At 43.4% G+C, this 144179-nt stretch overlaps 2 protein-coding genes and 1 pseudogene across 3 annotated transcripts in view; 1 reads left to right on the top strand and 2 right to left on the bottom strand.

Annotated features, from left to right (window-relative positions):
* The first annotated feature begins 35654 nt into the window (after positions 1 to 35654).
* LOC110307375 (chromatin target of PRMT1 protein-like) lies at positions 35655 to 36372 on the top strand (annotated as a pseudogene).
* Positions 36373 to 41905: 5533 nt separating this feature from the next.
* Vipr2 (vasoactive intestinal peptide receptor 2) lies at positions 41906 to 118892 on the bottom strand. The gene is made up of 13 exons (XM_021179290.2): positions 118762 to 118892; positions 116513 to 116612; positions 99989 to 100096; positions 97357 to 97454; positions 64914 to 65011; positions 57686 to 57827; positions 51713 to 51863; positions 50611 to 50671; positions 49258 to 49327; positions 48761 to 48852; positions 45196 to 45325; positions 45088 to 45129; positions 41906 to 43943 (listed from the first exon to the last, which is right to left on the bottom strand). The coding sequence occupies exons 1-13, from the start codon at positions 118807 to 118809 to the stop codon at positions 43770 to 43772; spliced, it is 1314 nt and encodes a 437-aa protein (XP_021034949.1). The 5' UTR covers positions 118810 to 118892; the 3' UTR covers positions 41906 to 43769.
* A 17842-nt stretch (positions 118893 to 136734) lies between these two features.
* Positions 136735 to 144179, bottom strand: part of LOC110306777 (zinc finger protein 141-like) — a 13041-nt gene continuing 5596 nt past the window's right edge. Inside the window, exons 2-3 of one of the 2 annotated variants that reach the window (XM_021178874.3) lie at positions 142473 to 142599; positions 136735 to 138442 (exon numbers count right to left, since the gene is read on the bottom strand). In XM_021178874.3, the coding sequence (XP_021034533.1) occupies positions 136788 to 138442; positions 142473 to 142599 (1782 nt within the window). In that variant the 3' untranslated portion in view covers positions 136735 to 136787. The remainder of the gene's footprint in view (positions 138443 to 142472; positions 142600 to 144179) is intronic. The other variant, XM_021178875.3, reaches the window with a different exon arrangement.

Below are 144179 nucleotides of genomic sequence, written 5' to 3'. Positions count from 1 at the left end.
CCTGTGGTGCTCTCCTCCCTCTCCTCAGCTTCCTCAGGATACTCCTCTGCTTTGTAGGAGTGAGACAACTGGGAAGAGGAAGAGGAGAACCTAGAACACTCTTGCTCTGCAGTGCTTCTTCTGCTTCATTGATCCTTTGTGGGTTTTCTCTGTCTTTTCAGTTGATCTTTCTCTTGAGTGGCTCGAGTCTCTGGAATCTATCGACTCTCTTGATTTACCACGCTTAAGATCTCTCTCCTTATGTTTTTTACGACGTTCAATATCAAGGTGAAGATCAACAGGATCATCTTTGTGTTTTCCCTTAGTCTTGTAGCCAGGTTCCCATGGACTTTTCAATTCCTCATGAGTCAAGCCATGCTTTCTGAATGTACTGGGGGAAATGTCTATCGTCCTGTGTATCTCTGGGCTTTTCTTATTTTTAGCTGCTTCTTGTTCATTTCTGTGCCTTCCCCCAGCCTTGAGCAGGCTGAATCAGACCTTGTATAGCTGCAGTTGGCTAGCCCACTCAGGGTGGAGTCTTCTGACCTAGGTAAAGTCTATTTATTGTCCTGCCATATCTGCAGCTTCCTGCAAGAAGCCACTACCTGCTGAGCGGCTGAGCCTGTTTTCCTGACAAGATCCTGGCAAAGCCTTGATATCCTGGCATAGTGGGGGATGGGCTTCCTCCCTTTAAAAATTCAGACTCAAGGATTAAACATTGTGCCTTGATCAAAAACGTGTTCTTTGTCTCATTCTTCTCTCTCAGTCTATCCCATACAGCCCCAGCTTTCCTTTCAGGGACCTGATTCTCTGTGGCCACTGGTGGCTACACATTTCCTCTCTTTAGGTATTTAGTAAAGCTTTCATGCAATGTCATTCCAGAGGATCCAAAGTGATAATCTTTAACATGATGAACAATGGTCACTATGTGCTGGGCAAACAATTCTGAGGGGCTACGCTGAGACCGAGCTGACTGTATGTGCTGGATAATGGAACTTAATTTCTGCTCCTTTTTCTTGCTATGGACTAGATCCTGACAAAGCTTTCATTCCTGAGCCAATAAGCCACTGGGTCATGCAAGGTCCTCATCGAAGGAGTCCATCCGGACATTGACCTGGGCCTCCCGAGTAATGGAAAAGGAAGACTTCCCTGAGATCTTGATGCAGATCTTGAGCAAGAAGAGAGAGACCCAGACTTGGATTTGTTTGTTTTTGACATCTTGGAAGAGTTTATACCTTGACCAGCTGAAACCGATAGATATTTCTTAAATTTGTGTTTTTGTTTTTTTGTTTTTTGTTTTTTATCATGGAATGTCTTATTTTCTCCACTTATGGTGACTGAAAGTTTTACTGCTATAGTAGTGTGGGCTGGCATTTATGGTATCTTAGGTATAATTTATGTTATTATATGTTACTTGTTTTTTTTCCCTTGCAGCTTTCAATATTATTTCTTTGCTCTGTACATTTATTATTTTGAATATTATGTGCTGAGAGGACTTTCTTTTCTGGCCCAGTTTATTTGATGTATTCTTGTAGTCTACATTCTATATGCTTCTTGTATTTTGATAGTCATATTCTTCTTTAGGATTTTTAAAAAAATTTTGTTGAAAATATTTTCCTGTGCATTTGACCTATGTTTCTTCTTCTTCCTCTATTCCTGTTATTCTTAGGTTTGGTCTTTTCATAGTGTCCCAGATTTTCTGGATGTTTTGTGCTAGGAGTCTTTTAAATTTATTTTTCTTTGACTGATGTATTTATTTCTTCTATTGTGTCTTTAATGCCTGAGATTCTCTCTTCCATCTCTTATATTTTGTCGGTAAAGTTGTCTTTGTGGTTTCCCTTCAAGTTCCTAAATTTTTTATTTGCAGATTTCCCTTAGTTTGGGTTTCTTTATTGAGTCCATTTCCATGTTCAGGTCTTGAACTATTGTTAATTTCTTCCCCCTGCTTGTATTTCCATAGATTTCTTTTAAAGGATTTATTCATTTCTTCTTTAAGGATCTTCATGTCTCCCTCCATTCCTCCAAGTCTAACCCTCTCAGTGTCATCCTAGCTCTTTAGCAGTCCTTGGTTGTGGCCTCTCCTCACACTCTGAACCCATTCCCAGAAGCTAACTAAGCAGAACCTGATGGAACACCCTGTTTCCCTCCCTCAATACCCCATCATATTAATAAAGGCTGCTTGAAGGTCTTGTTCTTGTGCTTCAGCTATGTTTGAATATTTAGAGGCTGCTGTGTGGTAAGGTTGCTAGACTCTAATGAAGACATATTGTCCTGGCTATCAATTGTGTTTTTATACTGATTTCCAGACATCTGGGGTTGGGAAGATTGTACTTGGCATTTGGTCTTTGTTGGGTGAGTGTTTTGTTCCTTAGTTTCTGTTTCCTCTCTGGTTCTTAGGAGAGTGTGGTGGGTGTGTATTGCCTGGTAGGAAAATCTTCTGAGGTCCTGATAAGTGTGGGCATGAGGGGTTTTAGGTAAAATGTGTTTCTAGGTATTGAAACCTGATATTTTAAGGAATGGGAATGTGCTGAGTGTAGAAGAGCGACTTTGTAAGAGGGAGGAGAACAGGGTGTTCCACCAGGATCTGCTTAGTTGGATCCTGGGAATGGATTCAGAGAATGAGCAGAGGCCACAGTCAAGGTCTGCTAAAGAGCTAGGAATGAATGACAGTAGGGGGTTAGACTTGGAGGAACGGAGAGAGATGTGAAGATCTGCAGTTAGCCTACTTGCTTCCCTGGTCAGAGTGGCTTGTTGGTTCCCAGGGAGTGCCTGCTAGAGCTGGAGGCTGGGACAAATCAATGGGTAGGTGGTAGAAGGAAGTTTGGAGAAGATCGGTGTAGCCTACTTGAGATGGGTGTGGGAAAGGGAGGCTGCAGCAGGTGTTCTGTTGCAGGGCTGGGTGTGAGACTGGGGGATTTGGTTTGGAGGAGCAGAAGAAGAGGTGGTGCTCTACAGTTAGTCTTCCTGCCTCCCTACCAGGAATGGAGTGCTTTGGTCAGTAGGTTCTTTATAAACTGCTCTTCTACCATAATAGAAGACAAAATCCTTTGTATTTATTGTGCTTCTCATTTATACGTAAAGTAGCTACCACTGAATTATTGGAATTTTATTTCTTCACAGTCTCTGCCAGACTAATGGTGGTTGTTAAAACTTCACAGAGAAGGTAAGGAGAGGACTGAGGGGAGCCTTGTTCCCACCACTTGTAGAGCCACTGGTAACAGAATCTGATGATAGTTTCTATCTTGAGTTACTCTATCAGTTTTCCTCATAACCAGTGTCTCCCTTCAGCTATTTTGCAATGAGCTATGGGAAAGGGTATTCCCTGCATGGTTAATGGAGGCCCTAGACTCTCATATGAGGGCTTTGGAAGTCTGGATTGGAGTTCCCAAAGTCTTGTGAGTCTGTCGGTGCAGTTTGTTCTTAATCTTTGTCTGTGTTGTGGCTATCTTGTACCAACAATGTGGCAAATCTAAACAAGGAGACACACTAGCTTGTGTATGTGTGCCTTAAATTTTATTTTCATCAGCCTAGATCAAGTACCTGGATGACTTGTAATTGAACTTTGTAGGTTTTTTTTTTAAACTATTATGAAAAAGTCTCCTTTCTTCTGGGCGACTTGTGTACCTGGCTGTGTGAGAGGATATAATCCAGACTTCATTCAGCTAGGATTTCAGATCTACTTTTTTCAACATTAAAATTTGGTTCATCTCTGATGGCCCAGTTGCATCAAGCTGTGCAAGGAATGAAAAACTCACCAGCTCTCAGGAAAATTTCCAGTTGGAAGATGCGGATGGGAGGTGGAGAAGGGTCCATGTCTTAGTTAGGGTTTCCGCTGCTGTGAAGAGACACCATAACCAAGGCAACTTGTGTAAAGTTAAACATTTAATTGGGGCAGGCTTATACTTTCAGTGGTTCAGTCCATTATCATCATGGCAGGAAGCACGGCAGTGTGCAAGCAGACATGGTGCTACAGAAGGAACTGAGAGTTCTACATGATCAGAAGACCATCAGGAGAGATTGTCTTCTAAGCAGCTAGGAGGAGGATCTCAAAGCCCAGCCCCACAGTGCCTCTAACGAGGCTACACCTACTCCAACAAGGCCACACCTCCTAATATTGCCATTTATTCTCTGGGCCAAGCATAACCAAATCACCGCGGGTAGCAATGAAAGAAGAGGGAGTTTGGGTATAAGCTAAAGGTGGGTGATAGGCAGAGAACTGGTTCGCTACCTGCCCTACGACCTCTTCCCTTGGGGACACTGAATTTCTGTACCTTCCCTTGGCTGTCACTTTTCCAGGATGAGTTGCATGTCTGGTCACCATTGGTGGGCCCAGGCTCACGCATTTTCTCAGAGTCTGCTTATGGGCTCATGTACATAACAGCTCGAGACACTCACAGGATTGAAAAAGGACAAGGACTGGAAAGGGACAATGAGCAAAGGAGTAAGTTCCAAGAGATGCCCGCAGGACTGAGGAGCCTCTGATGACGATCTCTTAAGTTCCCAGGCCCTGCTACCTTTTGTCCTAAACAACTCTCTAATACTGTCCCCAGACTTCAGTGGACCTGGATAGCTGCTGTGGCACAGAGGGGTCAATTTGCTCATCGATTAGAATGTCAGCTCTTGCCAGTACTGACTGAGTCATTGGCCACACCCCTCAGAAGGACTAACTTTCCGACCTGGGTCTTCGTTCCCCTGTCGAGTGGCCTCTGGAAATCTGCCCTGTTATGCTGTGAATATGAAGCCAGTCTTGCTTTTGTTTCTCACTTTCCCCTGACTTATTGTGCTCACCTTTGATGTACAGCTACACATGACACCTGAGCCAATCAGCTGAGCCTCGGTAGCACAGTATTAAGCTCGCAGACAAACCCTGACTGATAGAGGGTGGCATAAAATAAACCAGAACCAGGAAACAAAAACCAGTAACTAGTGAGCTGCAATTCATAGAAAACCATAGAGCCCTGAAGGGGCAGAGGAACATAGGGAAAGAAATGACATGATCTATTCCCACCCTGCCCCCTCATGCTGGAGCTGGGCACTCTGCTCCCTCCCAGGAGAAAACTACCAAGAAAGAGCAGCCTTTTAAAGACATTGCCCTAATTCTGGGCTAATGTTTATTGTTTTCTCAGAAACAGCAAGCCTGGGTCCCTTTTTCACTAATATGTAGATTTCTTGTTCATGACCAGGGACAAATGTACTTGCGGATTTGTTTCCTTCCTTCCTTCCTTCCTTCCTTCCTTCCTTCCTTCCTTCCTTCCTTCCTTCCTTCCTTCCTTCCTCCCTCCCTCCCTCCCTCCCTCCCCCCCTCTCTTTTCTTTTCCTTCCTTTCTATCTCTCTCTCTCTCTATCTCCTCCTCCCCCTCCCTCTCCTCCTTCCTCCCCTCCCTTCCCCTCCCTTCCTCCCTCCCTCCCTTCCTCCCTTCCTCCCTCCCTCCCTTCCTCCCTCCCTCCCTCCCTTCCTTCCTTTCTTCCTTCCTTCCTTCCTTCCTTCCTTCCTTCCTTCCTTCCTTCTTCCTTCCTTTCTATCTCTCTCTCTAAGTTAAATACCATGTCTAACCACAGACTGAAAGTGTCCTTCAGAACACATAGAGTAAAGCTTACTATTATCTAGTTCTCAGCCATTCTGGGAACTGTGCCAATGTTTTATATGGGTAAACTGCATTTAAACTACCTGACAATTCTGAAGGATCTAGACCTAGAGGAAAACATCCCAAGGAGGTTAGAGACTCAGCTAGAGCTGCTAAGGGAGGCCAGGGCCGAGGTCAGACTTACAGTATGTCTTACTTATCCCTTAACCCTTCAATGCCCTTAAACCATCCTCTTTAGAACAATGGATTTAGAATAAGATGGGTAAAAAAGCCAGAATGGGTAATCTCACTTGTTCAGATTCCATTAGAAAGTGAGTTTTGTCTCTGAAGAAGGAAAATTAGACTGGCTGTTCACCTTCCATTGGACACTAGATAGAAAGAACCAAGAGACTAAAAATCAAAGTCCTGGGTTTAGGTACAAGTGAAAGAAAACTTGTCTATCAGGTGCCCATAAATGAAGCTCATAGATAAATTAAGATTCAGTCTTTTCTATACTTATACGCATCACATATGCATTTTCAACCACATATGTAAGTCTTTATAAGGGGAATAAGTGTAATTATCACTGAGCAGGGAGCAGGGAGCAAATATAAGAAAACAATTGTACTCTATCATGGGATTTATTTCCATCAGTGCAACCTTCACAGAGGATCACCTACAGGCTGGAATAGCTAAGGACACTCTCATTTGTAAGAACTAACATTGGGATGGATTGATGACTCAGTCGGGAAAACCCTTACCACTCAAGCACTCACATAACAAACTGGGCATAGAGGCAAGCAGTGCAAGTTGTGGTCAAACCTGGGCAGAATCCTGAGAGCCTGGTGGCAGGGACACAAGATTTCCAGTGTTCACAGAACATTTTCCTCAAGGCGCCAAGCATTTCTCAAGACAACCCTGGCGGTTTATTATTTGGGTACAGAATTATTGGCACCTTCTGAGAAGAAAATTGGAAATAGGGCTCTAGACAGCCAATGACCCTCAGGCCACTGCAACATGTTCAGTAGTGTGACTAAGCTGTTGCTTAGTGAGCAGCAGTGGAACTACAATTCCACACACCTCGTGGTAGCTGAGCTGATTCATGGCTGAGCTCTGTGACTTTGTATACACAGATGCCTTGTATATACATGATGACAAGCAAGTTATTCAGAGTCTCTGATATCCACTCCCTCAGACCCCAGTCCCCTGACATTAGTTTCAACTCCACATTTGATGTGGTTTGAGGGTTTTATTCTTTCCTGGTCTGCCTTGCTTCTTTAGTTGTAGTATTTTATTTCTTATAAGTAGGATGTAAGTAGGAACTCTTTCTATGAGCTAGCCATCTTTTATAAAGACATTTTCATGTTGAAGAACTAAAGAGTCCCTATTTCCAAGGCTTAGCCATAAGTTGAGCTAGCTCTACATTCTGACCCATGCTTTACCTCGCCCAGTGGTATATAGAGAGATATATGCTTACTTCCTTTTATCAAAGAAAATATGTTGGGCAGGGAAGACCTTCAGAGTGAATGTATATTATTGACATGTACACGGCCGTGTTAAGGACCCCAATGTCTCAGACCCATGGAGATGGTGACGCCTTCCATTCCAAGTATGAATTTTAGAAGTGATTGACTTTTGGCTAAAACTAGTGTAGGCAGAAATGAACAACCACAGCTTCTTCCTCCAGGATGACAGCAAGTTGAAACTGTTTTCCTACAGACGCCTCCTTCCAAGGTTAGCCAACTCATCTCCTCTTCCTTCAGCTGTGTACAATAAACCCATGTCCTCTTCAGCAGTATTAATAACTGTGCAGAATTTTTGGGCTAATGGTCATCAGAGCATACAGGGCACTGGAACCCAGCCTCTCTGTACATGTTGGTATTCAGTTACCTGGCAATAGCCAGGTGGACATGGCCCACTATAAAGGGGACTGCTTGCCCCTTCCTCTCTCTCTGTCTTACCCCTGCTTCTCTTCCTTGCCTCTTGCCCCCTTGCTGCCCTTCTCTCCCCGTTCCTTTACTCCCTCTCTCTACATGGTCATGGCCGGTCTCTACTTCTCTACTCTTTCCTTCTCTCTGCCTTTCTCTGCCTCTACTATTCTCTTAACTCCCTTCCCCATGCCCTAAATAAACTCTATTCTATACTATACGGTTGTGTGGCTAGTCTAGTTGTGTGGCTAGTCTCTCAGGGGGAAGGGATGCCTTGGCATGGGCCCACTGAGGCACTCCCTTCCCCCACCCCTCACCACATCCCCATAGAACATATCCCTATACCTCTTTATCTTTTTATAATCACAACAGAATCACAACAGTACATGTGCCTGTCTTTTCTTCATTACCTATGCTAGGCCAAGTCCAAAGCTGTGTAGGTCTTGAGCAAAACAATCCATAAGTTGCTTTTTAGGTTGGTTTGCTATGTTCTTGTCAATAATACTATTGCATAAAATGTCAAATATTCATGGAAAGAAACTTTTTCTTGATTTCAAATACCAACAGACCAAGTCAAGCAGAAATCAGATTCTTAATGAAGGATGGGCGATTTACTCAGTCACTGAAAGTACTACAGAGCAAATTGTGGGTAAATCTGGGCAGGAGCCTTGAGAGCCTGGTGGCAGAGACAATTTGATCAGCACACGGCAGCCAACAATGAATCTTAACACACCATTTCTACCTCTAGACACTGGTCACTGCCAGGCCATTGGACTCTGCAGCCCAGATGTGAACATGGAAACTTATCCCTCCTCCCCAGCCTGAGGAGTCATTCCCTGTTGTTCTTACAGAAGCTTTCAGCCAGCTGAACCAAGTCATAGGATGGTGCCCTAGCCCAAGAATGCATAAAGGATGGCCCAGCCTCCTCCTCACCCTAGTTCTTGGGTGAGACTACAAAGGGAGATCTCTGCACCCTGCACTCTGTGCAGCTGTGTTGGGTGTGTTAGGGACTCCTCTGGGGGGAAGGGGGTGTTTCCTTGACCATCTAGTGGGCTGTGTCTGTAGAGAAGGTGCATACATGTCCAGACATGACACCGTCTAGATGAAGATGAGGCCCATGTATGCTCACTGTGGAGCAGAAGGCTTCCCCAGCTCTTGCCTCTGCAGATGTGGTGTCCACTTAGTACTTCTGCTGCTTTGCTTTGCCAGATGTGACCCAGTCCTCCTCCCTTGACCCAGGACTCCGCAAAGAAAGTAAATGGCTGGTAGTTTGCAGGTAAGTGGGAGAAAGGGCCTGAGCATCCTCTCTGGTGGACTCTGACAACATCCGCAGAGCTCCAGACACCCATTGGTCTTCTCTGTCTATAAGACTGTGGGCTTATAGACATGATTTTCTTCCATGATTTTCTGAATTACAAGCATGAGGTTTTAAAAAGTGTTCATGAAAAGTAAAGTTGGAATCGGTCACACGTGGAGAGAGAACAGTGGTAACCTGCAAACCGTCCCCTCAGTAACTCTGCCACTCTTCAGGCAGGGGTTACCTTTCTTCTTCCAATCTGTTGTCAGTAGACATGATGGTAATAAAGCAGAGTCAGAAAATACTGACTGAGCCGTAGCTTTTTTTTTTCCGCTCTCTCTCTCTATTTGGACCTCTGAGAGCAAGGTCTGAACTGTTGTGAGCTTGCCCATGCCCTGGGGAAGTGATGTGGAATCTATGAGAGCCAGCCAGGGCTCACTCACCAGCACAAGAGAGACACCTTTGACCAGCTAACCCTTCAGTCTGAGTCTGAGTACAGCTGTAAGAATGGTCGGGCTGGAGATCACAGGAGCCACCAGCTGAGTCCAACCCAGATGAACCACAGGATTATGAGCAATAAAGCAATTGTTTTATTTGCTTGCTCTGCTGCGATGTGTTTTGCAGCAATGTGTAACTGATACACACTGGGCTTACACATTTCAATAGAGTAAGATGCACATTTGAGCATCTTTATTCTTCTCTGCTCATGACATGTCTGAGGATATCAAGGCTTATCTTAGTTTAGATAGCTATGATTTGTTCTCTTACGAGACACGCAGAGCAGACATTCTCTTCAAAAACTGGAGTCTTAGGTTGAGTAGATTTTTTCAGGAATCTCCAATGCATCTTTTCCAGCAAGATTCTACTTCATCTGTTACTATTTTTAAAGTTCTTTGATGGCTGATGAGATGGCTCAGAAGTTAAAAGGCACTTACCACAAGGCCTTATGCTCTGAGTTTGGTCCCCAGAGGTTGAAAGAAAGCCCCTGCTCTGTGTTGTCCTCTGATCTCCACACATGTCCTCTGGCATATAAACACCCCCACCCCAAGCACACACAATCCTGATACAAGTAAATAGATGTAAAAACAAAAATTTAAAAATCCTCATGGATGCTTTCCCTGGAAATTTGAATTGTAACAAAATTCTTGTTCTGTGAATGCCAAGGGCATTTACATTTAAAGTCTACTGTATAATACTATCTTTAGATGTTTGTTTTGCTAGAGTGAAGACACTATTCATGGTAGTTAACAGGAGGTAGTCAACTTGACAGGGTCTAGAATCATCAAAGAGGCCAGCCTCTGGATGTGTCTTTGAAGGATTATCCAGATTAGGTTAATTAGGTTAATTAGGTTAACAATAAAAAGAAACAGGAGCTGCTTCTTTACTGAGTACAATGTAGCTAGCTGTCTTTAGCTCCAGTTGCAGGACTTCTCCACCGAGAAACCTCAAACCATGAGCCAAAACATATCCTTCTTTAAGTTGCTTTACCGATTCTATAAGAGCACTAGGCAAAGTAACTAATAGACCATGTGTGGGCAGATGTTGCTCTTTGCAGGTAAAATGGCCCGGAGCCTTTCCAACTGTCTTTTCTAATGTATGTGAGAACACATTCTGCACTGACTGAGGCATCTTTCACGGCTTCCAACTCTTCCCAGGGAATAATAAAACAGGCTTGGAAGGCTGGGAAATGCCAGGGGAGGAGAACACACTGACTGGTTAGAAGAAAACAAAAATGTAGCTGCGTGGAGGTTCTGGTGCCATGAATGAAACTGATAAAGTGGGAGTCACTAGAAAAAATACAGTTTTTCAGGAACAACTTGAACAATAAACATATTTACCAGGACAGAGTGAATGATGTTAGTTAGCAACTGTTTAGTCAGAGCTGTTTGTTACAAAAGATAGCTAAACCTGTGGTCAGTGCCTTTGCTAGGCCTGGAAACCCAGGGAGCGTTTATATGTGGGCCTCAGCTGCACATAAAACACAGTGAAAATTTATTCCTCTTCTTGGGTTAACCAGATGAGATATCTGGGCCACCAGATAGGAGCTGGATTCTGCAGGTGATACAGATTGTCCATCACAGTTGACATATGGGTGGATACTACTTAGGGCTCCCCCTACTGGGCTGGGGCAGAATGGCACATACAGAGCCATAGGTGTGGTCCCATGAGTCTCTTGGCTGGCTCCAGGGAAGTTTCACTGTCTGTCTCTCTGTTCCTAACACCTGCTCATCCCTTTAGATATCACCACGCACCTATGAAGATGAGAACCACAGCCACAGTCTTTGAATGCATCTGGTTTGGGGTTCTATCACTTACCTTATAGATCTCTACCCCTACAACCAATGCTGGAAGTTTTTTTTCTCTCTTCTCCATGCTTCCTTTCTGATATTTTTCTCTCAGGTGCCAGACATGAGTTCTGAGGTTATAGAATAGTTGCCCTAGATATTCTGAAGACTTTCCTAACTCAGCATCCCCCAAAAGAACCTGTAGTCTTCTCCAGGACTGGGTTCTTGCACCAAGACATGTTAATTGAGCTGCTGTCTACTCATGAGGTTACTCTGAAGGAAGAGAGTCCCAGACTCTCACCTCGCCTCCAGTCCTGGTGAAGCCCTTTCCTCACACCCGTAGCTATGTCCACAGACATGTCTGAGTCTGCACTTCTCTGAGTAGAGAATTTATTATTACTCATTTTTTAAGAGCTCGTGAGAGTCAGGATTATTGCTCAGGCTACACGAGCTGATCCTGACATGTATTGTAGCTGTGGTTTCCGTCTTCACAGATGCCACGTATTTGTGATCCATTTACTCAACATTGAGTACTCTTTTGCCCTTCTTTGATGAGCTATTGGCTTTACAGGCCTACCTGATCCTCTGAAGGCCACAGTTCAGGTGGAACAACTTGAATGACCTGTCATTCTTGTGGGTGTGCTGTGTATGGCCAGCCTGGAATAGATTCCCACACAGGTTTCTCTGCAGCAGCTCAGAATATCCTTTCTCTGTCATGTCCCCTGCCTATGTATGGGACTGGCAATTCCTGTGAGCTCCTGTAGCTTCTACCAAAATTTCTACTTCTGAGTTTACATTTACGAAACTTCTCTTGGGAGGCTTGCTGGCCCCCGAGCTTTAACTGGAAACCCATCTGGATCGGAGCAAAGTGGCCTGAGAGACATAACTAGGTTAACCACATGAAACACCTGCCCCTGGGAGTAATGAAAATGCCAAGTCTCTAAGGCTTTTCACTGTCTCCGGGGAGTTTACCAACCTGGTACCTGGTGCTCAACCACAGGAGATGCTTTAAGAGAGTTTAGCAGGCCATGTTGTCAGTGTCTCCGCAGGTCAAGTGCTGGGCACTCCTTGGCTAGTGACTCCATCTGGGTTTTCAAGTTCTGTTAGCTGCTTTTCTCATTGCTGTGGCAAAATATCTAGGAAAACGACCTAGAGAGATGGTTTGTTTTGGCTCTCAGTTTGATGGTAATGCAAGGTGAATTGGGGGTAGGAAGGGTGAAGAGGTCGTGGCACCCTGTGTTCCCAGTCAGGAAGCAGAGATGAATGTTGTTCTTTTTATTTATTGTTTTATTCTGTTGGGAACTCCAACCCACAGACTGGTGTTACCCATATTAAAGGAGTGTTTCTCAGCTCAGTCAAGCCCTCCTGAAGCTCCCTCCTGGAGAGGGCCAGAGCTTTGTCTCCTAGCTGATTCTGGATGACTCCTTTTCATGACCTGCTTTCCATCAGAGGGCGAGCTGTGAGGGAGTGTGCTGCCTGCCATCGGTTAAAGAATCAATGTAGTGAGTGACCAGTCTCTTTGGTGTTTTGACTTCTCTCTGGGCAAGGCCAGCTGGCAGGTGCTTTGGTATGCAGCTTCCAGTTTGAAGCTCTTGGGTTGGAAGCTGTCTGAATGGTGTGCTTGCCATGTATTTTCTTTCTGCATTTCCTTCAGGGATGTGGTATGGGCTCAGGAGCGCATGCTTCAACAGGGAACTGCTCAGAGAATTGTGCCTTTTCTCGAGCTTTTGGTTCTCCTGGGGATCACATTAAAGTTTGCCATGTTTCCTCTGCTCCCATTCCTCCACCTCGTGGCTTCCAGGTCATCTCCAGTGCAGCAGATGTCTCTACCTCAGGGATGAATTACTATCCTTTCAACATCCTCTGCCGAGTCCCTCTTATGAAATACTTTCAAGACACGGGCAACATTCAGTGTTTCCGTGACTACCAGAAGATATTTATTACTCCACATATTTCTTAAATACTCATTAAAAATTTAAGTCTTAAAACTTTGCTTTCTGTTAATAGCTAAAAGAACAAATTCCCAAGATATCTTAAGACATAGACAAGATTGATTGCTTGCTAGCTTGAAATCTTTCAAAACAGACGCATGCACAGAAAAGTATTTGTTGACCTAGATTCTAGGTCCTAGAATCTCAGTGCAGTTAAGCTAGTTGGCATTTTGATGGTCAGTGGAGCATGAGATGTCTGCATCTGCCCCTTTCTATCTCATAATTTGCATTATTTATGAGTTCTTTTCTATGCCTTTCACTGTATTGTGTGCCTGGAAAGTCTGGAGGCCTTGGGCAGAGCAGTGTGTTTTGGAGGTGTTTATACACTGTTTCTCCTTATTATTGGGGAAAAGAAGGAGTTAAAGAGAATCCCAAGAGAAGTTTTTTTAGAACCACACCACATAGACATTTGACCCAATTAACCCTGGGAACTACATTAGCACCCATATCCTGCTGCCAGTGCCATCACTGTAGAGGGGATCTATAAGACCACTGTCAAATTTCTAACCAGCTCCGCAAACTGGCTTTCATTTTTAAAATTTTATATATGTTACCAGTGTCTTGTCAGCATATATGTATCTCTGCACATACCTGATGCCTGAGGAGTACAGAAGAGGCTGTCAGAGTCCCTGGAACTGGAATTATAAATGCTTGTGAGGCACCTGTTGGTGCTGGGAGTTGAACCCAGTTCTGCTGGGAGAGAAGCCAGTGCTGTTAATCGTCAAGTCATCTCTTTAGCTTCCAGAATTAGTTTTCTATTTTAATGTTCTCTTTTTCTTTAATTGTTATTGTTACATACAGATCCAGATGCACAAATATGTAAGTACAACCTACTAAGTCCATTTATTGTTGCTTAGATGCATATGGTTTCCCGACTGGCCATGTGGAGTTGGATAACCTTTTAGGGGTTCATACCTGGAGATGTCTATTTCCCCCTCTCTCTGAAGTCCTTAGTTTTCTGTAGTTCTTTATCTAAGGATGGAGCTCCATGAGATTTCTTCCTTTCATATACGCTTGTGTGGTGTTGTTCCAGTCTTGTTTAGGCAGCCATATTGCTGAGGTAGCATGGGTGTAGCTTCCCTGTCATCTATAGAAGACACAACTTCCTAGCAGACATTTTAGTCCTCTGGATCTTACAGCCCTCCCATCACTCCTTTCTGTGGCTTTCCCAGAGCTTTGTGTGTAGAAGTTGTGTTGTACATTCATCCACTGGGGCTGCCTGATCCACAATCCGTGGTTCTCTACACTTCGACCAGCTCTGTTTTCTGTATGATCTCTGACCAATGCCAAGAGAAGCTTCGTGGAAGAGTGAGAACTATATTTAACTGTAGAGGAATAAGTATGTAGAATACAGTTAGGAATTATGTTGGCTTGGCAAAGTGGTAGTAGTAGGTTCTCCTTTAAGACCCATGAACTCACTATCCCTGGATATTTAGGTAGGCTTCCGGTGGCAGGTATAGTTTCCCTCTTCTTAAGTGGTCCTTAAATCTAATTAGAGAGCTGTTGGTTACCAGCAGGACATGGGTGACAACATTATGGTCATCTTGCCATGCTATCATGACCTTGACTTTCTTAAATCATGCCAGAATCTCAATAGGTTTATATGCCTTCTGAATATCACTCCAGCAACATTTCTACTGTTCAGATTCAGACCCGAGGCTGGTTTGATGTTGCAGATTTCCTGTTACCTCAGGTGGTATTTTACAAACCTTCTTTCCCTGCTTGATAGCTTCAGAAATCACATTTTTAAGTGGACTGTTAGGGGAACCAAACTCCCAGGAATGTTTCGTGCTGGTCTCCGACGTCATATTTGAATTCTTGGTACTATAGGCAGTAGTAGCTTCTATATTTCCCCCTTTATATGATGCATCCCTTTATTTTCCAAATACATGTTGGGATGGTAGATTTGCTTCATCGTAGACACTGAGCTTAGAGGCAGGGAAGTGAGACTGCACTGTACGTTTCTACAGGGATGAAAGAACAGGACTCAGTTCTGATGGCTGTCACTCATCTAGGGTGGGCTTTTTTAAAAGGGTCCCAAGGCTGGTGAGAGGACTCCATGGATGAAAGAGCTTGTTATGCAAGCATGGTGACCTGGATTTGTTCCCTGGGGCCCATGTAAAGAGGGAGGGAGAGAACTGGCTCCACAAATTTGTCACATGGCCTCCACACAGTATGTGTGTGCAAACTTGCACTTATCAGACACACACACACACACACACACACACACACAGATTAAAAAACAACAAAGATTCAAAACTATTATGATGGCAAGGTGACTCACTGGGTAAGGACTCTTGCTGCATAAGCTTGGCAATATAAGTTCAATTCCTGGAATTCCCTAGTGGAGGGGGAAAGAACTGACTCCTGTGTGATATCCTCTAAACTAACACACACACACACACACACACACACACACACACACACTGTGGTAACTCTCACCCCTGTGCACCCCAGTATAAATAAGTACATCTAGAAAGAAAAAAAAGTATGGAAAATCTCACTTTTGAGCAACGTATCCTAAATGCCCAGCTGCTGGAGGAAGGTTCCCACTACCTTCCACTGAGACTGAGACAAAGGCATTGTAGATGTACTCCTGGCCCAGAAACTAGGCCTGTTTGGTACAGGTTTTCTCTATCTATCTATGCTTCTTCATCATAGGTAAAAGCCCAGTGATTTCAGACCTTTCATGGGCTTGTTTTGCAGATCAAGATCACTGCCTGGATAGATTTGTCACTGGGAAAGCTGCTTTCAGGCTTCTCATATTTTATCAGGACTGGATTCAGAATCAATTTAGCAGAAAGCCACTAAAATCTTTTTTATCTTTCCTTTGAAAAGTTCCAAATAAATTGATAGAAAGGATGGAACCATGGCAAGTTAATGACCTGATGTGTTCAGAGAACTAGAGGGGACCATCTTCTTACAAGTCATGACAGTAGAAACTCAACAAAGCATTTCAGTCTTCATTCTGCTATACCACAAAGCAAAGAGCGCTTTGGTACTCCTGTAGCACGGATTCTTTTCAGGTTGGCAGTAAGTCTGTGAAGCCCGGCTCTGCTGCCTGCTGCCAGTGGTTGTAAGAAAATCCCTGAAGCCCTCTGGTTACTCCTGGTCTGTGTAGTTCAATGTGTGTGCTGGGTTCTTTCCTGAGAGGTGAGGATGGCTGCTTTTGGGCACCTTGTCGGCTTCAGCACTCAATAAACACAGCTCCCTTTTTGGCACAGACTTTCTGGCATGGTCTTGATGAGACTGTGTATCTTATCATAGCCAAATAAGATATGTTTCCATTCTTTCCACACGACCTGCTTCATCTCTGAAAACATAGTGTTTCTGTTTTGGAACAGATATATTTTCAGTAGGGGGAAAAGGAGCATTTTTACGACGTGTTTTGGGAGTTGGCCTCCCCAGCCATGGTGAGAGATGCCCAGAGAGCTGCTACATTTACACAACTGTTTTCCCTAGAGGCCCCGCCAGTGCCTATCCCCTGTCACTCCACCGGTGTTTCCATGGTTACCCTCATCAAGCTTTCTGACTCTCTTGTGGATGCTGTCACAATGGGTTTATCCATGAAGTACCCTGATCTTAGCACTGGCTTGTGGATGGGACTGTCCAGTAGCAAATGGCTTTGTGGGCTTAGACTATTATATATGTAAGTCCCCAAGGCCCCTTATTCCTCTATGTATGTGTAGATGTATGATCTCATTTGGTAACCATGACTCAGAGCTTCTTTTCTCCTATGTAGGGCACGCTGGACTTTCAGAAAGACAGCAGCTCACTGCAGTTCAGATCCCTGAGGTATAGGAAAACCTACTGACATGAAGGCCTGCGTTCAGGAGTGTGTGGTTTCATTTACCCTATCACTCTGGGGGGAATAAACAAAGAATTGACAATTATGTTGTGCCTAACTGACATTTCCTAAGCTACAAGGCCCATGATAAAAGCAGGTTCCCCGAATCTCTATCTAAATACATATTACTGGATGGACAGCCACCAGTGGGTGACAGATAGGTTGGAAAGTGTCTTAGTTAGGGGTTCTATTGCTGTGAAGAGACACCATAACCATGGAAATTCACGTAATGGAAAATATTTAATTGGGGCTGGCTTACAGGTTCAGAGGTTTAGTCCATTATCATCATGACAGGGAGCATGGCAGTGTACAGGCAGAGATGGTGCTGAAGAAAGAGCCAAGTGTTCTATATCTTGGCCAGCAGGTGGAAGGAAGAGTAAAAGAGAGATATTGGGCCTAGTTTGAGCACTTTTAAATCTCAAAGTCCACATCTGGGAGGCAGAGGCACCTGGTCCTCTGTGAGTTCAAGGCCAGTTTGGTCTACAAAGCGAGTTCCAGGACAGTCAGGGTGGTTATACACAGAAATAATTTCTCGGAAAACTAAAAGTAAAACCAAAACCAAAACCAAAACCACCACCAAAAAAACAAGTCAAAACAAAAAAATAGAAAAACAAAAAACCCTCAAAATGATAGAACCTTGTGGGGAAACCCCCACTCAACTCCCGATTCGGCGTGCACCCAAGAATCACGAACAGACTACCATCTTGATGTAATTACATGAAGACGTTTAATTACGAAGCTCAGGACCGACATGTATCCCACACAGGAGATAACGGATGTCAGCCCCGAGGCTTGAAAGCTAGGGGTTTTTATGGGGTAAGGGGCTTAGGGGTGTGGAATTCAGCATAGTGACACACTATTGGCTTATTTAAACATTAACAGAAAGCAGGACTTTGTTCCTGTGGGCTGGGGGCTTATCTTTGTTCACATAGCAACCAGTTGATGTATGACTTTACTCGGCACCAAGGGGTAATAGACAGAGGGGAGGTTCTGGCCAGATGGTGTTGACTTAGATAATATAGCCCTGCTGGTCCTTGCATACCTTTTTATCTTTACAGTCAAGATGTTCTTAGGAATGCCTTAACAACAGCCTTTCCCTGGCATGCCTGGGGGTTGTTCTGCTTTGTTCTCAGTCCCAGGCCGGGGCAGTGGGCTCTTAAACAACTCACAAGTTATTGCCCGCCGCTTTTGTGTCCCCCTGGTAAGAACACGCTCAGGGCAACCGGAATCTTCTGCAGCACAAACTTTATTGCTTACCCCATCAGGAGCCAGTGGAGAAGGGAGCCAGAGAGAGAGCCAGAGAGAGAGAGAGAGATGGCGGAGCCCCCTCCCTTTTATGGAGGACTGTCCTCCGCCTCGGACGTGTCACTCCCTGATTGGCTGCAGCCCATCAGCCAGAGTTGTCGTCACGGGAAAGGCAGAGCACATGGTGTGGAAAGCTACCCCGGCACATGCGCAGCTTGCTTGTTTACTACTTAGAACACAGGTGCCAATGCCATCAGCGCCATCTTGTAATGGCGAATGTGAAGGCGGCTCCTTACAACAAGTTACAACATTTCATCTTTCTTCAAAAGCCACAGTTTCTAGTTTCAGTATAGGGCTATAGTACCACTCCCTAGTGACCAAGCATTTGAATATATGATACTGTGTGGGCCATCCTTATTCAAACCATCACAGAAAGCTGTTTCATAAACCACAAAGGGAAAAACTTCCTAGACATCTGCTTCTCTGGGCTAACCCTTCTCAGTTTCAGAGCCTATGCTGTCTGGCTTTGCTTGTCTCTTCCATGAGAGAGCCTTCCTTCATGAGGAGGCCCATAATGGAGCAAAGCACCCCATTTTCTCTGCTAGATTTGTTCTCTGCGGGTCCTGACTGACAACCTCTGCTTGGTAACTGTGTTGTGTTTTCTATTCATTTCTCTTCTTTCTAGAGAGGCTCTTAGTTTCCTCACCAAGCTTGCTGATTCTATCAGTGACTACAAATTTGGCTCCTGTCCCAATAATGTCTTGGCTGTTTCTGCATGCTCTGACCAGTGTAAACAGTGTCACCGCATCAAGTGACATACTCAGAAGATTGAGCAGACCGAACCTGGCTGGGACACTGTGGTTCCTTTTCACTCTTCCTCTTGAGTCCTGGCTTCTGTTTTACTTCTTACAGAAAATTTCCAACGTGCTGGCCTTGTTAAGTAACAAAGTTTCCTTTCAGGGTTAGCAAAAGAGAAGCACTGAGACAGATTGCAGGTGAAAGATTCTACTTACTGCACAGTTCTCGTGAGATTCCCCCCTTTCTTCTTTATCCAGGAAATACTGCTATATAACACCCTTTCCTCTGGCTCTTACATTCATCTTCTGTGCTGTGCCTTGAGCTCTGGGGGATAAGCAGGCATATATCTGATTCTTTTCTTCCATTTAGGGCTAAGCATTGGGCCATCATCTCATAGCACCAAGCAAGCATTTAGTCTTAGGAGCTTGATCTGTTATGATGCTGTGGTACAACTCCCATTGCAAAAAAAGAGTTTTCCTTCCATGGTCTAATAGAGGCTAACAACACCAACACAAACTAACCTGCGAGTGGAAGCACCTTTCAGGAGGCAATTTGACAAACACATCACATCTATCTAACAAAACAACAGTGTGGCCTCTGCACTGGATCCTACGACCTTACTAGCCATGGGCTTTTACCCAGCCTTATGATGTGAGTTCCCTCCTATTGATCCAGCCTTAAATCCGATTGGAAAGCAGTTGGTTGTACCCATAATACTCAAGCCACTATTCTAGTGGGCACATAGCACGTGGAATGATAGAACTGAAGCCTTTAGGGTTTATGTCTAGCAGAGCTGTTGGTGGCAATTTTCTTTCAACAGTCCACATGGCACCTTCCAGCACTGAAAGCTAGGATACCTGGGAAAGGTCTAACAGCTGTCAATTAGGAGTCAAGTTTCCCCCATCTTAAGCTGCTTCTTCTTCTTCTTCTTCTTCTTCTTCTTCTTCTTCTTCTTCTTCTTCTTCTTCTTCTTCTTTTTTAAAGAAAAATAAACATGAAAAAGGGTGTTTACAGTAAAGACATCCTTAACATTCAAGATGATTCAGCAGTGCTCTAGAATCCTTAACTTCTGCTGCAGTGCCTGAGGGAGAAGTGAGTCCTAAAATGTCTCTAACATCAGTGGAAGCTCCTGGGAGTGTTATTGAATTTGAGAAGTCACAGCCTGTGCCCCAAGCCAGGTTCAACCTCTGATCCTCAATAAGACAATTAAAAGAGTCAAGTTAATAGTGGGAAGTGGAAAAGATTTATACAACACGATCACATTGGGAAGAGGGACAAAGAGAACCATTGAGCCTCTCAAATCCATCTTCAGGATCTGAAATGAGATTAAAGCTTCAATAGAGGGCCTGGAGCTATGACTGTCTAAGTAGGCCCAGTCAAGATTTCCCCTCCCATCATTGACCCTTCATTGTCTGGGTTTCAGTCTCATCCTGTAAAGGTGCTCTGACAAGTTGTTAGAATTGTGTGAGGTCTCTTTCTGAGACACAAGTTCCTGAGGACTTTTCTTTTGTGTGAGTTGAAGGCATCTGTAGTGAGTCAATTCATTCCCATGGATGAGTGTCACCAGCGGGTGTCCCTGCTGCCGCCCACAGTGAGCTGTGCGTGGCAGTCTCTCTGATAGTTGGATCATGTTGAAATGAGCTCATTTTCTTTTTTGGACAGTGTGTGTGTGTGTGTGTTCATGTCTGTGTTCCTGTGTGTGTCTGTCTGTATGTTTGTGGTGTATGTGTGTGTGTTTGTATGTGTCTGTGGTATATCTGTGTGTATGTGTGTGTCTGTATTTTTTGTGTCTGGGTGATTGCACTGCATGTGTGTGTGTTCTCTGTGGGTTCATGTGTGTGTGTGTTTCTGTGGTGTATGTGTGTATCTGTGTCTGTGTTTTGTTTGTATAGGTTTGTGGTGTATGTGTGTCTTTTGTGTCTGTGTGTTGTGTGTAGATAGAGTCTTACTCTGAAGTCCAGGCAACTTGACCTCATTATAACTCTCCTGCCTCAACCTCCTGGGAGTATTCTTACAACATTATACATTTGTGTCACATATATAAAACACATACATACACCACACACATCAAAAGCCAATTAATCAATAAGAACAACCAAAAAACCAAGGCAGGAAGGGAGTTCGGCAAACTGAGCTTCCCAGAACCTTAACTAGCCAGTTCTCTGTGTAATCAGTATGAGCAGGAATTATGAGAAGCAGGGAAAGCCTTCTGCTGGGCTATTTCTTGTTGTTATGGCACTGGAGCATCTGGAAAGACCCACAGGATTCTGCAGTTTTCTTGGACTGCAGAAATTTGTGACTTCATTTTTATGACATTTATATATCTATCATTTCTTTTTGAAAGGTGGCATGAAGTTGGCAGAGGTCTGGCACATTGCCAACTCTCTGGCTGCTGGTGAGTCACATTAAGCAGCCTGTCTTAGACTTTCCTTGTCCTTTTCTGCCAGGCACACTAATTGTAGCCATCTTGTTTTCTATGAATAGCAAGTTGTTCTTCCCCTCTTTTCAGTTTGGTATCTTTCCTCCTTTCTGTTGGTCCCTGGTCAATGAAGACCTTATGGAGAGGAGACATGAATACCAGACTAGGGCCAGTGAAGTTGACTGGCTGAATTTGCTTTATGCTTGGTGGTGATGGTAGTGGTGATGGTGGTAGTGATGGTGTGTGTGTGTGTGTGTGCGCGCGCGCGTGCGCGTGAGCACTTCTTATCTCAAAAGGCTAAAATTTATATGGAGAGCCATAATATCTTGAAGACTAGCAAACATCACTGTGATGGTTTATATATGCTTGGCCCAGGGAGTGGTACTATTAGAAGGTTTGGCCCTGTTGGAGCAGGTGTGTCACTGTGTGTGTGGACTTTACGACTTCATCCTAGATGCCCAGAAGTCAGTCTTCTAGCAACCTTCAGGTGAAGATATAGAGTTCTCAGCTCCTCCTGCACCATGCTTGCCTGGATGCTGCCTTGTTCCTACCTTGATGATAATGGACTGAACCTCTGAATCTGTAAGCCAGCCCCAATTAAATGTTGTCCTTATAAGAGTTGCCTTGGTCATGGTGTCTGTTCACAGCAGTAAAACCCTAACTAAGATAATCATCCTAGGTGGTCAGGACTGGTACCCATATACTCTCCCATTTTTCTTGTTTGGCCCATGCATCAGCTAAAACATTATGAAGACATTTTAAATTTTTTATATGAAATTATTTTGCATTTTAAAAAAATTTGGCACAGAGTTTCCAGGAGTCACTCTGATGAGTGAAGAATTGCCTTTCTGATTTAATTATAGATGCCTTCCATCTTTGAAAATCAAGGGGACAATGCTGGCCCCATAGGGTATGAAACGGTGCCTTACTGCTGGCATCAAGAGAAGCAAGAGAAGCAAGAGGACTGCGAAGAGTTGCTGTGGTGCCACTCCAACAGGGAGTGGGGAGACACCCAGGCAGCTTACCGCCCTGGAGGAATAAAACGTGTATTTACATATTTCTTTTTTTTTCTTGAGTAGTTTCAGAGCATAACTACTGCCTGTTACTATCCTTCAGGTTTGGGTGTTTGTCTGCAGGCTGGATGATGGTGCTGGGGATCACAGCCCAGATTGAACAAGGCAGGGAAGCAGGTGTTGTGAAGAAACACAGGTGCCCTCCTGGAACACAGCAACGTAGGCACTGTTGCTTGTTGTGCTCTAGAACTGAAGCCTCTGGCTTCCAGAGCTGGGTTTTTATTACAGAGGGATTCCCGAGTCTGCTGTGGCTCAGGTGACTGTAGTCCCTTCCTAAGTACAGAATGTCTCCTTCCATTCCTCCTCTCTGAATTCCTGACAGTCTGTATTTTGTGAGTCTCACAGCTGCCCGATGATGAGAGTTTTATCAGCACCTTCTCTAAATTCAAACTCTTTGGGGGCAGAGACCAGATTCCCCTGGAGTGCTGTACAGTATTGGACAAGACACATGGCTTTCTAGGCGCATGTTGGTGATGAAAAGGTCACGGAAGATGTTTTCCTGGGTCCCAGAGTTTGGTAAGATACCTGCTTGGGAAGGGTTGTTGATCACAAATCTAGGGCCAGAGACCTATGTTTGTTTAGCTTACAGCTATCAAGGAGATCAGGTCAGCTTGGCAAACCACATACCACAAAACTTGTGAACTTACTGATTGTTCAATAAATTCTGACATTGTTAAAAGACACATAACATGTTCAGGACAGCAGGGTTCCATAGATCTTCTCTTCTTATAGTCAAACCCACCAGCTGGAGCAAGCACTGAGTCACTGTGGTCTGGGAGAAGTTGTAAGGTGTTGAAGACAAGAAGGGCTACTGCTTCAATAGAAAAAGCGGCAAATTCAAATTCCTTACAGATTGTGTGGTTGGATTTTTGTTACATACTCTTTCCTGATATTTCCTCATGATTTCCCAAGCCTTTACAAGTCTCTGTCACAGAGAAGAGTTCACACACACACAGAGAAACACAGATGCACAGACATACATGAGCACACACACACAGATGCACAGACACACAGACTTATACATGAGCACATATACATATGCACAGATACACAGATGGACACTTGAACACACACACACACACACACACACACACACACACATTGCTGCTGCCCACTGTTAATATTCTGTCTAAACTCCACCCCACAGTTACCTGGCAACAGCCAGGTAGGCCTGATCCACTATAAAAGGGGCTGTTTGCCCCCTCTTCCCTCTCTTGTTCTCTTGTTCTCCTGCTTCTCTTTTGCCCTCTTGGGCTCTTCCCTTCCTCCCTCCCTTCACTCTTCCCTTTCCCCTCTCTCCACAAGTTCATGGCTGGCCTTTACTATTTTACTCTCTCTCTCTTTCTGCCTTTCTCTGCCTCTACTACCCTCTTAACTCCCCTCCCCATGCCCTGAATAAACTCTATTCTATACTACACTGTCTTGTGACTAGTCCCTCATGGGGAAGGGATGCCTTGGCATGGGCCCACTGAGGCACCCCCTTCCACCACATGTCACCACCCCTCTATAGATATACCCATTTTTCTTTATCTTTTTATAAACAAATCGCCCACTTACTGAGAGTTTCTGTCCTCTGTGGCTGACCAAGTGCTCAAGTGTAAGAAAACAGTGCAAACAGCAGGTAGAGGGAAGGGTTTGGGTTAGAGTGCAATGAATGAGAGGGTCCTGTAAAAAACTAGGCTTATACCCAAGTATGAGGAGCTAGTATTTTGAAGAGGAGAAATCTAGACAGAGTCCACAGAGGTGCTCTCCTCTGAGCACAAATGTTCCCATACAGTATTAGAGGGGTGTTTCTATGGAGACTACCTTGGTCCTGCCCAGCTCTGTAAGGATACATTCTCCGACTTTGTGAAGAACTCAAGCTTCCTTCAGATAGAAACGCAAACTCCAAAGCATTGAAATTGCTCCACATCTTTTCTCTTTCTCATTCGAGAGGGCTGCTCTTTATATAGGGACCTCTTGCAATATTGTGTAATAAGACTTTGGTGTCTGTGCCTTCTGGCATGGGACACTCATTCTTAGGCATCTGGCTGCTGTTAGGGAAGTGAGAGACTCTTCCCATGGAAAGCAAAGTTTAGAGGGAGACCTCTGTGCTGGACATCAGTACCAAATTGTGTATGTTTTTGTTATTTCTGTTTTGTCTTGTTTTATTTTGTTGAGAAAAGGGTCTTATTATGAGCCCTGGAATTCAATCTGTAGACCACGATGGCCTTGAACTAGTTAGAGATCTGCCTGCCTCTGCCTCCAGAGTGCTGAGATCAAAGGTGTGCACCATTGTGCTCTGGTTTTGGTAGCAAACATGTAAAGAAGGCCCTAACACATGAGAGAGCCAGACATATCAGTGAAGATGTGATGCTGAGGGAGTAAATAAGCAGGTGGGGATGTTACAGGGAGAAAAGGTCCCACAGGAAACTAGTGGAGACTGGAAAGGGATCCAAGGGAAAAAGAACCCATAATCTACAAAGTGAAAAATTCAGGATTAAATTGGGAATAACACTAGGAAATACCTTGAAAAGCAGAACTAAATGACAAAGTGTTGTAAACAATTTGTCATTTCCAATCCTGACTTTTGGGAATGGGGGGGGAATGGGGGGAGAGAAAATGGTGGAAGTTACTGAAGACTTGTAAAAAGCAATCCCAGAATTAGAGGATGTTAAAGTCTCCAAGTCCATCATACTCACTAAATGCCCAGGATTATGAAAGAAAAGGTCCCAGGAAAAGGGCATAGAACACCAGGGTCAAAGAGACCATCTTTAAGATCCAGGGGAGGTATAGGGAAACAAGCCATATTATAGGTTATCAAGTGCAACTGTAGATTAAAGGTTTTTCAGGACTCAGGAAGATGGCTCAATTGGTAAAGTGTTTGCCATGCAGCTGTGAGAACCTGAGTCAGATTCCCAGAACCTGTGTATGAAAGCCAGGTGTGATGGTACAAGTTTATAATCCTGCTATTTCCTGGCCAGCCAGCTACCTTGCCTAGCTAAATTGGTGAGCTCCAGGTCAATTGACAGACTTGTCTCAGCAAAACAAAGAGGATAGTTCCTAAGGAACGATACACAAGAGAACAAGACTATAAATCAAAGAGAGAAAAGCATGGGGTTGTGGAATAATGGCACACATTATATTTCTGGACAAAGACAGGGTGGTGTTCTGAGTGAATGCCACAGCAAACTGGGGACACAGGTGCTCCTGGGAGAAAGACAAGGGCCCACAAGACATCTGAAGTGGTGCTCTGATAGGGTGGAATGGAAAGGTTAATGTCTCTACACAATGGTGCTTGAGGGTTATTGTAGGCAATGACAAAGGCCTGTTCTGTGGGGCTGGGTCACCCAAGAGAGTCTTTTCTGTGTGTGATCCTTCCCATTGGTAGGTGTTTTAACAAGGGACACATTTCATGTTCTGTATGAGCATGCTCCCTTCAAGAGCCATAGACCATTTAACAAAATCCCCAATACCAGGCGTAAGAATCCTTCTTTGGAGTTGTAGGTCAGGGCTGACCAAGAGACTCCCAAATGTTCTAGGGAACTGCTATTGCCCTAGGTTATCTTCCAGAGATGGAAGGTAAGTCTCTCTTGCAGAAGAACATCATGCACACTTCAGGTACATTGTTCACAGGCCCCTGAGCTAAAACTGACCTGAAAACTTCCTCCCTGAGGATTAGCCTTGATGGACTGGAAGAGGCTTGTTCCAAAGCAGGGAAGCAAGCAACACTTTGTTGAACCACAGCAATGACCAGCATGGCCTGGTAGCCCTAAGGGTAAAGCAATGGCACACATATTTTGTTGGTAACCAACACCTCTCTAATTAGGCTAAAGACTCACACAATAGGAGGGAAATCATGCTTGGGACAGGAAACCTGGCCAACTACCCAGGGCTAGTGAAGTTAGAGATCTTGAAGGAGAACCGACTGTGGACACTATTCAACTAGCATGATCCCTATTTACATCCTAAATACTTCTTATACTGATAGATAAGTGTAGTCTTTACCACTCAACAAGAAACTTCTCTTTGAAACAGATAGAGACATATACAAAGCCATAGCCAATCAAAATGAAGAATTGTGGAGCTTAGTCAAAAAAGATACATGCACAATACAACTCTTGAGCCAGAGAGCATTGTGGAAGAGCAAGAAGAAAGATTATAAGAATCAGAGAAACAGGAAGTTTGCTGTGAGATTGTGTTCTCTAGAAGTATCAGAGGCTCCATCCATTTATAGTCTTTCCAACATGATTGCCTTAACATGAGGTGAACAAGGTTGGTAATAAGAGGTTATGCTAAGGTGGATGGGGGAAATCTCCTAAGGCCTGAACCCTTACTCAAAGCATTGCAGGCAACTAGTGAATGCTGGAAGCAGGAGAAACAGTTTTCCTAGGGAAGAACACACTGTATGGTTATATATATATATATATATATATATATATATAACATATATGTGTATGTGTAACATTATACAGACTGAGCAGGTTATATTTAGATACTAGTATACATACTCATACATTTAACAACTATTAGTGAAAAAAATCCATGAATTTTAAAGGAAATGGGAGGGTAGAAAGGGAAGGAGAAATAATGTAATTATATTATAATCTCAAAAAATTAAAATAGAAAACTGTGCAGAAAAACCACAGGGAAGTGGTCACATTTAGCCAATAGACAGTCATGATTATAGGGCAGGACTGGGGTGCGTACCTTTCTACTATGTCCATTACATCTTGCTGCGACCTAAGTGGTCTTTTCATTAAAGAAGAAATTGGGTAGCAATGCCATGCTTGCCAGGTTTGATGGATTCCTCACGTTTTTCTCTTGGTCTTAGTCTTTTCAAGCTGCATTCTGATTTGTAGTGAGAAGCATAAACTAAGGAGATCGAAATGGGAGTGTCTGGATGATCAAGACTGAAGCTCATATGCTAAAGGCAAATAGCTCAGATCTTCACTGAGATTAAGGATGCCTTGCTGAGGGCTGGGCGGTGGTGTCACATGCCTTTAATCCCAGTACTCCGGAGGCAGAGGCAGGCAGATTTCTGAGTTCGAGGCCAGCCTGGTCTACAGAGTGAGTTCCAGGACAGCCAGGGCTACACAGAGAAACCCTGTCTCGAAAAACCAAAAAAAAAAAAAAAAAAAGAGGATGCCTTACTGAAGTCTGAACAGATTCATATTTTCCCACAGACTTTGCTCTTGTAGGAAATAGTAGTCAGAAACGGGCCCTTGAGCTCTTTTGGGCTCCAAACCATGACTTATGCAGAATGAAGTTAATTTTGGGTCTGCATGTGTCACAGTGAGTGTTGGTTTGCTCTGGAGTCACATGGCCAGTATATAGTTAGGCCTCTCAAAGCCCCATTCAGATGCTGCTATGAAGGCATTTGTGGATTTGATATGCTTTCCAACAGGCTAACTTTAGTAAACTTAGACAGTCTCAGCAAACAACCCATGCAGAGAGCCTAAAAGAACACACAGATTTCCATGAAGAAGAGATTGTTGCAGTCTGGAACATAAACACCATCTACTGGCCTGGCCTGCTGGACAGTCTAAGGATGGCAACTGCAGAAGCCAGTTAGCTAATCTGTGGTCAATCCTGAATCTATCTGTGTAGCTGACTGATCCACAGTGGATTATGAAAATCAATTAATATGAAATTATTTTGTACATGGCGGGTAAATAATTAGGAAGGGTCATGTATGTTTGGTGGCTTGAATTCTGTAGCTGATGCTGAAGGATTATACACATTGTGTTGCTTTGCCCTACTTTACACAGTCAAAATTCAGAGATCTCCATACATTTTTTGAGGCCCGTGGACATGGAGCAGCTGCTTTTGGGGGATCTGAAATCTGTGTTTGGGGCTAGGTTGCTTGCTGCTCAGCATTGTGCCAACCTTGTCAACTTCTGACATGGCCCCAGTCTGGAGGTCTTCTGAGATACATCTTAGATAACTTGGGCTATGGGAGTAAGCTGGCCTCGTTTTCTGAGATGTACCTTAGATAACTTGGGCTATGGGAGTAAGCCGGCCTCGTCGTCATCTTGGCATGCAAAAGCTGTACACTCCAGGGAGGCAGTTGTGGGAGGGGCCACACTTCTCATTAGCTCGTCCTCTGGCATCAGCTTCATGGAGCTGTCTCTGTGGAGTGATTTTTCAGCTGTTAATGCAGGCTGAGTCCCACTTTAGTAAATTATTTTATAAACAGCTTATGTGTGTTTAAAAGTGATTTACAGTCCTCAAAATAGGACACACTAATCCAAAAATCCACACACACCACAAAACTCTGGCAATGTACTGAAATAATATTTGAACAGAGTAGAAAACATGTGCTTCAAAGGCCAAGACAAAGGCCATGTGATGAAAAGAGTGGACTTTGCTAGGATAGATTGAGACCCCCCTTTCCCATGAGCTCCCATTACTCCTCTATTGCATGGTTTCCAAAACATTCACTCATAGTGATAGTGATGTCCCTGGGCAGTCTCTGTGTTCTAGGTGAACATTCATTCATTCATAGTGATAGTGTATGTCCCTGGGCAGTCTCTGTGTTCTAGGTGAACATTCATTCATTCATAGTGATAGTGTATGTCCCTGGGCAGTCTCTGTGTTCTAGGTGAACTTTCAAGACGCTAAACCTCAGCTATGGCTCATGTGTGGCAACTGAGCTTTTTGATGCTGATGACGCTGAGGGTTGAGTAGATGTGCCCCAGGAACTGTCTTTATAAGGTCAAGAGCCTTTTGAGAATCTAAAGGTCAAGGTCAAGAGGATACAATTCCTTTGTATTCTCAGCTCCTAGGATTTTGAGTTTCTCAGTATGGCTGCTGATCGATCAGAGTAAGCTGACAAACTGTACTGGGCTGTGAGCCTAGCGATTAAAAATGAAAAGCTAGGCTAGAGAAAAAGGTGGAGTTTAGATAATGAATTAGAAGGACATTCTCTACAGGTCCTGTGAAATATTACATTAACGTTCTGCTTAGTGAATGCGCAGTGTTCTATGTGAATGGTGAGTTTGGACCTGGTAGCTGATCCTGTTGGCTATAACACAGTGACCTGTGGTTCTGCAAGACTGCTAGCTAGAGCCAGATTAACCTTCCTATGCCTTTTTGACTTCTCTTTACCAGCCAGTCTCTTAGGAGACTGCAAGCTGAGCTAAATAAGATGCCTAGTGTAGTTTCTACAGGGCCAGAGGGAGAAGGCGTATCAAGGGTTTCTTGATTTCTACTTGTCTGCAGACCCAATGGGGCAAGGATCTTCTTGATCTAGTGGATTGGTTCTGGGAACCAGGGGTCTCCTTTAGGCCTAGTTTTCTGGATTGCACTTGTGGGTCTGTTCTGAAGACAGGGCACAGAAGACAAATCCAGTGGCTTACACTCCTTAGTGTTATAGAAAATGTCACCTGCAAGTACCGTCTTACCAGGGTAAAGAAGAATCTTTTTTGAGCTGGAGCCAGGGGAATTGAGTTGATGCCTAGCCCAACAGATGAATGGGGAGGCTCCCATTCTTTTCCTCCATACCTAACACTTTCTTTCAAAACAGGCCACAGCAGGTTGTTACTTTTACTCAAATATTCACATGCCTCTTTTCTCTTGTGCTTTAGATCCTTAAATAAATAGTCAAACAATTACCAGGATGGGTGGTGGTGGTGGTGGTGGTGCAGGGAGATGTTTACCATCTTCCAGGTACTCTTAAAACCAGGAGAACCATAGTCTGGTTCTCCCAGAACTCACACTATGGCAGACACAGGTAGCCCTCATAGTTTCCACCTTCATCGAGTGGTCTACTTAAACGAAATCTATGTTTGGAGAAAATGGGTGCACATTCAGTGGTGCCTGTTGCAAGTCACGACTGGGTGGGTGAGAGAGCCTTGCCTTACAAGTTCTGGGCAGGTCCTGCATGGCTTCACTCTTTTCTGGAGTATATCTCAGAATTTGCCTCTCCTCAGAATTATTCTTGGCTTCACCCAAACTCAACCTGTAAATAGATCAGGTCTGAGCCATGAGTTTCCCTTGGACAGGTCCTTTGTGTTGGGCTGTAACTGGTATTAGGGAAGTCACAAACAGCATATATTTGCTGGGCACCAAGCCCTAGAGAGACTTCTAAGACATGTATCCTCTGAGTCTCCCTCCTTAGAGTGCTAAGATCTGGTACCCTGAGGCTCTATGGGCAAAGAGACTGAGTCAGCCATATCCCCTGCCCTGCACCACATGACCTGGATCTTTCGAGGGTAACTCCTCCCATTCTTGGCTCTTTACTCCTGAGACATAAATCCCAGCTGGGATAACTAATAACAACTATAGTAAGACCCAAAGCTGTGTACAGTGATTAGCGCGAACAGATGCTAGTGCACGAGAGCTGTTTTTCTGTGGTCCTGACCTACTTCCAGTGCAAAAGCACTGCCAATCCCCACAGACTGGTGGCTGCAAAGCGGGCCTCAGCAGAGCCTTGATTAATCGGTACTTTGTTTTTCTACTTCAGCATCTAATGAATTATTAATCTTCACTGGAAATATATAAATTCCAACTTGTCTTACAGATGCAGGAGCTAGGACTTTGTGTCAAGGTGAGAGCAGTGAGCTGTTGGAGCCATCCATCCAGCATCGTTAGGGGGATGGGACAGTTCCAATTATCTCTGAGGAGGCACAGAGAAGCACAGCAAAGGCCAGTGGGATGAGCAGTGAGAGTTAAAGAAACGACATTCAGGTCTAACCCAAGTGTCACTGGGAGAATTATAATGAACATGTAACAGCATGTAACTACGCTGGCCAGGCGCACGGAGTCAAGGGCTTTGCAGTTCCCCCTCCTTGGAATGTTCCTTCTATGTGGCCCTTCCAACAACACATGCCTATTTTCAGAATGTGGCACCCTTCAGATTGTTCTAGAAAAGAGAATTGAAGTAAGACATCCTTTCAGGACTAAGACCCCATACATCAGAAATCCTGTGCCCACAAGAGGCTCTGAAAAATGTCCCACAGGGCACACATTCCACAGGTTGGTGGAGTATAAAGCTAGGTAATGTGTATGGATTCCTTTACATGACTGATTAATGGATGAGTTTCTCCCAAGTCTGAGTTGATAGAGTGTAAGCCAGGCAACAAATGAAGAAGAATGACAAGGGAGGAGAAAGGGGGATAGAAAGGGAGAGAAAGAAAAAGTTCAGTTACTTCAAAGCAACTCTGCTTATGATGAGGCTCATTCACAAAACATGATAACACCTCTGTCTTAGTCAGGGTTTCTATTCCTGCACAAACATCAGGACCAAGAAGCACGTTGGGGAGGAAAGGGTTTATTTAGCTTACACTTCTATACTGTTCATCACCAAAAGAAGTCAGGACTGGAACTCAAGCAGGTCAGGAAGCAGGAGCTAATGCAGAGGCCATGGAGGGATGTTACTTACTGGCTTGCTTCCTCTGGCTTGTTCAGCTTGCTTTCTTATAGAACCCAAGACTACCAGCCCAGGGATGGCACCACCCACAAGAGGCCCTCCCACCCTCCCACCCTTGATCATTAATTGAGAAAATGTCTTACAGCTGGATCTCATGGAGGCATTTCCTCAAGGGAGGCTCCTTCTATGTGATAACTCCAGCTTGTGTCAAGTTGACACACAAAACCAGCCAGTACACACCTCCTTTCAGACATCACTTTGTAATGAGGGGTTAGCAGACAGGACCAGCCCAGCCACACCATCCCAAGGCCTATGACTGTTATAAACCTAAAATAGTTAATATCTGCCTATTCACACAAGTCTGCTGACCCCTGGAGACATGGTTTGTTCTGCTATGTGCTGTGACATCTGAAGCATGTGTCTGGGAGCAAGTGTCCTGTCTCAGAGGTGCCATATTCCCCAGGCACAGTAGAACATAGGAATCTCTTGCTTTGTTTCTGTCTCTCACAGCATCTGCTGGTCGCAGTCCCAATACCTCCTGTGTATCTCTTATAGGTAGCATGGCTGGGTCAATCCCTTGCCTGCTTTCTTACCACGTCATCCTCTAAAACAGTCCTGGATGCTTCAGTCAAGGCCTTACTTGCCCAGGAGGACTCTGCACAGGGCAGGGACACCTGAGCACAGGATTCCCAATAGGCTAAAGCAAGAAGGTTGGAAAGCGCCAGTGCTTCTGTGGTTTCATATGATCACAGATTCTCCTTGAGGGTGCTGCTTATAGAAACAAATGACCCAAAGATGCCTGAAAAACAGTAAGGTGAGCCCTGAGGTTACCTCCCCAGATACTTGATCAGGATAGACAGCTTCTCCATGGGCTTTCTTGGTGCTGCACTTTTAATATGTCCCCCCAAAGTTCATGTTTTAGAAACGTATTCCGCAAAGTCATGATGAGGTTTGGAGGGAGGGCTTCTGGAAGGTGACTGAACTAGATAAAGTCCTAAGGGTGACATTACAGCTTTTTGAGAAGAGGAACAGAAGGTTGAGCTGGCACACTTGCTCTGTTTGGCTATGGGATTCCACAGAGCCCAAGGCCCTTGAAGAGAAGAGATGAGAGGATGCTCACACCATATTCTTGTCCCCAGTACCCCAGTGCCCCAGTACCATGTTCGAGAATGGTTGGTCAGGGTGGTCAGAGTGACTCCACAGACAATATAGACTATGGTCCTAGCCCTGGGTTGCCTTGCATAGGTAAACATCTAATGCTGAAGACACTGCATACTTTAGCATACAGGATTTCAATTATTCCAGCTGGACTTAGCCTGAAAGCTTTCCTTCTGTGGTCTAGCTTTCATGGTACCAGAAAATGCTATGAAATCTGTCAAGGGAGAGAAGCAATTAATAGTCCTGCCCAACTATGACATCTAAAATCCACAAAAATGACCAGCAGGTTGTTGGTGGATTTGAGGGCTACTCAAGAGGAAGCAGTCCCTGGTAACTACAGACCCAACTGACTTCCCAGGCCTAGTGAGGCCATGGATCTTAAAAAAGAATCTACTACTGCCATTCTTGTTTGATATTTTCTTTTTGCATTTACTAAGTATTTTATAAATATGACCTTTGTTAACAGACACAAAACCCCCTTCTTTGTCAGATGAAATGTTTTAAGATTTTAGTTTAATCTGTTACAATGATGAAATTCTTAAATTATGTGAATGTTCTAGTGTCATTCTTTTAGGTGTAATTTCTAAAAATTAGCATAGTTTCATATTAGATGCAATCTAAAAATGTGCCTATGAACAGAGAAACTAACCTACTGATTCGTTAAAAATTTTATCTGAAAAAGCAAATTATTTTTTAAACTAAGTAATTATTTTAAATACAAGGATTTTAATCTCTTCTCTGATCAAAGTTAGAGGTTTATATAATAGATTTTTTTTTTGAAAAGCCAATGCTCCAACTAAGGCCTATTTATAGGATACTTGCTTTAGGTATTAAGACACATATGGGACCAAGAGAAAAAGGATACAAAAGATGCAGTATACAAATAAGAAGCCTAGGACAATATGTGAATGAGACATGGTTGACTTTAATTCAGAAAAATATACAGAAACAAAATATCAATTCATTAAAGTCTCAGTATATAAAAGATAAAAATTTATGACACAGTAGGATACCATAAAGTAAGGAGAGAGGATCTTCACAGAATGGAAGACACAGGCAATACTGACTGAAGATCTTAATACCTGACTTTCAAATTCATTCTAAAAATTCCTGTGGAACACTAAGGGACCCTAATGAGGCAGAGCAACTGAGAAAGAAGGAAGCTGAACTTCAAACCTATCACAGGAATCAGTCATCAACAGTGAAATTCTGACATACGGATAGACACAAGGACCAGGGCCAGACCCACATACATGGTCAGTGTTCAGGTGCTCCTCAGACATCCAAGACCATCCAATGAGAAAGAATAGCCTCTTCAGCTTGGTGCAGGGAAAACCAGTGTCCATATGCAAAGCAATGATGCTGGACCCTAATGAGCTCATTGTGACTCAGTGACTTCTGTAAGATCTCTCTAAACACAGCCTCATTCTGAATCCGTTCTGAATCCAGGGGCAAGGACTCATTGCACAAGTTCTTGGTACACAAGATGGCCAAAGCAACTGTTGGGTCTTAGTTTAAATGCAGGTTTAGAAAGACCTAAAAAGTGTAGATATTTATTTTCAGAGGTAGATAAAGAGCACACCTCTTCCTAACCATTGTTCCCTGATTGTGTAGCGTCCTTGATGCTTATAGGAAGTCCATGTGTTACAATGAAGAAAGTGAGTGGTAAGACAGACCTTAATTCCAATCATGTGTACTGAAGTTCTGTGCACACACACTTAGCATTATGTTCCTTGGGGAACTGCCTCTTTATCTCTCTGAAAAGGGAAAGATGCCAATGGCAGGATGGTGTCTGTACTGCAAAGAGACACCATGCTGGTTAGCGGTATGGTCTACTTGTACAAAGATTACAATGCTGCGTGTGGAATAAGCCATGCTCTCCCCTTCTGCAGTTTATCTGATCCAAAGTGGCTGTCCTTCATTGTGTTACATAATATCATTGCTAGGTGAGTAACTAGATCATGTAATTTGTGCTGCATTACTCATGGTTTGCTTGACAGAGTTAATTACTATGAAGAATGCAGTGGTGGAAGTCTCAGGCTTCAGGCTGGGCAAGCAGTTTCCATGCTACTGGATGCTCGCAGGTGACACAGTATAGCAAGCGAGCAGGTGCTTTTGTGTATGGACGGTGCTTCCCATGGTACTGAGAACGTAGTCCTTGGAATCACCTTCTCCAAGTGGGCTGCAAAGCCAGAGTCTTTATTCAATATTAATAACTATTTATCCATTCTTTAATGATGGAACATTAGGTTGTTCTTAGTTTTTTAAAAAAAATATCATTGCTATGACTATGTTTAACTTGGAGTATTAAATTAGGAAAGAGTTCCAGAAATAAAATTACTGGGTTAAGTGCAATGTACACTTCAAAGTTTTATTTTTAGAAATTAGAGTAAATAGATTATTTATTTATTCATTTATTTTTATTTTATAACTATTTTTGTTGTTGTTTTGGTGGAGCCAGCTGAGGTGGCACAGGCAAAAGTCAGGAAGGGCAGGCCTGACAAGCGGTAGAATCACCAGCTAGGTACCCAATCCACAATGAGGAAACCTTTGCATCCAATCTTTAAGCATCAAACCCAACCACATAGCTAGTTAATCTGAGCAATAGTCTGTCAGCCTAGGTTTGGCTAGTGCTATCCTGATCACAGCTGAATTGGTAGGCGGAAGAAGCCCCAAGATTGCTGGAAGCTGCTTTGATCCCTGGATTTGAAAGTGGCTGCATAGACAGCGGTGAAAGTTGTGCTAAAAAGCACCACCAAAACGCCTCTAAATGAGTGCTTTACTGAAATGCTGAAGGACATACAGCCAATGCCAGTAATAAACAACGAGCTTTGATGTAGCAGCAACAGCCAATGCCAGTAATAAATGGGTTTTGACGCAGCAGCAGCAGCTAGCCAGTGCCAGAAACACAAGATTGGCCCAGAAGTTGGAGAATAGACCCTCTGTGCAGGCAGCATTAAAACTTAAGCAGAAAGAAGAGCTTAAATCCTGGGCAAGAGAAACATCCAGGCACATTTAGGTCAACCCATAGGTGCCCTGGCCAGGGGAGCAATTGGAGGCAGAGGCCTAAACACTCCTTAGAGCTGGCTGCCACTTCAAGAGTGGAGGAGCTGTAGCTCTCTGAATGGGCTTAAGACCAGGTTCAAGTTAAGACAGTGTTCAAGGTTGTGTAGGTCCTGGGAGAGGGAACCTAGGGCTTGGAGGTATGGGTCATATCAGAATTGGTGGAAGAGCTCTGGGTGTGATAGGTTAGAGAAGAGGGGGCTTTGGAGGTAGAGCCTGAGGTCATAGAGGAGGAGAGGAGCCCTTACTCGCCCTGTATGACAAGAAACAGCGGGACAACCAATTGGATGCATATATGTAGAAATCTGAAGCACACCTGGATGCTGAATCGGATGTCTACATGGCATAGACAGAGACTGAAACCAGTGACTGACGCCTGATCACCTGGCTGCCTGATAGACTCTAGTTAAAGTCACCACTTCTATAAAACAGCCTTGAGAAAACAAGAGAAGACACCGATTGACGCAGTAAGGACCTGTCACAGTAGGCTGTGGACTTACCTCCAACCAACTGGTGCATTTAGTCAGTTCCATCTACTTTTTGATAGTGTTATATGAAACCCCACTTTCTCCTGAATTGGGAGTTTGTTTTGTTGTTTACCCAGACTTCTGTTTGAATGGGAATGCATTGGCTTGTGAACAGAACAAGTTTCTATCCTCTGACATTATATACTGACGTTATATACTCTGACATTTTAAAAAATAATTCCTTTGTATAATTTTATGATCCCAGAAGGACCCAGTTTTCTCACTAGTGGGTGGTCTCTGGGATAGAGTTCTACATCTTTCTTAAAAGCTACTTGTTAATAATAGCTAGAGCCAGAGGTGTGTTTGCTATGTGGATGGTGAAGGTAGTAACCGTAAGTTCAAGCTATGCACAGCATGATGAAAAACATTTGGTGGTTTTAATATAGTGAATGGGCCATTGAATGGTTACACATGGTAGCAACTTTGATTTGCTCAAAGTTAGTGCTGCCTATGGACACCACATAAATGGTAGCTCACATACAGAATATGGTATGTACAAATTATACGTTAAAATAAGATTTTTCAGCTTTCCTCTTGGCTTTGTGTCATGTCCAAAGGCTTGTGCCCTCTAGAATAGAAGGAGCAGTCATTTGGTGTGGCAGACTGGCAGAAGAGACAGGATGGGAGACTGGTTACAAACTGCTGGGAAGAGGTCATGTGCTGTTAATGTGGAAATGCAGTTACCTATGTTTATCCAGAACCAATCTTGGTCTAATCCACTTAACTGGTTGTACTTGACCCTCTTGAGATTTAAGTCCAACCGTATTTTGTCAGTGGCTCAGTTTCAGTGGAATCTTGTATTTCTGGTTCATTATAACAAATTGTTCTCCCAATTAAAAGAAAAAAAAAAGAAACTAGAGTGAATAAACTTGGGAATTAATATGTTGCAGGGTACAGAGGATATTATACTATATTATGATAATTCGCTATATTAAAAAAACCACCAAATGTTTTTCATCATGTTGTGCATAGCTTGAACTTACGGTTACTGTCATTTTTATAGGCTACCAGAGCACCTAGCTTTAATTTACTTTTATTTTTTGGAGTTTACATTCTGCCCTTTCAAGGTTTTGGCAAAAAAGTTCTCAAGGAGTCTATTCTAGCACACACGGTGGCTCTGGAGCTACCAGGCAGGTCCTGGTGGTGACCGAGTGTAGGGTACATTTGCAGGATGCTGGGTGAAGGTCTCTCATCTGCTCTGGAACATAAGTCACGTTGGCCCCTGTACAGTGGTTATCGGAGTGAGACCCTGCAGGGAGGTCAGGGAACCTCCGTCACAGGAGCAGAGCTTGGTTCACTGGACCCAGAGTCTTGTGGAGTCTGTCATTCCTGATGAAGGTCATTGGCTCCAATGACCTGACCTAGCTGTGGTACTGTCCTATACATGCTGCTCTGACCGCTGTGGCTCCCAGCAATGGAGCTGCTTCCACATTCAGGTGTGACTGACCCCAGGGAGATTGGGGATTGCCAGCCACAAGGGTCTCATTCTGAACCTGGATGGGGCCTCTGAGAAGCCAGGGCTGGTTTGGGATTGAACTCTTGGCACCTGCCACCCCTCACTCTGTGCTTGGTGCTGCTCTGTAGCGGTCCTGCTTATGTTTTGGGACTGAGTTTGCCCCACTTTGCCCTGTCATGGTTTGAATATGCTTGGCAACCAGGGAGTGGCACTTTTAGAAGGTGTGGCCCTGTTGGAGTAGGTGTGACCTTGTTGGAGTAAGTGTGTCACTGTGGGCATGGGTTTTAAGACCCTCATTCTAGCTGCCTGGAAGTGAGTGTTCTTCTATCAGCCTTCAGATGAAGATGTAGAACTCTTAGCTCCTCCTGCAGCATGCCTACCTGAATGCTGCCATGTTCCCACTTTGATGATAATGGACTGAACTTCTGAACCTGTAAGCCAGCCCCAATTAAATGTTGTCCTTATAAGAGTTGCCTTGGTGTCTCTTCACAGCAGTAAAACCCTAACTAAGACAGATCCTTAATCCCATGACTGTTAGTACCAGGACACTCCAAGCCCCGGTTTAACTATGTGATCAGGCCAAGACCCTCAATCCCACAACCCACTTGGCTCAGTTCCCACCCTCACTGGTGTGACCTCATTTTCTGTATAAATTAGGAGATCACCCCCTCCTCTCTCTCTCTCTCTCTCTTCTCTTTCTTCTCTCCCCCCTCTTTCTCTCTTTTTCCTCTTCTCTGCCCTTCTACCCACTTCGCTGCCCCTCTACTGCACAATAAACCTCTCCCACGTGAAACCACCTTGGCCTGGTCTGCTGTTTGGTTTATCCGCTCAAAATATATATAGATTAATATTGTTTGATATTAATTAACACATCAATGACTACCTGGATTTTGGGTTCTGTGTTACTGGGCTCTGCTGGCAACCCCACTTAGCCCTCTGGGTCACTCACTATTGCATCTTTCGCATAACCCTACATGGTCCCTCACCTCTAACCACTCAGTCTCACCTGCTGCCCTCCAACCCTGCCCATTTCTGCTGCTTTCCCTCACTCCATGGAGGATTTTCTTTTTTTTCTTTTTTTTTTTTTTGGTTTTTTTCGAGACAGGGTTTCTCTTTAAAGCTCTGGCTGTCCTGGAGCTCACTTTGTAGACCAGGCTGGCCTCGAACTCAGAAATCCGCCTGCCTCTGCCTCCCGAGTGCTGGGATTAAAGGCATGCGCCACCACGCCCCGGCTCCATGGAGGATTTTCAATCTTCCAACTCATCTCCCTGACAAAGCAGAGCCCTGGAGAGAGGGAAGAGGCAGGTGCAGGAAGTGAGGGTCCAGAGATAATGAACTGGAGGTACTAGGTGAGCCGTCCTCACCAGGAGTCAGGTACTGGAGTTCAGAATCCACATCTCTCAACTCACATACACTGGACCTCAATGATCCTTCAGTGCTGGTAGATTCAAGAATACTTTCTCTGGTATCACCCAAGTGGAAGGAGTATCTGTATTGCAATGTAAAAGCCAGCGCATCAGCAGCAGGACGTGGGGGGAGCGAGGAGTTATAGTGCTGTGTCTTTAAATCTGAAAGGAGGGTAATCATTTATTTTATGATTAAAAAAAATTCAGTTTACATTTTGTGCTTGTAACTACATTATTTGAACCACAATAGCTAGGATTTTGAAAGGGCATTGAATTTCTGTGCCTTTTGGAGATTTTTACATAAAACTTCACACGTGAGGATATGAAAACCCTGACTTTTAAAAGGAGAGCAGTCTGTCTCTGCTTTGTAATTACCCTCCAGTGTTATCTCCAGCTGTTCAATAGAAGCAGCTTTTGAAAAAGGTCCTAAGCAGCCTTGGGGACCAAGTGTCCTTCCTGCAGGTCTAGAAGGGGCATTGTCTTCATCAGCCAGGTGGCCACCTGCTGACATGGCCACTGGCTCCACTTCCCTTGTTAATTCATCAGAGAACACAAAGGAAGGGAGGGTCCCTTTTCTTTCCATCTAAAAAGAACACTTTTCTATATAAAACATGTCCCAAATCCTTTGTAACGGCCAAGTCACTGTAGCCCACGCTGAGGCACCTGCTGGCAGTGATGTTGACAGCCTGAAGGAAGAGCTGTGACTTCCACTGGGTTCCCTCTCCTGCCCTTGTTACCATTTGCCAAGAATAAAGGAGTTCATTTGTAAATGGCAAGGGAGCAGAGGGAGGCTGCCCACTCATCCAGGCCCAGGTTCTGCTTTAAACTAGATTTAGAGGAAAGCTGTAGAGATGATTAGAGACATGAATGCCCTCGTGAACATTGTCCAAGCAGCCAGGGAAAGAAAAGAAAGAATCAACAGGACTGGGCTTACCAAGGGATTACACCTCTAAAGTGTGGCAAGGGGCAGCCTTCTGCCACCCCAGGCCTCCGTCCTCAGGCTAGCCCAGAGATGAGTGCCCTCTCAGTTCTACTTAAGGAACTGATCCACTATTGGGCAATTGCTGAAAATATAGCTCTGAGTTAGGCAGTGGAAGACACACCTCTGATCCCAGATACTCTGGAGGCTGAAGCGGGAGAATGGGGACTTGAAACAGAGCCTGGACCTTGTCCTGAAAAAGAAAAAAAAAAAAAAAAAAAAAAAAAGACCTTCCCTATGTTTATAAGGGGAAGACCTCCACTCTGGCTTACGTAAACAAAGCTGGCTAAAAACCTGTATGCAGCCTGACCTAATTTCCACGATTAAAAGAGAGGAGAAAGGGAAGGAATTGTCTGTGTGACAAAAAAGGCCTGGGACCCGCATCCAGTTCACAGTGACTATCTCTGGGGCAGGAGGCTGAGCTCAGAGCATTCCGCTTTCTGCATGACAATTAGCTGAAAGTCTGAGGTTTCCTATCTCCTAAAGTTCCCATAATCTGAAGCAGCCGATTTAAAATGTCTGGCATTTGATGAGAAAGAAAAGCAAGCATGTGTATTCATACTGATGGAGATGGGGCTGGTTCTCAGTGTAGTTCCCAGCTGTTCCAGCAGGCTGACTCCCTTGGGCCTATCTGCAGAGCTGTCCTGTTTCAAGCACCTCATTCCAAGCGTCCCTAATCAGATAGGACAACTGTGATCCTAGAGGGCCCGGCAGAGCCCTCCTCTTCCATCCTGCTGCTTTCTCTGAGGAAATTCCCCAGAAGCTGTCTGGATGACTTCTATGTTCATGCTCTTGAGAATTTTATACCAGGGTCCAGTGTTCCTGATTACCCAGCAGCAGTGTGGTGTGTGGAGCAGAAACAGATTTTTATCTGTCTAGTTGCTAAGGGTCAGTATCAACAAGCACACACAAATAAGCACACACACACACACCAGATTTATATCTGAGCACCTCCACATGCACACAAATGTGAACTCCACATAAAATCCACGAACAACCATATACAAATGAGCACATGCACTTACATGTACAACATGTTGTTTCTTAAGCACACATACGTGCACAGGCATGTGCACATCTACACACACACACATTTTAGCTTGCTCATGAACAACCATTTACAAATGAGCACATACACATGAGTACAACATGTACTTAAGCACACTAAGCACACATATGCACACAGATATGTGCACATCACACACACACACACACACACACACACACACACACACACACATATCTGCTCGCTCTGATGACAAGGCTCAGGTTCTGTAGAGCTAAGAGAACAGATTATGGCTGCAGGGTAGGAATAGCCAGGTATGCTGGACACATCCTCAGGCTGCCACTTATATATCTTGGGTACCTCAGACACAACTTCTTCTATGAGTAATTGTAGGCAGCATGGTCTAGAGTCAGGGCACTCAAGAGTATAGCAGCAGGCAGCTGTGTTCTAGGGCCCCAGCATCATTCATAACAGACTGTCACACAGAATGAAATCAGGTTTATTGCAGTATATACACAGCTCAGTTCCACTCTGTGTTTGTAGATATTCCACATATAACATGTAAGGTCACATGCTGGCCATATGGTTACTACACCTCTGCTATTGGTGAGTTCCAGCAGTGGCCGCTTTATGATCAGCCCATCTCTTTACCAGGGAAAGGACCCAGCTCTGTTTAGCATTAGCACATGCTGAGCTGAGGGAATGGTGTCCCTGTACATCTGAATATTCCCTGTGCACTCAGTGACTGCCTGTGTTCACATGTTCTATATGTCTCTTCAGGGTCATGGCAGAGTCATACCCAGTTGTTGATAGGACTCTTTCAGATATGGGAGAACTGTGTGTCCTCAGAACTGCTGACTAAGCAGTGAGCTCTGTATGAAGAGAGCCATGGCTGACACCAGGGCTTGTAGCATCCACCTATCGCCACTGCCAACAGCTCTTTTCAGTTTTCCTGACCTAAGCCATTTACTCCTCATGACTTGTTCTCTAGCCTTGTAGCCCTGGAAGGCAGAAGGGTAGTGTGTTTTCTAAATCATCTGAGGTGTCTGCCCCATGCAGTTGCAGACAAACTGGAGGCGTTTTAAGCGTTGATGGAGGCAAAAGTCCAGGGGCAGTTCCGTGGGACAGACATTCAGGCCACATGTCAGGCCACAGGGCCTTAGCTAGTCTCTAGATACTTCTTTTCTGTACTAAAGCCCCCACGTACTGGGAGTGGGGCCCCTACTTTTGTGATTTCCTGACCCTGCCAAGACCTCTGGCTCTGGCACAATGGTTGAGATCATTTGTATTCATACTAGCCGGGGCCTACATGCCACAGAAACCACAGGAAACACATTTTGCAGTTCTTTTCCTTGGTGTGTGTGTGTGTGTGTGTGTGTGTGTGTGTGTTGGGGGGAAGTTACATAGGCTGTGCCAGAACACTAGGTACAGAACCTACAGTCCTTGCACTGGACCATGACATAGTCTTCCAGGGTCTCTGAGCACTGCAGGGAAAGGCACTCTCTGTCTTCAGCTGCTTTTTCAATCCCGACAAGCATTTCCTCAGGTCTGCTTGCCCACAGTTGCAAAAACATCGGAAAAATATGGATTGTTATTGGCAAATATCGGGTAGGAATACTTGATGCTGTTTTATACTTTGATAAAATTATTCTCTTTTTAAACAATTTTTAAGATGGTGATTTTCTTTAACAATGCAACAGTTTTCTATTGGCTGAATGGACAAGTCACAAGGGCCTTCATGACAACATGGGATCCAGAGCTGCTCAACACTTGTAGAAGGCAGCAGATGCTAAGTGCCTCAGGAGGATATGAGTTCCTGGTTTGGCCAATGAAACATGAATATCCTCCTTGACTTATCTTTGGTCCAGGGAATGGCAAGGGTGTGGCTGTCCAGATGTAGTTCCACAGGACACAACTCAAGGCTAGGAGGACCAGGAAGCTTCTAGGATGAGAAGGTTGCTCTCAATTGCTTTCTATGGTATGCCATAGACTGAGGAGGAATTTCAGAGACATCCATAGGCATGCGTTGGGTGTCACAGGGTGGTGATGCTCAGCTGTTTCTGGACCTGGATCCCCCTGACAGGAGGCAGTAGGGGAATTGGAATCTTCCTCCTTGTTCTCTTCATAGGTGCTAGAATCCAGTTTTGATGTTCACGGCCACCTGGCTTCCTTGCTCTCTTTGAAAGTAGAATATGGCTGAGCCATATTATGAAGAAGATGGCTTAAAGGCTAGAGTTTGACAATAATAATTGGTGTTTCAATCAAGTTACACATGAGGATCAGAGTTAAGGACCAGGGCTGAACCAATAAGGCACCAGACACTGGGGCAGCAGAGGAATCCGGCAAACACATATGTCAAACCCAGCAGCACTGTCAGCTCTGTATAAGGGACACAGCTAAATGACTGAAGTCTCTGACTGCAGGAAGGACTGGGTGCGGGAGCCACGGTGTATCTGTAGGGCACTTTCTGAGCCATTCCGGGACATGGACCAGCTGTGCAGCCGGTAGTCCCGGCTCCCAGGTTGGGTCAGGCACAGGCCTCGCCATCTTCTTTTCAGTTCACACTGTACCTGGGGATGAGCGTGTTAGTGAAGAGTCAGCTTGAAATGCAGGAACTCATGAATCCTCCAAAGCAGCATGTAGCGTGTATTCAACCACTAGATAGCTAACAGCTGGTGTGGTTTTTAGAGCTTTTCTCTAGTAGCCACAGGATGAGCCGTCTGGCCCATGCCCATTCCTGGCTCCAGGAGAGAAGTAATCCTCAGGCCTCAGGAAGGTGTTGGATGAATGTGCAGGGCGGGGGTGGGGGGTGCAGAACAGAGAGTTGGAGGAGATAGGTCCGGCTTTGATGCATATGAATGCCAGGCACCAGGAGGCTACACTGATGTAGCATGGGGCTGGACATAGGGGTGGTACACAGAAAAGATATGTCCTTATGGATATTGGTGAGTGATTTAGTATGGAATATGTCTTGCCTTGGCACAGCCCCATGGGTCCTTTAGGATTTTCACCAATGCCTTCCCCATTTAAAGACTCTGAGTGAAAAAAGTGTTGGCGGGGGTAGGGGGGGCAGGGATGTTGATTCTGTAAAAGCCTTCCTTAGTGACTAGAAAAGGGGCTGGCTATCAGGTGAAGGTCATACAGAGAGAGCCAGCAACACATAGGGCGGGTAGATTCTAAGGATTGGAGTTTATGGCAGGAGTATTTACATAAAGTGAACTAGGCTCCCGTGTGTCTTGGGACAGTGATGTATCTCTCAACGAGGCCTAGCCTCTCCCACCAGCACCACACCTTCTTGGACTCAGTTCTGGGTTGAAGAGTAATATGCTGACAATAGGGATTGGAGAGATGGCTCAGAGGTTAAGAGCACTGTTTGCTCTTCCAGATGTCCTGAGTTCAATTCCCATCAACCACATGGTGGCTCACAACCATCTATACTGAGATCTGATGACCTCTTCTGACATGCACGTGTACATGCAGATAGAGCACTCATATACAGTAACTAACTAAATAACTAAATAAATACCTGATCATGAAGGGGCAGTTGGGTGGAGGACAGAGGCTCAATTTTGCTGGAAGGACTGGAAGTATTGCTAAGAGGGGCTTTGGGAAACCAAGTTTGGTCTTGGTTGCATGGGGGTTGGGCAGAGGTTGATGATGGGGCCAATTCCTGACCCAACGTCAGTGCCAAATTCCAGCTGACAAAGGACTTACCTCACTGTTCAGGAAGCAGTATAGAACTGCTACCACCAGGCCCTGCAAAGAGACAGAGTGTCAGAGCTGCCCACAGTTTGCGGCACCCACAGCCCCTCCCATACTTACCTGGAAGGAACCAACACATAATTCAAACAGGATCTGGTACGTGGATGAGATGCCAATAGGGAAGGCAGCAAACACCATGTAGTGAACGCCAAACAGGGGGATTAGCAGCAGTGTGGACTTGGCAAGCCTCCTAGTAGAAGGAGAAGGACATGATGCCTTGTGCTTCTCACTTCTCCCACCCAAGATCATGAGAGATTTGAGAGGCTGAATCAGTCAGGGAATATAGAAATGCTTACTCTTTTTTTGTGCCAGTGAACCCTCTTCTTTGCACGCTTGGGCAGAATTTTCTCATGTGGACATGCAAGTTTACTCGTGAAGATGAGATTCCTACAGGGCATATTGTATGGCTCACCAGCTTACAGGGAGTTTACTGTTCTTTGTCACAAGTGCCAACTGCTGGGCCACACTACTCTTGGACAGATAGTTCTGGTGGGACTGGAAAGAAGCAGGACCCTGGATTCCATTCTCAGAACTGGGGGGGGGGGTTGCATTCAGTATCCCCAAAACATATAGGGGGTTCTTCCATTACGGATATAGGCACCAGTCATTATGGATCAGTTTTTCCTGGAATCTGAGTTATCTCAGCCAAAGCTTCCTAGACTTCTACTGAGTTGAAACCGTGTGGAGGCCTTGTGGCAGCTCAGATTCCAGGCCTCATCAGAATTATGGAACAGGAAGAGTTGGGCAACAGTCTAAGAATCTGAATTTCTGTCCAGTTGCTAGTGATGTCTGCTGTCCTTATCCTGTCCTATTAGCCCCACACTAGGGACCAGGTATCTAGTTTACCATCCCCAGGTGCCTCCAACTGCTAAGGAGTGAGTGCTCATCTTAGCGGCCAGCTGGAGGGTACACAGGCATGTGGAAGCCCTCTCTTGGCTTCTTACTATCACTAAGCACACAGCCTATCTCCTCTAGATTCACCTAGGGGAGGCATGAGGCTCCTCCTGGTTCCTGTTCCTCTTTTTCCTTTCATTACCTTCTGTGATGGTTTGTATATGCTCAGCCCAGGGAGTGGCAGGATAAGAAGGTGTGGTCCCCTTAGAGTAGGTGTGTCACTGTGAATTTGGGCTTTAAGACCCTCATCCTAGCTGTCTGGAAGCCAGTATTTTGCTGGCACTCTCCAGATGAAGTTGTAGACCTCTCAGTTCCTCCAGTATCATGCTTGCCTGGATGCTGCCATGTTCCCGCCTTGATGATAATTGACTGAACCTCTGAACCTGTAAGCCAGCAGGGATTAAATGCTCTTTTTAAGAGTTGCTTTGGTCATGGGGTCTGTTCACAGCAATAAAACCCTAACTAAGATACCTTCTAACACAGGAGAAAACTTTCTCTCACTTATTTCAAAGGTTTCCTTTCCAAGTCCACACAAGCTAGAGTTATCTGAAAGGAGGGACCCTCAATTGAGGAACTGCCTCCAAAAGATCAAGCTGTAAGGCATTTTCTTAATTAGTGATCAATGAGGAAGTACCCAGCCCAGTGAGTGAGGCAACCCCTGGGCTGATGGTCTTGGGTTCTATAAGAAAGCAGGCTGAGGGCTGGGCATGGTGGCACTCGCCTTTAATCCCAGCACTTGGGAGGCAGAGGCAGGCAAATTTCTGAGTTCGAGGTCAGCCTGGTCTACAGAGTGAGTTCCAGGAGAGCCAGGACTACACTACACAGAGAAACCCTGTCTCGAAAAACTAAAAAAAAAAAGAAAAGAAAAGCAAGCAAGCAAGCAAGCAGGCTGAGCAAGCCAGTAAGCAGTACCCTCCAAGGCTTCTGCATCAGCTCCTGCCTCCAGGATCCTGCCCTGTTTGAGCTCCTGTCCTGAGTTCTTGCCGTAAGGAATAGTGCTGTGGAAATGTAAGTCACATAAACATAAACTCTTTCCTACCTAACTTGCTTTTTGGTCGTGAAGTTTCATCACAGTCTTAACCCTAAGACACAGAGTATGCAAATTCTAGAGATGTGTGCCTTCCTCCACATGTTGGGTCCTATCGGGTTGGGGATTAAGGGCAGGGTTTTTCCCATTTGATAACCTGCACAGAAGCCTGGTACTTTCTGTCATGGTGCAAGTGGTAGGTATCTCTACCAACCAGATGTCACTGCAGCTGCTTCCTTGCAAATGCACACACTCAAGGCTCTGTGCCCAGCAGGGTGGGTCAGCAGGCTCTTGAGCACAATTCCTTTAGCTAAGGTTATATGGAAGCTGCCAGGTCATTTACATGACCTATCTACACATCTGTCCTAGGAAAGCCTGTAGGAGAGGAAGGACTTTAGTGTTTCTTTGCTACAACCCAAGGGGTGAAACATAGCCCTCTGCTCTTCTCATCACCCTGGAAGAGCACAGACTTCATTACCCTATATAATTGTTTCCAAAATAAAAGTATCCATCCAAAGACCTTCTTAACTAACACTCCCCAGGAGCCCAGAGAAAAGGTCAGCACAGACACTAAACAGGATTTGCCGAAAATCCAAATTCAATTGAAAGGCGACTAAGAATGCCCGCCCTGCTTTCCAGGGCTGCAGAGGGGATGCATGAGAACCATTATGTCTGATCAGGCACCATGTGGCAGCTTATACCTTGTTATGTGTAGCCTGGCAGGTTTCTTCCACAAAGAGAAACTTATTTCTTGTATTTTGTGCACAGCATGACACAACTAAGACTTAAATGCCCACCAAGTCCTTTCTCTATTCTTCTGTGCCAGGCATTGAGTGTCTTTCAGTTGTTTCTCAAACCCAACAGGCAAATATCCATTCCATTCTATAGGAGAGGAGACAGCATACAGGGAAGACCCCTCTCTGCTCAGCCATACTGCTGGCTCAGCACCCACATCACGCTGCATATTTTTTTTTTTCCATGAAAAGCAGCCTGGGTGCAGGTGTTAACTTCCAACTGGCTGGGAGCTGATCACTTCCCAGGGTGATGCAGATCTTAGCCAGCACAGCATCATCTGAACCCAGGCTCCTGACCTGTACCAAATACAGCATCACCAAACTGAGCCCAGGCTCTGAGCTGTACCAAATACAACATCGCTGAAATCATGTTCCCATCCCACCTGAGCTGGGATATATTTTTCCTTTGTGAATTATGGGTAACCTACTGATTCCTTGGATTATCACAAATTAGCTGGTGACATTCATGACCCTGTGCCAGTCAAAGTGACACCACTTGTCAGATTACTGCTAAAAGCAGGTCTAGGCACAAAGGGCCAGCTGTGCTTGTGTGGACTAGCCCCAAGGTCTGGTTGGGCGGACAGACATACGAAGAGCAATGTGTGGTTAAAGGGAGATAGGTGTCAAGCTGTGATATCACAAAAAGGACACACATTCAAGGAATACTCTCACTTGAAGGCTCTATGCATGATGGCAAACATGAGAGAATGTTCTTATTTTTAGCACCATCATCCTATCAGTGTGATTTCTTGGCCCCTGTGAGTGCTGGGCTGGCAGACTCCAGTGTCAGTGCACATTGAGCCTTAGAGGGCCACCTAGGTTCCTTGAGGACCTTCTGTATACTGGCATTAGGCTCTACTCTCCATGAACTTTGCTGCACATTTCTCATGCTGGACAAGCAGATACTCACTTGTACTGTGACTGGTCATTGCCACCAACATCTGGAGAAGTTAGCTTCTGAAGTAAGATCCTTACAATGCTGATGAAGAGGGCAAAGTTGACCTGCACAGAGAGACAAGAAAGGACTGTGTGATCTGTGAGCACCTTTACATCTTATCCCTGATCACCCATCTATAGGATTTTGCCACCATCTACCCCAGGCACTAGGTCTACCCACTGCACCAAAGAGGACCTCATGTGGGCATTAAGGGTACTACTGCATAAAGTTGTGGTTAACTGAGCAGTTGGAAATGGGCAGCGGACTATTTTAATCTCCTCCAAGTCTAGAATCCTTCTGGTCTTATTGCCTTGGAGTCCACTCTTCCCTGGGTGTTTCTCTGGAGGTGATGAGGCCCTGTAGGAAGTTGGTAGCCACTTGCACACAGTGAAGCAGGGTGGCTATACTCTGTATGGTACAGGTACACAAAAGAAAAGCAGAGCATAGCCTCTCCAAAGGCAGCTACTTACTACAATAGAAATTAGAATGGGCATCCGAATGACCCACCAGGGGATGCTGTGGTCGTTTGTGTCCCAGCAACTGTTAGAGAGAAAGAAACTGGCGTCACTCTGACTCAACATATAAACTAGGCTCTGGGCAGAACTGTTTGGGTGAGGGTTGATTCTCAGATGAAGCTTGCAGAACCAACCTTCCCCTTTCTAGGTCTCAATGTGCCAATCAGACTCTGATTGCACAGTCACCTCCAACTAGATCTAACTGCCCTGCATGTAGAGTGAAGCGGCTCTCCTGGGTGAGTCAACCTGACAGTTTGCTAATGGTGAGGTAGCACGGAGTGCAGCTCCTGGGCTGGTAAGTCTCACAACTGTGATGCTAGTTAATTTAAGGCATGTGTTCTCACTTGCTCTGGATGCCATGAAGGCTCTTTTCTTCCTTCTGAAAACATATTCCTCCAAATTGTTTATATCTCTGTCTCAAAGAATTAAAAATGTGCCTTGAGAGTGATTGAAGTGGTCTTGACTTTCAGTAGGGTTTATCTCCAGAAAAAGTGTGATTTTGCAAGGCTACAGCTCACAGTAGGTGCTGACTGTTCCAGCAAGGGCAGAGTTCCATGGCCTAGGGCCCCAGCCTGTTTGGCAATGTGACATGGGTAGTTGAGTTGCTCTGAGACCTCCAAACCACAGAGCAAAGTGTGCCTTCCAGCTGATACTACCTCAGTTGTCAGTCCTGCTTACCAAAGGGTGACTGGGCCAGTGAATCCAGCTGAGGAACAACTGCTGGGTGGGTGGATGGAGTTTTACTTTTGTTGTCAGTGTAAAGTCAGAGACTAAAGAGAAGGATTGGCTTAGACCAACCACTCAGAGTGATATACTCTCCAGTGGACAGTTGTTACCCTGGGGTCTTTTGTGAGATACATCTAGGCTAGGGATGCCTGTTACTACCTCTGGGCTCAGAAGTTCTCAGAGGAGGAGCTCACAGAGGCTATCCAGGCAGCCACATACCCTGATCTCAATGCATCCCCCCCTCCAAACTTGCTTGTTTCTGCTTGGCTCTCTTGGGGACACCAAAGGGTCATTGAAAGTATCACTCATTCTGCCTGGCTTGTCCCGATTTTAGCTAAACTTAGACATGGCTTAACTTTCACCTCTCATTTGGGCCATCTTCCAAATACTGAGACTTGTAGTGAGTCTTGCCCATGACCATCTACATGTTTTTTAATCATGGGGTGCTAAATGTTGCCTAGAAATCTCTTGACTGGCTGGAAGTCTTTTGTCTCTAATGGTACAAGTTTCTTTAGCTCTCAGATATTCTACCAGTACCAGCAGGCCTTGTTTTACAGGCATGGATCCACAGTTAGCACTTACCCTGTGTCTTCTAAAGAGAGGCGAGTTGCTGTCCATGCACCTATACACACACTGGGGATGCCTGTGGAGAGACCCCCATCAGATTTGCTCCTGTTCACCAATGAGAAGCACCACCCCTGGTACTCATGAACCAGAACATGTAAAGAGGAATTTTCAATCAAAGGACCATATGGAAGTTCTCACTTAATGTCTTCATCAATATGTGAAGGTTTGCACTTATACCTTACTAAGCAGCTAGGACAAATATGTCTGAAAGCTGAGAATCTGAAACCTATCTGTTGAAGACAGAGAGGCCAAATAAGAGGGAGACTCGCTCACTGGCTCTATTGTTGTCTGAGGGGCTGTGTGTTTTACTCCCTAAGCCATGCAAGCTTTCATCCCTTCCTGCTCTGGAAGGGGCTGGGCTCCCAGCAGGAGGTAGGTATGCCTGTCAGCCTACTTCTCTGATTTTTTCATTGCTGATATGAGCTGATTGGGAAAAGGGAGAGGAACAATTATTTTGCTACTTATTAGCAGCCATTTCGTTTAAGGTAAGGGGGATGCAAATGGAAGTTGAATTCTAAAGGACTTAAAATCAGCTCCTTGCTGAAGGGGTTTGCAGCCCCATAGGAAGAACAACAATATTAACCAACCAGACCCCCCAGAACTCCCAGGGACTAAACCACCAACCAGAGTGCACATGGAGGGACCCATGGCTCTAGCCACATATATAGCAGAGAATGGCCTTGTTGACACCAATGGGAGGAGAGGCCCTTGGTCCTGTGAAGGCTCAATGCCCCAGTGTAGGGGAATGCCAAGGTTGGGAGGTAGGAGTGGGTGGGTGGGTGGAGGAGCACCCTCATAGAAGCAGGGGGAGGGAGGATGGGATAAGGAGGTTCCGGAGGGGAAACCGGAAGGTGGATAACATTTGAAATGTAAATAACTAAAATATCCAATAAAAACAATAATAAAAAAATAAAACCAGCTCCTTGTTGACATCAATGGAACCCTCAGTGCACCCAAGGAGACCATGGAGTATGCCCTGGAGTAGGGTTTTGCACAGAAACCTACATACTTTGGCCAAATGAGATAGGAATCATGATGGAGAATATGAAGCCCTTACCCCATCCGATCAGAAGGTAGGCCAGGAAGCACCTGCTGGGAGGAAGGATGGCTACCAGGAGGGTGTGCAGGTAGAGACCCTCCACCAGAAGCCAGTAGAAGTTTGCCATGATACAGTACTGGAAGAATACCAGGCTGAGCTTGCAGCCAACCTGGAACCAGAGACAGTGAGAGAATATGCCAGTTGGTAAAAATAGTTATGGTAGGCGGGGCAGCGATCTGTTTGGATAAGTTGTAAAGCAAAGCCAGCGTGCTGACTTGGACAGACATTGTTAATATCTTGGCCTGGCAGAGGCCAAAAATGTGTTATACTGAGGCATAGCCCTTTGTATACACAATGCCAGGGACCATCTGCAGGGAGCCTCTGATTCTCTGATGCAAGTATAGGCAGGGAGTTTCTGGCAGCCAGTTGTTGGCCACCTTCCTGGATATCAGGCTCAGACATTCCTCCTCCTCTTCCTCCTCCTCTTCCTCTCCTTCCTCTCCTTCCTCCTCCTCCCCCCTCCTCTTCCGCCTTAGTCCTCCTTCCTGTTGTGTTATTCCTGGCCCCTCTGACATGTCCTTACCTCAGTATTTCCCCCACTGCCCACCTAGGAGGTTCACTCTCTCCGGGGCATGCAGTGGAGAGCATGTGCTGGCTAAAGTGGCAGTGGGACACTTGTTTTAGGGCTTCTATTGCTGTCATAAAACACCAAAGGCAGTTTAGGGAGGGAAGGGTTTATTTTATCTTACAACTCTCAAGTCACACTTCCTCGCTGAGGGAAGTCAGGGCAGGAATCTGGAAGCAGGAACCGAAGCAGAGGCCATGAGGAGTGCTGCTTAATGGCTTGCTCCTCATGGTTTGCTTGGCCAGGGAGCAGAGCACTTTTACATCAGACATGGATCAAGAAAATGCCCACAGGCCGTTCTGGTGGAGGTGTTTCCTCAACAGGCCAATATGGGGGAGGTATTTTCTCAACTGAGATTTTCACTTGTCCAATGACTCTAGCTTGTGTTGAGTTGACATAAAACTAGCCAGGATGATGATGATATGGACACTTGAGGTACTTGCAGGGGCATTTCCTAGGATATCTGGGAGGCTGTCAGTGTTTGGATGCTGGGGGAAGGGTAGGCTCACCCAGTGAACCTGCAGCTACCTCACCTCCTGCATCTGAACAAATGATTAACACTGGAGAAGGTTGGCAGACTGTGATCATTTCCTTAAGAGAAGATAGAGATTCGGGGAGAAAAAACAATGGGCCAAAGTTAGGTTCCTAGGCTTTAAAAAATTTGACAACCTTTAATTTCATATGTCATTTTCCCTCCATTGATGATCATTTTAAACCTCCTAGGAAAAATAGTTCATTTGCTATATTACTCGTGTTTTACACTTTATTTGCAACTCTAATTGATTATTCAAAATTTACATACTACTTTAATAATCTTTTTCATGTATGTCCATGCATTGTAACTATACCCACCCCACATACAGATGTATGTATTCACCCATATCACATGTATAAACATATAACACACATGTATGAATGTGTATATTATATATTTATATTCACATATATGAATATATATCATATGTATATATTGAATATATACACATCTTATACATAAAACATATCCATTCCACATGTGTATTCCATCTTGTATCCACAATACAAGGATCACCACACATGTATGTTTATTTTATGTATCTGTAGATGCACATATTTACAAACAGGTAAATGATAATGGAGTTGAAAGTGATATTCTTTTTCCTTTAAAAGCATTGATTTCCTAATTATGCACAAAGTTGAAATCCTGATTTCTTAAATACCTGGCTATATGAAATGAGACCAAAGATTTAAATTTTAAACCTTTAATTTTAAAGGATTATGTATTTTACATCACAAGAAACACAGAAGCCTCTACAGAGGGCCTCCATGACTCTGAGGGGCTGCCCTCAACATGCTGCACTTCACCCATGCCCCAGCCTCTTCCTCATAGCTATAGTCTTAAGCTTTGCCACCTCCTTTTTCTCAAATTAAAGTAAGGTACAGGACGATTCCTGTTTCTAGGAACAGTCAGACCCAGAGACTTCCTACTACTGTCCATCTTCTCCATCAGTGAGGATTCTCACAGCTTCTGATCTTAGCACTGAATCCTGCACATAAACACCCCAACAACCCAGCCCTGAAAATGAGAAAACAAAGATGCAAAATTTTGTAACTTGTTATCACTCGTTGGGATAGTGAGTGAAACAAAGTACAAAATCTCTGAGAGACAATCTGGTAGGCGATAACCTGTTTAAATATATCTTGCTTTTTCAACACTTGATAAAGACTATCCTATTTTAGAACACAAAATGAGTAAATTACAAATGCATTAAAGACATAAATTAAAACTGAGAACAAATATCCCTTAATAAAGATAGGAAACCTGAAACCCAAACAAATGTAATGCTAAAAGGCTAGGAGACAACTCTGAGTATACAAATACACTGAAAACTTCTACCAAGTCGAAGACCGCCAAAATGCAACTGACAAGTGGTGAATCTGAAAACACATTTGCAACAGAAATATAAAAGGCTCCTTTCAGCAGACAACAATCTAGACAAACTTGTCAAGGAAAGATAAGACCATGTTTTGGGAGGTGGAGAGAATCCCAGAAGGATGACACAGGCTACCAAGGAGAGAGCTTCACATGATAGTCCTCCCGGTGCCTCTCAAAAAGCAATCAGTTAATTTGCTTACGGTTTAAAATACACCCGCTCTTTGCATGGCACTATCCCCAGGCGATGGCACTATCCCCACGTGATGGCATGAGGAGGTGTTTTGGTAGGTAACAAGGTCATGAGAGTGGAGCTAGGAGATGAGGAGGTGGTTGAGAAGTAGGTCCTTTCTCTATGACCCTTAAGAGATACCACATTGTCAGTGCTTTGGTCCTGGACCTTGGCTTCCAGAACAATAAGAAGTGGTGTCTGTGCTGCTGTGTCTGCTTAGGTTGCTGAGATGCTTTGAGCTGAGTGCTCTGTCTGTGAGTTCCACCTCACAGGAACAGGAACACATCAGTGTGTGGAAGAGAACACCTAGAGATATGACAGCAATGGGTAAAACCAGGATGGTACCCATGCTGGGGAAACTAGTCAGATGAATCATGCTGCACCATGTGGTAGCCATGACATGACATGTGGTGGCTATGACAGACAACAGGGCACAGTGAACTTGGGGGCATCTATATAGGAGAAGGTGCAGAGGGATGCTTATGAGGATTCCATGTTCTTGCTAAATGGCACCAGAAATGCTGCTTCTCATGTCTGTCCCTTAGCTCATTGGTAACAAGTGTGACCTGTGAGGAGGACCAGAGGCCTGTGCAACATGGAATCCTCTCTGACCTCACCTTCCACAGCATTGCTCACAGAATCACGTAACACTGGAGTCCAGTGTGTGTGTGTGTGTGTGTGTGTATGTTTGTGCGTGTAGGGAGTGGGGGGGGGTCTGCTGCTCCCCTGCTAGGTCAGTACAAGGATTAACAAGGCCAAGCAGATCATTAGCAGGATCCTGAGAGACCAAAGCTCTGTCTGGGTGTCTCTGTTTGAGTATATACACATGTGAATTCTCATGTGTCTGAGGTTCATATATGCACACAGGCATACCTGGTATGCATGTACACATGTCTGAACAATGTCTAGCATATGAGCATTTTGAAAATGAGTGAAAAATTGTTCATGTACAGGGTTTTGTATATGCTCTGCATATGTATGTGGGCAAACCCATTCACTGTTTCTGCTTTTTTCCCCTCTTCCATTCTGACATTAGCTGTGTGTGATGATGACCCCTAGCTGAACTTCCAGCCTGGACTTTTGGTCTGCTATCCCCTCATTCCCTTAGACACTCAGTAGTCAAACAGAGCCTGTTTCTGTCTAGGTGACTGTCTGGGACTTGATGTAATGTTTGGGACTGCGGCTTATCCACTTCCCTCATCCAGACAGGCAGCACTCAGGATTCTTAGAATCTGCAGACCTCTAGAGAAATCTGTTCAGATCTCTAGTGATAAACTGCTCTGCCGAATGCAAGCTGCCCAGAAGTTGAGGAACCTACGTGGCCTCTGGCCACATGGAAGAGTTGTTCTGCCAGCCTTCCCCGGCCAGGAAGAGGCCTCTTCATGTGTGGAATCGTTCTGCTGCCTGGAAAAAGCAATTTGTCACATCGTGGGGAGCATTTCTGGTGGGCTGCTTGGGAGAGTAATGTTGGTTTAGTGAAATACATCCAGGAATAAAATGGAAAAAATGGAGTTGGAGGGAGAAAAGTTTCCTGTGGCTCATTCTGCAGTCTGACTCTATTTTGCTAATGTGTTCATAACTTTATCATTCTTCAGACAGCACCGTCCTTTTCTTCCTCTCTCCCCTCCAGGCTGGGTTCTGGCTTTCTTCTTTGGTTCCCTCTTTGCACCTTTTCCCCTCCTGACTGCCTCCTCTGTGTTTGAACCTCAGGGCCTTTAGGTACTGGATCCTCTATTCCCCAAAGAATAGCTTGGGAAACAGGCTCAGGTACCTGTCTCTATTTTCAGCTCTCACGCCCAGCCTTTGGCACTAGCCTGGGTATGCTGTGGCTGGTGTCTGACCTCCGGAGAGAAGCGCATACTCAGGGTGGATCTTCAGCACCTTGGGAAAACTGCGGGATTTCCTCAGCCCAGTCTCATCATTTGTGATGCAGGCTAAGTCCTGGTTCAGCAAGTACTCACAGTGGTGTAGGGAAAGAGACTGTTGTCAGAAGGAACTCAACACTGTAGTGTGAGGTGGAGATTCCCCTGTAGGTTCTGGCAACATGGAGAAGAGGGTGGGTTGGGTGGTACTGCTGCTCCACCCTCTTCTCCTTCAGGGGTGCCTGCTGCCTTCTCTCTGCCTCTCCACATGAAGAGTTCAGGTGTTTGGAGTCTCATCAAGGTAGAGTTAAGCAGGGATGCTTCAGATAGAGGTGGGTCCTGGGTGTCTCTGAGGATCAGTTTCTTTCAGAAAGAGCTAAGGAGTCAAAGGGAGCTCTGGGCACTGACCTGCGACACTTCAGTGTTCACCTCTGGCAAGCACATGCTAACACCCTCAGCTCAGGACAGAAGAGGCTGATTCGTTTCTGCAGCGCAGCATGGGTTCTCTCACATGCCTGGCCGTTCGGCCTTGGCTATGCTTGTGGGGATAATGGTGACAATTTACTACCTACTCAAGTCAATTGGACAGAGACAGCAAGGTATGCCCAGGGGCAGACTTTTCCAGGTGCTGGATCCTGATTTTGACTTTTCTATTATAACAGATCTCTTTTAAAGCCCACTTCTATATCATGAGCCTGGAGGATGCACGTTTGTGTAGGTAGATGGTGAGGGCTTGCCCTAGCTGACATGCTATACAGCTACAAGGCACTATGCAGTGTCAAAACTAAACTAATTAAACTTTCTTCAGGCCAAACGATGTTAGCAGATGAATCTACTCACATGCAGTGGGGGTGGGAAAGGTGGGGCAGTTCAGTGTCCTGTCTCTTTAAGTTACTGAGACCCCTGATCAGGAAGCACACCAAATTCCCGAATGTGGAGCATTATACGCTAGTGGAGAAAACCCTGGGAAGACTTGCATACAGAAGGCTCTTAAATACCTGTCCCATCTGAGTTGATTTTCTGTAGGAAAGGGATAGAAGGATTCCCTGGAATCTGGAAGATTTAGACTAAAGTGTATGCTCATCTACAAAAGGATTTTTTCACGTGCTCCTGCTGTGAGCATTGGTCACCAGGGCCTAGAGTCTTTTAATTTCCCAGCCCCACACAGTGGCTAGACACCAGTCAGCCTTCTGGTGGACACCTGGTCTTGCGAGCTGACACAGGCCTGAACCCATCCAGCTTCTTTCCATTGCTCAGGCATGAGAAGGACTATGCTCCTGCTGCCCCTTTGAGAGCAAAGAGGTTGGTAGATACTAGGGTCTCCCCATACCCAGAGATCTTGCCCTCAGGATAGTCTTACCCAGGAGGCTGGCTGGTCGTGGCAGCGCAGTAGACCTGAGCTGGAGTAGAGCACGCTGTCCTTGACCAGCACAGAGATGGCTCTCAGCATGAAGGAGAGGAACAGGTTCAGGTGGATGTAGTTCCTTGTGCAGTGCAGCTTCCTGAAGTGGGAGAGTCAGAAGCTGATGTTTAATTATCATCTATGGTCTTTCTTCTCGTGAAGTTTACCATTTATTTAACTTCAATTATCACAGTTTTTTGTTCGTTTTCAGTTTGCATCATGATGCACATGAGCTCTCCTTTCTTTTCAGGTTGTTCCCTTAGGTTGGAACTCAGTATGAATAAATAATGCAAAAGCCACCCAGAAGCTGCCTTGAGCCTGCAGTCAACTGTGTCTGTTTCCCCCATGAATGTGGGTGTCCCATTACCCTCATCTTCTGCTGTAGCTTGTGGTCTTGCTTCTTCTCTGAGACAGAGCCACAGCTGTGACCTCACCCATTTCTCAGGTGAAACTTGGTCTCAAAGACTTCAACTCTAATGTATAATTTTCTGAATTAGGTGGGAAACTGCCTTCTTGTACAAGTTAACTTTCTCCTTTCTATATCCACAGTAAGGGTAGTTTGATGTCTTCCATTGACCCCCTTTCTTGGCCACACAAGCTTTGATTTGCCCTCTGACTCTCTCATGGTCCTGGACCTGGGCAGACCAGTCATTAGCTGTGAGCCACATGAAGAAATGAGACTGAAATATGGCCAAATGTGGTCTGATTTAAAAGTTTATGTATTTTAATTAATCTAAAGTAAAAAGCAAGAGCAGCATGGACCAATATTCTTTTGTACACTGTATTCGTGTCTTGGTAGAGCTGTATTTCATTTTCACATATTCACCATATATGTATTGTGTGTGTGTATGTGTGTGTGTGTGTGTGTGTGTTATACACTATGGCAGTGTCAGGCATATGTGCCCTCTAGTATTATACACAAATGTGACACTGAGGTAGGTTAATAGATTAATTCAGTTACAGTTATTTTCTTTTCTGTACACAAATGGAACATATGTTAATATTTTTAGAGACTGAATTCTAGTAATAATTTCAAAAAATCATATTCAATTATTTGTGGAAATGTCATTTTAGTTGTAAGTATTTCTTACTATATAAAATAAGTGTAGGTGAACCTTAGAATGTAAAGTGAGGCATACTACTGACATAGCAGCATATGAAAAGGAGAACGATTAGATGAGGCTATGTCATGAACAGCAGATGCCGTTTTTCTGTGGTGGAGAGATTTTGTTGAGTTTAACAAGAACGTTCCAAAAGTTAGTCACCTGAAATTAGAATTAAAATTCCAACAAGGAACCAGTGGAAACAGTGGGATGGGGCCCTTGTCCAGCACTTCCAAGAAACCCTGAAACCTGGCAAAACTACTCAAACCCTGTTGGAGCTCTGGAAAATAGTCGAGTTGATAGCTATGTGATCTCCGATCCCAGATGAGCGCACTGTAGGTCAGCCTTGCCTTGTTCTATGGTACATGCCCAGCTTAGCATTATCCTGAAGACTATAGCTTATGTTTTTCATGGTTTCAGGAATTACCTACAAACACAAGATAATTTTTTCTTAAATTTTTAAGTTCATTGAATGGGTGCGACCTTCCAGAACCCACTCGGATTGAGGAGCAGCTGTGAAGAAAGCCACAGTTTCTGGATGCTGCCTAAGGCCAACATTAACAGTTGAGGCAAATGACAGGCAATCTGGAGCCTGAGAAGAAAGACTGAGGAGAGAGGCTCTCTGGGGAAGCAGGATTTTGAAAACCTCTCATATATGCAGAGGAACTTAGAAACCTGCATACATGCCCTGGGCAGGTCATATGCTTGCAAAGAGCTTTTACTGCTCTTTGGCATGAGCAAAATGAAGTTAAGGCAGAGTGGTGAACAGCCTGTCCAAGCATTAGAGGAGTGCTTCTAACACAGCCAGACTCCCCATCTGGGGAATGTATGTTTTCATTTCTTCCTTTGTTTCTCCTCTGACTGAGGGTGTCTAAGGAAATTTCCATCAGTAAGTAATTGACTGCTAGCTAACAATATATAGGCTTCAGAGACTAACAGGGGCAATACAATCTCTACAAAATAGAAAAGCTTAGAAAAGTTACTAAATAAATGATTACAAGTTGGGCCTTTGTAACACAGAGCTGTCATATCAGCTACTCAGAGGCACGAAACATGAAGGTTGTAAATTCAGGATTTGCCTGGGACCAAGAGGGATTTCAGGGTCAATCTGAGTATTTCAGAGAGACCCTGTCTCACAATGAAAGTGAAGGAAAGGGTTGGGTTACCCTTCAGTGGTAGACTGCTTGTATAGCACTGAGTTCAACAATCTCAAAAATAACAAATAGAATAAATAATACAGAAACAGCTACAACTCATAACAAATGACAACAAAACTGAGAGACAAAATTTGATTGCCAGAGTTATCACCTCATATTATTAAAAATGTCCAATTTCAACAAAAAGATAATGATGCATTAAAAGATGCAAGAAAGCTGGATTACTAATAGGAAAAAGAAAGAAATAAAACATTCTCTTTAAAAAATCATACAAAGCTAAACAAACAAACAAACAAACAAACAAAAAAAACCCAACCCACGTGAAGCAGCTTTAGTAGACAGAGGCTTAAGGCCAAATGCTTTGAATGTATTCAAAAACAGAATGAAATAGAGAAATCCTTTGACAAACATAGAATTTCAATGAATAAATGAAATTTGAAGAAGTAACTAAAAAAATATTGGATTTAAAATGTGCAACTGGCTTTAGAAATTCCCTAGAAATGGCCAAGGAAAATCTAGGCAAGCAAAAGAGAGAATCAGTAAATATAAAGATCAAAGAAAATTACCCAGTGTTAGAAGCTGTAATGTAGTAATTTAGAAATGGAAACATTTCATCTTGGAGTGAAGTCATTAAGGCCATGCAAGTAAACAAAACTTACCAGGCTCAGGAAATAAACACCTCTCAAGTCTTAAGAAGTTCCTGAAATTTATGATATTGACAAAGAAACTTCTCAAACAATAACAACTTCTGAGTAGAGGAGACTCACCAACCTGTTTAGCATCCTGAAAGTTGAGAAAGGGAACTCAGGAGATTCAGCTTTTGTGAATTATCATTTATGCTTGAGTGGGTTTTCCAGTGATGCAATTGCTTTTGAGTCATCCATGTCTCTGTAAATATCCTGTTGTACTTAGCCCTAGTAAACTCACTGGTTCACTAATTTAGACTTAAGGGGACTTTGGTCAGATGTAGGTTCCTAATTATTTATTTACATCTATTTATGTGTTAAATACATGTTTGTTCATGTCTCTACAGAAAAAGTCAGATGTCAGAAGCAGAAAAATAAATAGATGAAAAAAAACCCAAAAGATATGGGATAGTACCTATCGATTGCATAACAGGGCCCTAGATGCTCATGGAAAAGTACCGTGGGATTGCAAAGGATCTCAAATGGCCAGAACAATTTTTAAAAGAACAAAAGTGGAACGACTCTCTCTGGATTCCAAATTTTCTGGAGACTTTGGTGATCCAGTTGTATGGCTCTGCAAATGGCCCAGTACATCGACTGAGAATCTTAAAACATTCACATTTATGGCCAGTTGCCTTCTGATGAAGCCAAGGACATTTAATAGTCTTTTAAACTGTTGGTGTTGAACCACGGGGTAGGAATTGTGAGAGAAAAAAGCTAGACTCTTCCATTTCATAGCATATGAAAAACTAACTGAAAATGAATCAGTGACCAAAACACAAGAGCTAGAAGGATAAAACTATTTTGGGTTGGAAAAACATGACCTTGGATATGACAAATTTAAATGTTATACCAAAACCACAAGCAACATAATGAAAAAATCAGCAATGTGGACTCCATCAAAATTTAAAACTTTAACATATTAAGTACATATCACAAAGCTTAAGAGAAACCTAACTAATGGCTGAAAACATTTGTAAGCTAGACTTATGATAAAAGGTAGTGTCTATAAGGTATAAAACATTTTAAAAATGTCATAAGAAGCCAAACAATTGAAACTGCACAAACATGGGACTAGAGAAGATATAAAGATGGTCAAAAAGCACAGGAGGAGGCAGGAACGATGGGTTAGTTGGTGAAGTGTTTGCTGCACTAGTGTTAGAACCCAAGTTGGATTCTTTTGTGAAGAAGTCAGGTGCAACCCCAGGGAGGATGAGACTGGAGGATCCTTGGGGCTTGGGGCTTACTGACTCGCCAGTGTAGCTAGATCAGTAAGCTCAATGTTCTGTAAGAAACCATCTCAAAATACAGTGACGAATGACTGAGAGAAACACTAGACATTGACCTCTGTCCTCCACATGCACACACATGCATGAGCTCTTACACACTTGTGCACACGTACAAATAGGTGCACATACCATGCACACAAAGCACATGAGACTATCAGATACTATCTCACTCTACAGTCACTTACTGCCTGCATTCTGAATATTTGCAATTCTCTGTATTAACCAATACTCACTGCAGAAAGAAACCTCTGTGGTTAGGGCTAATAATTGTACTAATCTATGTGTATTAAGATAGGTATTCAGAACAGATTTCTGTAAATGTCCATTTTGCAAAATAATAGTAAAGTAGGTTTACCCCTAAGGCTTGTAAACTCTGCAACCGTAAGATCTTGGCCAGGTTTAAAATACCAGGCATGAGTTCCATCCTGTGTAATGGATCTTAAATCCAATCAGAAAGCAATTGGCTAACTCCCCTTGTATAGTTTAAATTATATTGTTATGATAAAATACCATGACCATAAGCAACATGGGACTTATTAAATCTTATGCTTCCAGGTAATAATCTATCACTGAAGGAATTCAGGGCAGGAACTCAAGGCAGGAATTTGGAGCAGAAACTATAGAGGAGGGTTGGTTATAGACTCACTTTTTCTAGCTTTCTCACCTAGCTTTCTTGTATAGCCCAGGCTCACCTGCCTAGGGATGGTGCCACTCACAGTGGGCTAGGACATCCCACATCAAACAACAATTAGGACAATTCCCCACAGATAGGACAATTGACCAATTTGATCCAAACAATCTAATTGAGCCTTCCTCTTTACAAGTGACTCTTTATTGTGTCAAATTAACAATAAAAAACTAGCTAGCATACCCTTGTTAAAAAAAAACCAAAGGGCATGAATTTAAGTGGTGTGTGGTAGTGAATCAGAGGTGGGGAGGGTATTGAATGTAATCAAAATGCACTTTATACACAAAGTTTCAAAGAATACATTAAAATCATCTTCAAAAAGAAAACAATCAGAAATCTCTGCTCCTACAAATCTCTCTGATCTTAAGAATGAAAGAGATGTCCAACAGTAGATCAAACTCTGTAAATGACAGTGCCATGAACTGGACTTGTAGAATGTACTGGCTGGTTTTGTGTGTCAACTTGACACAAGCTGGAGTTATCACAGAGAAACGAGCCTCCCGAGGAAATGCCTCCATGAGATCCAGCTGTGGGACATTTTCTCAATTAGAGATCAAGGGTGGAAGGGCCCATTGTGGGTGGTGCTATCCCTGGGCAGGTAGTCCTGGGTTCTATAAGAAAGCAAGCTGAGCAAGCCAGGGGAAACAAGCTAGTAAATAACATCCCTCCATGGCCTCTGCATGAGCTCCTGCTTCCAAGTTCCTACCCTGTGTGAGCTCCTGTCTTGACTTCCTTTGGTGAGGAACAACAATGTGGAAGTGTAAGTTGAATAAACCCTTTCCTTCTCAACTTGCTTCTTTGTCATGATGTTTGTACAGGAATAGAAACCCTGACTAAGACATAGAGCATACCTAGATGGTAAAGTGGAGAGACATGGAAAAGATAGAAAAGATGGAAGAATGGTAAGAAAATATATGAGAACAGCCAAAACACAGAACACATGGAGGATGCTGATCCAGGAGAAGAGAATAATGGGAAGCAATATTTCAGGAGGCACCAGCCAAGGACTTCTGAAAGTGATCAAAGAGAGTAAGAGGTCAGACATTTCCCAACCATAAGAAAGATACAAAAGTAATGACACTAAGCCCATGAACGTCAGCTTCAGAAAGTTAATAAAAACTAGCTTATTGCAACACAGGGAGAGACAGTTGAAAGTGGAAAAGACTATACTTTTAGGAACAGAGTCGAGCCACAAGCAACTCCTCAGGAGCCACAACCTTATCCTCAGTACTCAGAAATAGTCTTTTAAAAAGCAAGTCAAAAGTATCTGTTTTATGCAAGCAAAGAGTCTGAGAATTCAGTGCCATTACAATATGATCAGAGGTGCCTAGGCAGGCTCATGAGAAGCAGAGCAATGGCCCCAGCAGGGAGGAAAGTGTCAGAAAAATGAAGGGCAATATGTAGGCATGCTAAACCTTAGACAGCAATGTCTGTGGGATCTCATTATAGAATTAAAACATACAAAACAAACAAACAAACAAAAAACAAACAAGCATGAACAGCACATGGAGTTAAGATAAGATGCTCTTGAATTGACTGGGCAAGTCGTAAAGAGCAGGTTAGAGGTTGTGAATAAGGGGATGTGTCTGTGGCAGTGGTTGCGCATGCTTTAATTCCAGCACTTGGGAGGCAGAGGCAGGAGCATCTCTAAATTTGAGGCCAGCCTGATCTACAAAGCAGATTCCAGCTCAGCCAGTGCTACACAGAGAAACCCTATCTAGAGAGAGGGAGGAAGAGGGAGGAAGAGGGAGGAAGAGAGAGGAAGAGAGAGAGAGAGAGAGAGCGTGCATTGAGCTGAAAAGCAGGGTTACCTGTTTACATAAGAAATGCAAAATGTTTAGAGTCAACATGCTACCTTTCTTCAAGAGTGCTTTATTCAAGTGTAAATAAATATTTATTTATTTACTCATCTATCTATCTATCTATCTATCTATCTATCTATCGTGTATATGTGTAACTGAGTGAGTTTATATGTACCATGTGTGCATGGGAGCCCAAAGAGCCCAGAAGAAAGCAAGAGATTCCTTGTAACTGGAGTTACAGATGACCATGTGACACAAGATAGGTGTTGGGAACTGAATCCTAGCATTGTCCAACAGCAAGTACTTTTAAATGCTGATCTATCTCTCTAGCCCCAAGGATTCTCTATAGCTTGGTACACAGAGGGTCAAGAGTCTAAACCTCTGAGTTACCAAATAACCTATAGTGAAGTTTGCTCTTCTCATAATCTTTGCACAATTGCTCATTTTTTTTTGTTCCTTACCTGAAGAGGCAGATAATTATGCTTCCTGTTGTAAGAGACATCAGAGAAACACTGTAGCCCAAGGTATAAATGGCCTTCACCAAAATATAAAACGAGATCTACAAAGAAATGAAAAAAAAAACACATGTGTAAGCTGCTAGCCAAATGCATGGGGCACAGGACATTTGAGATTTCAGTCACAAAGGACTCTCTCTCTCTCTCTTGCATGCCAAGTGCTAGAAGACAGGAGACAGGGTCATTTTATAATTCTACCTCCATCTTGAGCCCAGAAGGACCTTCAATATTTGAACACCTATCTTCTCTTGCAAGCCACTATAAGTGAGTGGAAGACTTCTGTTAAAAAGTTTTTATCCAAAGGAACTGTATTGGCTACCTTTAGGGCCAAGACAAAGGAAGGCTGAGATGAATGGAACTGATGGAGTCCCTGATAGAATAGGAATAAAACAGTTTTCTGGAAATGCGTTTCCAAATAAGATCAGGTGATACACACATTTGAACTCATGGGAAAGAACATGGCATCAAAGGTACACGGCCAGTTACTCAGAAGTCTCTCCTCATAGAGTGGCTACATCTTGAAATTTTTGTTTCTCATACTTCTTAGGTTATTCAGCCTCGTGGCTGAAATCTAACATCCATGCAATCATTGGATATGGGATAGAAAGCCAGTAGTTACTTCTATAGGACACTACAAATACAAGGACTATGTGTGTGTGTGTGTGTGTATCAAACCAGGAAATTATAATAAGTGTGGGTGTTTAGCTGTAGACAGGTCATCTATACATCTTTCTATCCATCTAAGGCTCAGGGAACATTAGGGAAGAGAGGAAGGAAAGAATGTAATAGCCAGAGGATGAGTAGGAAAGTTGTGAAATACCGACTTCTGGATATTACAATAGCTGTTGAACATATCAACTCGTAGCAGCTGTGGTTGCTTGTACATGCCTTGCCAAAAAAAAAAAAAAATCAAGCTGGCCAAAATTTCATCATGGACTGGGGCATGTTCCCAAGGCCCCTCCCTAGCCTATTGGTAGCTGATGGCTGCTGACAGAGGGGGAGTCACTTTTCTTTGGGCATGTGGATCCTGGTAAGCTAGTTGCTTATGCTCCAGTGCATGGCAACACACTCATGAGCATGTGGTGTGCATTAGTTTGACTCAGGGTCTAAGAACAACAATAATATTAGATAATGAAAAAAAAAAAAAAGAAAACATGAAATTGTCAGGGAGATCGGGCAGGGTGTCTGGAAAAAGTCAAGGAGAGGTTAGTAGGAATGGACATAATCAAAATAAATTTTCTAATGTATGAGATTCTTAAATAAATAAAAACAGTATAAAAAGCTATGCAGGGACCTGTTTGCTTATAATATATCACAGTCTAGTCATGTTTGAAAGCATCACCCTATTCACTTTAAAATTCAGGAATTCTCCTTGTTGGTACTGGAGCTGTACCATGAAGGGCAGGCCTCAGAAGAGCAGAGAATACAGGGGTCCATCCAATCTTCCTCCATCTTCGGGGTGGTCATCCTTGCCTCATCTCTTTTTTCCTTCTGCCCTCATGCTTTCTTTCCATTTCCAGACCTCATCCTCACCCTTCCCTCCTCTCCCCTTCTATGGAATCCACAGAGGTCTTGTCACTTTATGTTCCTCTTCTCTCCCCACCCCCATCTTATCTCCACCCTCATCCCCATGATCTTCATGTCATCCCCTTTAGCTTACATCCTCATTACTTTACTGCCCTCATCCCGCCTATGTCCACTTATCCCCGACCTCTCGTTCTCATCTCCCATTATCTTATGTCTTAGTTTCTTTTCTATTGCTATGAAGAGACACCATAACTAAAGCATTTTATAAAATGAAGCATTTAATTGGGGGCTTGCTTACAGTTTCAGAGGGTGACTCATGACTACTGTGGTAGGGAGCAGGCAGGCAGGCAGGCAGGCAGGAAGGCATAGTGTTGGAACAGTAGATGAGAGCTTATATCTTTTCCACAAACAGTAGGCAGAGAGATAAAGGATAAGTCTGGGCCTGGCATGGGCTTTTGGAACCTCAGGATCTACCTCCCAGTGACACATCCCCTACTCCCTCCTAAATATGTGATCAAATATATGAGCCTCTGGCAGCCATTCTCACTCAAACCATCACACCTACCTTTTCACTTCATGATCATTTCCCTGTGGCACCCTCTTTGGTCACTGTCATAGCTACTTTTCTATTGCTGTGATCAAACATCATGACCAAGGCAACTTCTAGAAGGAAGAATTTATTTGGGCTTATATCTTCAGAGGGATAAGAGTCCATCCATGAAGGAGGACTCTAGAAACAAGCAGCAGACATGAGGCTGGAGCAGAAGCTGAGGGCTAGCATGAGGCAGAGAGAGCAAACTGGGAATGGTACATGGCTTTTGAAATCTCAAAGCTTTCCCTCGGTGACATACTTCTTCCAGTAAGTTCACACCTACTCAGCCTACCCGAATAGGGCCATAAACTGGGCACAATGGGGTTGTCTCATTCGAATCACCACAGTCAGCTTTCTTTCCATGAATTCTGGTGCTAATGTACTTAATAAGTTTACCCATGATTGTATTTGGCCTATGTATTTTTCTAAGTTCGTATGCTTCTTCTTGAGTTTTTAGTGATTCTAGAAAAACTCTGTTATGATTAAACATCCCTTACCTCACCCTTACCTCCTTACCCTCTTCTGGCCTTTGGAAATTGGCAAATCAGAACTCTGGAGTGCTGTTGTTATTGTGGCCTCTTGGCTCATCATGGTGTCCAGTCTGGGAGGTCTGGAGTGGCCATCTGATTAGCTAAGTCTGGGCTTGGGAAAGTTGAGCTTGGAGCCCTGTCAGCAAACACACTGACATTGTTGCTGGACAACCTCACACAGCAGTTACCTGGGAACACATCAGTCTTCCCTGTGGGGATGTGGGAATGCATGCATGACTTACTGATGGAAGGGACTCATGCAGTAGGAAAGTCTTCAACTAGAGCAGGGGATAATGACAAGGAAAACCAATGTGCAAGTTTTTCTAACGAGCCAATGAAAACATAACATAGTTTGGTGAGGAGGGGATTTCAGCATAGCTGCATGCAGTACAAGTATCGCACACATTATAATAGGATTGCCAGAAATCTGTGAATGTCATCACTTCTGTAGCTGAGCTTCCATGACTCCCGTCCAAGGTAACAGATGTACTAAAATCATGCCATTAATTATGTGAAAGTGGAGTAACACACACACTTGGCTAATCAACTATGGTTTCAAAGCAAAGACATCCATTACTTTCATTCACCGAACACATATCATCAAGTGACCACTGGAGCCAGAGATGTCAGTAATGAAAAGAGACAGGAATCACAGAGACCCAAACCAATATCCAGACTGGCTAGAAGAACCACATGGTATGTTACAGCCTATTACAGAAAGTAAGAATGTAGACCAGGGTTCACACCAGCTGCACTGACTGAGGCCAGTTGCAATCAAGACACTGTGATTAGAGCTGGCCTTGGGAAAGAGGAGAGCAATCTGGTAAAAGGAATGGGCAGTACAAAGGCACTGTGGCTGAAAGGGATGGGAGGGAGGTGTAGGAGAAGTGTGCTCTCGTAGCATTTCAGTTACTGAAATAAGCCCCCGTGTTCCATATTCAGCACCACCAACATTATACATGTGAGTATGGACTTACTCAATGCATGCACGCACACACACACACATGCACAGCACACATGTGTCAATGCACACATGCATCAATGGATGAAAGCACACACATAAGTAAGCCCAAACAAAACGAAGCAAACAAACAAAATAGCCCAACCTCAACACTAATTAGAAGACATAGACAGTAGAGAAAGACTCCCTGATTATCTCTAGCCACCCTGTGGCCCCTGCATCTAGAAGCTATCTCGTCTGCCAAGTCCACAAGGCCCTCTGATGAAGTCCCAGTTTCTCTGTTGGTCTGCTTGGAACTCTTGGCTCTGGAGTTTCTCTGGCATCTCAGCCCACCTGTCATCCTCATCACAGCATACAGTGCCTACAGAGTTCATAAGGTCCTGGGAACCCAGTAGGCACCAGTACATTGTGTTTAACCAGTGAATGAAAGATGACCCACAGATCTGGGAGCTGTGAGGTTTGGACAATTAGTGCATCAATCATTTGGCCCAAGGAGCTGAGACAACAGCTGCTGAGAGCAGGCTCTCTTTCAATGTCCTGGCTCTTGGCTGGACTCAGGGGCTCCAGAGGCCATAGGATTAGGCAGCCTTACCTGGTGGTGCCACACACCAGGCTTATTTGCTTGTGTTTTGTCTGTCTCACATCTTTATCTTAAGCTCGACCAAGAACTTGCCTTCCAAAGGAAGTTCCTCTATCTTATATTTGGAAGGACAGAGGTCAGCACTGGGAAGATCATTGTGGTTAATACTTTGTAAGAAAAGCAAGCAGCTTGCATCACTTGGCTCATGTGATCAAGGTGATTGTACACTTTGGTGTGTCAAATTAAGGCATTAGGTGAGATGTTAAAAGAATCTTTATGTCTCCTTGTTATCTTAACAGTAAACCATGGTTCCTGTGGTAAGGAATATGCAGGTGCTTTCTGCCTACCTCTTGCTGGGTGAGGCCTTTAAATTAACCTATTTGAAGTTAAATAAGGTTTAAATCAGTTACTTGGTTACCCTGGCTGCATCTCAGGACTCTGAGCACCAGTTGTCAGTGGTAGAGACCCTGGACCAACAGAGGAAGAGTTGTTCCATTCTGGTAGGAAGGCCTGACAGTGAATGCTAGCTACCATTCTAAGTTGTTATCTGGTTCTCACGAACACCTCCACCCAACTGCCATCAGACTAGGCAGACATTTGCTCCCACCTGAGCTTGCTTCCTTGTTTGTTTTCAAGTTCCTTCCTGACCTGGAGCCTCTGAGAAGTTACACAGGTTGCAGAGCTCTCCCTGGTGAGATATAGTCCCAAGGCAATGGGGTGCTGGTCTCATTACCTCAACCACAGCCTTTCAACAAGGGCACATCGGCAGAGAGGACAGGAACTGTGAAGGGCTTTTTGTAGCAAGTATGGGAAAGGGCCACACAAGTTGCTCACACACGCACAAGTGAGAGTCGTGGTGGAAACTAAAAAGGTTAACGGTTAACACATCAAGGCCTGGACACTGAGAAAAGTAAATAGGAGAACTTGTACTTAGGTGTAAGATAACCAAACTAGACAGATATGAGAAGTGACAGGGCTCTGGGCCAGTCCAAGCAGGCTAACTGCCCTCCTGCCCCAGCTCTTGAGGAGCACATGAAAGACCATTATTCCCTCTTACATCCTGGTTTCTGATGCAGGTAATTGTAACAGACTAAATCGAAAGCAAAGTTGGCTTCTAACAAGAGGCCTCTGCCTAGTTTAGGAAAGATGACCCAGACCATCCCATAGACAAGGAATTAACTAAGATCAAAGGCAGCTACTTCTTGGTGCCTGTGAGAACATAGAGGGTCTGGTACAACTGAGGAGATTTTAGATAGCTGCCAGGTCGGAGGGAGCAACATCAGCCAGTGACTAACAGCTAGAAACATTAAAATCAACAGCTAATGAAGTGCAAAGGAGAGATGGACAACGGGGTCATCCCTAACAGGGGTACACCAACTGAGCATGATCATCTCCTGGTTAGGCCAAAGGGACATGCATAGAGGGTGTGGGTCCCAGATAACTAATTAATAGAGATCACCTTGGTCTTTGTCCCATAAGACTCCATACAAAAAAAGGTTTGATACCTTTTCCTGTCTTGGAAACCCCTGGAAGTCTTGGGAGTTTCTCTCAGTTTTTCTTAATTTATCACCTTTCTTTCATTTTCTGTTGATAAAGTTTGCTTCAGCTTTATATACTCCCAGCAGTGTCCACATTTTAAATTTTCATTGATGTGAGACCATACACTCAGAGCTATTGTATCAGGTTGCCCTTTGATGACTGTTGACTGTCTGGCACCTTAAAGCCCTGGATCAGGCACAGGAAATGGGGCTAGGAAAGGTTCCATCATCCTAAAAAACCCTTGCATCATGGTCATTGCCCACTAGAACCTTTCAGGAATGGCGCAACTGGCAAGAAAAGGCTGAGGAAGTTCATAAGCAGCAGCTAAGTCTCTGCAGCAAATACTGGCCTAGACTTTGCAAGGAAACATTTTCAAAGCTTTGGAGTCTGGTCTTTTTGTAGAGCTGGGGTCCTGACACAGCAAACAGCAACAAAAGACAACTCCAAGAGTTTAATGTTATATTTGTCCTTTCTAAGAAAAGGCAAATGTTCTGATGGTGTCACGAAGCAGCAGCTCTTGGATAAGTAGAGTGTTACCAAAAACAGGGTAAGGAAGTGGGTTCCTCTTTCAGAAGCTTGACCCAGAAGACCCAGGGTGAAGCTTTTCACAGAAGTGATCTCACATGGGCTCTCAAGCAAGGATGTCTGGGATAGACCAAGTTTCTACAAAGTATAAGTATGTTTGCTTCTGACTCAAGGATGTATCACAATCCACGCATGGTTGCAGTTAGTGGTCACTATGTCAGCTACCATGGCTGAAGTGAGGGGATGAATCCTGGCTCTGTAAAAAAAAAAAAAAAAAAAACAGCCACTGTCTTTTCATATGACTTGTTTATCCTCTAGGAAACTAGATCTGGTTAAAAACATTCAGGTATGGGTTGACAGAGCCATCAGTCTGAGCCCAAAGTTCTTTCTTCGAGATCTCCAGCCATCTCAAATGGTGGATTTCTGATCAGTGTAAACCATGATCTTTGGGAAGAGAGACTCTCTGTGGCTTCTATGCCTGAATGTGTGGCTAGTAGCTAGTGTTGGCCTCATGACTACCCTTCTAGTAATAACAAGACATTGACTGACAGCCAGAAGAAGGAAGCAATGATAAAATCACAGCAATGGGAGGACCAGAAAGGTGGCTTTTTTTTTTGTTCTGGAAGCTACACTCATCAGGCTTTTGTTTTCATTTATTAATAAGTGGAAATACGTAGAGTAGAGCATGTACTGATCAATAATCAACAGATGTTCCTAAAGATGCAAAGGCCAGAAAGCAGTTGTACTTGTAAGAAGTGTACAGGGCATAGGTTTGGGAATAGGGCAACACAGTACTTATGAAGCACTAAGTCAGTGAAAAATGAGAAATCAATACCCAATGTAGCTTGCACATAATCACACATTTTAATTAAAGAACATGTAATATATACCTCTGTGATAACAATACCAAGTCTTCAAAGAACTGAGCAACATTCTGTGCTGTAGACGTCACCAGGTTAGATTTGAATTAAGATTCAAAAACCAAGAATTGCAGTTTATATAAAAGTTGGTGCTTGTAAGAAACTGTTTTTCTTTAGTTTTTACTCATGAAATAAGACACGAAGAAGAAAAACACTTTACACGTTGGAAAAGGAGACACACAACTGCAGCTTGGGATGGGCCAATATACAAATACAACCATGAAGCAACAGCAGAAAGAATAAAACCATCATCCACACATGTGGCAAAATGTCTATAAGTAAACTTAAAAAAAATAATCCCCATCGTAAGGACCTAAACACAAGATAGATACCATACAGTGTGAGGACTCCACTGTAGGACAATGGTTACTACCCTTCATCCCAGGTAAGACTCCAATTACATCAAACAAATCCCGCTTTGAGTCAGGAAATCTGGGTTTTCTAGGGAATGGACACTAAGACAGTTGAAGGTGGGACTCAGCTGTGATTGCCTAGAGTGAGGATGAGCTGCCAGACTCCATGGTTGGCTTCCACAGGATGGAGAGAGCAGGAAAATTGATATGATTCTGGGAGAATGATGAACTTCTTGGTGAGAAATTATATCTGATTTATCAGAGTTCCTGCAAATGCACTTCACGTATACTAGCTAGCTGGCGTGAAAAGTCGTTAAGAGGAGAGACAAGATAGCTGGGTCTAAGCTTGGGAATGGCCAAAGGGTAAAGGGAAGGAGAACCCATCAACTAAAAGGCAAGTAGATTGTGATTTGTACTGCTAAACTACATAATACAGACTATGGTGACCAGTGTGGGGAAATACATTGGGGAAAAATAAGTCAAGGTTCTTAGTGGATGAAGTGCTGAGTCAGGAGGAAAGTGCTGAGTAAGGACGAAAGCCATGTCCTCAGGAAAACTGGAAAGGGGAAGAAGAAAATAAGAAAGCAACATAAAAATCAACCAGGGACATCTTTGAGCCACATCAGTGATCAGCAAAATGTAATCACACTTGGTATATATTTTTTTTAACTTACCAATTGGCTACAATTGGAAAATAAATAAAATTCTGTGTTCATGGGTACTGTGGCCTCAGTCTGTATCTGTGTCCCCACCTCAAATTCATGTATTGAATCTTTAACAATAAGGAGACAGAGCCTTGCTAGGTCCTGAGGGATGAGGTTATGAGTGGGGGATGGGTCCTTCCTCAGAGCAACTCCAAAGGGATCCACCAGTTTATCCACACCTGATACTTGTCTGAGGCGGGGAGGGGGCGGGGTCATCACACTCAGAATCTTCCAGTGCCCTGACCTTGGACTTTAGCTTTTATACCAGGGGGAAATGAATTTCTGCTGTTGGTATATACAGAAACTGATCATACAGAATATGTTGATCATACAGAAATTGGCTTATTAGAACCAACAAAAAGATAAAGGGAAACCTGCTGCTCCAAATTCCACCTGTTTTTAAAGCCTTTATAGTGACTATTGTTGCTGAGGTACTGGGAGGCAGGTAAAGGACACAGCGCAAAGCTAGCTCCAGGGATGCATTAATCAGCCAATTTCCAGTAGCTTGGACTTTGGAGCAAGAGGGGGCTACGATCCAACCCAGGCTACACTAACAAATTGCTTATCTCATGTTAGCCTGATCTATGATTTCCACACATGGCCGTTGCAGGTGCTTATGAGAGTTTAGGAACTACTGTTTTCCAGTTAACTCCCAGTAAAACTGGGGTCAAGTTGACATGGTCCCTGAACCAACATCCCAATAGAAGTGGATGAAGTATCTAATTCTTTGTGCTTTGGGTTAACTGCTGAGCTAGGGTCTATTAGGCAATGATGGGGCCCCTTGTCCCAGAGCCTACAACACAACAGAGTCTTGCGCCTTCTTGGAAAAATGGATAAATTCTGAAGGGATAACCTGGACCTGTCAAGGCACGGAGGAACTGTCAGCTTAGTCAAGACTACTACTGGGGAGGCTTGAGAGCGTGTCTAAGTGTCCTGGGGATAGAGCTCCTACAGATAAAGTCACTCTGAAGGGATCAATAGGATGCAGAAATGAAAAAATCCACGGTTCAGAGTGCTGGGCATCGGAATGGTTAGTACATTTCAGCTTCCAGAAGCACAGCCTTGACCCAGCTACTCAGGGCAAATCACCAAATTCTTTATTATACTACCGACGCATGCCTGATGCTTCAAATGGAAAGTTATGAGAACTCTATTTCTGTCTATATGTCTGTATGCAAGGTATGTTTTAACCCCCGGATGAAAATTCACCCAGGGTAAAAGTAATCTTCAAAACATTCTGTTTAATTAGCTTAAAGAAAAATAAGCACTTAATTATGTGAATATTCCCCAAGGTGGAAATCAGAAGTGAAAAATCAAATTAGCTCAGAAATGTACAAGTTTCCATGATTTGGATAATCCCAGTAAATAAGAATACTGGTTTTTAGTTTTAAAAAGATTTACATTTACAGAAGGCAGTGTCACATGTTGCACATATATAACTTTTTTATTTCTAACCAGTCAAACTGTCTTTGTGTTACAAAATTTCTCAACAAGAAAAATTAACCCAAATGGATTAAATCAGCATCATTTCCAATAAAAAGAATTAGCTGTCCAGCTTACGTTTATCTTGCTTTTTGACAGATAACTGAAGAGAATTGGTTTGATAGTCAATGGTCCTATGCCACACCAAAAGCAGAAGACAAAACAAACAAAGAAAAAAGAATTGCTTACAGGCCAGCCAATCTACAGAGGGCTGTCTGACAATTAGGACACATGAAAAGCTAGAGGAAGAGACAGAGGAGAGTAGACAGAGAAGGGGACAGAGGACCTTCTGTGGTAAGGCTATATATGAAACTATTAACATTTTTAAATTAGCATTATTATAAAACAATGCACAATAAGGCTGTAGTATATATATAAGAATGTGAATGTAGAACAAGAATGTGCTTTTTTACCTTTTAAAAAATATATATGTGAGGGCCACAGGCCTCATCCGGCCGGATCAGCACCAGGGTAGCTAGAGCGCAGGGTCGGCTGACACCCGCCAGCTACCCACGACCCCCGCCACAGGATTTTGAGACTGCTGGTGAGTGGAACACAGCTTCTGCTCCAGTCCAATCACGCGGGACCTGAGACTGCTTTGGTTGGGGAGGGAGAAATCCTGCCTACATAGGGCCACAAGCCTCTTCCGGTCAGAAAAGCACCAGGGTAGCTAGGGCGCAGGGTCGGCTGACACTCGCCAGCTACCCACAACACCTGCCACAGGATCTTAAGACTTCTGGTGAGTGGAACACAGCTTCTGCTCCAATCCAATTGCGCGCGGGACCTGAGACTGCATTAGTTAGGGAAGCAGAAAACCGGCCTGAGTAGGACCACAGGCCTCTTCCGGCTGGACCAGCACCAGGGTACTGCCAGCTACCCACGACCCCCGCCACAGGATTTTGAGACTGCTGGTGAGTGGAACACAGCTTCTGCTCCAATCTTTAAACAGTGACAACGACAACAACTAACCCCAGAGATTATCAGATGGCGAAAGGTAAACGTAATAATCTTACTAACAGAAACCAAGACCACTCACCATCATCAGAACCCAGCACTCCCACTTCGCCCAGTCCAGGGCACCCCAACACACCGAAAAAGCTAGACACGGATCTAAAAGCATATCTCCTGATGATGGTAGAGGACTTCAAGAAGGACTTTAATAACACACTTAAAGAAATACAAAGGAACACTGGTAAACAGGTAGAAGACAGTAAAGAGGAAGCACAAAAATCCCTTAAAGAATTGCAGGAGAACACTGCTAAAGAGTTACAAATCCTTAAAGAAAAACAGGATAACCTAATCAAACAGGTAGAAGTCCTTAATGAAAAACAGGAAAACACATCCAAACAGATGATGGAAATGAACAAAACCATACTAGACCTAAAAAGGGAAGTAGACACAATAAAGAAAACCCAAAATGAGGCAACACTGGAGATAGAAACCCTAGGAAAGAAATCTGGAACCATAGATACCAGCATCAGCAACAGAATACAAGAGATGGAAGAGAGAATCTCAGGTGCAGAAGATTCCATACAGAACATCGGCACAACAATCAAGGAAAATGTAAAATGCAAAAAGATCCTAACTCAAAACATCCAAGAAATACAGGACACAATGAGAAGACCAAACCTACGGATAATAGGAGTGGATGAGAATGAAGATTTTCAACTCAAAGGACCAGCAAACATCTTCAACAAAATTATAGAAGAAAACTTCCTAAATCTAAAGAAAGAGATGCCCATGAACATACAAGAAGCCTACAGAACTCCAAGTAGACTGGACCAGAAAAGAAATACCTCCCGACACATAATAATCAGAACAACAAATGCTCTAAATAAAGATAGAATACTAAAAGCAGTAAGAGAAAAAGGCCAAGTAACATATAAAGGCAAGCCTATCAGAATTACACCAGATTTTTCACCAGAGACTATGAAAGCCAGAAGATCCTGGACAGATGTTATACAGACACTAAAAGAACACAAATTCCAGCCCAGGCTACTATACCCAGCCAAACTCTCAATTAACATAGATGGAGAAACCAAAGTATTCCACGACAAAACCAAATTCACACATTATCTCTCCACAAATCCAGCCCTTCAAAGGATAATAACAGGAAAAAACCAATACAAGGACAGGAACCATGCCCTAGAAACAACAAGAAGGTAATCCCTCAACAAACCTAAAAGAAGACAGCCACAAGAACAGAATGCCAACTTTAACAACAAAAATAACAGGAAACAACAATTACTTTTCCTTAATATTTCTTAATATCAATGGACTCAACTCCCCGATAAAAAGACATAGACTAACAAACTGGCTACACAAACAAGACCCAACATTTTGCTGCTTACAGGAAACTCATCTCAGAGAAAAAGATAGACACTACCTCAGAATGAAAGGCTGGAAAACAATTTTCCAAGCAAATGGTATGAAGAAACAAGCTGGAGTAGCCATTCTAATATCTGATAAGATTGACTTCCAACCCAAAGTCATTAAAAAAGACAGGGAGAGACACTTCATACTCATCAAAGGTAAAATCCTCCAAGAGGAACTATCAATCCTGAATATCTATGCTCCAAATACAAAGGCAGCCACATTCATTAAAGAAACTGTAGTAAATCTCAAAGCACACATTGCACCTCATACAATAATAGTGGGAGACTTCAACACACCACTTTCACCAATGGACAGATCATGGAAACAGAAACTAAACAGGGACACAGAAAACTAAGAGAAATTATGAATCAAATGGATCTGGCAGATATCTACAGAACATTCTATCCTAAAACAAAAGGATATACCTTCTTCTCAGCACCTCATGGTACCTTCTCCAAAATTGACCACTTAATTGGTCACAAAGCAGGCCTCAACAGATACAAAAATATTGAAATTGTCCCATGCATCCTATCAGATCACCATGGCCTAAGGCTGATCTTCAATAACAAAATAAATAATAGAAAGCCAACCTTCACGTGGAAACTGAACAACACTCTTCTCAATGATACCTTGGTCAAGGAAGGAATAAAGAAAGAAATTAAGGACTTTTTAGAGTTCAATGAAAATGAAGCCACAACATACCCAAACTTATGGGACGCAATGAAAGCATTTCTAAGAGGAAAACTCATAGCTCTGAGTGCCTCCAAAAGGAAACTAGAGAGAGCACACATTAGCAGCTTGACAACATACCTAAAAGCACCAGAACAAAAGGAAGCAAATTCACCCAAGAGGAGTAGACGGCAGGAAATAATCAAACTCAGGGGCGAAATCAACCAAGTGGAAACAAGAAAAACTATTCAAAGAATCAACCAATCAAGGAGCTGGTTCTTTGAGAAAAATCAACAAGATAGATAAACCCTTAGCCAGACTCACTAGAGGGCACAGGGAAAGCATCCTAATTAACAAAATCAGAAATGAAAAAGGAGACATAACAACAGATCCTGAAGACATCCAAAACACCATCAGATCCTTCTACCAAAGGCTATACTCAACAAAACTGGAGAACCTGGATGAAATGGAGAAGTTCCTAGACAGATACCAGGTACCAAAGTTGAATCAAGATCAGGTTAATGATCTAAACAGCCCTATATCCCCCAAAGAAATAGAAGCAGTCATTAATAGTCTCCCAACTAAAAAAAGCCCAGGACCAGATGGGTTTAGTGCAGAGTTCTATCAGACCTTCAAAGAAGATCTAATCCCAGTTCTTCACAAACTATTCCACAAAATAGAAACAGAAGGTACTCTACCCAACTCATTCTATGAAGCCACAATTACTCTGATACCTAAACCACAAAAAGACCCAACAAAGATAGAAAACTTCAGACCAATATCCCTTATGAATATTGATGCAAAAATCCTCAATAAAGTTCTTGCTAACCGAATCCAAGAACACATCAAAACAATCATCCATCCTGACCAAGTAGGTTTCATCCCAGGGATGCAGGGATGGTTCAATATATGGAAATCCATCAACATAATCCAGTATATAAACAAACTCAAAGACAAAAACCACATGGTCATCTTGTTAGATGCGGAAAAAGCATTTGACAAGATCCAACACCCATTCATGATAAAAGTCTTGGAAAGATCAGGAATTCAAGGCCCATACCTAAACATGATAAAAGCAATCTACAGCAAACCAGTAGCCAACATCAAAGTAAATGGTGAGAAGCTTGAAGCAATCCCTCTAAAATCAGGGACTAGACAAGGCTGTCCACTCTCTCCATACCTATTCAACATTGTACTTGAAGTCCTAGCTAGAGCAATTCGACAACAAAAGGAGATCAAAGGGATACAAATTGGAAAAGATGAAGTCAAAATATCACTCTTTGCAGATGATATGATAGTATATATAAGTGACCCTAAAAATTCCACCAGAGAACTCCTAAGCCTGATAAACAGCTTCGGTGAAGTAGCTGGATATAAAATTAACTCAAACAAATCAATGGCCTTTCTCTACACAGAGAATAAACAGGCTGAGAAAGAAATTAGGGAAACAACACCCTTCTCAATAGTCACAAATAATATAAAATATCTTGGCGTGACTCTAACGAAGGAAGTGAAAGATCTGTATAATAAAAACTTCAAGTCTCTGAAGAAAGAAATTATAGAAGATCTCAGAAGATGGAAAGATCTCCCATGCTCATGGATTGGCAGGATCAACATTGTAAAAATGGCTATCTTGCCAAAAGCAATCTACAGATTCAATGCAATCCCCATCAAAATTCCAAATCAATTCTTCAACGAATTAGAAAGTGCAATCTGCAAATTCATCTGGAATAACAAAAAACCTAGGATAGCAAAAACTCTTCTCAAGGATAAAAGAACCTCTGGTGGAATCACCATGCCAGACCTAAAGCTCTACTACAGAGCAATTGTGATAAAAACTGCATGGTACTGGTATAGTGACAGACAAATAGACCAATGGAATAGAATTGAAGACCCAGAAATGAACCCACACACCTACGGTCACTTGATCTTCGACAAGGGAGCTAAGAACATCCAGTGGAAGAAAGACAGCATTTTCAACAAATGGTGCTGGCACAACTGGTTTTTAACATGTAGAAGAATGCGAATCGATCCATTCCTATCTCCTTGTACTAAGGTCAAGTCTAAGTGGATCAAGGAACTTCACATAAAACCAGAGACACTGAAACTTATAGAGAAAGTGGGGAAAAGCCTTGAAGATATGGGCACAGGGGAAAAATTCCTGAATAGAACAGTAATGGCTTGTGCTGTAAGATCGAGAATTGACAAGTGGGACCTCATGAAACTACAAAGCTTCTGCAAGGCTAAAGACACCATCAATAAGACAAAAAAACCACCAACAGATTGGGAAAGGATCTTCACCTATCCTAAATCAGATAGGGGACTAATATCCAATATATATAAAGAACTCAAGAAGGTGGACTCCAGAAAGTCAAATAATCCCATTAAAAAATGGGGCTCAGAACTGAACAAAGAATTCTCACCTGAGGAATACCGAATGGCAGAGAAGCACCTGAAAAAATGTTCAACATCCTTAATCATCAGGGAAATGCAAATCAAAACAACCCTGAGATTCCACCTCACACCAGTCAGAATGGCTAAGATTAAAAATTCAGGTGACAGCAGATGCTGGCGAGGATGTGGAGAAAGAGGAACACTCCTCCATTGTTGGTGGGATTGCAAGCTTGTACAACCACTCTGGAAATCAGTCTGGCGGTTCCTCAGAAAATTGGACATAGTACTACCGGAGGATCCTGCAATACCTCTCCTGGGCATATATCCAGAAGAGGTCCCAACCGGTAAAAAGGACACATGCTCCACTATGTTCATAGCAGCCGTATTTATAATAGCCAGAAGCTGGAAAGAACCCAGATGTCCCTCAACAGAGGAATGGATACAGAAATTATGGTACATTTACACAATGGAGTACTACTCAGCTATTAAAAAGAATGAATTTATGAAATTCCTAGCCAAATGGATGGACCTGGAGGGCATCATCTTGAGTGAGGTAACACAATCACAAAAGAACTCACACAATATGTATTCACTGATAAGTGGATATTAGCCCAAAACTTAGGATACCCAAGATATAAGATACAATTTGATAAACGCATGAAACTCAAGAAGAATGAAGACCAAAGTGTGGACACTGTGCCCCTTCTTAGAATTGGGAACAAAACACCCATGGAAGGAGTTACAGAGACAAAGTTCGTAGCTGTGATGAAAGGATGGACCATTTAGAGACTGCCGTATCCAGGGATCCATCCCATAATCAGCTTCTAAACGCTGACACCATTGCATACACTAGCAAGATTTTGCTGAAAGGACCCAAATATAGCTGTCTCTTGTGAGACGATGCCGGGGCCTAGCAAACACAGGAGTGGATGTTCACAGTCAGCTATTGGATGTATCACAGGGCTCCCAATGGAGAAGCTATAGAAAGTACCCAAGGAGCTAAAGGGATCTGCAACCCTATTGTTGGAACAACATGATGTACTAACCAGAACCCCGGAGCTCTTGTCTCTAGCTGCATATGTATCGAAAGATGACCTAGTCGGCCATCAATGGAAAGAGAGGCCCATTGGACTTGCAAACTTTATATGCCCCAATATAGGGGAATGCCAGGGCCAAAAGAATGGGAATGGGTGGGTAGGGAAGTGGTGGGCGCTATGGGGGACTTTTAGGATAGCATTGGAAATGTAATTGAGGAAAATATGTAATAAAAATATTAAAAATTAAAAAAAAAAGAGATGGGGCCAAGCTCAGAGATGTAGATCATTATAGGCAGGCCTTTTATGGTTATTTTACCTGGAAAAAAATATATATGTATATATATATATATTTCTGTATTTTCTTTAAATGTGGGAGTGCTCTGTCTACATGTACACTTGCATGCCAGAAGAGGGCATCACACCCCTTTGCAGATAGTCCTGAACCACTGTGTGGGTTGCTGGGAATTGAACTCTGGACCTCTGGAGATCAGCTAGTGTTCTTAACTGCTGAGACATCTCACCAGCCCAAGAAAGTGTTTGTTTTTTGTTTTTGTTTTTTTAAGTATAATGCTGATTAAATTTTCACTCTTTTCCTATCTTTCTCCCTGTTCTTTGAGTTTGTTGAGATGGTATCTACCTGCATAGCCAAGGTGGCCTTGAATTCAGGACCCTCCTGCTGGTCCCATCCTGGCTTTACTAGCATGCTCCACCATTTCTTGACCTTGCTCATTTTTGTGTCCATTGTTGATGGACTCCATGGTCTTGAGTTTGTAAGCATGTAGGTAGCATTCTATCAGTGACATGCAAGCCCAGGGAAAATGCTCAACTCTTGAGGGAAGATTCTAAACGATTTTCTTTGCTTTTTGAATAATCTGACTAGAAAAGATTCTTGTTCATTAAAATAATTTCCTATGGCTCACTATTAAAAAGTTATATTTTCTGTCTTTTAAATAACTGTGTAACTTCCTGTATTTAGCTTTGAAATCTGTCAACTGCTTTTGATCCTATTTAAACAATGCTTTCACATTTTTGATGTTTTTGACAAACTTCTGTAAATTGAATCTTAAATGAAGCTTTTTGATTTCAAACTAATTGAGTTTTTCCAGAGGCCTCCTAGCAAGCTCAAAAGAATTTGTTCTTTCTGTTTATAAACACAGAGAGATTGAATTAATTAGGCTTTTCACAGTACATGATGGTTTACTTCCCTTACCTTATAACTATGTGGAGAGATGCCATTAGCTTAGGCCTGCCAGAAAGTGTATGAGACTCTTGTAAACCCAGTGTATCCTGAGACCATGCTGTCAGGCCAGTTCTAGCAACACGTTGTTTAGTGAGTCCTCCTCAGTCTATACGACAGCCCTTTGACAGCTGTTCTCTTCATCTGATGCTTTCCCAAAAGGTTCTGCAAGGAGTTATCATACTGACTGCAAGAGGATCCATGGGAGCTGGGCAAGCACAGCATTTGGACAGCTTCAATGCTGTGAGTTCAGTTGGATGGGAATATTCAGAATAACCAAACTGACAGATCCAGGAAATAACTTTTTGGTCTTTCTAATGTTCTGTTTCCTAGATTCAAAGAACCCATGTTCTCTTTACCCTGGAGCTTTCTGAAACTTTGGCAAAGTATGCTTTTGTAAACAAAATGAGCTGAGAAGCTCTTATTGCATAGCCTAACGTTTGTGGAATGTTGTGATTTGTGTAAATTCATGGCAGCTCTGTTCTCACTAACAGGACACAGTGGTGGGTCCTCGGCCCAGAGGAACTTTTAAAAGCCTGATTGGAGACTCCTTGTTTCCAGAAAGTTCTAATGGGCTATGGTTGACCTTATAGAGCCAGTGAGCCTCCTTGGACATCACTGGTGCTGACTTGAAGTTCTTTTGCGAGACTGGGCAAATACTTTGGTTTAATGAAACTAGATTTACCCGGCTTAGTCATCTGTGTCTGCCTTTGGCAGGAGTAGGTGATCTCAGGAAGAAACCTGTTTAGTAGAGAACACCGATGCCCCCGACAATGACTCTAGCCCTATTTAGTATCTTCAACTTTCATTTTATTTCTAAACCATTTTCTTCCAACATCTTCCATTTTTATACCATTAGAATTTTCAATCACTGGAAAATGGGGCTGCCCCTTTCTTCTAAGCCTGAAAATTGGATCTAGAAAAGCTACTTCAAGCTTTAAAGAAATCACCACTCCCACATTGGCTGGCAATTGTCAGGCTGTGCTGCATAGCCACTCTTCTAGGACACATGATGCCGCCACCAAGGATATTCTAGGTGGAACTACAACAACTATCAGCTGATACTGCCCCTCCACCCCATGCAACTTAGAGGTTCTGGAAGCAGGGAGCTGGGAGCTGGAAGCCTTTTCCAGGGATTTTCCCAGTATGCCATTTTCACTGACTATTGACCTTTGTTTGTCTTTTGTTTCCATAGAAACATTTGTTAAGTCTCTAAGTGCACCACACAGACAGTTAACTTGGGAGGAAGCCCTATAGTGCTGTCTTCTGAATCGACACCTGTATCAAGTGAATACGGATTCGTCAACTAAAGCAATTGTTCACAGACTGTTTCTAACTGGTGTCAATATTTTCTGGAGGTAAGCAATGTTCTCCACATCTCAGAATTTACTGGAGAAGATGTCAACGAGAATATGCACTTCTGCATTGTTGGAAGAGGCCTTATCTGCAGCAGCACAGCTGTGGCTTCTTTAGCTAGATTTGTATGACACAATCATTGGGCCACAGGCTGCTCACTGGATAAATGAGAGGTGGTGTTTTCGACACAGTCTGGAAAAATCTGAAACCCAACTTAACTTTATCTAAGAAAATGAAGACTGGCTGAGAAGCATATGCTGGCTCATTGGTCTTTCTTTTTATTAAGTTTAGGTACCAAGACCTGAGCTGCAGTCCTATGATGATTCCTTCTTAATTCCCAGAACCTCTGCTGTCACTGATCTCCATGAAAACCAGGCAGCCAAAACCACATGACCACAGCCACTCTGAGAATCTACAGGGATTCTGGTTTCTGATGTCCGTGTACATAGGAAAGGAATGTGATGTGAACATCAGTAATACCTAACAGCTGGGGATGTTCTCAATCAACAGAGAGAATGTCCAAAGGAGAGTGATGATTATTAAATGAAAATAAAATTAACCATGGAGGTCAGGACTGACCTTTGACTGAGTTGGCAGCTGCATCAGCAGAGAAACTCACAGAGCTATCTTCCCAGCAGCTGTGGTAGCTCTAGCTTCAAGTCATGGATGACAGCATGGTATGTCTTAGCACCACTAGGTAGCTAGCTATCCACCCTAACCAGTGAGAAAAGCATCTCCATTGCCAGCACACCTCAGAAGCCTGCTGGCCACTCCTGTGAGGCTGTGTTTGGTCTTGTTTCCTCGTTCAGCAACAGATGGTTTCCCACTCAACAAAATTTTCATGTCAAGAATATCTCTCTGGATTTCTTTTGACACTGCTGGCCTATTTTCTGCATGTGCTGTTGCTACTTACTGTTGTGGACTAGTTCTATTTTCTCCTGAAGACCGTGTAGCTTTTCTACTGTTCCTGACAGAAAGCTGATATTTACAACTCTATAACTACCATACTCTCAGCAGGCTGGTTAGTTTTGTTGATTTGACTCAAACTTGAGTTATCTAGAAATAGAGAACCTCACCTGAGGAATTACCCCTATCAGATACCTTCGGGCATACTGATTCTTGATTGATGTAGGAAGGCCTAGCCTCCTGTGTGCAGTACCATCTCTGGGCAGGTGAGCAAGCTGCATTCTTCAATGGTCTTTGGTGCAGTTCCTGCCTCCAAGCCTCTGTCTTGAGCTCCTGCCCTGGCTTTCCTTGGTTATTGACTAAGACATATAAGATGTAATAGCTCCTTTCCTCCTTAAGTTGATGTTGCATATATTTTTTCCCAGTAAAGAAAAACAAAGTAGAACAAAAACTGGTATCAGAGAGTAGAATACTGCTGTAGTAGAGCTGCCCTTTTGGGGGAAAGATTGTAGCAGTATTTGGAAACTTGGGTTGGAAAAGTCATTGAGGTTTTGGAGCTTAATGGGCTACTGAGGAAACTTGGAAGATAATGCTAAGAGAAATGAGTATGGTAGAGGTTTGACTTGTGAAGTTTCAGAGGATCACAAAGACTCTGTGAGGCTCCTTCAAGTGGTAATTTGGATTAACAATCATTTAAAAGAGTGTTTTATTTATTCCTCTCTCATACAATATATCCGTACCACAGATTTCACTCTCTCCGCACCTCCCAGTCCCCTCCCCTGTATCTCAGATACAGTCTACACTTGTCTCCCCCACCAGAAAAGAGCAGGCCTCCCATCAACAGCAAGATGCAATAAGGTCAAGCACAAACCCTCACATCAAGACTGGAGATTAAACCAGTCAGAGGAAAAGGGTCCCAAGAGCAGGCGAAAGAGTCAGAGACAACTCCACTCCCACTTTTAGGATTCTCCCCGAAAGAAACCAAATCTTTGCTTCAATGGTAGCAATCAATGTGGCTTAGCTAGAGGTGAAGAATCAGCTATGATTAACAAAAGACCAGCTTCATTTGGGTGAAATACCCTGGGAAGTATTTCCTCAGGGTTAGCACAATGAAACTGTGGTCCAAAGGGAGCCACAGTTGCATCTCAAGCTGGCAGCTGACGTTGGCAATATGTGCCTTCCATGTGGTATGTGGTTGGCAATATGTGCTTCAGTAGTATGAAAGCTACAGGACTGAAAGAGTCATTGAAAGGAGCTTGAGGATTTGCACTGTGAGAGGTCAGGAGAGGTCAGTGATGTAGTGGAAACACCAGCATTGAATGGGTTCTGGGGAGAAGCCAAGGCAACACACTATGTGGCAGGATAGATATCCCTGAAGAGGCTAAGAAAAGACACAGTTGAAGATGTAGGATCAGCTGAAGTCAAGACCTCAGCATATTTGAGATGCCAGGGTTATGGGTTGACCATCCAGGTGTAGAGTGGAGCTGGCCTGAGTCTACTAAACAAGTTGTATGTGCTGTGGATGGCAGAGCTGGAATAAAGGTTCTGCTCACAAACTCTTTGGAACCCAGAAGATTGTGTGTTCTAGATTGTGGACTGAACTATTTATATTGACGGACTTTTAGTTTGCTTGTTCTTATTTCTACTTCGTGGGTACTTTCTTTTGGAGTAAGAAATTATTTAGCTTGGTTTTGATTTTATAAGAACCCACAGTTAAGAAACTTTGGGTATTTTAAAGAGACTTTAAACTTTTAAAGTGTTTGAGATTTTAAAAGACTTTAAAAGTAATATTATATTTTATATTGTGGCAGTAACATTAAATATTAGGGGATAAATAAAAAGGGAAGATTATGGTTTAATAGTGATGTGTTTGTATGTTATGTTGATAATGGGACAATTATGCTGGTTAAAGTTATATTGACACAAACTAGAATTACCTAGAAAATGGAAATTGAAGAATTGGCTCCATTAGATTGGCTTTTGGCATATCTGTGGGTTATTTTCTTGAATAGTTATTGATGTGGGAGGGACATCCCTGGGCTGGTTGTATGCAACTCGGTTGTATAAGAAAGGAAGCTGATGACCTACTTTATCTCACTCAATATAATCCTTCTAGTTCCATCTATTTACCTGAAATTTTCATTTTTATTTACAGCTGAATAGTATTCTATAGTGTATATATACCACATTTTCATTATCTAGTCATGGGACAGCTAGGTTGTTTGTTTCGTGGCTATTGTGAGTACAGTAGCCACGAACATGGCTGAGTAACTATTGCTTAGTACGATGTTGAGTCCTTTGAGCATACACCAAGGAATGACATAGCTGGGCCATATAAAAATTTTGAGAATTCTCCATACTGATTTCAGAGTTGCTATACCAATTTGCCACCAATAGGGAATGAGTGTCCACCTTTCTCCACAGCCTCACCAGCATTTGTTGTCAGTTATTTTGTTGATTTTAGTAATTTTTACTGGGGGCAAGATGAACTCTCAATGTTCTTTTATTTTGCATTTTCCTAGTTGCTAAGAATAATGAATAATTTTGCAGTACTTATTAGCCATTTTATTTCTTTTGTTAAGAACTCTCTGGATCCTCAGTCCATTTTAAAATTGGTTGTGTGTTTTTCTGACTCTGCTGGTTTTTTGCTTGTTTGTTTGTATATTCTGGATTATTAAATCTCTGTTAGATGTATATCTGGCAAAGATTCTCTTCCATTCTGTGTGTTTCTTCTTTATTCAATTGATTATTTCCTTAGCAGTATGGACGTTTTTTAGTTTTATGAGGCCCTAGGTGTCAATTGTTTGCCTTAGCTCCTTGGCAAATGGAGTCCTGTTCAGAAAGTCCTTTCCTACACCCATATCTTATAGGATGCTGCCTATATGTTCTAGCAGATTCAATTCTTCAGGTTTCAAAGTGAGGTCTTTGATTCGCTTGGATCTAATTTTTGTGCAGGGTAATAGATATGGGTCTAATTTATTTTTTTCTGCATATGGAAATGCAGTTTTCCTGGCACCATTTGTTGAAGATGCCATCTTTTCTCCAGTTTATACATTTTTACCTCTTTGTCATGTATCAGGTAGCTATAGTTATAAATACCCATGTTTATGTCTTCTATTTTATTACATTGACTTACATATCTATCTTGTGCCAATACCATATTATCTTTATTACAATAACTGTACAATATATCTTGAAGTCTAAAATAGCAATTCCTCCAGTATTCTTCTTTTTCTTTTTCTGAGATTGATTTGGCCATCAAAGTCTTTACTGGTTCCATATGAATTTTAGATTCTTTTCTGGTTTTGTGAAGAACATTTTTGGTATTTTTATTGGGTTGATATTGCATCTGTAAATTGCTTTTGGTAGGGTAGTCATGTAGCCCTTGTGTCTCTCTCAAGGATTGAGGCTTGGCCCTTATTACCAAAAATTCCAACCACAAGGACAGATATAAGACTTGTATGACTCAAGCTGGATCTGACTGAAAGCCTCTTTCCTATGGTCCTGCCTCCACAGTTTCAGAAAATAATATCCAAGAAAACTTCCAAGGGTGGGAAGCAATTAAACTGTCCTTCTCAGCTGTAAAACCTATGAACCACAGAAATGACCAGCATGGCAAGATATGCATAAATGTGCAAAAAGTAGCACTCTTATAATGTTGCCAACCAACAGCTGTCTAATTGGACTTACAGCCCAGTTGTCAGGAGGGAAATCATGCCTGGTATTGGAATCCTAGCCAGGTTCCCAGGGTTAGTAAAGTCATGGTACCCACTTCTGCAAGCATGGTGCTTGGGTGGTGGGTTTTCAGAGACAGTGCCAAGGAGGCATGAAATTTTCCATGAGTTAAGTGTATCTTGTGTTTGTGTTACAGGTTGTTACTCTTTTGTTCTGGACTGTGTCTATATCCAAACAAGCTATAGAAGAGAGCTGAACAGCCATAGCAACACCCATGGTCCCAGTCCCTTTTTATGCCCCTCCCTAGGTAATCCCTTGCTCCCAACAAGGCTCCCTATCAGTCACATCATCTACCTGTGGACCACGCTGTACTCTCAAGAACACAGTTTCAGTCAGATGTGGCACAGAAAGCAGCCTGCCAACAGTGCATCGGAAGTGAGGTCTAGGATCCCAATTATACTTTGAAGAAGTGAACAGTTTATTTGCTGACTTCATTTTATAGATGGAGAAACAGAGAGTTGCCTACTTATCTCAGATTTCTGCAGTGATAAACATGTATCTACATTTAGATACATGTTTATCACTAGCCATCAGTCAGTGTAATGACCCTTCTTAGAGCTTATTCTGCCGCTTAATGCCTTACACTGGTGGTCCAAATCCACAGGTACTGAGGAGTATGTGGCTTACAAAACTATTTTCAACTGTTTCCCACACAATAAAATGGAAGAGAGAACATTTTTAGCTCCGCTGAGGCTTGGTGGAGATAGTCTACAGGCAGAACTGGCCATGGTGCTGATGATTGGAGCCAAGAGGATGAGGTCTACCACTGTTCATAGCCACTGTTTCAAATTTGATGAAGCCTGTAGGCATAATGCTTTTGTGCACTGGGTAAAGGTTGTCCTTGCATTATTCAAATGCTTATTTCTCTGCCCTCATTTCTTGTTTCAATCTGGATGTGGCATTGTAATGCTTAGGTCAATAAACTACTCCCAGCCCTTCTTGTTTGTGCAAACAATTCTTACCATTTATTCTGTGTTTTGTCAATAAATGCTGATCATGGAATGACTTGAAAGAAGAGAGAATAGGGCAGAACTTCCATCATCCAGGGAAAGGATAAAGAGGGAGGGAAGGAGGTTTGCATTGGCCATGCAGAGGACAGGGTCCAAGAAGACACCATGTGAAGAAACCATGTGAAGCAGAGATAGCTAGAACAATTTTAAACTTCAAGTATTGTGGGGATTGGGATGGGGATGGGAGGTAGCTAGATTAGTGTAGGAAGTTAAGGTAAATCATATCACTGCCCAAGTACTGAGGTGCAGCTTGAAGTAAATCTTGGTTTCTCTGTGTGATTATTGGGGACCAACTAAGGTAAAGAAATCCAGTCACCAGATTAATAAACTGTTTACACTTACATTAAAATAATTCATTTTACAGATGCTTCTGAGATTCTGGTGGTCAGGAAGAAGATTTTCTTCTCAGAGTCTCTTGGACTATAGGAAGGGGTGATTAGCCAGGCAGGCACAAGCACTGATCTGGAGAAACAGGCTCTGTATCACTCCTTAGTACACAGGGAGACAACTTCCAGGAACTCAAGATGTAAAAAGTTACAGATCTCAAGTCCTTTGTATTGTCTTTGTGTTGGAGTATTTGCTTCTTATAACCTGTACAATCCTTTCACATGCTTACATCATCCACATGGCTGTGCCAACTAGTACAATGTAAGCTCTCTGTAATAGCTGTTACGAGGCACTGTTTGGGGGAAAATGACTAAAAACATCTGTCCATGTTCAGTATAGGCATCATAGTTGTGTGGCACAACAGCCATGGGACACTGCTTTGCATCCGAGTCTAGCTGAATGCAAGGGCAAAGAACCTGTGGATACTAGGACAGAATATATACCCAGGATGATTAAATCATCCACAAGTCAAGGATACCTTTTACCTTACTCAGGAAAAATTTATTTTCCACAACAATGACCCCTTCTCTCAGTTGAAGGTTCAGACAACAGATTTTCTAGTGCTGAGTGGCTCCAGACATAGAATCCTGAGTCTGAAATGAAGTTTTACTCCTCCCACAGATTGCAGGAGACCTCAAGCCTAGAAGGGTGGAGTGTCACATCTGTATATTCACTGGCTTCTTGCAATGGAGTCCTGATACCACTCTGTAACTTCTCTTTCCGAGGTCTTGATTAAATCTGGTTGGGTGTTTTAGGGTATGGGGAGGGGTCTTGAGATTGGACTCCTACCTGTCAATGGAAGATAATTCCAAAATCTTGGGAGATTTCTCTGTCATTTAAGAGGCAATGAGAGGTAAGATGCAAACCATGTTTCCTAGTCTTTCTTGAAGGAAGCTGTTCCCTGAATAGTATCTTCTAATCAGGACTGAATTCACCTTCCTTGCTCTCAGAGTAGCAGTGGCTTCTCCTTTAGCCTCAGCCCAAGAATGTTCATAATGTGTTTACCCTCAAATCTTTTACCTCTTCATCAGAGGAAGTGGGGCTGCTGGACCCATTTGGGACAGGCTCCAAGCTACATTGGGGTGATGAAGGTCAATGGTCACTTAGATATTCAGGGGCAGACATGAATGTTGGCTGCTGATGGTCAGAGGTTACTAGGTTACCAGCTCAGCTGCTGCAGGAACCAAGCCTCTCAAGAAGAGTCTAACTTCTCATGGAGATATGGTGTCTTCTCATTGGGTCATCGTCTTTCCTAAAGACTAAGCTTTTCTTGAAGACAAGGCCTCTCCTTGAGGACACAGACACTCCTGGGGATACACATCCTCCTGAGGATATAATTTTTCTTGAGGATGGCAAAGATATCCCAGGAAAGGAAAAATCCATGTAGCCAGCTTAGGGGAATGCTGGTTTCTAGTGATGAGGTCTTCTGTGTGGTCACAGTTCCCATGGAGATTATGAGCCCAATTCAAGGGTGGAAGCAGCATGAACTTGAGCCTGTGTGTATCTCTAGGGTGATTTTGGGCATGCTCAGGAGCTATTGGGAAGGCAGCCCACAATCAGTGTGACATCCTTTCTCCTAACTTGTACATCTTTTAAATAGAACTGAGTGTTTCTTTCTAGTGCTAAGATGAACAAGGAGAGAAATTTATTTTAAAACCCCAATGTAGAATTTCTGAGGTAAGAAGATAGTCAGAGATATTTGGTAGCTTATCCCACTGAGCATTTTATACATATGCAGAGTTTATGATTTTAAAACAAGAAGGCAGCTGACCTAGAGCTGGCAGTCTTTGCTTTATTATCAAAGATTCTGACATTTGATTTTAAACTTGTGCCTTGAAGACCACCAAATGTAATTGCTATGTGACACTACCAAGACCAACACAAGCAGGGGGTATCTGGTATCTCCAGACACTGGTGTCCTGATAGGAAAACAAATGGTTTTCTAGGATTTGAACCTAGGGCTGCTTGGCCTGGCATGAACTAGGCTCTCCTCAGTAGATGTGTTCTCCACTCTAGGGAGGTGAAGAAGAGCTTGGAATTAATTAGCACACTGGAAGTGTGGGACTTTCTATCTGTCCTCCTGAAACTTCAGGCTTTATAGCCTTTCTTTGAAAGATCTGCGCCCACCACAGAGAGATGCCACAGGTAGGAGAGGGCCAAGAAACTCTTTGAATGCTATCATCTAGAAAATTGTGTCTAATCTGTGTGGGACACATTCTATCTCAGCAATAATTCTTGGTAATTTATCTCAAGACAGGCTTTTATTTTTATTAAAGAAAAAATTATTTTGACTGAAGATCTCAGAGGGATCAAGATAGGCTCTTAAAAAGGAAAGAGGGGACTCTGAAGACTGAGGCATAGAGATGACTATAGCTTGTACTTCCTGGGTGGCCATCTTCATAGACGGCTTCTCAACCCTTTCATTTTCTGGTTTGCATCAATTTCCAGCTCTAAGGTAGTATTTCTCAATGGAGGGGCTTTAAGAATTTAGAGAGCCATTGCATGTTCCCGGGCAGCCTTTCTGTGTCTTATTTCTCCTTTGGCCTTAATGGTTTATTGCAAAGCATCAAAGCCCATGTGTGAAGCTTCTGTTAAAACAGGAGTAAGCACGTCTGATAACTCAGTCTGTCTTCACAAGGCATCTTCTTGATCACCCTTGTGTGAGTCCAAGGTCAGCCACAGGCCCCTGTGGGTAACTGTAAGTCCAGTTCTCTGCCGCATCATCTGTGGGGTAGCTCCTTGCCTAGCCTTTTCAAGTTGCCAAGCCTATCTTGTCCACAGCTCGTCTCACTCTGCCTTCTCTAAACCTTTTTCTTCTCACTACTATCTGGCATTAAGCTTGGCCCACAATATGCCTTAAACACTATGAAACGCAAGCCCTTTGATGCATGGTAAAATAGAGATACCACAACATGGAGTGAGTATAACCTATACTGAAATGAGCAAATGCCTATGTCCCTGTGAGCTCCTGCTGGAATCTGTCACCTGGAGAGCACTGGAACTCACATCCTGATATACCCCTGTAGGTGGCAATTCTGGATTGTCACAGAGGCTCCCTGTCAGTTCCTCCTTCCACTCCTAGGACTCCCTGCCTATTATTAGGCTGTTAGGGGTCCAGTGCCTTCATGGAGCCAGAGCGTTGATGGTGTGGTCTGTGCCGTCGGCATGATAAGTATGAGGAGCCCTATTAGGGAGAGTGGCCTAGTGTGGAGGATGGTGGGAGGAGAGGGTATAAATATTTTTAGGAATATCAAATAATATGGAAGAAATATGTTTACTTGACACCAGTGCCAAACGCTCTCTTCTAAATTTGGCCAAAGTGATTCTTTATTTGAGATCCAGGTGGGAAGGCATAATAGAGGTGGCTCCTTGTTCCCAAGTGAGTTATGGCCATATAGGCAGTTTGGGTAGTATGCTGAAGCCGCAAGGACCTCAATATCTCTCCTTGAAGAGATTCCTTGAACTGTAATTTGATCCAATTATTCTTCCATAGGTAGCCAACCCTATGGGTATAGTGATGTGTATTTATTTCTCTTAATGTATTCTGAAACAATGTTGGCCATCCACATAATCCTCATTGGAGAATATGACTACATGTGAGTGGGACACCCCACCACACAGATCTGAGAAGAAAGTGCAGTGCTGAGGCAAAGCTCAAGCTGTTTCAGGTAAGAAGACCTGGGTTTTCCCCAGGGCTACAGCTAGTCTAGACTCAGGCTCTCGGTTACCTGAGCAGTATTAGGCATGGGCTCCATCTTGTGTGGTATTTCCTAAATCCAATTAGAGAGTGATGAACTTAGGGGTGGCTTTGTAGTGTTTTTGCTTCATAGCGCTTTGTTTGGGGAATTTTCTATTTTACTGATCTTTTACATGTATATTGTGGTTTCTAATTTTGTGCTTTTGTGGATTCTCTGTCTGTCTGTCTGTCTGTCTGTCTGTCTCTGTGTGTTTCCTGTACCTTTTCACTGCTTTTTTTTTTTTTTAAATCTGGTTTCTTTGGCTTTTGAATTTGCCTGTTTGTTTGTTTTTTTAATAGAAAGAAACCATGGAGTTGTATCTGGGAAAAGATGGGAGAGGGAAAACACCATCAGAATATATTGTCTGACTTTTCAATTTAAGAAAGACACACAAAGAAGATCTGGTCTTCTACACATAGTCATCTCTCAGAAGCCTCTGCAATCCTTGACAAGGGGCTTCAGCTTTGGCCATGTGTGTGTGTGTGTGTGCATGCCCAGAGCCTGCATGTAGTCTGCCCCATGCTCAGCACATCTATGATGGCACTGTGTTTGCCATAGTTTTATATTTCAAGGAGTCTGTGAAGAAACCTAGTATCTAAAGTATTTAAAGTGTGCAAACTGCAATTTGGAAGCATTACTCATTTTGACTTTGGTCCATCATTTCTATTGCCTTCTGCATTAAAATATTTTGACTTTTTTAATCCATTATTATAAATTTATGCTATTTGAAGAATTTCTGAAATGTTTAATTAAGAACAAAAATAGTTCTTCAAAACAGACAGAATGCATGAGGGATCAGAAGCCATGCCTCACACAGGCAGGGTTTAATTATAGTCTCCTCAGAAGCACCGAATGGGCCTCAGGAGTTCTCCAGTGTCTGGAAATGCTCCCTGAGTGTGGCCTAGGGGAAATCAAGGAAAAGAGAGGTTTTGTTCTGCAAGGACACACCAGAGTTTCTTACGTACATGTCACTCTTCATAACTGGGAAGAGCTCAGAATGCAGGCTCCCAAAGATCTTTGAACACACGAGAGGTGAAGGTGTGTGTGTGTGTCCCAGGCCTCCCTAAGGAACCTGAACATAGGGCTAGGAAGAGAGTGTTGACGCAATCTCAAGACACTGCTCAACACCAGTTATGTTCAGATACAAAGCAAACAGGGCAGACAATCCCACCAAGAAGTGGGAATCCTCCCAACTATACTCCCTCACAGAAGCCCTGAGACTCATCGCTGCTTGATCTGCCTCTACGGCCTCTAACCAGGTGACCTTGTTCCATCTGACCAGCTTCCAAGGGATGGGGTTGAAGCCATGGCCATCATCCCTGCTCTGGACCAGAACTCAGAAGGGGACTTAAGAACCATCTCTGCAGACTCAGAGCCTGAGCTCAGGGGATGCTCACTCCCAGAAGGCCAGTGGGCAGCTTCCTAGAGACAACTCATCAAAATGCTTTAGGGCAGTTTAATATGCACTCGTGTCTTCTGTAAAAACATGTTTCAGATCTTATTCCACATGGATAGAGCCCTGAGCTTTCAAATGGGTGTTTTGCCTATTTCTGTGTGCAGACAAGGGGCTACTAAGAATGCATCCCTCAGAGCTACAGGCCAGAATGCCCAGAGTTTTGCTTTTTGTGATCCTACCAAAGGCCCTTCTGGGATTTGGGTCCATATTTGTGGGGATCCAGTATTATAAAAGGGTAAAAAGCATCATTTGGCATCAAGGTGACCCTGAGGATGGTACCATTAACTGAGGGGACAGAAACAGCCATTTCAGGGATTTGGTAAATGAGGAGGAAACAGGGAAGACTGAGATTTTGGGCACCTAGTCACACATGCAGGTGACCTAGGGTGGGGACATTTTTGCTTCAATAGTCTCTCTGCACCTTGACTTCAGCTGCATCCTAAGTAGCTGCCTTTTGTTTGCATTCTCCAGGCTTGTGAGCCTGACTCAGCTTAGTGAACCTCTTGAAGTTGGTCTCCAGGATATGTGGGTGGGGTTCAGCAACACGAAATTCAGTACATTTTGTAATCACCAAGTCCAGATCACACAGTTGTCCTGTGTGCTCAGCAGCCATTCTAGGGGGATGGGCACCACCCACAGCTTCACCAATAATCATAGCCCCAGAGAACACGGGATACACTTGTCACAGAGAAACTAAAGGCAGTGATTACACACAACGGAACAGGCAGGCAGCACCATAGTGTCACCGGCCAGAAAAGAAACCTGTTTTCTTTGGGAGGTCATCAAGTGAGTCCAAACAACAGAATCAGGTCATCACAGTGTGCAATGCAGCACAGGGGACAGAGAGGACACAGGTACCCAGTTCCTACATCTGACCAGGGGTTTGTGTATGGGCTCCTGAGTGGGGTAGTGGGTCAGAAGTGAGCTGGCATCTATCCAAAAGCAAGGAGCTGTGATCTTCAATACTGGTTCACCTCTCAGCTTTTATTTGCTGCGCAGGACGCAGTGTAGAACCCTCTCCATGGTATTCTGAGTGTGCTAGAGGGCTGGAACCCCAGCCAACATCCCAGTCCAGAGCTGAGACTTCTAACAATGCAGCTGAAGAGGGTAGGAGTCCAGTGAGTTCCCTGTCTTGTGGAAATGTCAAAGTGTGTGTGGGAGGAAATGGAAGTTTGCAATGTCAGAAAGATGAAGGCCAACACATCACAGCGTCTTTTCAAGCTTGAGTACCTGGTCTGTGGAATTGGTGCCATCAAGCCTGAGTGTGTCTGGTTCTTAGGACACAGGCAACTGTGAAGCTGCTACACTGCTATTGTCCAGGGATGCTGCCCTCAACTAGTGGAGCATTCACAACAACGTGGCATTTTCTTTCCTTGAGTTTCATAATCTTTTGGCTTTGAATTATAAACCTTAATGAAGAAAGGAAAGCAATTAGTCTGGGGCAAGGGGCAAGTGGGTCAACTCCCAGAAGCAGAACTGCTGCCACGGACGGTGAGAAGGCACCGTGATGGACAGGAGGTGACATGAGGCACGAAGTGACTGTGCTCTGTGGCTGTGTGGAAGAATCTGTGCTTGGCTGTTTACTGGGTCTCTGTAGAGTCTCCCCTACACTCAGTACCTTACTGAGCAGTCAGCATGTCTGTATGTAACAGAATGTGGGTTTGTAAGGAGCTCAAGTCCTCCTTACAGTGCAAAGGCGCCCAGGCTGAGGGGGAGGAGGAGGAGGAGACAATGGTCAAGCACAAAGGAAGGTGATGCTGGGATACACTAGGCTGCCAGGGTGGAGCTGGAGCCCAGCAGAGGTACAGGGCTGAGTCAGGAATATCCAGATTTCCAACAATTACATCCTTACAGAAAGATCTACTCATGGGTGTGCTAATCTACTTTAGAAACGGATGAAGAGTGCTGTAGCCATGGCTGGAGAGACTCTTGACAGTTGACCTGAGTGGCCTGAGATAAGACACCAGCATCTACGAACAGCTTCAGAACTTACAAAGACATTTGACATTGGACTTGTGTGCTGAGGGATCAAATCTGCTTCCCAGGGATCCAGATAATGGCAACTCTAAATGGGATGAAGAGATCCAGATGGTGCAAAGGATGTGGTGTTCAGGGGGTCCCAGAAGACCTAGTCTGTGGCAGGAATAACCCACTCATAGGAGTCTCTCCCATCCAGACATGCTGACAGGTAAGAAAATCTTTTCTTCCTGGGCCTCCCAAATTATGCAGAGTCAGCAAATCCCAAATGCCACAACATATCAGAGACCAAGTGTGGATCAAGAAGCTGCGCTGCTACAGAGGTAAGGAGACCCATAGAGAATGTTGTCTGTTTGCAGTGTCCATGAGTGGAGCTTGTGTGGCGGGTTGGGTACCTACCTTACTCTCATCCTCGGGGTCGTTGTAGCCACATGCATCTATGAAATCTGGAAATGTCTCTGACCATCCATCGCTGGTGCAGTTTTTGCTTATGTTTCCTGGAAAGTAAATTTCACATGTTTGGTCCTTAGAAGCTAGCCTCATGACCAAGGTTGATATGACAAGCTGAAGCCCTAATCAACAAGTGACTAAGGCTGCCCAGAAGTCCTTCCTTAGTTGCCCTGCACAGCTTCCTTCCTGAGACCTCCCTGCCAGGGTCCAGTGAACACACTGTATCACAGAATGGTAAAAAGCAGAACTGGAACTGATCACAAAAGCCTCAGAGCTGGTATTTGGAAGCTGAATGACAACCCTTAGCATATTCTGATATCTGCTTCTACTAGAGTGCTGGTGGCCAGGCCCAGCGCTCTCTCTCTCTCTCTCTCTCTCTCTCTCTCTCTCTCTCTCTCTCTCTCTCTCTCTAAATTGGGTATTTATTTCATTTACATTTCCAATGATATCCCAAAAGTCCACTACACGCTCCCCCACCCCATCCCCCACCCACCCACTCCCACTTCTTGGCCCTGTCGTTCCCCTGTACTGAGGCGTATAAAGTTTGCACGACCAATGGACCTCTCTTTCCACTGATGGCTGACTAGGCCATCTTCTGATTCATATGCAGCTAGAGACACGAGCTCCGGTGGGGGTGGAGGGTATTGGTTAGTTCATATTGTTGTTCCACCTATAGGATTGCAGATCCCTTCAGCTCTTGGGTACTTTCTCTAGCTCCTCCATTGGGGGCCCTGTGATCCATCCAGTAGCTGACTGTGAGCATCCACTTCTGTGTTTGCTAGGCCCCAGCATAGTCTCACAAGAGACAGCTATATCTGGATACTTTCAGCAAAATCTTGCTAGTGTATGCAATGGTGTCAGCGTTTGGAAGCTGATTATGGGATGGATCCCTGGATATGGTAGTCTCTAGATGGTCCATCCTTTTGTCTCAGTGGAGCGACCTCTCTTGTTCTTCTTTAGTTTTTAATCCTGGTCCCTCTCCATTTGGCCTGTCCCTCACCCTTCGATGCTTAAGAAGCAGTGTAGGGCGGTTTCTACTTGGTTATCAGTTGGAGGAAAACACAGGATTGAGATTTGAATAGTAAGAAATATAGCAGTTTTGTGATTTTAAAATCCCATTGTTTATTCCTAAATAATCTCAAATTTATCCAGCAATGAGGCATTCACTCTATTTACAAAGAATGTGGCAGGTGACCACACAAAGCAGAAAGAGTATGAAGCTCTGGACAGACCTGGTGGGAAAGGGAAAGACAAGGGCATTAGTCATTCCAACTGACCAGGCCCGATTCTTATTCAAGGTGCCCAGGGTACGACACATGTCCTCATCCTCTGTGGCACTTCTGTCCCTTGCCCAGGCTACTCGTGGGACCCACAGGGTATTGGACGTTTCAGTTTACAAAGGTCTTTCTTTATATACACCTTTACGTTCAGAGTGGACTTGTGAGGTGGGCGTGGTTTATATTGCTGTTCTCTTTCTACAGGTGGGGCACTAAGGTCCTGCAGACTGGGTAATTTTTGGGCTTGAGCAGGAGATAGGCTTTCTGACCCAAAGGCCCTGCAATTTTTTCTATATGGTGATGGTCACCTGTTCACTGGTAGCGAGCAGTCACCAGGCATTGAGAGCTCATCTCCTCTGGCAATGTACATTAGCCGTTCCTGACAGGCTGGTGATCCTGAAACCAGCACTATTGGGTAGATGCAACTCCATAGTCCTTAAAGGACTTGAGCTCCCAGTCTCTTGTCACCTTCCCTGGGGACTTTCTGGTATCCTCCCTGAGGCCTGGACTCAGGCCACCCCTGACCCATTGACATCTGCGGTGGACTGCCTCTTTACACTCATGGCCAAGCCCCTGAGGGAGATAGTGGTGACTGGATGAGAGCTTTTAGAGGTCAGAATATTAAGAATGGTTGAGATTTTCTAACATGGCCATGAATGACCAAAGAGGTAGGTTAGGGGCCCAGGTTCCAGTCAGAGACCAAGTCCCTGATACCATTATCATTCCTTACAGCCCCCCCCTCTCAGTATCTGACCAGATAAAACTATTTTCCAGTTCTCCAAAGCACTGCACTTTCCTCATCCTTGTTGTGTCTTCTAATATCTATTTTTCTACACAGATGCCTCTGTGTTATGAAAACCTGGATCATGAGACATGCATAAAGAACTATGTAGGACAGAGGCGCTGATGGCACCAGATTCTCTAAACTCTAGGCAACAGCAAACTAGTCAGCAGGAACATATTTTGTGCAGTGGCCCAAATTCTCTCCCTAATCCTTACAACCTTGTGCTAATCTCTCTTGGGTTTACAGTCACCTTCTTTCTCCCCGCTCCCCCCATCTCCACTATCACTCGTGAACACTTTTCCTGCTTTGTCCCCTGAGAGTTTATCCCGTCTTTCCCTCTGTATCTGCCCTGCATGCCTACATAGGCTCCAGAGGCTGAAGTATTCCTGCTTCCTTTAAAGAAGAACTCACCCAACATGGGCCAGATATTCTCCAAGAAGCAAGGACCAGCTTGCTTCTTTTGGGAAAAACTGACGCCTGAGAGGAAAACCCCTGTGAGCCCAGGAATCAATGCAAATACCTGGTCTGCTGTAGAAATTGCTGAACACTTTGGGGCAGGGCACTGTGACAGTTTCCCCAACGTCTGCCGGGCGCCAGCATGTGATGTTGTCCCAGACACCGCTGCAGGCTAGAAGGAGAGGCAAAGAATTAGGTGCAAATCATGGGCCATGAGAACTCACTGCTTAGAAGGGTGGCAGGAGAATAAGCAAGTCTGAACAGTCCACAGGAAGCACACTGCTGTTAGACAGCCTCCTGCCCAAGCCTTTTCCCTGAGATACTCACACAGCGCTGTTGAGGTAAAAGCAGCTTGTGTGTTCACTTTTTGCTTTTGAAGAAGGCCTGTGGTTGAAAACTTGTGAATAATTCAATGTACACTATGTCATTTTTAAAAAGGTCTATTTATTTTTAAACTGATGACTAATAATTATATATACTTTATGGGGTAGATGAGATGTTTGATACAATGTATACATTGAAGGATGAATGAATTAGTGTATCTATCACTTCAAATGTAATTTCTTTGTGATAAGAGCGTTTAAACGGAATTATTTTAGCATTCTAGTTGACATTAACTATAGTCAACTCTCTATGCAACAGGTCATTAGAACATGTTTTTATTGCCTGGCTGAAACTTCATGCCATTTAAACAGCATCCAAAATTGGCCTTTGGTGACACCATTCTACCTTCTGTTGTATGAAACAGACTTAGATTCCACATAAGTGAGTTCTGTGGTGTTTGCCTTTCTGCACCTGGATTATTCTACTATGTGTTAAGTCCTCTGGACCCATCATGTTACGGCAAAGGACATACGTTTCCTCTTTTATAAAGTTGAACAAGATTTCCATTGTGTTTCCAAACCATATTTTTAAAATATAAGAAAGTCCTTGTATTTTTCTTGCTGATTTGCACCTGGCTCCTCACAGCATTAAGTCTGAGGAGACCTAAGTCTGGGAATACACAGGCAAGAATTGGTAGTCTGGAGAGCTGAGCCTTGTTAAGACAGGGGTTATTATTTGTATACCTTAAACATTTCCAGACATTTAGGATATTGAATGACACTGTCTTGGTTAGGGTTTCTTTTTTTTTTTAATATTTTTTTATTACGTATTTTCCTCAATTACATTTCCAATGCTATCCCAAAAGTCCCCCATACCCTCCCCCCAACTTCCCTACCCACCCATTCCGATTTTTTGGCCCTGGCATTCCCAGGTACTGGGGCATATAAAGTTTGCATGTCCAATGGGCCTCTCTTTCTAGTGATGGCCAACTAGGCCATCTTTTGATACATATGCAGCTAGAGTCAAGAGCTCTGAGGTACTGGTTAGTTCATAATGTTGTTGCACCTACAGGGTTGCTGATCTCTTTAGCTCCTTGGATACTTTCTCTAGCTCCTCCATTGGGGGCCCTGTGATCCATCCAATAGCTGATTGTGAGCACCCACTTCTGTGTTTGCTAGGCCCTGGCCTATTCTCACAAGTGACAGCTATATCAGGGTCCTTTCAGCAAAATCTTGCTAGTGTATGCAATGGTGTCATCGTTTGTAGGCTAATTATGGGATGGATCCCTGGATATGGCAGTCTCTAGATGGTCCATCCTTTCGTCTCAGCTCCAAACTTTGTCTCTGTAACTCCTTCCCATGGGTGATTGTTTCCAATTCTAAGAAGGGGCAAAGTGTCCACACTTTGGTCTTCGTTCTTCTTCAGTTTCATGTGTTTTACAAATTGTCTCTTATATCTCGGGTATACTAAGTTTCTGGGCTAATATCCACTTATTAGTGAGTACATATCATTTGAGTTCTTTTGTGATTGTGTTACCTCACTCAGGGCGATGCCCTCCAGGTCCATCCATTTGACTAGGAATTTCATAAATTCATTCTTTTTAATAGCTGAGTAGTACTCCATTGTGTAAATGTACCACATTTTTTGTATCCATTCCTCTGTTTAGGGGCATCTGGGTTCTTTCCATCTTCTGGCTATTATAAATAAGGCTGCTATGAACATAGTGGAGCATGTGTCCTTCTTACCGGTTGGGACATCTTCTGGATATATGCCCAGGAGAGGTATTGCGGGATCCTCCGGTAGTACTATGTCCAATTTTCTGAGGAACTGCCAGACTGATTTCCAGAGTGGTTGTACAAGCTTCTAATCCCACCAACAATGGAGGAGTGTTCCTCTTTCTCCATATCCTCGCCAGCATCTGCTGTCACCTGAATTTTTGATCTTAGCCATTCTGACTGGTGTGAGATAAAATCTCAGTGTTGTTTTGATTTGCATTTCTCTGATGATTAAGGATGTTGAACATTTTTTTCAGGTGTTTCTCAGCCATTCGGTATTCCTCAGGTGAGAATTCTTTGTTTAGCTCTGAGCCCCATTTTTTAATGGGGTTATTTGATTTTCTGAAGTCCACCCTCTTGAGTTTTTTATATATATTGGATATTAGTCCCCTATCTGATTTACGATAGGTAAAGATCCTTTCCCAATCTGTTGGTGGCCTTTTTGTCTTATTGATGGTGTCTTTTGCCTTGCAGAAGCTTTGCAGTTTTATCAGGTCCCATTTGTCAATCCTTGATCTTACAGCACAAGCCATTGCTGTTCTATTCAGGAAATTTTCCCTTGTGCCCATATCTTCGAGGCTTTTCCCCACTTTCTCCTCTATAAGTTTCAGTGTCTCTGGTTTTATGTGAAGTTCCTTGATCCACTTAGATTTGACCTTAGTACAAGGAGATAGGAATGGATCAATTTGCATTCTTCTACATGATAACAACCAGTTATGCCAGCACCATTTGTTGAAAATGCTGTCTTTCTTCCACTGGATGGTTTTAGCTCCCTTGTCGAAGATCAAGTGACCATAGGTGTGTGGGTTCATTTCTGGGTCTTCAATTCTATTCCATTGGTCTACTTGTCTGTCACTATACCAGTATCATGCAGTTTTTATCACAATTGCTCTGTAGTAGAGCTTTAGGTCAGGCATGGTGATTCCACCAGAGGTACTTTTATCCTTGAGAAGAGTTTTTGCTATCCTAGGTTTTTTGTTATTCCAGATGAATTTGGAGATTGCTCTTTCTAATTCGTTGAAGAATTGAGTTGGAATTTTGATGGGGATTGCATTGAACCTGTAGATTGCTTTTGGCAAGATAGCCATTTTTACAATGTTGATCCTGCCAATCCATGAGCATGGGAGATCTTTCCATCTTCTGAGATCTTCTTTAATTTCTTTCTTCAGAGACTTGAAGTTTTTATCATACAGATCTTTCACTTCCTTAGAGTCACGCCAAGATATTTTATATTATTTGTGGCTATTGAGAAGGGTGTTGTTTCCCTAATTTCTTTCTCAGCCTGTTTATTATTTGTGTAGAGAAAGGCCATTGACTTGTTTGAGTTAATTTTATATCCAGCTATTTCACTGAAGCTGTTTATCAGGTTTAGGAGTTCTCTGGTGGAATTCTTAGGGTCACTTATATATACTATCATATCATCTGCAAAAAGTGATATTTTGACTTCATCTTTTCCAATTTGTATCCCCTTGATCTCCTTTTGTTGTCGAATTGCTCTGGCTAGGACTTCAAGTACTATGTTGAATAGGTAGGGAGAAAGTGGGCAGCCTTATCTAGTCCCTGGTTTTAGTGGGATTGCTTCAAGCTTCTCTCCATTTGGTTAGGGTTTCTTTTTTTTTTTTTTTTTTTTTTTTTGGTTTTTCGAGACAGGGTTTCTCTGTGTAGCCCTGGCTGTCCTGGCACTCACTTTGTAGACCAGGCTGGCCTCGAACTCAGAAATCCGCCTGCCTCTGCCTCCCGAGTGCTGGGATTAAAGGCGTGCGCCACCACGCCCGGCTGGTTAGGGTTTCTATTGTTGCAACAAAACACTATGACCAAAAGAGCAAACTGAAGAGAAAAGGATTTACTTGGCTTATACTTCCATATTGCTGCTCATTATTGAAGGAAGTCAGGACAGAAACTCAAACAGGACAGGATCCTAGAGGCAGGAGCTGATGCAGAGGCCATGGCCAGGTGCTGCTTACTGGCTTCTTCCTCTTAGCTTGCTCAGCCTGCTTTCATATAGAACTCAGGACCACCAGGGATGGAACCACCTACAGTGGGCTGCCTCCTTCACTGATCACTAATTGATAAGATGCCTGGATCTCATGGAGACATTTCCTCAACGAGACTCCTTCTTCCCTGATGTCTCTAGCTTGTGTCAAGTTGATGCAAAACCAGCCAGTACAGATACTTTCCTTTGGGTTTGAGCTGAGTGCTAGATTTAGTGATTTGGTTCTTCCTGTGTGATATTTCTAGATATCTAGGTATTCTGCTATTCATGCATTTGAAATACTGAAGGTAGCACATCACTAGGTCCTTTGCAGTTTTTTTCTTTTTAGCTTCATTCACTTCCTCCCAAAGTCCTCTCACATGACTTCCTTGGCTCGAGAGCGGATTGTTCTGGAAGGGCTGAGCTCACTAGTATGAAGCAACCCAAGGAAGTCATGTGAGAGCTGTATGGAGGCTTCTTGGCCCTTTCCTCCTTGGTTGTATGCAGTATGTACAGCCAAGGAAGACACGAGTCAGTGTGAGCAGTGCCATTGACAGAACAGCAGCCTTGAAGAACAGCTCCCATTCCACATTCAAAAGGCTTAAGTTTAAAATCACAGAGGCAAAAGTTCTCAAAGGAGTGAGGCAAGGAAGGTTGGTCCAGACAGTGCTCATAGCAAGCTTAAGTTGTGTGGCCTTATCAGTCCTTATGAGTTCTTGAAATCTCACAACAGATTTGGGGATAAGAAGTGAGTGCTCTTCTTCTGAGCAGCCACTGGGATGGGGTACTATTTAAATGCCATCCACCCATGTGCCACTTAGTCTCCAGAGAGTCCCCTTAGCTGTCCAAGCAAGCATCCAGAAGTCCTTCTGAGGATACTATCCAAAAAATTCTTTACTGCCCAGTGGTAATAGAAACACCCCCTGGATATTGTTTTCCTGCTTTAAGAGGCTGATGTGAAGCCTGACAGCTGGCCACAAATATCTTGGAAATCAGGTTGGGAAACATGCTCTGATGTAGCAGACAGAGGGGATCCTATACACCTTATCTCAATTCCCCTTTGGGCATCGGGTCCCATCTGAGCAGTGGTGTGAGTGCAGGGGTGTTCTAATGTGAGGAGATGGGAAGGATACAGAAGAGAGAAAGAAAAAAAAATCCCTGCAACTTAATAATAGGAATTAAAGGGGCTAGGGCCTTAGATGTGACAGCTCAGCTCAACTGGCTCGTGATGGAGACACAAGATAAGGTCAAGTGTTTATTATAGAAAATATTTTTTTTTTCTTACCTCAGGAGGAACCAGACAAAGTACTTCTTGTACCCTGGCCATTCCCTGCATAGAATTTGCTGTGGCCAGAAATGCCATCTGGCAGGACACAGAATTAGAGTTCCTCTTGGATCCTATAGATGTGCCAAGCTTCCTAGGTTATGATCCAAAGAGGTAAGCCAGGAGCAGAGCAGATCCTCTTGAGAGAATCAAATACATCCTTCAGGCCCATACCTCCAAGTGAACTATCAAAGGAACTCCCACTTTATACATGACGTGGCTGTGGTCCAGCATTATCTGCTCAGAAGTTCTCTCCCTGAAACTGCCTCAGTGCTACCCTTGGTATCACCAAATACCATGGGAATTCAGCAGTGCCCTGCAGGCCATCTTGCTGAGCCATCTTAATCTTCACATATCACATGACAAAGCTCCCACTTAGCCTTCTCTACTCAACAAGCACCAAGATTCAGCTGTCATCTCTAACTCTCCCTTTCTCCCAGGGCAGTTTCCCTACACCATATTAACCAGCTGAAGAAGAAGGACATGAAATTTCATGGGTACTAACTAGTCACAAGCCACTGAGGCAGGTGCAGAGAGAAATCTCAGCCCAACCTCTAAGTCCTACTCAGGGATATGTCCTAAATGGGTCCTCCCAACACCTGCTTCCACAGTCTCAGACTCACTACGTGGAGAGGTGTCACAGGACTTCTTTTTATAAGGAAGAATTATTATTTATTGTCTTCCCATATAGCTGGGCTCTCACATTTTTCACATGATGTGTATATAATATGGTTATTTTCACTGGCAGTATGATATTCCAAAGTCTGAATTTAACAGTTAAATATCCATTTCGAAACCTTAGCATCCACTATGTTTATGAAATAATTGATAGGGAATACAATAATTAAGTGCTGAACAGGGATAAAAAGAATGCTTGCCTCTTTAAAAAGGAGTTGGCATTCTTTCCCAGCTGAATATTTGCCTAAGAGCACTGGTTGATGACTATATAAAGAATGGTCAGAGCTAGAGAATCAACATATTTTTCCTACAAACAGTAAATCCAGGTACGAATCATTAATAGATACTGAAACAGATGGTGCTAAGTGCTTCTGAGGCCCTGCTGTTAAGACAACCCAGTAGCAGCGCCTACACTAACACACCTAGTAATCTTTAGGTGTGCTGACCTGTGCAGGGTATATCTTCTTAGGCCTCACATGTGCAGGGTATACCTTTTCTAGCATTCACCTTCTGGGGGCTCAACTGTGTGTAGTATACTGATTTAGGGCTCCTCTGTGCAGGGCACAAGTATCCAGAGCTATCCTGTGGGAGGTACACCTGCCCAGGACACACCTACCCAGGAGCTCACCTTCTTGGGTGCCCAGTTGTGCATGGTATTTATTGTGAGTGTCTTTCAGGCACACCTGGTCAGAGTTCAATTGTGTTAGGCACACTTGTGTTAGGACCACCTTCCTGGTGCTCACACATGCAGGGTGTAGTTGTGCAGCCTTTTGTCTTTTCTCTGCTCAGGTGACTGTTGAGCAAGAGGACTTTTGTGATTTCGCTAAGTGCTACAGTTTTAAAGCAACAGTTTTTAAAAAACCTAATCATCATTGTGCCATCAAATCCACCGATTCTCTCTGCCTGTCATCAGCCTCGGAGACAGAGCTGGATGGAGTTGGAAATTGAATTGGGAAAGGTAATTTTTACAAGTGGCTTGTCCTCCTCTGAACTATGCTCATCAATTTTGACCTGAATTGTCTCAGCTTCTGCTTGCTGTCCCCACAGAGATGCTACATTGTCTTGGTAAAGGAGGATGCTGGCTTCTCTGCATTGTGACTACACAGAAAGTAAATCCTCAGTGGTCTTTTGAAGAGGATGTAATGCAGTTTCCGTTTGGCTGCCTCCTCACTTGCTGCATACACCCAAAGACCATAGGGTTGGCCTAGGCTAGCCTGGCCCTCAGGCTGCTCACAGTCTAGAGGTCAAATCAGATCTGTGTGGAATTGTTACCCTCAGCCTAGTTGTGAGTCCTGGAGCCTTGCAGGGATAACTGAGGCCCACAGAAATTTAGCATGCTTTCATTATCACTTTACTTGGCTGGCAGCTCAGAAATCTCAACTACTGCCACTTTTGGACACCTAGTATTAGGTGGGGCACTCATGCCCTCCACCTGAGTTGACCATGCAGAGAAAATGCTTTTACTCCTGAACAAGGAGGCATAGTACAGATATGGATGTTCTCTGAACAGCTGCTCTACAAGCTGCCAAACTGTTGTGTAGTTATTTTCTCCAAATCTGAACACTTTTTCTCGTGTAAAGGAGAGAGGCCACAGATGGGAAACTCGTTAAAAGACTTATGAGGGCTCTCCCCCAAATGATACAAACAGTAAATAATTTCTGGGGGCAGGAGGAGAGAAGATTTTTCATTGTTGCTACCAGGAAACTGTACAGGGGATGACAGTTTACAGTTTCCATAAGTAATCCAATAAGCATAATGGTTCATCAAACTGGCCTTGGGTGCAATGGTTTCTTTTTGCCTGTTGTTGGTCTTTTGCCTGTTGTTGGTGCCCTGTCCAGGGTAAATATGTATGTTCTCATCTGCCCCAGTAAAAGTCCAGAATCCACAGACATCTTACAACCAGGACTTTCTTGTCTTAATGTTCACTGTACACAAGGCTCCAAAGCAATGGATAAATCTACACAGAAAGCAGGAAGTGGACCACCTGGGTCTGAATTTCACAGCCCCTAGGAATGTAAATGCAATGTACTGGCTCTCTCTGTGGATGGCTGTGGATGCAGGCTACTCAAGTTGCTAATTGTAACAACAGTTGCTATTCTGGGGGCTTTGGAGTCTCAGTTAGTTGCTCTGACTATAGAGAGAGGTTACAGGAGCTCTGCTCAGAGGATTCATCCCTTTCTTTTGTTCTAAGGATGCTTCGTTTGTTCTTAAAATATTGCCAGTGAGATCAGAACTCCATCTATGCATTAGCTCATCTAGGTATGTTGCCAAATGCCATTTTAGGAAAGCTGCAATTAGGAATAATGACAGTAACTGAACTGGGAGAAGCACAGCAAAGAAACCTTTTGAGGGAAATACCCAAAGCAATAGCCTGTCAAAACTCATGAATGAAGCATGCCCCTCTCAGGAGACAGTTCATGTGGTTATAGATGAGCACACACTGGGGCCATAAGACATTCCAAAGATTATGCATGGGACAGGCTTAGAGTCCATCAGGAACCTAATCACCCATGGAGACAGAAGCTAGTCAGGGCTCTGCACCTTCCTATTGGCCCTGCAGTTTTAAATGCATTGTGGTCATGCTACTTATGTGTTGGGAATCATGAGGCTTTCAAAAAGGGTTTCTAAACACCTACTATGCTTGGGGCCACACTGTGGATAGAGTAGCATTATCTTAGGACAGTCTTGACAAAGAGCTCTTCCTACAAGGAAAGGTAGTAGAAGCTTAGCCTGGAGCATGCTGATGAATGAGACCACTCCTAGTATTAGAGAAACGGTTAGAAGGCTCTTCAAAGCCAGGACTCCAAGTGTTTGGAGTGCCACATGACATTGTACAGGATCCAGGTAAAAATGCTCACATCCCTAACCAGGGGGTGGCTAGAATTTCATCCTCTGTCTCTAGGGTGAAGTATTAGCTAAGACCTGGAAACACCATTTACAGGGAATTACTGATGGATGGCATTGGAAAGTCAGCTCATATCTGGCTTTTGAATCTAAAGCAGGTTTATTTTGGGGTTAAGGTGGATCCCAAAGGTTGAAACCAGATTCTGGAACATGGGCTAAGTTTGCACCATCATTCAGACTCAGAAGCAACACAATTTGCTAAATGAACAAAAAGGGTTTTATAAAGTTGTATGCAGATCTGGACAGAGCATAATGCCAAATCCAATAAAACTGCAATATCAGTGCATTCCAGCAGGAGTCACTATAATCCATGTGGAGAGACCTGCTTAGTCACTGCCACATAAAGATTGAGTGCCTTAAGATAGGAGACTGCAATACCTCTCCTGGGCATATATCCAGAAGATGTCCCAACCGGTAAAAAGGTCACATGCTCCACTATGTTCATAGCAGCCCTATTTATAATAGCCAGAAGCTGGAAAGAACCCAGATGCCCCTCAACAGAGGAATGGATACAGAAAATGTGGTACATTTACACAATGGAGTACTACTCAGCTATTAAAAAGAATGAATTTATGAAATTCCTAGCCAAATGTATGGACCTGGAGGGCATCATCTTGAGTGAGGTAACACAATCACAAAGGAACTCACACAATATGTATTCACTGATAAGTGGATATTAGCCCAAAACTTAGGATACCCAAGATATAAGATACAATTTGCTAAACGCATGAAGCTCAATATGAATGAAGACCAAAGTGTGGACAATATGCCCCTTCTTAGAATTGGGAACAAAACACCCATGGAAGGAGTTACAGAGACAAAATTTCGAGCTGTGATGAAAGGATGGACCATCTAGAGACTGCCATATCCAGGGATCCATCCCATAATCAGCTTCCAAACGCTGACACCATTGCATACACTAGCAAGATTTTGCTGAAAGGACCCAAATATAGCTGTGTCTTGTGAGACTATGCCGGGGCCTAGCAAACACAGGAGTGGATGCTCACAGTCAGCTATTGGATGTATCACAGGGCTCCCAATGGAGAAGCTAGAGAAAATACCCAAGGAGCTAAAGGGATCTGCAACCCTATTGTTGGAACAACATGATGTACTAACCAGAACCCCGGAGCTCTTGTCTCTAGCTGCATATGTATCAAAAGATGGCCTAGTCAGCCATCACTGGAAAGAGAGGCCCATTGGACTTGCAAACTTTATATGCCCCAATATAGGGGAATGCCAGGGTCAAAAGAATGGGAATGAGTAGGTAGGGAAGTGGGGGGCACTATGGGGGACTTTTGGGATAGCATTGGAAATGTAATTGAGGAAAATATGTAATAAAAATATTAAAAATTAAAAAAAAAAGATAGGAGACTGTTTCATACCTGACAGGTCCTGGGACCCTCATGTGGCACCATGTGGACAGTGGGTAGTAAGGGGACACAATGTGGGTACCTAACCAATGCGTGTGCTGAATATTTGCAAAATGCTGACCCTCTGACTCATGAGGGCATTCGCAGTGTTCATGCTGATGGCGTAGTTTCCTCCCATATGAAACACTCTAGAAGCTTTTCTCCAGATTCTACCATGGCTCAGGGCCTGGCTGTTACCGTCAGAAGTTCAAGACTGGGCAGAGCTGAGTAATATTTTTCATAGCAACAGATCCCATCTGGAGATCCATCACTGGCATGAGACATCCTGCCCATGGATCTCAAGATAATCTCCCTCAGATTCATGATCAGGACTTAGTGACTTCCCACGACCACACCAGTGTATCTACTAGCAGGCTCTGATATATCTAGGCAGGAACCGACCCAGACAAGGAGACCAAAGTTCTGGCTACTCTAGGAAGTTGTGAGTCCAACCCTTCATGGGAGTTAATGCCAAGCCACCATCCAGCTGTAGCCAGGACAGAATTGTATCAATGTAGAACCAGAGGACTATGTTTTCCAGGGTGCCTAGGCCCTGGAAAGTCAGCAGTCAGTGCTTTGGGCTAGGATTCAGTGATGCCATCCCACCTTCTTGGGAACAGACCCTGTCCCTCAACCCCTCAAGGCTAGTTCTGAGGAGTGAGTACTTCCTGTCCTGGCCTCTGTCGTGAAGGACTGACATGCCCCTGAGATGACTGGGCTGTGCAGCTAGAACATTCTCTTTCCAGCTAACTTTGAGCCTTCCTTCTGTACAAGGCAGAAGGAGTCTGAGCATTGTCTGTCACTCCCTGCTGAGCATAGCCCCTGATGGACCTCTTCCTTCACCAGTGCTCAGGCATAGGATCAGGCTTAGCCAACCCCACAGAGGCCATTTCTCTGAACTCTGAGTGGATTTCTTCTGTGGCACACTGTAGGGCAGCACTGCACATTGTAGCCTCCAGGCCTTTCTGCCCTTCTATCCTTGTAGTTCGGCCTCTTGTTCCCTGAAACGGCTTCTGGGAGTTGCTGTTCCTCACCACTTTCCACAAGAAACATTTTCATTTCTCCTCAGAATGCTATTGGCTTGTCATGTTTCTTTATTTCCAAGGATGCCCTGACCTCCCTAAAGCATAGTTCATACCAAGACACTGCCCTCCAAGGCCCTCAGTGTATCTCCACCCTCGGGGCTACACATATCCACTCTGCTCTCTTTCCTCATCTGTGCTGATGTCCCTAGCTTGCCACTGCCACAACCCCCTTTTACTTCCTACATCTGAGATCAGCCTGGCACATGTCTCTCATGCCACTACCAAAGTCCCAGGTGGAAATCCCCTCTCCCCTTCCTTGTAAATCCCAGTACATTTTTGGTGCAACCATGTGTGCATGCGTGTATATGTTCACAGAGTGCTTTAAATCACAGATTAACATCATGGGCGGTGTCCACGAAGTACCACACAGCTTCATGGTAGGCATGTGTTTCACTCTGATCCATAACTTGTGGCCTACTGTCATACTCAAGTCTTCTCAGGGCAGCTCAGGGAAGGTTAGGCAACACCTCATTCCATACTTAAGCAACCCAGATTCTGGGGTTATCTGTACCACCTCTTGTGGTATCTGTCCAGTGAGTTGTCTCATCTAGAAAAGCCACAGCTACTCCCAGAAGCCTTAACTTATGTCCAGAAAAGATGGAAAGAGGTTTATGTCAAGGTGATAATGTGGACATCAACACAGAAGAGCAGCCAGATCTAGACCTCAGAGAGAAGAACACAGGGTGCTGCCTAGAACCTCATAAGCCAACACAGGTCCAAAGAAAGAAGACACTCATTTCAACAGGCAGGCGGAACTTGCAATCTGTGGCTCAGCATTTAAGCCGCACTCCTGCCTCTGAGCAGACACGGAAGAATGAGGCAATGTCCTTCTAGAAAATTCTGCTCTGTTTCTAACAGGCAATAGATACAGAGCCAGGAGGTATAGACCTAGAAAGCCCTCCTGTCTGGACTCAATGTCCTTACCCTGAGGTCTTGGGCTTCTGGGAGCAAGTCCAGGACCCCTTATTCTTACCAAACAGAGAAAGCCTCAGGTAGCACAGGAGTGTGCATCTTCCTTTGTACTGAACACCCCACAGTGTCTACTCACTGTGTTAGGCCTGTGCCAGGCACATGACACCGTTTCTGGACCTCAGCACCTTCTGGGAGTACACAGCGCTGCTTTCCTCTTGCTTTAAGATTTCTCCTCAGGGTCCAATCGTCACTGACCAAGAGGAACTGCATCATGCAGACCTTGCAACTTACATGGTCACGAGAAACTGACTTAATTTCATGATTAGTTACTTGAAGTCACTATATGGTGAGTTATTTTATTCCTTAGAACATCATTTCTAATAGCGAAATATTGTCACTCATCTGAAAGTTCAATAGCTGAAAGGAACCAAAAGAATGTGCTAGATATTACGTAAACTCAAAGGAGAGTGTAGAGATGACACAGTCTAGTCTCCAAACGAAAGGAGAGAGGGGGGATCAAGACACAGAACAAACACATGGATGGTTTTCAAGGGCACTGTGCACCAGCACTGTCAGCCTCACAGGGCAAGGCAGAAGAAGCATGGACATACTTCTTACTGCAATACTTTTTTTTCTGTGTTCATAGTCACTAATTTCTAACACTAATTTTGGATATAAAATGTTCATTCCTTCTGTAAAAGCCAGTTGAAATATTTTTAAAGGCGCGGTGTAAGATTTGTGAGATGTAACAGGAACCAAACATGTTCTCTTTGTCTCTCTCAAGAACAACAGGGTAGAAGGATTAGTGGCCATGTGCTGTGGTCACTGGTGACCACACACCATTCCTGGATAATAAAAAGAAGCTGTCTCAGTCTGCTAAATGCTCTCCAGTCTGGACTTTGGAGCCCCTCTTCTAAGAAGACTCTAACTGTTCGCATCTGCTTCTCTTCTGAGGATGTCACATGCAAGCAGCCTTGGGCAACAGAGGCCGTGTTCGCGTTCCTCTGGGCGGTCTGGCAACTAAGGCACCACCCCCAACCCCCGGATCCTTAACTTGCTGTCAGGATCCTAACGAGCAGCTGTGGATGCTGAGGATTTACTAGGGTGGGGCTGTGACCCAGATACATGGGCCTTGGATCTGAGAGTCTTCAAAGTAGTCAACCCTGGTGAGTGCGAAGCTCATGCTGTACGCCATGTGAGAAGCAGGGAAGTCTGTCTCTGGCCCAACATTTCCCATCTTCTGCTGTTATCACGAACCTGTGGCTGGCTACTCTCAGTCCAGCTTGTCAGCAGGGAATAACAAGGCCCTCACAGTTCCTCCAAGGAGTCCAACGCTCTGTTTAAAACAAACCAACGGCCACTGCTCAGCACCTTTCTTTACCTGGTTCTAAGTAGATTGTAGTAAAACACATCCTTTGGCAAACACCACCTACTTTTTCAGGAAGGGGGTCATCAAAGCACACCAGTTTAACTTTTGTTCTGCCAATCCCTGGAGAGGCCATAGATGCCATAAGGAAGCCACAGGAAAGTTCCTATACTGACTTCCCTGAGAATATTCCTCCACCCTCAACCATCTGTGACGTTAGGCTCCTCATCCTTATATTGTCAAGATTAAGTTTGTCTTAGCAGTGAATCAAAATTAAACTACAGGACTCCAAATACCTCCACAGCTTTCTGAGTCCTTTTTAGAACTGATATTGGTTTTGTAGGGATTTACTACATCTTTTTGTTTTGTTTTCTTGATACATAATAAAGCAAAGTGGAAGAGTTCCATATTAAGATTGTGGAAGTTATTTTGTCAACATCAAAGCTACTTTGTTTCTAATTTCTGATTGGAAGTTATTTTGTCAACATCAAAGCTACTTTGTTTCTAATTTCTGAAGTTCTTCTAGACCAATTACACACTGCCAGGGACTATGAAATTAGCGCTCACAGATGTTAGGAGCTCAGCAATGTCACTTGTGACTTCATGAGGATATGTCCTGTGGCCTTGTCCTACCAGAAGTGCTCCCTCAGCTCTGGCTCTGCACAGCCTCTGGCTCTCATTGCCTGCAGCATCTTCATCCTGGTAACCTACTGCTATTTATACTCTTGGCATTGGAACTCTGCATATTTCAGAGAGCAGACAAGGACTGGGGTCACAGGCTGTCTCTTCTGGGAGCTGCACAGTGGCTGGCTGATGGTCAGCTCTGCTCTCCTGAGGGTGGCTAGCTAATGACCAAGAAGTTCTTGCAAAACAGAAAGGTGGATGAATCAGATATACATGTACTTTTCTCGTAAGCTAACACTGAAAATAACCCACAACATGAAACGTCCAAGTAGGCATCCGTTCTTGCAAGAAAAAGCAATGAGGTTTGTCTGTATGACAAACAAGGGTGAAGTCCCACAGACTTGAACCACCTGGCCATGCCAGACAAGCACTAAGGAAATCTGAGCAGTTTTCATAGACTCTACCTAGGATGTCCATGCAGGTTGTCCCCTGGGAACCCAGGAAGCTTGTCTCAGGAGGTCGTCTTTGAGAGGGCCACTCATCAGGAGACCATCAGCAGCTTTAGCCATCACTGGCCACAGTGGTCTGCCAAGCTCCCATTTTAATTTCATTTTTTTAAAAAAATATTTATTTCGATTTTACATGTATGAATGCTTGTCTGGAAGCATACATGCATACTATGTGTATGCAGAAGCCTATGGAGTTTGAAGAAGGCACTGGGTTTCTAGGAACTGTAGTTATAAATGTGATGTCATGGGTGTTGGGAACCCAGCAAGTGCTCATAGCTACTAAGCCACCTCACCAGCCTCATGTCTAAGCTCATTTCCTCTTTCTCCTCCTCTTCTTCATCTTGTTTTTGTTATCATTATTGTTGTTGTTTGGTGTGTGTGCGTGCACCTTTGCCACAGGAATGCTTTTCTGAACTCTGAGGTTTTTACTGAACAGAGCCAGCCTCGGTGACCACAGTGCTGACCCATAGCTCTCATTTGTTCCCAACTGAAGTCAGTTTTTACTGCTAGTCCTTCTTGGGGGCAGTGAGACTGACTGATTATATTTGTGTCGACAGACTGTGAGGCCAACTATACAATTTGGGGAATGTAGCCTCCAGAACCACATGTGTGCTGTAAAATCACAGGTCATTAAAGGAAGCTTCAAGCTGAAGCCTTCATTTTCAGAGGAGGAAACAGGGGTCTTAGACAGGTAGAAAAAAATGTGCCTATTTAGAGCCCTTTTGCCTAGTGTGGGAGCCACTGACTAATCTGTGGTACTAGAAGCTTGAAAAGTATCGCAAAAGGTGAGGTGCTAATAACATTCTTTAAAAATGTACTATGTTATAAGACTTAACAGAAAGAAAGAATATAGAAACAATGGTTTCTTGTTGTTTAAAAGTCAAAATGATTAGGCCAATAATTTAAGTTAATATAAAATGCATTATTAAGACTAGTCTCACTTTTTAAAAAAAATTGTTTGAATGTGGCTCCTAGAAATTTTGCATTAGTGATGTAGCTGTAACTCTTTTGTTAGGTAATAGGTTCAGAGTGGAGTGTTGGACTTGAGTCTTGCTAACAAACACCAGACTATGGACTTTAATTTCTTTCTTGAAAAAGGTGTACACATGACTGTTGAGCAGAAAGATCCCAGACAAAAGGTTGTGCTGTTGATACCTGGGCTGATACTCAGGGGCCTTTGGGTCTGTGACCATGATGGAGGAGCAAATCAAAGGCCTAGTGTCTCAGAAAACTTTCAGTTCCACTCAGAGGACAAACTCAACAAACTCACAGTATTACAATAATTATGTCTTCAGAAACCTGAAGTCCCATTTTCCTGTTTGCTTCTGACAAGTTTCTATTGTTCTTAGATGGACCAACTTCAAGGATAGCTAATATTTTAGAGCCAAGAATTCAGACATGTGCTACTATTCCCTGGGAACAAGAGTCACCTTTTCAGAGCATTCCAGAGCCATAACATTATGTCAGGAACAGTTACCTCAGCAAGCCATGGAAACTGTTGGTGTAAAGCATTGAGGTTTTCTTTTAAAAGGTTTGCTGAAATCCCCACTGTCACAAGGCTACATTAGTTTTGCTTGTGCCCCACCAGAACAGTAGCAAGTGGTTCTATTTTTTTTTTTTAATATGTAGGTGACCTCCAACCCCTCAAGGGGCTGAGAAGTATAGACAGCTAGGATCCCACACCCAAACTTAATCCCCATACCTACCTCTGTGATTCTCCGTTTGGCTGCTTAGCAGCTCTGCACATTTTGTCTCTTCTTCTTGTATTTCTAGATGAAAGCGACATTCCGGATGGATGCTGCTCACCTGTTCAAGTGAAAGAAATAGAAGTAACTAAAAATTACACAAGAGCGGGTTAAGCAAAAATCTACAGGAAGATCCAATGCTTCACCTTTCTAAATTTCTTTGAAGCTGAAATTCATTTTAAGTCAGCTATTTCATTTTTCTGATGTGGTTATTTAAAAAAAGAAGAAAAACTTTACTATTTATTTTGTGAAACAAACATAAACTCCAATAGAATACTTTTTCTGAGCAGGAGAGTAAACTGACATTGTACGTTGTTATTACTAACTTAAGAGCAATGGACTGTTAGAAATGTTCATCTCTCAGAACTGAAGAGCTCCCATTTCATAGTCTATGGTTTGCTTAAGTAAAGCAAGTTAACTCTTAGTGGTTGTGGGTGTGCACAGACACTCTGTGTACCCCGGGGATCCTCTCTGTGGTCACCCTAGAGTCAGAATAGCTTAAGTGAACTTTCATAAGCTTCAGGGCACACTCACAACCTAACCCTACTTGTACCGGTAATATTGTTATCATTGAGCAGCTTGGTGTGAAACACTTTTTTAAGAATGAGAGGGATTGGATGGAAGAGGCAGTGCTGAGAGAAACAGATCTGATCCAAGGAGCCATGGAAGGTTTCTGCAAAGCTTTCACGGAGTCCTTAGGCACTGAAGCTGAGCGCCAGCCAGAGAGTATAGAGAGCATCTGAACTCGCAGTCCAGGAAGGCAGCATTTTCTGATCGCTGTTCTTATAAAGACCCAGTGTCCTCCCTCCCAGGCTGGGCTCCTTGTGGAGCACTTGCTCTCATTACTTGTCTGTCTGTCTGTCTGTCTGTCTCAGTTTCTCCCTGTCTTAACAAAAATTTGCTTTTACAAGACAGTAATGCAAAGGAATCCTGCTCAGTTAGGTATGGCTATCTCTGTGTTTAGTTATCCTACAGTTGATCTAGGCCAGCTAGCATCCCAACGAGGAATACAATTTCCCAATAGAATCAAAGGACAAAACTCAATGTTAGATTTTTCTGCTACATTCAATTCGTTTAAAGATCACTTGAGGTACCTTGGATTTACCAGCTCATTGCTACACAACCACCAAAATGCAGAGATCCGGAGGTCAAGCAACAGCAACTCACTGATCTGAATTTCAGACCTGATGAGATGATAAATTAAGGTGCTAAAAGCCCGGTATCGCTGACAATCCTGGAGCGTGGGGAACGATGAAATGTTGGGACGACTGAAAGGTTAAAGTGATTGGAGTCCGGAGGCTTCGTGAGCATCCTTGTGAAGCTTCCCTCAGCTGCCCGTGGGGGCAGAGAAGATATGCTCCAGAAAACTGAAATTTCATCAACAATGACGGATGGATTTCCTTAAACAACCCCTCCCCTCTTGCTGCACACACTAAGCTTAGTTGGCTCCCTCAGCTGGAGGCCTAGATCTGTGTGGAAACCTTGAGCTCCACAGGGATACAGTTCTCAGAGCAGAGAAGGAAACGCAGGAAATAAGGCTCAAGCCTTTCTTTTTCTTTCTTAAGAAAGGTTTTCAAATAAAGGGTAGAGTTCCGGAGAACTACATAAAACCAATGCGACCCATGTAACAAACTTTGGTTCAGGGGTTCTTTTGGCTCTCGAAGAAGAAGAAGAAGAAGAAGAAGAAGAAGAAGAAGAAGAAGAAGAAGAAGAAGAAGAAGAAGAAATTAAAAAAAAGAGAGTATTTCCAAAAGGAAACTTTCTTAGCCACAGCACTTTCCTTCTGTCACATACTAAACAAACACTCGGACCAGGAGATGGAAAGAGAAATATTTAACCACAGAGTAACAGCAGTTTCTATCGGAAGCAAAGCCAGAGCAGGTGGCCCGGGCAGCGGTCACTCTTCTCGCTGGGTGCTAGGGGTGTTCCCAACTCCAGGAGCACTGCCAGACCAGGACCCAGGTCGTCCCGGGGGCGGGGGTCGAGGAGAACTTGAACCCCACTTCTGGCGAACCCGCGACGGCGGTGGGAATAGGAAAATTCCCCTGAGTCCAGCAGCCCAGGGTTTGGTAAGGCTCAGTAGGAAGCATTCTGCTCTGGATTGTCTCCGCTGGCCCCACGCTCCGCCCGCTCGCGCTGGGACTCGGAGGTGAGCCCAGCGGTCCACTGCAGGATGCGCCTCTTCGGGAAGTGGGCGCGGGTTCACTCACCCGCACCAGCAACCAGCAGTAGCAGGTCAGCACCACTGATGCCCTCATCTTGGGCTCAGCGTGCCGCCTCGGTCCTTGGCGCCTCAGCAGCACGGTCCCCAGCTCCGGGCCTCCCAGCGCGGATTTCCTCAGTCTCGCGCCTATCACCCTCTCCGCCTTCCAGGCTGCAAGTCCCGGCCCCGCCCCTCGGCCCAGTCCCCGCCTCGCGCCCCTTTCTCCTTTTTGCGGAGTCTCTCTGGCACTCCGGTCCACCAGATCTCTGTCCAAACGTCCCTCCTTCCACCCCTACTTCTCCCTGAAGTGCAGGACCCTGGGCCTCACTCCGACCCCCTCCTGGCCTGGGTACTTCCCTTGTCAGCCCTGCTCTCTCGTGCTCCTTCCTCCCAGGCTCCCCCTGCTAACCGAGCTGTACTGCCTCCCTCCTCTGCGACCCCGCTGTGGGCTGCCTTGTTCAAGCCTTTGGAGAGCTGGTGGCTCAAGTAAGCAGATGCTCACCTTCAGAGGGCATCGTCCAATTCCAGGTAAGGGAACTTGAGCGCTGAGGTAGCACCTGGCACCAACTTCCTGTGCAAAAGCGAAGCCTGTGTGCAGCACAAGGAAAAAGTGCAGAAAGTGGCTGGACGACCATGGTTAGGTCTGCACTGGTGTGAGCAGAGAGAAAAGAGAAAGCTCTTGCATGGCTCCCCTTGAGAGCCCAAGGCCAAGTTGAACAGAAAGCAGAGACTTCATCAACGCAAAAGTGGGTCTGCCCATCGGCACCCCAAACCCTCAGGTGACACGTGTGTGGCCCATTGTACACTAGGCTTGTGGAGACACTGCCACTGTTCAGCTGTGGTTTGGCTGTCTGTCGACAGACCAGTCTAGGGAAGACTAGAAAGCTACCAGCCGACAATAGTACTAGATTAAGTAAAGCAGGCACGTTTTAAACTTCTTATTCAGATATAATTTCAAGCCCAAAGTCAGAAGTCTGAAATAGTACAAAATGTATCCTTCACACTTTGGGGTGTCTATCTGCCCATTTTCTTTCTCCCCACTGAGTTCATCATGTGCTCCATGACATCAGATCCCCGTGTACCCTTGGACCTAGGTTTCTATATGTTTTCTGTCACCCTTCCATAACCTGTGCATCTGCCTGTGTTTGTCCATCAGGGGATTTTATGGAGGAGAAGGTCTGGGCACTAGGTCTGCAGCTTGGGGCCAGGAAGCTTGGGCTCTGGCTTTGTCCACAACCCCTGACGCTGTTTCAGCCAGTGAACCTGATCCACCTGCACATTTGCAAATCACAACATCGACCCCTGACATTGATCCATCCCAGAGGGTTACAATTAGAATTAGGAAAGTTGATACACCTGAATTGTTGTGAGGGATGCATTCTAAAGTCACATCCGGATGTTAGTGGTCAAAACTGGGTGAGATGCCAGGGTTCCACCCACAGCAATGGCATATATGATGAGGTGAAGTGATAGTCCTGACAAGGATGAGATACAGGCAGGGGGAGACAAGAGGGACTTGTTTCCCTGGGGGTATCCCAGAGGAGCGAAGGTCCTAAAAAGACTGGTCACCAGTGGAGGTCAAGGTTCCTCAGGTAGAATGTTAGAAAGAGGTGTCTTGTGGAACATGACATCTAGTGGTCATCGCTGTGGCAGTTCAGAAAGTAAGAGCAGACCCCCGACACACAGGGAGTAGGGTCATTGCTATCTACAGCAGTTGGCTCACCCTCAGAAAGAACACCCATAGAGGCTCCCTAGCCTGCTTTTTTGGTTTTGTTTGAAGTCCTAGTGGTAGTGAAAGATGGGGCTGGATTTGCCAGTAAGTTTACTTTGTCTTTCAAGGTCTCTCCATTCTTCTGAATTGGGGTAAGGAGAGAGAGAGAGAGAGAGAGAGAGAGAGAGAGAGAGAGAGAGAGGGAGAGGGAGAGAGGGAGAGGGAGAGGGAGAGGGAGAGGGAGAGGGAGAGGGAGAGGGAGAGGGAGGGAGAGAGAGAGAGAGAGAGAGAGAGAGAGAGAGAGAGAGAGAGAGAGAGAGAGAGAGAGAGACTCTTGTGCTTACGGTGACCAAGTTCTGATGGGACTTAACATTGTTCACAGCCTGGATATGAACCTGAGTTCAGCCTTGTGTTTTGCCCTCCAGCATCCTCCAGACCTGCTCTTAGCCCCGTTTCATCTCTACCAACTGATGTCTGGCCTCCCTATCCCTTTCCCACTGACATCCTCTTGGGCAGTTTCCTGGCACCTCCCACTTGAGTGGCTGCTCTGGTTTCCAGACTCTTAGGGTTTCAGTCCTCACTATCATGGAGGCTTCTCATACCCAAAGCAGCAGTAGCATTTGGGGCAGAGTTCTTCACAAGCCATTTTAGCTAACCCTCTGCTCTCTTAGGATGTGGTCACTGAGTCCCTTTGCTTTTTTGCCAGTGAAGTTTTGGGTCAGCAATGACGGCCAAACAGCTAGCACCTTCCACATGGAGTAGATCCAGTGATGAAGCTTATCGGAAACATTAGAAGCCTGTATGAACACATAAGAAGAGGATCCTCAGGAACTGACAGACAATACCCAGTAACACCCGCTGACTCCCCCTCAGCAGTGCTGCTGCCTTCTTATTTACAAGGGCCTGGCGTTCAACATAAAATCTTCAACAACAACAAAGAATGAAAGCAATTGTTTCATCTCTGTTTGTCTTACTTTTACAAAACGACAGTTCTTTCCCAGCACTTCCTTCTGACACCACCCTGTAATAAGGGGAGCAATTTCAGGGGAGTACATAAACTGAATCTATTTGCTGTGCCTGGAGGGGGTGGTTATGAGAGACACACGACCCATTAGGGGCTACAGCTTCAGTTGTCTCCAAGGCTTCTGCACCTCTCATGCACACAGAAGGAAGGCAACACGCGACTGATTTGTAAAGGGCAAATCTCCTCCTTTGCAAAAATGCATCAGATGATGGGTTGGTGGCTCCTCCTGACTCCTGCTAATACCCTGCAAAGCAAACTAAATGTAAGATTTATATGCATTTCATATTGTTATGAGTCTTTAAAGTGAAAATGAGTTTTACCTAATATCCTGTCAAAGCTGGGGAAAACAACCTTGTAATTTATTTTATTGTACAAATCTGAAAGGCCAGCCTTTGTGTCTTTTTTTTTTTTTTTAAACAGAGGTAGTCAGTGAATGGAGCAGGTTTTCATGGGTGTCTCACCTCACTATCAGGTCTGACCCACCCATACCACAGGCTCAGTTTTTCTAGAAGGTGAGCAGCTCATAGTACCTGTAAAAAAAAAAAATATATATATATATATATATGTATATATTTTAAAATTTAACTTTCCTTATAATTTGTTTTTATATTGAGCTTAATGGTAATCTAGTAATACATGTGTGTTGAGCACAAACACCTTTCCAGACTCTGAGTCTAATCTTCCCTGCATGGTCAAGGTTCTCCAGGGTGTCAGGACCAAGAAGAGAGGAAAGACGATTTTCTAGGGCTCTGTCTTACCTGAGTATGGAGGCTGAGAAGCCCCACAACAAGCTGTCTACAAGCTGCAGAAGCAGGAAAGCTGGTATCATGGCTCCATTTGGGTCTGAAGACCTTGGATCCAATGAAGCAGCTGATGCAATTCTTAGCCCAGGCAAAAGCTCAAGAGCTTCTGGCTTCCAGAGTTGAGATTCTCAACCTGGAGTTCTGAGGCCCACGGCAGGGGATCCTGGATTCTCAATACAATCAATAGAGAGGAAGACAGCTTGAACTCCAAGAATCAGGGAAAGGTGGGTCGGGGTGGAGATGGGCCATGGCTGAATTACTCAACAGCCACCTTCTTTAGCCAGATCTGAGCTCATGAACTCTGGTTCAGGTTCGACTCAGTTGTGTGATCATACTGAAAAGAATGGATTTGCTCTTCAGATTTTGCAGTTGAGGCACAAGTTATGCAGAATAAATAGCCCAGTACTTAGTGCTAAGTTTTTCCTACACACAGCCAGAGAAGGGATGCTCTATATGAAGATTCAGCGAATCCCAGAATCCAGGAGCTCCTTCTCTGTCTTTGAGCCTTCAGATGGACCCCTTCCACACACGCTGTGGGCTGTTTTGTGATTGTTGTGCTGTATTCGTTTTCTAAGGTGGTCTTATGTAGCCTGGTTGGCCTCAGACTCTGTTCTGCATTAGCTAGGACTGACCATGAATTTTTTTTTTTTAATCTTCATCTCCTCAGCAGTGGGATTATGAATGTGTGCCACTATGCCTAGCCATAAGACTCTAAGTTACAGCTGAGAAGCAGTGCACCTGAGCAGATCGAGAAACCAGCCCGCCCCAGTGAAGCCAGCAGAGGACTATGGTGTCTCTGTCTCTGTGCTGGTGTGCACAGAGCTCTTGCACGGTTTCAGGCTCACAGGCCACCACGACTTTGCCAACTCACTGAGAGCCTGTGCCCTACCTTTATCTCCCTGTCGCTGAGCTGTCTGAGTAGAGCTGGGGTGTGGTGTTTGTGGCCCTAGTGTTGACTAGTCTCATTGTCTTTGCTCCTTTCCTAGACAATCATTCAGAAAGCGAGAATGTCTTACAGACCACTCAGTCGAAAGCAAGCGTTTATGCAGCACTCCAGCTGTTCTGGGTGCTGTGTTTGGCCATGCAAAGAGAGCCCAGGCTTGTTATTACGGGAGTGTGCTGTCTGCCGAGGAGACCAGTATCCACACAGGAGTCACAGGGCAAGCAAACATGCTTTCTTGTGGTTTTGCCCTAATAAGCTAAACTTATTGGCTGAATAGTTAGATGGACAGATAGCAAGTAAAATAACATTGTGCTTTTAATACAAACCGTCTGAGTGGAGGTTACAGCTGAGTATTCCATTTGATGCTCTGTAAGTGAAGAGCTGGAAGGGTGGCTAGCCTATGGTGCTGCCCACATTTTTGCTGAAAAGTCCCCTTTACTCTACCAGAGGCCCCCCTGGCTGATTGTTTTGACCGGTCTCCCTCCCCACAGGAGTCACTTTCTGCAGTGTTTGTCTCCACACAGTGGAGTTTCTTTTGGGACAAGCATGGTTAAGAAAGAGTGAGAGAAAACCAGAAGAGGGAGCTAAAAAAGGAAAACTCAGAATCTACAATCCAATTACTTTTCTCTTCTTCTTCCTCCTCCTCTTCCTCCTCTCCCTCCCCCTCTCCTTCCTCTACCTCCCTTCCCTCCTCCCCTCCCCTTTCCCCACCTCCCTTTTCTCCTCCCCTCTTCTCCTCCCCTTCTCCTACCTCCTTTCCCTCCTCCCCCTCCCCTTCCTGCACCTCCCTTCCCTCCCCCTCCCTGTCCTTCCCCTTCTTCCCCTCCTCCTCCCCCTCCTTCCCCTCTTCCTCCTCTTCTCCTATGCTGTCTGTAGGTGTCAAGGAGTTTATCAGAAAGACAATTTGTTTCGCCATCTAAGAGAAAGTGTGCATGATAGCCATTGATCTATCTGAGTTTGTCTGATTTTATCACGTGTTTCTCATCCAGGGCTTATGGGTGACTTTACAATGGCCTCAGGATCCTCATAGTTTCATCAAGTTTAGAGCCCATGGATACCATGAGGCATCTGAGTGTCCCTAAGCATGAACAAAGTGCTTCTTGAAGAGTGCTTGGGGAGCTGTGACAGCAGCAGTGGACTCCTGCTTTTTCCAAGGATGCATCTTGTTCTTCTGGTGAAAATGCCCTTCTGATGCTGAGGATTCTTTAAGTGGCTCCCCCAACAAGCCAAGTGAGCAGATAGCCTTTGCCACAGTGTAGCAATTGTCTCCTGCTGGTTGATGTTTTCTTCTTCAAAGAATAATGATTTGAATTTGGAATACGAGTTTGAAGATGCTAAGTTCCCTCTCTTAGCATCTCCAGGACAGATGAGAACACCAGGGCTAGTGGAGGTGGCCCCGAGGGCCACAGATATTGCCCACTCTGTTTTTCTATTGGGAGAAAAAGATCTTGTTTTAGTCATGATTTATTAAATTACAAAAGTGTGTGAAACATCAAAGGTGTGTGAATTAGTTTGGAGCAAACCTTCAATTTCAGGATATAATCAGAGTTCAGTAAGTGAAATTAAAAAGCTCTGAGGCCAACGTTGCCTTAGTTTTGTTGTCTTATACTCTTTGAATAAGAAAATATCCAGGGCTGGGAGGCAATAGGAGCGCTTGTCTGGAGTTCATGATGCCTTTGGTTCCTTCTTTGATGCTGCAAGACAGGAGAGGAAATCATACCTTCGTTTTCTTACATTTCTTGTTATGAAGTGCTCCTTAAAAAAGTAATGTTTTAATTAAATTCTTAATGAAATGAAATGTAAAAATGGAGTCTTGTGAGCCGGCAGCCGGGACAGACTGAAACATGAGGTGAGAGGGAGGTTTGGGGATGCTGTGCAGGGTGTGAGCCTCACTCATTTTCCTTTTTAGCGGAGGAGAACTTACTGAGAACCGATCGATGGCCATGTTCCACTCCAGGTGTGTCACCCCAACCCCAACCTCTGGTCCTGGCTACATTGTTCCTAGCTTAAAATGTATGGGTAGATGCCTCGTACCTGGGAAGTGCCGCAAACACTCATGCTCCCACCCCTGGATCGAAGGTACTCATGCTGGACTCCCTGAGCAGTAACACTCTTGTGTACCTGGGTAGCGCCTATACATATGAATGTCCTTGTGCACCATATATTCACAATCAGGACTGTGTAGTTGTGTCCTGCCCTATACCTACGCAGCTCCCTCTATGCAATGCCCTGCGGTGGTGTGTGAAATCTTTCCATCTGGGCTCTCTCCTGGGTGCTTCCTGAGGCTATAGTGTTCTGGCCAGGGGAGCACTGCCCCTCAGTGGACAATGTCTGCCTCACACTATCTTCTGATTCTGCAGGAGATTCCCAGTGTAGAGGTGAAAGAAGAGGCCTTGGAGAGTGGACCATGGGGATGGGCACCAAAGGTACTGCCTGCCTGACAACAGGGCTAAAGGAACATTTGAGCTTAAAGGCCAGGACCTGTGTGAGCTATATTGTTACAACCTGTCTTCCTCCCAGCAACAGAACAGCATGATATGTGTGAAACCAAGCATGAGGGACTGGGTTTTGAGCTGTCTCTTGTAAATTCCAGGCAACGTTTCCTGGGAGAGATGACCACCAAATGTGAGAGAGGGCAATGTAGAGACTCAGCTTCATTAAAAGTTAGCTCTATATCTTGGAGCTATAACATACTAGAGAAGATGCTCCACTGTCCCATACCGCCTCAGAGACAGTGCTACACCAAGAACAGTGATCACACACGTCAGTGATCATTCACAGATTCTGAGTAGCTGTGATAGTCTTAAACATAGCAGATCAAAATAGTTGAGACTGACACATACCCTAATCAGTCAAGCTCTCAGGATAGGGAAGCTGTCATTCACCTATGACTATTTGGACACACGTGTATGTAGGTGATACATGCCTTTGTGTGTATGGTAATGTGTGCATGAATACATATATGTGTAGCTAGTATGGTGATATGTCTGAATGTAGTGGGGCATGTGTATATTTGTGCAGTTGATGTGTGTGTGTAGTATGGTATGTGTGCAGTTGGTGTGGTACATATGTATCTGCATATGTGTCTGTGGCTTATGTTATATGTAGCTGGTGTGGTGGATGTGTTTGTGTGGCTGGTGTAGAATGTATGTATGTATTTGCAGCTGGTGTGATATATGTGTCTTTGTGTGAGATGCTATGTGTATAAACATGTAGCTGGTATCATGTGTCTGGTGAGATGCATGTATTATATATTCATGTATATATGCTGTGGTATGTGTAGCTGGCAGCTTTTGTATGTGTGTGTGTACGTATGTGCTATGATGTGTGTGTTTTGTGGTATATGTATCTATATGCTGTGGTATGCCTCTGTGTGTTGTGGTAACTGGCAGCTTTTGTGTGTGTATCTATGCATGTGCTGTGATGTGTGTGTTGTGATGTATGTGTTTGTATGCTGTGTTGTGCTTGTGTGTGTTAAGTGTAGCTGGCAGCTTGTATGTGTGTATTTATGCATGTGCTGTGATGTATGTGTTGTAGTGTGTGTCTGTATGCTGTGGTGTATGTGTGTATGTTGTGATGTGTGTGTCTATATGCTGTGGTGTGTGTGTGTATTATGGTGGTGTGCCTGTGTGTTGTGGTGTATATGTTTGTATGTATGTGCTGTGATGTGTATGTTGTGGTTGTGTAGTTGGAGTTGCATGTATCTACTCACCTCATGGTCATTATTTCTCAGCATTTTCAAGCCTGCCATTTTTGTGTCAGAGAAAAATAGCTTCACAAGGGAACAGATGGCATGCAGGGAAGCCTGGTCTCTTTGCAAGAATGTCATTGCCCCCAGGACTTCGGGGATTTTCAGAAATTTACATGGGTTCAACGACAGTAAACACTACATAACTGAAAGTCAATAAAATATTGCTTAGCTCACTAAACAGACCAGGGGAAGCAAGATCCCTCTTCCTTTTCCTCTTCTTTTTTCTTTCTCCTTCCCCCATCCTTCCTCTTCTTCCCTTTTCACTTTCACCCCTCCTTTTTTTTTCTTCTTTCACTAAGTCAAGCTTCTTTTAGGATGACCTGCTGCACAGCTGTCATCTCAAATTAGTGTTTGAAAATAAAATTAAATTAAAATAATTTCTCGGGTACTTCAGACAAAATATATTCTTGCTTCTTGTGTATATTTTGTGCATGTCATATGTGTGTTCTAGTATGTGAGTGTGGACATATATGTGGAGGTCACAGAACAACTTCAGGTGTCTATCACCTTGTTCGAAACAGAGTCCCTTGTTAGCTGCTGCATGCCCCAGGCTAATTGTGAAAACTATCCACATGTCTATTGACAGATGAGTGGATAAAGAAATGGTATAAATACACATGGGAATACTAATCAGCATTTTAGAAGTAGGAAATACTGTCATTTGTCACAATGTGATAGATCAAGAGTATTTATGCTAAGGGGAATAAGTCAGAAAGATAAGTATGATCTCACTCAGGTAGAATCTAACTCACTGTTCTGGGGCCAAAAGCTGATGACTTTGGGAAATTTCACAGAGAAAGAAAAAGAAAAAGAAAGTCAAGCACACTTGCGTGCACACACACACACACACACACACACACACTGGCTGAGCCTGAGCACCTGTTTCATCAATTTCACAAGTGCACATGCATGCTTATATACATACACATACCTACATAAGTATGTATTCACATACTTGTAGGCAGAAAGACAATATGCATATAGGCATACTGTACATACATATAGACACACATATATAATATACACATATATTTATATGTATGCACACACACACACGGTGGATGTAGCAGGAGCAGAGGCCCAACAGCCACACTTTATTTCTTCTCTCAGCCTTTATACCTTCTTAGACATAGATAAAATGTTTCACAAAAGGGGGGTTACAAAAGGATATTGATAGTAAATTCAAAGCAGTGTTTCATTCTATAAGCTCATTATAAAGCCACAGTTTCACATGGCCTTGCTTTATCATAGTGCACACCTCATTCTTGGACCTGACCTAGAATGAATGTTTTTCCTTGATCACAAATCTGTCCCAAGCCTGTTTCTCTTCTTAGTGCAGTTTATGAAAGCTCATTGTGTTCCTTATTACGCAACCTTCACTTTATATTTTATGAGGAGGGTCACATTCTATTCTTGATTCTAACTTTATTTCATCTTTCTGGCAAAACAACTAAAACCATCTCCTTAGAATCAAATCAGGAATTCTATAATGTTATTAATTCCTCTAAACAGCATTAATTTATGAAAGTTTGTCTTCATGTCGATCCATAGGAAATTTTCCCAATAGGGTGGGCTGATGCCCATGAATCATTAGGCCATGTAATAATGGCAGGAAGGGCATATCAGCAGTGAGAAGCAGTTCTGGAATGAAGTCTCTGGGGCTGTACCTTTCCAGAGTGCACCCATTTCAGCCATGTAAACCATTGGGCTATCTCCAGGAAATTCACTTGCTTGTCATAACCTTCCTAGATAGCTTCTGTCACATACATAAACATGCACATGTGCACACATAAAAATACATTTGTACACATACAAGTATAGATATAAACATAAATGTCCACAAACATAAATACACACATGTATATACAAACATACATATATCAACATACAAATGTACATATGTATATAGATATATACCCACAAATATGTATTTGTAGACATACAAATATACACATATATACATAAACACATAAATATACGATGTACACACATATACATGTACGCATGCATTAATATACAGATGTACATAGACACACAACCAGATACATGTACATGCATAAATATAGTTGTGCACACAACTAAAGATGTACACATGTATACACAAAAACATGTACACACATAAATGTAAACATTGATACACGTGTACACAAATATATACACGTAAACATGTACATGTATACATACTTAAATATATCAATATGCACACTCATACACATTTACACAAGCACATAAACCCTAACATTAACCCCTAACCCTAACAATAACCCTAACACTCTAATTCTACCCTAGCCCCTAACCCAGCCTTCATTTTCACACTTTCAAGCTTTGGCCTTTCAGGGAATTCATGAAGGAATTCCTCTGCCACATCCCTGTCCTCAGTGGCTTCACATAGGATAATTCTACATTTTAATGCCTATATCCTTCAAGTCTCTAAAGCTAGCGCTTTTGAGTGCAGCCTATTCCCTTTCACTGAATAAGCTTTCTTTTGATGTTGCTTTTTATGAGTGGAAAAATCCCCAGGCCCTCCTAGTTACCGAACAAAAGCTAAGTTGGGTGGGTATTGCCCTGTTGGGCCACCTTGCTTTACTCTATTTCTTATTTATTTCAGCACAAGCCTTGCCTCTAGCTTTTCATTTTCTGTTGTCCTTTTACTTTTCAAATGGTACATTTTGTATTTCTTTTGGCCTTGCTTGCTTTTTCATTATAGACCCGCATAATCATGATTACTAGTAACCACACAACAGAATCAGTATTAGGTTGTCTTGAAATCTTCTCTTCAAAGAAAATTAAACCAATTCTTTTCAATTTAGTCTTAGGCAGTTTCTAAGTATAGGAGCAGAAAGCAGCCATATTCTTTGACAAAATATCACAAGAATTGCTGCTCTATCTCAGTTGCTAATACTGTTTGTAGAGGACCTGAGTGCTTAGACAAGCATTACAGAAACCAGAGCTGTTACACAAGCAGGGCTTTTTTTCTGCAATAGAAGAAACTGACACCTATTTTCCAACGAGAAGGCAGGGAATCAATGTGTGAATACCTAGTAAGCGCTGCTATCCTGTAAAGCCAGCCCTCATTAAAATCTTCCAGAACCTTGAGCATTGTTTCTCAGTCAGTAGAACTGATTCTCAAGAAAGAGGTGTCATACACTTTGCTATTATGCTTAGTACAAACCCTTCCGGCCTAGGGTGAGAATCCTGAGCACTGTTTCCCGGTCAATAGACCCCATCCTTATGCTCATTAGAAAACCTTCTCCATAGGCCTTTGTCTTGAGCACTGTTTCTCCGTCATCAGAAGTCATTCTTGTATGAAGGTCACAGGTACTTTGCTTAAAAATGGAACTTTGCAAAGCAGTTTCAATGTGGCCGTGCCTAAAGCTTTGTGGTAATAACTGCCATTTCAAAGTGTTACTGTGTTTAAATGTGTAAAATCTGCCTCTAGACATTTTGACAAGCAGCTGCTAGGTTGTACTGACTTGAGTTTAATTCTTACCTCACCTGGATGCTTTGGCAGCTGGCCGTGATGATTGCAGGGACTCCCACAATTGCTTCCCTCTGAAGCCTCTTGTGAGCTTCCATAAGCCACTTTACCAGCAGCACAGCTGTCTTCAAAGTTCTTATTAGGAGGTTCCATTAAGCTGTGCTTACTCTGATTAAACAGTTTCCTGGCAAAAAGTCTCAAAGTCTACCACATTCCTCCAAAAGCCATTATGTTCCGGCCAGTCATAGCGATAGCTTACTTCCTGGTACCAACTTCTTGCTTAGTTACTTTTCTATTACTGCAATTAAACACATTAATAAAGGCAATTGATAGAAGAAAGAGTTTATTTGAGGTTTATGGTTTCAGAGGTTTGGGATTCATGCCCCTCATGGCAGGGGGAACGTGTCAGCAGTGGAGTAGGCATGATGCTGGAACTGTAGCAACAAGCTCACATAAGACACAACCACAGGCAGAGAGGCAACTGAGAATAGCATGAGCTTTTACAACTTCGAAGCCTGCCCCAGCGACACACCTCTTGTTAAAACAAGGCCACACCCCCTAATCCTTCCCAAATAGTTCCACAAAATATATGAGCCTATAGGCTCTTTTCCTCATGCAAATCACCACAGTGGCATTATAAAATCCTGTACTCCTACTTGTTGATACCTTTGCCTATTTATTCTGCGACAATTAACATTGCATTTGATACTAAATATTTTTACAAGGAAGCTCGTTGGATTTAGTTGAAATAAATATGTTTTTCATTTTAGTATGTCTCTTTTTTGATAAAATATGGAAAGGGACTTTCCATAGTAAAGAAGGTAAAGCAAGACAGTATGACAAGAATGGTTATGGAGTGAACAAAGTTTCAGCTTTCAGATATAAGTAACTGATAGGTTCAATGTATGGTCATGTGTTTTCCAAATGCAGATCCACTGATGCCCATTCTAGTTTGCTTTATGTTGCTGTGAGAAACACCATGAACAGAAGCAACTTTTGGCAGGAAGTGCTTAATTTTAACCTAGCCCATGTTTGAGTAATGCCAAGGAGGGACTCAAGGGAGCCCAGAGATAACCATAAAGGAAAACTGGTTACTGGCACTTGCTCATCAGATCACACTCAGAAAACTTTCTTATACAGCTTAGGACCACCTGCCCAGGAATGGGATTGCTTACGCTTGGCTTGTGTACCCCCCAACCCTGATGTCAACCAATAATCAAGACACAGACAATAAACATAGACACAAGACAATAAACATAGCCACAGACCAATGCAATATAGGCAATTCAGTTAAGCTTCTCTCTTCTTAGCTGTCTAAGTTATATCAAATTGAGAATAAAAACTCACAGGACAGTATCTGAGTTCCGTGTTAGCAGATATCACGGTAGTGTTTTCTGAGAATGTTCTAAAGCAGAGAGGTTTTCATTCAGTCTCTGACATCTAGCTATGCTTCTGATACGCCTGGATAGCTGTGTGGCCTCACTCTCCCGTTTGGAACTCCAGCAAGAATTTGGTATCCTGTTCATTCAGGTTCCATGCTTGCCTTCAATCTGAGCTCAGCTAAACAGACTATTCAGGAATGGTGGTCATCTTCACTTTGAGCTCATGTTTTCCTCTATGAAGAAGTGAGGTCTCCAGTCCCACTCTGACCTTGTCATGCTAGTCCAATGCTTATTTTCCTGGATAGAAATTGTTTCTACCTCATAGCTGCAATCATTGTTTGAATATTCTTAACCTTCAAGCAGTGTACCTCATTTTTCTCTTCAACTGATGGTCATGCCTCATGTTTTAAGAGTTGGACTAAATGCATCATTTCACATGATATGGCCAGCAACTCATGGGAGTGAGGGAGTAGAGTGTATATGTTTGAATAAAAATGTCCTCCAAAAGTTCTTGTATTTGAATAATTGGTCCCCAGCTGGTGGCATTGTTTGGTGGAGGTTGAGGAGGTACAGCTAGCTATGTGTGAAGAAGCCTGTCATTTGGGGCTAGCTTTCAGAGCCAACCACTCTGACTTGGTCTCATAAAAACAAATGGTTAAATGCTAGTAAATAAAGCTAGAAAACCAACACAAACCAAAAAGAAAGCATGTAGCAGTGTAATGAAAGATCCTGGCAGAATGTAAAAGGACACAGAAGCCCTGAAATTGGCAAGATAGGTGTCAGTGTTAGCATAACTAGCTTCACTGATTTAGAAAAATAGAGGTGCACAATGCTCTGGCCACTCCTTGAACCTGTGTGTATGCCAATGTTCTGACCAGGTATGTGCCCATTGCTGCACCTTCATTAGACTCTTTCCTTGTACCCCTCCCATACCCACTTCTTAAGAATAGACATTGTTTAGATCTGGAAATCCCCTACTCTCCCCCTTCTCCTTTCCCCTGAGGGCCTATAAAAATTGGGACCTCTGTCCCCTCGAGGTCGACTCCTCTACCCCTGCATGGGATATGAGTCATCCCCAGAGCTCTGGCTTTCCCCGAATAAAGCCTCATGTTGTTTGCAACAAGCTCGGTCTGTTGTGAGTTCTTGGGTGTCCACTATTGTCCTGAGGCCTGAGCGAGGGGCTCCTCTCGGAGTGTTTCAGTACCATGAAGGCCTCTTACCTGTTTGAATGTGGACTACTCAGATCATTGGCACGTGAGATTCAAATTTTATATAGAAAAATCTTTCAGATTGTTATCATTGGCTTTTACTTGAAATATTAGAACCCAAGTTGTGGAATTTTTTTTTTTTTTTTCGAGACAGGGTTTCTCTGTGTAGCCCTGGCTGTCCTGGAACTCACTCTGTAGACCAGGTTGGCCTCGAACTCAGAAATCCGCCTGCCTCTGCCTCCGGAGTGCTGGGATTAAAGGCGTGTGCCACCACGCCCGGCTGTGGAATGTTCTTACCCAACAACCTACCAGTTTCAAATTGGCTTCTTAGACAAAATTAATTTTGCCTTTCTTTAGCTTCCAGAACAATAGAATTTACTATAAAAGTTGGACCATAGAGAGGCCAACTTCGAATATCCTGCATTTGGAGTACCACAGCCATGAATCAGAGTCCACCTCCTTAACTGTTCTTCCAGTGACAGCACAACTCTTGGTTTACTGTTGGAGAGCCCAAGTATGGAGGAGTGAGAAAACTCATCTTGAATGTTTCTCTCATATATTTTGAGTTGGTTGGATGACTATACAATGTATGCATGTGTGGAGTTACCAATCTGTCTTCATTAATGTGTCCAATGATACATGTTAGTACAAAATACCACACATATTTTGCCCAAGTGAAAATAGCTTCTATAATTCACTATTTTATTTTTTCTCATTTTTTTGTTCTTTCTGGATACTGAAATATCTGCTCAAATACACTATGTCTCATGAATATAAAAATGCTATGTTCTCACTTATTCATTTTCACATTTAGCTTTTTCTTGTGAAAAATAAGATTAAATGTGTTGAATGGCAAGATGAGAACAAGAAAAGCTCTGTCTGTAAACTGTGGCCCCCAATAACATCACCAGGAACAAATCTACAGGCAATATTTTATAAAAAAACATAGAAGATGGGGAGATATCTCAGTAGTTGAGAGCATTTGTTGCTCTTTCAGAAGATTCCCAGTACTCACATGGCACAATGACCTGTAACTTCAGTTCCCAGGTATGGAACAGTCCCTTTCAACTTTTGTGGGTGCCACACACATGCACAATGCATACACATACATGCGTGCCACACTCATACACCACGAAAACCAAAAACAAACAAAACACAAAGCCAACCTCTACAGCTAAACAATTTTCACACCACTACTCTAGCCCTTCCAATGATTTTTTACATTGCTTTCATTGTTTCTGATGCCAGAGAAAGCAATAGAAAATATCTACTGAGGACACCTATGCTCATCCCTATTAGAACGGAGGCTAACAGATTCACTTATAAGTTTCAGCTAAATTCTAATTAGCAGGAATCACAGGCAGAGGACTCTACCCACCCTGTGAACCCATGCAAGTAAATTTCTCAACCTTTGCAACTTTAAAGGGTCGAGTCCACCTGCACTTCATTTATCATAGATGCTATTCCTATTTATGAATAATGAAAACTTTTTTTGTTAAAAGGGCAAATGTCTTTGAACTGTTTGTTCTGGATGCTTAACCTGAGGGCCCTATTAGTTTGTGTTGCTGTGATGCAATTTCCAGATAAAAGCAATTTACGGGAGAAATAATTTCTTTTGGCTTATAATTTCAGGTGTGGTCTGCTTTGTCAGGGAAGGCACAACAACAGGAACTCGAAGCTGGCTCAACACTCAGGAAGCAGGGGGCGGGGTAGGCCAAAAGTGCTCTAAGCCAGAAAACTTCAAAACCTGGACGACTCCTGCTACTTATTCCCAAACTAGAGTCCCTTCTCATGTTACATCCAACCTCTTTGGCCAACCATATTCTACAAACTCTTCACCCAGGGTAAGCCTTGCTCACTCTGTCTAAATTCCTCTCCATGCACCCCAACTTCTGTCTATCCAGACTAGGTCTCACATCCAGTGCCCCAACATAGACTAAGCACCACTTGGGACACCACAAATCTTGAGTTTCAGGTCAAGATCCTTTTAGTCTTAACATATAAACACATTAACTTCCACATCCAACCACTTCACCTAGACAGATTCTGCATACCACTCATTAGGGTTTAGATGACTGATCCTCCCCTCCCTAGATGGAAAAACAAACAACTCTGATGCCCGCTGCATTGCTGTGCAAAAAGGTCAGTTGAAGCTTCAAGCAGGTGGCTTTTTACACTTCAGAACAAGCTCTCCCTTTCACCTATGCAAATCTACCTGGGCTAATGTAGTCAAATCACAGGTGCTTATGCAGCCCTGGGATCCTTCCCGTGTGAACCCTGTGGAGCACATGTGCCCTCCTGGTTCGGTAGTGAATCTTGCACGTGGGACCAACACAGAACAGTCATATGCCTATCTGGCAGTGGACTGAGCCTGGGTTCCACCAGGCTGACTTCAGATGGTAGCAACAGAAACTTTTATATTGTGCTGCTGCCTTGGTACCACCCTTCAGTCTGTTCAAGAAACACCAAGACCTCTGGATTGCTCATTCTTGGCATGTGGTATTTACTTTGCCTAACAGGGACTGGGTGTTCAGCAAGGGGTGGCTGTATTGGAAGCTTGTCACAATTAGAGGCTGGCACTGCATGAGAACCTCAAGGGTATTTTTCCTCCCTCCTATTCTGGGCAGGTGGCAGTCTCAGTTCACAAATATTCTGAAACCTCTCAGCCTGCCACATCATGCCAATTTAGGAAAAATCACTTAAAGACCACTTAGGACCACCTAGGAGTGAATGATTAATAGACTCCCTTCATTGCCCACGAATTCATTAGTAATATTTGTCATCTAGCACGCTCTCTTGGATAAGAAAAATACACTGTCCAGTCTTCAGAAAAACTCTTCACAAGCACTTATTATGAGTCTTGTTCTTCTGATATATGTAAGGATGGTGCTTTCTCATTTCCCTGGGTGAGCACATTTAGAAACCTTTAATATGTGATACAATCATAGGTTTTGAGAATGAGTTATTGGTGGTATTCCAGGAGAGCTTTGAGAACCAATTTCTACCAGAATTAATAGTGTAAACTTTAAGCCAAAGATAAAGGTTTTAGTACATTTATACTTGAAGACTTCTATATCAATTATATTAAGAGCCTGTATGTTAACCAAGGTCCTATTACACTTACGCTTGCACAGAACATAAATATTATACTGTTCTTTGAGTTGTGCACTTGGGACAAAATTGAAATTTTTACTATGTTCTCTGATGTTAAATAGCTTTGTGCCTTGAAACAGTTGTGTTTGCAGTGTTTCATTCTAGTATAAACTCAGGTGTTAAGATGTGCAAAATGGTAAAAGTTTTGTCACTTTTTCTACACTTGTAGGGTGTGTCTCTTGTGTGATCTTCTATGTTTATAGTGAAAGCTGAAGAGCTATAAATAACTGTCTGGTTGTGCACATTTGCCAGTTTTTGTCTCATGCGTGAATTCAAAGTTTAGTGAGAGATGGCCAACAATTAATTTTTTTCCACATTTAAAAAATCATTTGTGTTTCTAAAGTGAATTCTGTGGTGTCTGGTAAAAGATTTTAAACCTTAAGAATTTGGCATTTTTCAGATTTGTAGGGTTTCTCCCAAGGAACAATTAGTTCTCAGATAGTGACCTGTAAATAACAGTCCGACTTTGTTACATTCACTACCTCTGTAGGACTCGTCCCAGTTTGAATTATAGGACATTACACAAGTTTCTGACTATGGATGAAAGATTTACTAGATTCTTTACATTTGTTAGTTTTTTTCATGTATGAATTCTCTCATGCTTTCTAAGGTTTGAACATTGACTAAAGGATTTCCCACATTCATTACATTTGTATGGTTTCTCTCCTGTATGGATTCTCTGGTGTTGAATAAGATTTGTGCAGTGGATAAAAGCTTTGTCACAGTCTTTACATTTGTAAGGTTTCTCTCCTGTGTGAATTCTCTTGTGTTTAGTAAAAGACGAGCGGCAGTTAAAGGCTCTGCCACATACTTCACATTTGTAGGGTTTCTCTCCAGTGTGAATTCTTTGATGTTTTCTAAGGCTTGAACATTGGGTAAAGGCCTTTCCACACTCTTCACATTTGTAAGGTTTCTCTCCAGTATGAATTCTCTGGTGTTGACTAAGGGTTGAGTTTTGGGTAAAAGATTTGCCACATTCTGCACATCTGTAGGGCTTCTCTCCAGTGTGAATTACTTGGTGTTTCTGAAGGCTTGAACACTGAGTAAAGGACTTGCCACACTGTTTACACTTGTAGGGTTTCTCTCCTGTATGAATCCTCTGGTGTTGACCAAGAATTGAGTAGTGGTTAAAGCTTCTGCCACATTCTTCACACCTGTAGGGTTTCTCTCCAGTGTGGATTCTCTGATGTTTTTTAAGGCTTGCACACTGGGTAAAGGATTTTCCACATAATTTACATTTGTAGGGTTTCTCTCCTGTGTGAATTATGCTGTGTTTTCTGTAACTTGAGCAATATTTAAAGGCTTTGCCACATTCATTACATTTGTAGGTTTTCTTGGAATGCTGAATTTTACGCCTAGTAACATTTAAAGTTTTATTAAACATCGTGTCACAATCTATACTCTTGTAATGCTTACTCTTGTAATGCTTATCTTGAATATAGTTACCCTGATGGATAGTAAGCTTTGAACATTGAGTAAAGAAATTATCACAATTGAAAAGCTTCTTTGGAAGAGTGCATTGATGGTTGTTGGGACTCAAGCAATGGTCAAAGTCATTATGTACTTTGTCACACTGACCAGATTTCTCTAAGATAACCACATCATCGCAACTATTTAGTAAAGATCCACTGCTAAAACCTTTGCTAATTTCCTTATACATGTAAGGGGTTTCCCAAACTTCTGTATCTACATTTTGGCTATGCAATAATGGATCAGTAGCAGGCAATCCACAATCATTAGTATTGTGCTTTTGGCCACAGGAGACTGGTATTTGCTGACTGAAGAGTATGGCTCTTCCAGGATAGGAAGACTCGGCTTGATCACTTTTAGAGATCAGTCCTCTGTTTCTTAATTCTTTGTCTATGAAATTGCTTGAGTGAAAAATTAATCTATCTATCAGATCTTCCCAACTTTCTTTCAAAGTTAAGTCATGTTGAAAAATCTCCTGTGGATATTTACAGTTATAGACACATGGCTCATCAAAAGTATCTGGCCTTGCATGAGTTTTTTTCAGAGCTGTTTTCTGTTCTTGATCTCTGTTGTCTTTGGTATTGCTTGTGATCAGACATTGCTTATGTCTACCATGGCAGGCTGCTGCTTTATTCTCATCTCCATTTGCACAGTCCTCCCTTAAGTATAAATGCTGAAGGCTATAACTTCCATTGGTCACTTCTGTGAAGGAATATTTTAGGATCTGCTCTGGTGAAAAGTTCTGGGTACAATGATGAGAAAGAGCTGAAATAAATAAAAACAAACTAATTAATTTAACAGATACTAGTTATTACAGTTTGTAAATACATGTGAAGTTATACCAGGATGGAACATCTGGAGTTCCATATCTGAAACATCTGGAGAAATCACAGTAGCAAAGGTTGAAAGTTTACTAAAAAAACAAACAGACAAACAAAACAAAAACACAACAAAAAAAACCCCAAACCAAACTGAAACAAACAAACAAAAATGATAAAAAAAAAAAAAAAACCTAAAACAACAAAACACCTTAAAATTAAACTTGTACACCCTCCCATAACCAGGTAAGGAATCACGGCACCCCAAGTAAGCACAAGGCCAAGCAGTCTCACTGTAGGAGGAAGTGAAGTTTGTTACTTTTGTCAAGCACAGCTCTTCTTTTCCCCATATAACATAGCTAATTAGGAAAAATCAAATCTCCATCACCATAAGGAAAAAAAAAAAAGAGACAGAGGACTTTTTTTTTTTTTTTTTTTTTTTGGCTTTTGTAGAGCCTGTATAAAACCTGGCTATTTACAATGGCAGAGAGTAGGAGATACCAGGTATATTTTACGTAACAGTTTTGTAAAACTGAGACCAAAAGCAAGTACTATTCTGTTATCCCAAACTGTCACCCATCCTGTAGAGAAAAAAATAACTTTCTGAATATAAAACAAATTACTATTGTTTGTTGTTGATTTCACTGAAAAATAAACTCAATCTACTTATATACAGCATGCTATTTTTAAGTATATATTTATACTGGGATGGCTAAATCTACTTAACACATTATCATTTCAAAAAATAATAATATTGTACTTGAACACTAACCATCAATTTCTCTAGTATTTCCCAAGAAATACATATTAAATACACCTGTGATCTATAAAATTCTGAATGCTTGTTTTTTTTTTTCCAATTAAGTCTAGATCTTTAAAAAAACAGCTATTGTCTAGTAGCCTTATGCTTATTTCAGTAATATTCATCTTTGACCACCACTACTTCAACAATACCCCAAGGTGACAGTCACTGCTCATGTACCAATCTGCACTCACTTTTCACTTCTGAGATTAACTTTTCAGATTGCACATTAGGATGCTCATTTCTCGTGTCTGCCTGATTTCATTTTAAGTCCTGCACTTTTACCCATGCTGCATAAAATTAAGTGATTTTGCTTGTCTTTTTTATATTACTGAATATTAATTCACTGTGCACATGGACGACACAACCTTTTAAAAATGCTTTTTATTATTTTCAGAAGAGTGTGTGTGTGTGTGTGTGTGTGTGTGTGTGTGTGTGTATTAGTGTAGATGCCTGTGAATACCAGAGGCATCACATCCCACTGGAATAGAGTGACAGGCAGTTGTGAGTTGCTCAGTGTGGGTACTGGGAACTCACAATGGTCCTCACCAAGAGCGGTTTATACACTAAGCTCTCATTTAAGACCCCGAATCATTTATGCATTTGTACTGACATTAACTTTTATTTTGGCTACTTCAAATCATGTCGCACTAAACACTCCTTATCGACAGAGTGACCTACTATTGCTGGGACAAATGCACGTTCAGTTTTTAAGGTGCTTCCATGTATCCCCCATGCTTATTATAATCTGCTGCTGATACTTTTTTAAAGGACAAATTTCAATGGATAATAAATAGAAGTGACTGACTCAGAGGGAAGAACATGAAGACGATGCATTAGACTCTATGATCCACAAGTCACAAAGGTAATCTGGAGAGTGGTAAAAGTGATGTGGCTTCTCTATGACACTCCAACATGACCTCAGCGGAGCTCTTAAAAAAAGCATTGCAAACCAGACATAAGATGGAGGACACAGTGAACGTGCTGAAGGAGCAAAGTCTAAAATACACTGCACCCAGACAGCCCACTCTTCAGAGTCAAGGAAAAATACAGACATATACACTGTCAATGACCACCACCACTAGACTTCCCTACTACTACGGGCAACCCAAATAATAAAGCTGTAAAGCTCCGTGGAATCAAACACAGAGAAATTGAATTCCATGGACTTAGGAGGATACACAACACACTTTTAATTTCTGAATAAAACTGAAAAGACAAAAGTGAAAGCTTAATTACAAACCTGTTAATACACACTCCAAACAAAACAGCTGTGTTACCAATAATATCACAGGAAAGAGAAATGTATAAGTATAAAGAAAATTTGTAGAGACTAGAGATTACTTTGTCATTAGTGTATACAAAAAGGGGGGGGGTAAATTAAGCGGTATCATAGGTGACTCTTTTAAATGTAAGGATTCAGGTATGCTAAAAATCATGAAGGGGTCAAAGAGAGCTGATATATGGCCATAATTATGGTATAAAAAATACACTTTCAGAAAAAAGAGATGTGAAAATAAGTTAGAAATTCTAATGAAAGAAAATAACACACTGACATTTTTTTAAAAAAATCTTTTCTTTATCAACTAGACAGAAACTAGAGACTTCTGAGAAGAGGGTACCTCAATTAAGAAAACAGCTCCGTTAAGACTGGCTTGTGACTAAGCACAGGGACCGATGTGGGTGAGCCCAGCCCATTGCTGGTGGTCCTGGAGTGTATATGAAAGCAGGCTGAGCAGGCAGCAAGGAGCAAGCCAGGAAGCTGCACCACTGTACGGGTCTTTCCTGTCTTCTCATCCCTGCCCTGTTGAGCTCTTGCTCTGACTTCCCTCAGTGACACACTGTAATGTAGAACTGTATGGTGAAACCCTTCTCTCCCCAAGCTGCTTTTGGTAACGGTGTTTTATCAAAGCCATAGAAACTATAACAAAGACAAACACAAATGGCCATTTTTCTAGCAGAGTATAATTATAATAAATACATTACAATACACTTCCCACTTCTCAAATATATGCTATAAGCACTGAGAATGGAGGTAAGATATTGAATGTACCAGGATAATATTGACTTTTACATCCCTAGTTTTCATATTGTAAAACAAAACTAGATAAGAGTACTAATCAGGAAGCAAACCCTGAAAAATACTATAAACAGATTTATAGACACAAACAAACATCAACCTGGATATCCTGGTAGGACACAAAACAGGTCCTGGCAGATAGGAAAGCACTGATGTTCATTTCTGACTATAATGAAGTAATGGACATCAACCCAGGAAGAGAAAAACTGAGACGGTACCAGAGAGTGCCACAATAAATACTCGGTGATGTCCAAACGAAGACATATTTTTCTTTAAGGTTTACTGCAGCATTATTCCTAACAGCACAGTAAGCACCCTCCCCACCCCACCTCTGCCAACCCCAGATAAAGACAATTTGGAATACGCATGCAGTGTGGAATTACACAACCTTGTAGAGTGCTCCTTGACAGATGCCCTCCTCACCTGTGTGCTCTGCTTCATTCCGTCCTCCCCACCCAACTGGGAACACTGCCACTGCTTCATTCGGTCCTACCTATCTACCTACCCACCCACCTGGGAACACTGTCTTTGGTCACTTTACGTCCCAAGGCTCTTTTGTGTGTTTCTAGAGAGGTAACCAGGTGTGACTTGGAGACTATAAGACTTGGTTATCAAAAAAAAGAACAAGACCTGTATTATGATTGCACCAGTATCAACTGAGGTACGTGTCTCATTACTGTGCTCAACAGAAGAGATTCAGAAGAACAACAATGGTACAAATATGATTTCTCAAAAGACATGTAAGACAAGATTTTCAATTCCCAAATGCTGACCTCCACTTCTAACTACAGTCAAATCAAAGCTGAGGGGGAGAAAGTAGGCTTTAATATGTAGATCAGAATGTTATGTGGCATAGATTTGTTGCAATTACCACTAAGCTAAAGGCAGGATGTATAGTCAGTCCAGAAAGAGGAAAAGGACAAAGATGAGAAGAAACGGGAGCATCTTTTATGTGTGCCAAAGATCCCACAACTGTTCTTTAAAGCTCAAGCTTGTACTGCTTATGAAAAGCACAGGCTACAGCAGACATTTTTAAAAGGAAAGGCATGAAATGGTGGCAGTGTGTTGGGAGCTCTGCAGGGATGCTGTCCTCACCCACAGAGACCAGGTTTCTGTAGTTCTCTACCATCACATCCCTATACAGCCTCTGCTGAGGAGGGTCCAGGCATTCCCACTCATCCGGAGAGAAGTCAACGGCCACGTCGCGGAAGGTCAACTGCTCCTGAAAGAGAAACGAACACAAATACCACACTGTCAGAGTTCTGTGTTATCCAAGATGATCAGAGTTCTGTTATGCAGGATGATCTGAGTTCTGCGTCAGCCAAGAGGAAGTGAGAGTTAGATGGTGATGATTCAGGAAACTGAATTGTTCAGCAAGGGCCTTTTTATATTTACACCGCCAAACCAGTGTAAATATTACAATTGTATGACATTAAGTAGCAGAGCATTACTATCAGAGCATGCACGGTATAAACTAACAGACAACACCATCTGCTGTGTAACAGAGGAAATGAGACTAGAAAGCCACAGTGAAATAGACGGATTCTGATTCTTATTCAGGTGTTCTGGACTGGAGTCGGAGTTCCTGAGGACATAGCTCAGTAGTAAAGCTGACGTCAGTGTCCAAGACTGCTCATTAGCAGCTGTGAGGTGCAATTTGATTTTTAAAGAGATCATGCATTTTATTATAACAGGAAGTATAGCTAGAATAATTTTTTTTCATGGGAATGGTTTTATGTGTTTTTTTCCCCCTACATTATTTTGTCAAAAGATGGCAAATGGTCAAACCTAGGTTCTAACCAAATGCACTTGGTCCAGGATTAAGATGGAAACGTAAAGTTAAAAAAACTAAAATAAGCTTCAAGCAGTTTTCCCATGTTGTTGGGAATGGAAATATATTAAAAAGGCAGCAAAAGAAAACTGATCAAATAGTATTTATACTTTATTTCTAAAAATAAAAATAGTAGCTATAAATCCAAAACAATACACAATGGCTGTGTGTATTTCCCAGTGATACATAGTACATAAGGCCCTGGGCTCCTCCTGAGGACAGATTAAAACACACACACACACACACACACTCACGAGCACGCATACACACAAGTTGACCTCCCAGTTAATCCAGATGTGGGGGCACACACTTTTAATTCCAGCAGTTGGCAGGTGGAGGTAGAAGGACATAAATCTAAGGCCACTCATTATGCCATAGAAGCCAATGGTGCAAACTGGAATTATATTCTATTTAAGGAAGACTCTTTTTTTTAAATACTTTTTAAAATATAATACCACTGAGAATGTATTTAAGGGTGTCAAACTACAATCAAAGCTGTAGCTTTTTAGTCATTTACTAACTATTTTGTATTATAAGGTCTAATTTGAACATACTTGGAAATAGATTTGTTTCTTTGGCTAAACGTAAGAGTGGTAAAGAATTGTGTATATGTGATACTGAGCAGGAATAAATATATTGCACCATGTCTATTTCATATTAGAAGAGGAAGTAGCTTAAGATAAAAACAAACAAAACCATACTAACCAGAAGTAAGAAAGGTAGAGAAACAAACGTCTCCAAATTCTGAATATGGGGTTCTACTGCCCCTAACCAGAGACACGGTCTCCTAGGAATCTCTTGTCTTCCATCCCTGACGATCGATTGAGTCACCTTCACGTATTTTAGAAACATTCTGAATTACCACTGATGGAGACTATGGGGACATGAGTGGAGGAACCATGGTTCTGCCTTCCATTTGATACTTTGTAAACTACTCAATACCAACTCTGGAGACAAAAACAAATGGCACA

The sequence above is a fragment of the Mus caroli genome, unplaced genomic scaffold, assembly GCF_978045245.1.
Source record: "Mus caroli unplaced genomic scaffold, Mus_caroli_1 scaffold_14, whole genome shotgun sequence".
Lineage (NCBI taxonomy): Eukaryota > Metazoa > Chordata > Mammalia > Rodentia > Muridae > Mus > Mus caroli.
Note: the sequence above shows the minus strand (reverse complement) of the source record. Positions and strands in the feature narration are given on the sequence as shown.

What these genes read in the sequence shown, in the direction of transcription:
- Vipr2 (XM_021179290.2), bottom strand. Translation starts at nt 118,809, where the DNA reads ATGAGGGCATCAGTGGTGCTGACCTGCTACTGCTGGTTGCTGGTGCGG. An exon ending in CCAAACGGAGAATCACAGAG is followed by an intron (nt 100,097 to 116,512) that starts GTAGGTATGGGG and finishes CTCTCCTTCTAG; the next exon opens with CCTGCAGCGGTGTCTGGGAC. An exon ending in ACGACCAGCCAGCCTCCTGG is followed by an intron (nt 51,864 to 57,685) that starts GTAAGACTATCC and finishes CTCTGGTTCCAG; the next exon opens with GTTGGCTGCAAGCTCAGCCT.